At 46.5% G+C, this 143,170-nt stretch overlaps 3 protein-coding genes across 5 annotated transcripts; all 3 read left to right on the forward strand.

The window, feature by feature from the left end:
* Window positions 1-13,027: 13,027 nt before the first annotated feature.
* Window positions 13,028-28,545, forward strand: PDLIM4 (PDZ and LIM domain 4). Its single transcript, XM_039252563.1, has 7 exons — window positions 13,028-13,171; window positions 18,773-18,924; window positions 22,634-22,715; window positions 27,093-27,274; window positions 27,479-27,642; window positions 27,979-28,096; window positions 28,226-28,545. The coding sequence occupies exons 1-7, from the start codon at window positions 13,079-13,081 to the stop codon at window positions 28,428-28,430; spliced, it is 996 nt and encodes a 331-aa protein (XP_039108494.1). The 5' UTR covers window positions 13,028-13,078; the 3' UTR covers window positions 28,431-28,545.
* A 14,862-nt stretch (window positions 28,546-43,407) lies between these two features.
* Window positions 43,408-88,976, forward strand: SLC22A4 (solute carrier family 22 member 4). 2 transcript variants are annotated; one of them, XM_039252561.1, is made up of 10 exons: window positions 43,408-43,856; window positions 58,395-58,498; window positions 59,919-60,073; window positions 68,292-68,463; window positions 72,608-72,734; window positions 76,928-77,028; window positions 78,675-78,889; window positions 81,332-81,514; window positions 84,829-84,964; window positions 87,115-88,976. In XM_039252561.1, the coding sequence occupies exons 1-10, from the start codon at window positions 43,464-43,466 to the stop codon at window positions 87,188-87,190; spliced, it is 1,662 nt and encodes a 553-aa protein (XP_039108492.1). In that variant the 5' UTR covers window positions 43,408-43,463; the 3' UTR covers window positions 87,191-88,976. The 2 variants fall into 2 exon arrangements, with proteins under 2 accessions (XP_039108492.1, XP_039108493.1); XM_039252562.1 differs by having other exon boundaries at window positions 76,934-77,028.
* Window positions 88,977-100,297: 11,321 nt separating this feature from the next.
* SLC22A5 (solute carrier family 22 member 5) lies at window positions 100,298-125,366 on the forward strand. 2 transcript variants are annotated; one of them, XM_039252541.1, is made up of 10 exons: window positions 100,298-100,864; window positions 107,558-107,661; window positions 113,978-114,132; window positions 115,131-115,302; window positions 116,489-116,615; window positions 118,254-118,354; window positions 120,021-120,235; window positions 122,264-122,446; window positions 123,438-123,573; window positions 123,942-125,366. In XM_039252541.1, exons 1-10 carry the CDS (start codon window positions 100,472-100,474, stop codon window positions 124,027-124,029), a joined length of 1,674 nt encoding a protein of 557 aa, XP_039108472.1. In that variant the 5' UTR covers window positions 100,298-100,471; the 3' UTR covers window positions 124,030-125,366. The 2 variants fall into 2 exon arrangements, with proteins under 2 accessions (XP_039108472.1, XP_039108473.1); XM_039252542.1 differs by lacking the exon at window positions 122,264-122,446.
* The last annotated feature ends 17,804 nt before the right edge of the window (window positions 125,367-143,170 follow it).

Below are 143,170 nucleotides of genomic sequence, written 5' to 3' on the forward strand. Positions count from 1 at the left end.
GTGGAAAGACCTTTTTGAATACCCTGAGTATTTAATTGAAAGCATAGAAAGTCCATGTCTTAGGAATAGAACTATTCTAGCCATTTTGCATGCCCTACTTTACACTCACTCTAACAAAGCCTAAAATCAAGCCTCAACAGGATCATATGAAGCCTTAAGTAAATTCACTGCCTAACAAAACAAACTCAATGTTCTGTCAAGGAGACAGCATGATCTGGACTCTAAACAATGTACCATCTACAAATCCCAGCATATGATCAAATATTACCAGGCACATGAAGAGGAAGAAAATATAATCCATAATCAGAGAAAAAAATAATGAATATAAACAAATCCAGAGACAATAGAGATATTGGAATTAGTGGATAAGGACTTTAAAATGCCTATTGTAATTTATCCAAAAATGTAAAGTGGTAAGATAGATATAATAAATAAATAAATGGATCATTTCAGCAGAAAAAATGGAAACTAAAAAGGAACTAAGTGGAAATTCTAGAACTGAAAATATAATATCCAAAATTAAAAATTTTGCCAGGTAGGCTTAAGAGGAGATAGGACACTGAAGAAAAATACTTCAGTGAACTTGAAGTCAAGTCAATAGAAACTATCTAAATGGAAACACAGGGAAACATATACAATAAAAAAGAAAAAATTATAAGAAAGAAGAAAAAAAAAGAAGAGAGCTTCAGTGAATTGACCTTGAGATAGTATCAAGCCATCTAATATACATAAAATTGGAGTCCCAGAAGAGGAGAGATTGAAGGAAAATTTTTTTAAAAAGTGGCTTAAATTCTAAATTTGATTGTAAAAATTTTTAACTCATCATTGCAAGAAGTTTAGGATTATAAAACCCCAAATGGGATAAGGACAAAGGAAACCACACCTAGGTGCAACATAGTCAAAGATCTTAAAACCAAAGAGAACACCTTAAAAACAATGAAAAAAACACATATTACATTAAGAGGAACAATGATAAGGATTACTATTTACCTTTCATCAGAAATAAAGAATGCCAAAAAAACGTGGAAACAAAGAACAGTATATTAAATTTTTAAAAAATATTTATTTATTTTTGTAAGAGCACAGTAGGGGAGGGGCAGAAAGCAGGGGACAGAGGATCCAAAGCAGGCTGCGCGCTGACACGGTGACAGCTGAGAACCCAATGTGGAGCTAGAACTCACAAACTGCAAGATCATGACCGGAGCTGAAGTTGGATGCTCAACCAACTAAGCCACCCAGGTGCCCCAAGAATAATATATTAAATATTAAATATTCTATGAGAAAAACAACAACCTAGAATTCTATATCCAGAGAAATTATCTTTATTTATTTAAAAAATTTTTTTAAATTTATTTCTGAGGGAGAGAGAGAGACAGACAGACAGACAGCGTGAGCAGGGGAGGGTCAGAGAGAGAGGGAGACACAGAATCTGAATAGAGGCTCCAGGCTCTGAGCTAGCTGTCAGCACAGAGCCTGACACAGGGCTCAAACCCACAAACTGTGAGATCATGACCTGAGCCGAAGTCAGACGCTTAACCAACTGAGCCACCCAGGTGCCCAGAGAAATCTTTAAAAGGGATAGAGGGGGCACCTGGGTGGCTCATTTGATTGAACCCCCCTGACTCTTGATTTCAACTCAGGTCATGATCCCAGAGTCAGGCTACTGAGCCCCACATCTCCTCAGACTCCATGCTGAGCATGGAGCCTGTTTAAGATTCTCTCTCTCTCTCTGCCTGCCTCTTCTCCTCATGCATGCAGGCATGTGTGCTCTCTCTCTCTCTCTGATTTAATAAATGAATAGGGAAGGAGAAATAAAGATATTTTTAGATTAATTTTTAAAAAGCTGAGAGAATTCATCACCAGTGGACTACACTACCAGAAATGTTAAAGGAAATTATTAAGGCTGAAAAGAAGTGATAGCTGACAGAAATTTGACTCTAAAAAATGGAACAAAAACTATCAGTAAATACAATAAGTAAATATAAAACTTTTTTTCCCTTAAATTATTTAAAACAACTTAGTAAAGCAAGAATAATAACAATGTATTACGGAGTTGATAACATTTGTAGAAGTTAATGTACAAAGACACTAACATAAAGGAAGAGAGGAACAAAGGGAAGTATGTTATTGCAAGGTTCTTACATTACATAAGAAGCAATATTTATCCCTTACTCCTTGCCTTTATTTTCCATTTTATTATCTTCATTCTTCTAGTTACAAATACAAGTTTATTTCTATAAAATTATTATTAGAAATAAAATTTAATTAAAATTAAACATTAAAAAATTAAAATACATAATTTAAAATGCAAATTTCCCAAAGTGCTATTGTCAGCAACTAACAACTATCAAGAGTTTATAATATATTTCTGATACTTTTTACCTATATGTAATAGGAAAACATTTAAAATGTTTACCTTGGGGGTGCCTGGGTGGCTCAGTCGGTTAAGTGTCCAACTTCGGCTCAGGCCATGATCTCATGGTTCATGGGTTCGAACTCTGCGTCGGACTCTGTGCTGACAGCCAGCTCAGAGCCTGGAGCCTGTTTCAAATTCTGTGTCTCCCTCTCTTTCTGACCCTTCCTTGCTCACGCTGTCTCTCTCTCTCTCTCAAAAATAAATAAAACATTAAAAAATTTTTTAAAAATAAAAAATAAAATGTTTACCTTGATGAAAAAGATGTTGATTATAAAACCATTTTTCCATATTTTCTACCATCCCTTGTGTTTAAGTACACAAAAAATAGTTTATAAAAATACATTGGAAAGGTTGTGAATCAATTCATAACTCATTTTATAGTGTGGAGAAGTATATAGTATGTAGGATTATAACCATTTAAAAAATTTCTTTAATGTTTATTTTTGTCACAGACCAACAGAATGCAAATGGGGGAGGGGCAGAGAGAGAGAGAGAGAGAGAGAGAATCCGAAGCAGGCTCCAGGCTCTAAGCTGTCAGCACAGAGTCTCACGTAAGGATGGAGGCCACGAACTGTGAGATCATGACCGGAGCCAAACTCAGACACTTAACTGACTGAGCCACCCAGGGGCCCTGGATTATAATCATTTTGTGTGTGTGTAGGTAATAAATGGCCCCAACCTGATTTACTGAATAAACTACTCATTATCCTCTGAATTAAGATGATTCCTTTATCACCTGCATTGAACTCCCTTTTGTTCTCCTGATGTAATTTTTCCCATGGTTCCGCCACATTCTAAATTACTTTAGCTTTATCACTCACTTAGATGCCTATAAGCGTTAATCTTAGTTTATTAGTCTTTTAATCCAATGTTTGGTTTTTCATCCTCCTTTTGTGTTCCCAAACCCAGTTCCAATGTGGAAGCATTCCCCCCCCTCAACCCAATACCAAGCAATTCACAGACACCAGCAAGATGTCCAAGAATTCGACTCAGTCCTGACATGAACTAGCCAGAGATAGCATGAGATTCCACAGATTAAGGGTTCAGTCCTATCTGACTGCCCTCCACGCAGATACCTAGGGCATGGTGTGGGGAAGGGGTGCAGAGTTTCCAGGCCCTCTCCAGGCACGCCACTCTCACTCATCTCCGTGTGGTCACCAACACAGAAGCCTTCAGAACCTAGTCCTTTTGGCTTTTTATAGAGGCTTCATTGCATAGCCATGACTGGCTAAGTCATTGGTCATTGACTGCCTTAACCTGTCCCTCTCCCCTCTCTGCTTCCCAGAGGTGGAGAAGAAGGGGTGGGATTGAAAGTTCCAATCTCCTAATCCTATGTATTGTCCACCTGGCAACTAGTGCCCCTCCTGCCCCCCCCCTCAGTGGAGAGCAAAAGTCACCTTCATTAACATAACAAAAGAAACATACCTTTATCACAGGAAATTCCTAAGGTTCTAGGTGTGAGCCAGGAACACTGGATGAAGGCCAAATACAAATACGAAATATATTTCAGTAGCCTGAATGACAAAATATATATTTTTTTATAGATCATAACATCACACATCCATATTTACTTTCAGTTGAGCCTCAGGGTCATCTTGTCAATTCTTCCCACCCAAATGAAGTTTGATTGGAATTGCATTTATAAATTAATAAATTTAAAATATTGAGTTTTCCAGGCATGTAACATATTTGTCTATTTTTTTCTAAGTCTATTTATTTATTTGAAGAGAGAGAGAGAGGGGCTCCTGGGTGGCTTAGTCGGTTAAGCGTCCGACTTTCGCTTAGGTCATGATCTCGCGGTTCGTGGGTTCGAGCCCCGCGTCGGGCTGTGTGCTGACTGCCAGCCCAGAGCCTGGAGCCTGTTTCAGAGTCTGTGACTCCCTCTCTCTCTGACCCTCCCCTGCTCACGCTGTCTCTCTCTCTCTCCTAGAAATAAATAAAACATTAAAAAAAAAAAAAGAATGAAGAGAGAGAGAGAGAAAAGAGAGCACTAGTGGAGGGGCAGAGAACGAGGGTCAGCGCATAGCCTGAAGCAGGGCTGAAACCCACAAACTGGATGGTGAGATCATGACCTGAGCTTAAATCAAGAGTCCGCCTCTTAACCAACTGAGCCACCCAAACACCCCAGGCATATGCGTCTACTTATTTTTCTTTTATATCTATCCTAGAGCAAGTTTATACTTTCTTTCTTTCTTTCTTTTTTAAAATGTTTTATTTACTTCTGAGAGAGAGAGAGAGAGCATGAACAGGGGACGGTCAGAGAAAGAGGGAGACACAGCATCCGAAACAGGTTCCAGGCTCTGAGCTGTCAGCACAGAGCCTGACACGGGGCTCAAACCCACAGACCATGAGATCATGACCTGAGCCGAAGTCGGACGATTAACTGACTGAGCCACCCAGGTGCCCCAGTTTGTATGCCTTTCATGTGCTCAAGTGAGTTTCTAGATATTTCTCATGAATCACTGTGATTATTTTCATCATATTTCCTAAGTTGCAACTTGACACTTTTAAAAACTATTAAAGTCCACATACATATACGAATTTATCATATTCCGCTCCACCTGACTTGATCCCCCTACTAGTTATAATAGCTTTTCAACCAATTCTCCTGGATTTTATGGAGGCATAATCACTATACCATCTGCCGGTAATGATCATTTTTTACTCTATTACTTATTACATTTACTTAACCATTATTTCTTTTTCTCACCCTTTTGTCACCTTTAAGACCTCCAGAGAAATACTGTGCAAGAGTAGTGAAAGGGACATTGTTTGGATCCTGACATTAATGGGAATTTTACAGTGTTGGGTCCAATATTGGCTTTTGCTTTCCAGTACATGTTCTTTAAAACACTGGGGTGCCTGGGTGGCCCAGTCAGTTAAGTGTCCAACTTCAGCTAAGGTCATGATTTCACCATCCATGAGTTTGAGGCCCGCATTGGGCTCTGTGCTGACGCCTCAGAGCCTGGAGCCTGCTTCAGATTCTGTGTCTCCCTCTCTTTCTGTCCCTCCCCTGCTCATGTTCCCTTTCTCTCTCTCTCTCTCTCTCAAAAATAAACATTAAAAAAATTAAAAATAAAATAAAATGCTAAGAACATTTCCTTCTCTCCATGATTTTCCAGCTGTTCACTATGAATGACTGGTAAATTTAATTAAATGCCTTTTCAGGATTTTTTTTCCTTTTAAACTATTAATCAATGCATTTTGTAATATTAAATTAACCTTGTGGTCCAAGAAAATCTCCAAGTTGGTAACTCTTTTAACATACTATGGAAGCCAATTTTTTATATTCACAAATTTGATGGATCTGCCATTTCCTTGCAGGGATACTATCTTGCTGGGAGGATAACGAATAGATCTTCACAAGGATTCTGGGAGCTCTCCATCTCTCCCTGGCTCTGGGACACCACAGTTCTCTGAGGGAGACTGTTTGTACTCCTTCTTTGGGCCAACAATGTTTCATGCTTGAATGCCGATTGTCACAGCCCTTTGTGGTCAGCTTGTCTTAATCGTGGACACAGCTACTTCTCAGGGTCTGCCAGTCCCAGAGTTCTGGGCAGTACCCATTTCAACACTTGGTGCATTTCTAGTCCAGACCTGCCATTTTCTCTTCTTCTTCTCTGAAATGAGACATTTCTTGTTTAATACTCAGCCCATAGAAGTTGTCATTATACATTCTTTTGAAGAGATCCTGGCTTCTCATGTGGGAGAGGCATGTCCCCTCCCCATTGCTTAGGCAACTCTGCCTTCCAACAAGCTTGGTGGTTTCACAAGCAGCAAACAATCTGATCAAGGGTGCTCTCAGTGGGGGTTCAAGTCATTCATATGCTTTCGCCATTGTGGGTGGGTACGAGAGATGTGGGGTGTGAGTGCAGTCCTTGCCTCTGAGGGCTCTGCCTCCTACTGTCCGCTGCCGAACCTGGGGCTGCACAGCTATGGACCTAGCCTTGGAAGGGAAAGTAAGCGGGAAAAGATTTTGAAGATTCTTGGGAGCCAAGAAAATAGCCACCCAGGACATAAGACTGCCTTATGGGTCCCGCTCCAGCCTATTCTCACCATAGGCCTGCAGTAGCCACAGCCCAGCTTCACCCTTGCTGGCCTGGATCTGGCTATTCCTGCTGTAATCCCCATGGCCCCTTGCACCTGGATTCCCAGACTCCTGGGCCAGCGGGCAGCTGCTGCACTCCGGTGGCACAGCTCTGCCCCACTGTCCCAACAACACAGATGTCCAGGCTCACACCAGGTGGCCTCAGCTGGGGTGTCCCACTGCCAGGCCCGGAGGTGAGGTCAGTTCGAACATTCCTGCCAGCTGGGTGACTCAGCCATGAGAGGAACCACAGGCACCACTGGGCAGTGCTGTGCATCTCTGGGAGGGACACTTCACTAAGATCAGAGACTAAAGGAGCTGGTTCTGCATAGGAGAAGGCAGCCATAAGTCACAGAAAGGATGGGGCTGGGAGGACAGGCTGGAGACAGGCACATTGTGGTCCCCAGGACCACTTGATCTCAGAGTCATGAGTTACAGCCCCATGTTGGGTGTAGAGATTACTTTAAAAGTAAAGAGGTGCCTGGCTGGCTCTGCTGGTTAAGTATCCTACTCTTGATTTCAGTTCAGGTCATGATCTCATGGCTCATGAGATCAAGCCCCACAACGGGCTCTGTGCTGACTGCGCGGAGCCTGCTTAGGATTCTCCCTCTTTCTCTGCCCCTACCCCCACTTGTACTCTCTCTGTCACCCTCAAAATAGATAAATAAAAACTTTTTTAAAAATTAAAAAATAATAAAAAACGAAAATCACGAGGGACCGGGGCTGTGGAGGTCTAGCCTGATGAAGTGGGCCAGGAAGCTGAGAATTTAAGTCACTGAAGTCATCTCCAAATGATGCTGTGCATTTTATACGTGTGTTACAAACATTTAATTGTTCAGTACTCAGGCCTAAAACAGTACCTGACACATAAAAGTCTCCAAAAACTATTTGAATATTTTGTTAAGTAGAACTGAATACAATATTTTGTTGAATAAATGAGCAAAGCATAAACAACATAGGCGAGGGGAACCTGTGTGGCTCAATCCGTCAAGCTTTGGACTCTTGATTTCAGCTGAGGTCATCATTTCAGGGTTCATGGAATCAAGATCCACCTTGGGCTCTGAGCTGACCGTGCAGGGCCTGCTTGGGATTCTTTTTTCTCCCTCTCTCTCTCTCTGTCTCTCTCTCTCTGTCTCTCTCTCTCTCAAAATAAATAAATAAACATTAAGAAAATAAAACAACATTGGCCATAATTCTCAAAACTCTATTTTTACATTATTTTTGTTTTTATTTTTCTGGGATCCTAGAAATACGGAAGTGGCCTGGATATCTCTAGCTCTTTAAGAGGCCCCGGATATCAGCTCTTGTGGTCAGGAAGAGGAGGAGGGTCCTCAGTCCAGAGATCTAAGTGCCCTGGGAGGCCACTTCTGGATCAATCTGTGGGTATGTGGACTGAGGGGGGGGCTGCAGTCCAGGCCCAGGCCGTAAGTCCCAGGCTGACAGATGAGTGATGATGTGTGTATGAGGACCCGCAGTAACTAGATTCCATGCACCCCATGCTTGTTTACTCTTTGTTATCCCTTCGCTCTTGGTGGAGCCTTACCCACACCTGAGAGCCATGTCTCCCTCCGTGATCTGAGAAGGGAAGGGTGCTGTACGCCTACTTGCGCCAGAGCATGGTGATGGTCAGGCCCAAGCCCAGAGCGCCCAAGGCACAGAATGAGCACATAGTCCAGTTGCTTCCCGGTTCTTCTGTTGCTCCACCAGGAGGAGCTGATTTATAAAAGAAGGAGCCTTCTCTGCACAGAGATCAGCATGGTTGGCTGATAGAAGTCCTCAACAGTCAGGGGAACCCCTGGTTTGGGCTTCTATTTGGAAGATGCAGGTGGAGTTGAGACATCTGGTGCCAGGGGAGGCTGGGTAATCTAGGGCAGGCTGCCTGCACAACCGTAGCCTGAATGAGAAGGATAGAAGGTAAGAATGGAGGTACCTTTGTGGCAGAGTAAGACCACGGTGCTTTTATAAGCTGTCTTTTTGAGGCCTCAGCTGCACAACACTCATTCCCACTCAGTCTCACTGCCACTGCCAACAGCCTGTTTTGTCACTTCCCTGCCTGGGCTGGCTGAGCTGCCTCTGGCTCTCCTGCTGTCTGCTGCCTCCCACTGTGTGTGATGCCACTCCTCCCAACATTCTCCACTCCCAAGCCTCAGGGCCAGGGCCTCCCTGGGCCCAGCTGGGTAAACCTGCCCCTGCCCTGCTGCCTGGCAGCCCCTTTGTTGGGACCCAGAGCTGACAGGTTTTCTCTGTGAAAGCAGACACAAAGCAGGTCTGACAGGGGTGCTGTTGGAGGTTGTAGGCAGGACTGAGACACTTCCAGTCCCTGCTGCAAAGGGCATGGCATAAACCACCAGACAGGCAGGCTCTAAGCCCCACATGAACTGTTTAGAAGCTGTGTCACCTTTGGGTGGTCACTCACTGTCCCCAAGGTTCAGTTTCCTGAGAGGAATTGGTTCTGCTTATGTGTCTGTCCTGGAATCCAGCTCAGATCAGGAAACCGGCTTTAATTGTCAGAGTCAGCTCTGTTCCCGTTTGGACCCCCAGAGACTGACTCCCTCTGGAGCCACGAGCTCTCAGCCCCCAGAGGAGACCCGGCAGGGCGGAGAGTCCCCACCCCACCTCCAAGTCCAGTTAATCATGTCTAGGCTACACACACAGCAGGTACTCCATAAGTGTTTGTTGAGAGATCAAATAGCACAAAACTAGAGCTGGGAAACTCCCTTGGTCACAAGGACACCCTCCCCTGTGTGTTCTGTGGCAGCAAACACAGCTCAAAGGCCAGCTTTGTTGCCTCCTTGATTGAGTCCTGTCAACCCAGGATGTATGGTTCATAACCCCTCAACTCACCTCACAGGCTACACAGCCCCAGATTTCCTTTTGGATATGGCCTGGGGTCCATGCTCCTGGCTGCCTCTACCCCTTTCAGAGCCCCTCAAATACTGCCTAGGGCCTGTCCTGGCTCCCTATTATGGTAGGGCCAAGTCCGAGCTCTGCAGAAGGCTCTCGCAGTCCCTCCTCATCCAGCCTTGCCACATGTTGCTGTTCTCTCCGTCCTACAGACTCTCAGACTCCTAGCCTTGACTAGCAGCTCTCTTGAAAGCAGACCTCTGGGGGACCAGAAGCTATGGGACCTGGAGCCAGGCCAGACAGGCCACCATCAAATGAGGGCTTCTCAGGTTCTTCCTTGGCTGTCCTCTGGGTCCTGCTGTGGTCAGTACTGTGCACTGGATATCTCGTAAACAGGGGATGCCCATTCAAGGATTTAAATCCCCTTGGAATCCATGCTTTTGACTGGGGAGAGAGAGCTGGGTCTTCAGGGAGAGATGTATTGGACTGAGGAGCTGAGTCTGAATGGGGCAGACTCCATCCAGAGAGCTGTGGCCACTGGGCCAGGATGAGACAGGTCAGGGTCTGAGCTCTCTGACCAACCTCTAGCACCTCACAGGAAGATATTCTCATGGCTGCTCCACTGCCTTCACTCTACCCCCATCCAGGTCTGCTTCCTATGCTGGGCAGTCCCTAGGCTGGCCTCACCCTCAGGCTGAGGTAGTTCTTCTCCTAGCACTTCCCTCCCCCTCCCCCTAGCCTCAGCCCCAAGGGCATCTTCCAGAGGCTTCTACTCTTGCTGGAGCTTGCCAGCCCATTGAGGAAAAAGCATTGTGGTTTCTCCTGACCTTGGATAGACCTGACCGTTCACAGAGGACCTGGGCATAAAGCCCTGAGCCATTTGGAGCCCCTGAAGGACAGGGTCACTGAGTGTGGAATCTAAGGCAGCAGAAGCAGAAGTCCTCCCCATTCTTGGCCTTTCATGCCCTCCCTGCTTCTCTCTGGGTCGTGGCCAAGGGGTGAACTGAGATTATAGTTCCTGGAACAATGATAATGCTATTTAACAGCAAATGTTTTTGAACACACTCTGTGTGCCAGGCGTTCTGCTGGGTGCTGGAGAAACATAAATAAATAAGATAGACACAGGCCCTACCCCATGCATGCCTTGATCCCAGCTCAGTGCAGGCACAGGTCATGGCATTTGAAAAGCATTCAGTATACATTTGTTGAGTAAATAGAGGATGCATGAAATGAGTGGTCTGGTTATACACAATAACACAGATGCTTGTGGTAGTATGCAATGAACAAGTGAAGTCCACTAGGGCAGAGGTGAGGCATGATCCAACTGTTATCCATCTCCACCTTGGAGACGACTCCCAGACCCTAGAATTGCCATTTGACATGATACCCTACATGATAGGGATTCAGCTGCACAGCACCCCCCAGGAATAAGGCCATTAAGAGTGAAATGAAATTCTGAGGGCTTCCTGGAGGAAGTGTCAGGGATGGGTTGAAAGCAGCTTGTCTGACCTGCTTTTTAGGACAGAGGGTACCTCAGGAGTGAAATCACAGTGTGGCTCTTAAGAAAGCCTATCGCTAGGGTTGCCTGGGTGGCTCAGCTGGTTAAGCATCTGACTTTTTTTTTTTTTTTAATGTTTTATTTATTTTTGAGAGAGAGAGAGAGAGAGAGAGAGACAGCATGAGCAAGGGGGGGGGGGCAGAGAGAGAGGGAGACACGGAATCTGAAGATAGGCTCTAGGCTGTGAACTGTCAGCACAGAGCCTGACGTGGAGCTCGAACCCATGAGCTGTGAGATCATGACCTGAGCTGAAGTCAGACGCTTAGCCGACTGAGCTACCCAGGCGCTCCAAGTGTCCAACTCTTGATTTCAGCTCAGGTCATGATCTCACAGTTTGTGAGTTCAAGCTCCACATTTGGCTCTGTACTGTCAGTGCAGAGACTGTTGGAATTCTCTCTCTCCCTCCTCTCTCTCTGTCCCTACCTGGCTTGCTCTCTCTCTCAAAATAAATAAATGCACTTTAAAAAAAAAAAAAAAAGAAGGCCTGTCCTCAGTATCTAGGAGCACAGTCTACCCAGGCTGTGTCCCGTGAGAGAGCACTGTCCGAAATGGGACTCAGATGTCATCAAGGACCTACTGTGGGGGATAACTGTCATGGACCCTGGAACTTACCCAGAAACTGCACAATGAAATGGGCAAGTTTATGTACAGATTCTAGAAGAGCCACTCCCCACCCTACACACATCTTCAATCCTGTTACAGACGCCTTCAGAGATGGATTATAATGACTAGATGCTAAAGGGTTAGGAAAGTCATAATCAGAAGGACTACTTCTGGAAGGGAGGAATATGCTTCCGCTAAAAAGGAAGTAAACTGGAAGGCAAAGAAGTGATTTCAGGATGAGCCACTGATGTTTCTCTGCCAGCTGAACAGACAGCAGCACCCCACCTCCCAGAGAGGCATCCATGTTCCACCCTAAAGGCATCCCCCCATTCCTTGGACTACCCTGAGTTTGTGCCTCTTGAGTCGCCCTCTCCTTGGGGGTGTTAAGAGATCCCACGAACGCATCTCACCCCCAAAACCTGTTAGCCTCCAAGGGCAGAGTCCTTACCAAAACATGAGGGCACACAGAGTCGTCAAGAAAGGCTAAGTAGAACCTGGAGAAGGAAACACTTTTGCCTTGATGTAGCCAAATACTGAGTGTCCAGGGGAGCCAGAGGGTAGTAGGTGTACTCTGGCCAAGCCATGGTACCTGCAAAGGCCATTCAAGGATATCCCTGGAGGACGATGCTTGAGCATGAAGAGACCACCAGGAAGGGCCTCAAGTGAAAGGCCACCCACAATTCCATACGCCTCAACTATATCAACTCCCCTCCATTGGTGCAGCTACTACCCCAGCCACCCTAAGCTGCCCCTTTTCTAGGAAGCCCGGGAAACAAAAATCCTTGCAAAGGAGGAGGGGAAGAGGCTGTGCAGCCAGGGAGGTGGCCTGGAAGAAGAGGGGAGCTGGAGGAATGTCCTGGGCAGGCAGTGACATCTGGAAGGACAAGAGACCACCTTGCTTCTAGACTCAAGTCAGGGCCCACTTCTTCCAGACAGACCTCCTAGCCTCCCAGAACGCGGCTGGGCACCCTCCTAGTCTCACTCCCAGACACTGCCTGCTGTCATCCTGGGCCTGTTCCCTGGCCCAGGCCTCAGGCTGCCCATCAGTGCTTGCTGTTCAGAGCCCTCCTGGCACGGAGGAGCAGGGAGGCAGGTTTGCCTGCCAGGACCTTGAGGAGTTTTCTCAGCAAGGCAGAGCCCCATCCCCCATTTGGGCCCGCCCCCCTCCCATCCCTCCTCAGGCTGGGGCTGCCCGGTAGAAGTGACTTCAAAGGGCCTGTGCCTGAGCTTCTGCCGCCGCGCTGCGTCCGCGGCCCTCGGAGCGAGGCCAGGGCAGGATCCCGGACATCGGGGCTGTCCTCGTCCCGGGGTCTCCGCGAACCCCGCGGGGGTGCGGGGCAATAGGCGCCAGGGCTGAGGGGCGGGTCCTCAGAGCCCCCCGAAGTGGGCGGGGCGGGCCGGCCTCGGGGCCAATCCCGGCGCGCGGGGAGCCGGGGCGGGGGCCGAGCGGAGGGGGGTTCGGGGGCGGGCGGGCCGGGGGCGGGGCGCGGCGTCCAGGCGGCGGCTGCGGCGACGGCGGCGGCGGCTCCTCAGTGTCCGGCTCCGGCTCCCGCGGCGGCTCCGGCCCGCGATGCCCCACTCCGTGACCCTGCGCGGCCCTTCACCCTGGGGCTTCCGCCTAGTAGGCGGCCGGGACTTCAGCGCACCCCTCACCATCTCGCGGGTGAGTCTGATGGCCATGGGGCGGCGGGAAGGTCCTCCATCTGAGACCCTGTCTTCGCGATCCACTCGAGACCCTGATCCCCGACGTCCCTGAAGTTCGAAGGCCAAGGAATGGCCAGGGCGACACACTGGCTCTAGAGGCTAACAGGCAGGGCAGCGCGGGGCCCCAACCTCCCCCCTCTCTCCCGCTGGGCCTGCCTGCCCTGTCCCTTGAAGGATCCCCACCCCCTAGTTCACACGCAGGAGCCTCCCTGCTGGTCTCATTTGGGGGGAGTCATTGCAGGCCAGGGAAAGACCGGAGTCGTGGGCCAGGGGTCTGGACGGATCTACAGAGGCCCAAAAATGCTGCTTAGACTGAACCCAGTCAGAGGTTTTGGGGTGAAATGACTGAGAGCCCCCTTCTCCTAACAAAGGTCCCTGTCAGCAGAGTTGGGCGACCCCAGGGAGGTCTGGGGTCCTCCCCGGGTATGAAAAGGGAAAGAGCCATTCACTTCCTCACTCTAGTTTTGGTTAAACTCTCGTCTATGACCTCAGTTGTCCTAAGGGGAAATGACCAAGAGGAATTCAGGGCGTCCAGGGGAAGGGGAAGGGGAGACATACTCTGAGGCTTGTGAGACCCCTGCCCACAGCACAACACAAGGCCATGGCCCAGAATAGCCTCAGCCAGGTTCCTCAGGGTTCCAGGGCTATGCATTGCCCAGGCTTAGGACAGAGGAGAAGTCGGGGGGGTGGGGGGGGGGAGGGTGCGCACATAACCCTGGGCGGTGGCTAATTTGAGGAGGGAGAGGAGCAGAGGAAGGGATTCAGGCCCCTTCAGAAGGGGTGCTCAGTCTGGGCGAGGCAGGATCCTGGCCCAGCCTTGGAGTCCCTTAGTTTGAAGGGCTAAAAAAGGGGAGTCAGACTCTGCCCTGGGGGTCCAGACTGAGGGACAAAGAGGACAAAACACAGACCCTGCCATTGAAGGCTCTCAGTCTGGAGGGAAGAGCAGAGGGGTCCTGAGCCCATTTGAGGGTGATCCCTTATCCTCACACAGGTACTCTGATCTTTGGGCGCCCCTGTCAGGAAACTGAGAACCACCTTCCCCCACCTTACTGCCACCTCTCTCACTGAGGCTGGACCAAGCTGTCTAGGCTTTGAGAGACTTCTTTCCACTTCTTAGAAGAGGGTGGGTACCCTCATAGAATCATGGAATCCCATTTCTGGGGGCCAGGGTGACAGGCAGGCCCAGCTGTCCTGGGAGGCTTCCCACATCTGCCTTTACTCCACCGCCACCAGGTTCCTGGGGCTGAGTGAGGTGGGCCTTTAACATAGCCAGGAGCTTTTCATCTCCTACTTCCCTGAGGGAGACTGCTGTGTGTGTGTGTGTGTGTGTGTGTGTGTGTGCGCTTGCTTCTGTGTCTGTCTGCATGTGTGTCTTGCTCTGTGTCCACCAAAGTGGACACTGGTGGGGGTGCTAGGCCAGCCAGCAGGCCAGGCACCCTGGGCGTGAGGCTGCTGACAGGCTCAGTGGCGGCGGCTGACGGCCACAGGCGGCAGGGAGCAGAGACATCTGTTGCCCACGCGGCTGCCTGCCCGCGGAGGAGAGGCCTCCACACGTCACAGTTGCGGCAGCAGCAGCAGCAGCCTTGTTTGGAGCTGACTGAGATACAGGCCCCTGGCAGGCAGGCAAGCAGGCTGGGAGAGGGTTTGCCAGGAAGAACCCCCCCCTTGTCCCCCAAAGTCATGTGGCAGCAGCTCAGGTCCAAGGAGCCAGGATGCCTGAGCCTGGGCTTGAGTGGGATCTGGGGAGATCTCCAGGGCTGTGAAGACACAGGCCACAGCATGCCTAACAGGTACCTCAAGGGCAGGTCTACAGATACTGCTGTTACATGGGAGTGTCCTTACCAAGGGGACTCAAGATCCAACCCTTTCCATGCTTCCAAGGCCTCCTCCTGCCTACCTCCCTGTGGGGACAGCCACACTCAGTGAGGGAGGAGGCTGGCTGCCTGGCAGAGCTGGGGTCTTGCACCTTCATTTAGCTCACGAAGCTTCAGGGAGCCCCCAAGAACACTGCCCAAGGCTTCTTCCCCTATGAATTATAGTGGTTGCTGGTCTTGGCTGGGCATCCACAGCATTCCAGGCCCCACCCTATTGGGTGTTGATACCAGCTCCCCAGGAACCAGAGCTGGGAGTGAGTACCACCATATGCCCAACCCATTGTGGAGACTTTTTGCCCTGATTGTCTTGGGTGGGCCTCACAAGAGCCATTATAAGTAAGGACTCCCTCCAGCCTTACATTATAGATGGGGACACTAAGGCTCAGAGAAGCTAAGGTAGTGAGTGTACCCAGAGGAGCAGAGCAGGGCCAGGAGTCCAGGCCTGTCTGAAACTTGCTGTGACTGGATGGGCCAGTATGGCACTGAACTCTGTGACTCCCAGCCCATCACAGCATCTAGGCTGGGCAGAGTGGAGCAGAGGCTGGGAACCTAGCTACTACAGGTGACGGGGCTGGTTCATGCCCCAGTGTCACAGCTGACGTCACTGTTCCACTCTCCCTTCCTTCTATTTTTTTAAACTGTTTGTTTGTTTTGAGAGAGAGAGAGCGGGGGGGGGGGGGGGGGGGGGGGGGGGGGGGGGGGGGGGGGGGGGGGGGGGGGGGGGGGGACAAAGGATCCAAAGTAGGCTGTGTGCTGACAGCAGAGAGCCTGATGCAGAGCTTGAGCTCACGAACCATGATATCATGACCTGCGCTGAACTCGGGCACTTAACGGACTAAGCCACCCAGACGCCCCACTTCAGTCTATTTACCCTGCACTCAGCAGTTAGAGGGATAGGCCTGAATTGATCTGTGTCCTATGACTTCTTGCTTAGAACCCTCCACAGTTCCCGACCACCCACGAGAAATGCCACCTTCTCACCTGAACCTACAAGACCTGCAGTTGTGGTCCTTGCTTCTTCTCTGACTTCTCTTCTATGGTCTCCTCACTAATGATGCTTCAACTCCAGGAGGCTGCTTTTACTCTCTCTCCCAGATGAGCTGTTATACATGCCAATCTTTCTACCTGTGACACTGTCTCTTCCCTGGAAGAAAAAATCACACAGTGGTTAGTGGATAAAACCTGTAACTAGCTGACTTGGAATGAAACCTTAACTCTGCCATTTATCAATTGAGCATCCTTCTGTGCTTCTCTGGACCTCAGTTTCCTAGTCTAAGAAATGGGCTTTTCTTGAGGATTAAGGAGACAATGCATATAAAGGCAGTTGGAAGAGTCATGATTTCCTGGCCTCATGCCCTCTCTGACCAGAACTCCCCGAGCTAGTGAAGCTGGCAGAGGCCCAGCCACCCCTGCTTTCAAGAACTTCCTCCACCCACAGGGGCCTGAATGCACCCCTTGTGCTGGCTGAGTCATCCTGTAGCTAGCTGCCCCCCTGAAGAAGATTTCTCTCCAGCATGGGGACTGGGACAAGGTGTCCCTTCCCCCAAGCCTCCTTTACTTCACTGTAGGGATGAGAACAGCCTGTGCCTCACCAGGTGGTTGAAAGTTTGCCATGAACTAGTTACGGGGAAAGCCCAGGCCATGTGACAGAGCATGTATCCATAAAGGAGAGGGGCCTTGAGTGGAGGGTGAGATGAAGCCTAATGGATGCTTCCCCAGGAGAACAGTCTTGTGTAGTGCCCAGCCCTGTGAATGAGCATTCATGGTGGGCTGTTGGCTGAGAGTGTCATGCTCTAGAAAAATATTCCCTGGGGCAAAAATATTTCAGGGCAGGTCAGCTTAGGCACTTCCTGCACCAGGACTCCAGCCAAGGAGCTGCTGTCACCTCAGCTTTGTCCACTCACTGCTGAAAACTGATTAAGCTGAGCCTTGCTGGGCTTCCAGGAGCTCCCACTCCCAGCAATAGGAACAGGATCAGTGGCAGCTCTTGAGAGCTGGACACCACTGGAGAGGCAGGGTAAGAATGAGGGTGCCTTGGGGCGCCTGGGTGGCTTAGTCGGTTGAGCGTCCGACTTTCGCTTAGGTCATGATCTCGCGGTTCGTGGGTTCGAGCCCCGCGTCGGGCTCTGTGCTGACTGCCAGCTCAGAGCCTGGAGCCTGTTTCAGTCTGTGACTCCCTCTCTCTCTGACCCTCCCCTGCTCACGCTGTCTCTCTCTCTCTCCTAGAAATAAAAATAAATAAAGAAAAGAAAAAAAAAAGAATGAGGGTGCCTACAGGGCCCCTGGCTGGCTCATTTGGTGAGCATGTGACTCTTTTTTTTTTTTTTTAATGTTTATTTCTTTTTGAGAGAGAGAGAGAGCATGAGCGAAGGAGGAGAAGGGGTGGGTGGGACAGAGGATCCTAAGTGGGTTCCACACTGACAGCAGTGAGCCTGATGTAGAGCTCGAGCTCATGACCTGTGAGATCATGACCTGAGCCAAAGTCAGATGCTCAACAGACTTAGCCACAGAGGTGTCCCAGTGAGCATGTGACTCTCAATCTTGGGGTTGCGGGTTCGAGCCCCATGTTGGGCATAGAGATTAATTTCAAAATTTTAAATAAAATTAAAGAATGAGGGTGCTTAAAGTCTATTTCCAAAGGCTGTGGTGGGACCGGGGATAGGGCGAAGGGTGCCCTGTTTCCTGAATTCCCCTGGACCCCTTACTCATGCCTCCCTGTGAGCCTGTCCCCAACCTCTTATGGCTTTCATGAGGGGACCAGCATTGTAAGAGTCTCCAGATATGGACAGCATTTGATTAGAGTCAATAGTGGCACTGGAGTGGCCTGAGTGAGTATCCTGCAGAGGAAGTGGAGGTAAAATTGTGACTCTGGAGTGCAGATTGGCAGCTGGAAGTAGATGGCTCTGAACTTGACTGGGGAGGTGATGACACAGACCCCGAATGAGGCAGTTAAGGGAGCAAAGTGGGAAAGGGGGTGCACAGAGTATTGTGAGAGCCCAGAGAACAGGTTCGCAGGGGAAATGGCCTCTCTGCTAAGGCCTGAAGGTGAGGAGGAGTAAGCTAACAATTATGGTTTGAGGTCAAGGGAAAGAATGTTCCAGGCAGAGAGAAGAGCATCTGCAGAAGCATGGAGGTGAGAACTCTCTGCAACTGTGAGTAGCCCCTGGATATTCAACTGGCCTGGACAGAGTATGGGTAGGTAAATGTGAATGTGGGAAGTAGGAAGGAGAGGAAACAAGTAGGGAGACAAAGGCAGTAGGAAATAACAGGTCAAGGGGCTGTGGTGCAATCTGTCTGGGCAGAGCACTGTCTATGTAGGGTATTTGTGACATGTCCATGCTGTGTACGTATCTGGGAGCACATGTGTTCCCTGTGTGTCCCTTCCATGTCCTTGGGCACATATGGAGGCTACAAGAGTGGCATCCTACTTGTTCCAGTCTTATATGCCTTCACTTATATGCCCCTCTTATATGCTCTCACACCCCACTAGTCCTTCAGGTGCTGGAATTGGGGGTGTTTAGAGCAGAGGCTGCAGTCAGACCACATACCTTGGTTGCCCACCCACAGGTCATGTTGGCAGGAGGGCCACACAGCCCAGTTTCTGAGGTTGAAAGGGTTCTAGAGCAGAGACCGCAGCAAGGCCACACAATGACCAATGCCCAGTGATCTGGCTTGTCCACCTCCAGGTCCATGCCGGAAGCAAGGCTGCACTGGCTGCCCTGTGTCCTGGAGACCTGATCCAGGCCATCAATGGTGAAAGCACAGAGCTCATGACACACCTGGAGGCACAGAACCGCATCAAGGGCTGCCATGACCATCTCACGCTCTCCGTGAGCAGGTATGCACAGGGCAGGCTGGGTCAGGGTGATTGGGGGGGATTAAGGGGAACATGAGTTAGGAATGGTCAGTGTCCTGGAAGAGCTGGACCTCACACAGTCTCTATGCCTCAGCTCCGTGGCACCCTGGTCTTAGGAAGCAGTGCTCTCCCAGTGGCCTGCCAGACACTGTTTGGAGATGGGAGTGGCTCAAGAAAGGAAGAAGCTCCCAGTTAGCTCAGGGCTGGAGGTGTATGGAGGCACTTATGAGAAGGGGACAGGCAGCCCAAATCAAGTATAAAATAAGACCTTGGGTGGCCTCTGGGGAGGGGGATGATCTAAGTCTTTTTTCCACCCCTGAGTGATCAGCTTGATGACCATTTCAAAGTGGTTTCTTGTCCGACACCTCATTTAATCCTAAAAACTGCTGGGTGAGATAAAACCTAGTATAGTCCTCGTATTACAGATGAGACAGTTGAAGCTCAGAAAGGTTAGAGGGAGTCTACAGTCACATAGCAAGGGAGTGGGGAAGCAAAATTTGTCCTCAGATCTCTCGCTCCTAGGACTGGCTGCTAACCACTCCTACCACCCTGTGGCTACTCTGCCTCAGCTGTCCCCAGCATGGCTCATGCCTCTGCCCCAGCTAAACTTGGATGCTGTGGATTATGTAATGCCATCCAGCCTGCATGAAGGGAGGATTGGGGATCACCAAGCCCCATATGTACCCTATAAATGGTCTAGGATGGAAAGTCCACCTTGGGTGTCCACAGCATTACTCAGGCCCTGGGGTCTTTGTTCGGCTCTAAAGGCAGCTGGCCGGGTCCTGGCTGAGTGGGATCTCCCTGCCCTCTGTCTTACTTGGATCCAGAGAAGTCAGACATAACTGCTCAGCTCTGCCACGTTCACTGCTAACAGGGACTTTCCATGATCCCCTGTGGATGTGTGTCGGCAAAACCTCCCCAAACCACAATACGGCTAACTATGCCTTAGAGCTGGCAGGGCTGAGAGCCAGTAAACATGTTAGGAAGGCTTCTGAGATAGTCTCCATTTGTTTCTGGGTCCAGGTTGGGGTCAGGACCCCTGACTGTGCTCTTGGAGCTGATTGCAAGTCCAAGACCTTATATTCTCCACCTGGCCCAAAGCAGGGAGCCCCTGGCCTGAAAGTTCAGCAGAGCCAGTTCTCATGCAGACTTTACGGGATCTTAAGTACACCAGATGACCTCTGTGAGAAGGGTTTCCTTTTCCTTAAAGAGGGATCACATTCGTCACCCTCTTCCAGACTGAGGTACAGTCTGGCTGAGGGAAACATCAGCACTACTCTGCCCACGAGTAGCCTCTGTGGTCGCCCCACTTGGCTGGTTTCCTGGGCCCTGACTCACCTCCAGCCTTGATTTTACATGGCTAAACAAGGGAAGCCCTGGTAGTAGTGGAGTGAGAGAGGCAGTGGAGGCTTATAGGGGGCCTGAGTCAGGAAGTTCCCAGAGGGAATGATGTCAGGGGAGGGCCGCAGGGTGGGGGCAGGGTGGAGGTCCCCCTTCCTTCCTTCCTTCCCTGGTCATTTGTTCCAAGCCAAGCATGTATGGAGCCAGGGGTCCCCTGACCTGTTCTACCCTGCCTCAAAATGCTGCTTGGCTATGGAGCAGGTGAGAGCACATTCTCTTCTGTCACAGATCTGGGTTCAAACCCCAGCTCTGCACTTGAGAACTGTGTTGTCCTCCAGTAAGTGACTTAGTCTCAAAGCTCTCTGCTTCCTTAACTCCAAAGTGGGACCATCTTGTGATTTAGGGATTGAATGCTTATGACACACCAGGTCTGCTCAGGGTGAAAATTTGGGGTTCTGTCTCCAACACCTATCTCCACTTTTCACATATCTAGAGTCCGGGAGATCATAAAGGCCACCTTGACCCTCTGGGCCAGCATTTCCTTTCCTGGGCACTGTCTCACCTGCAGGCCCCTGAACCTGACCTCTAGCCTGTTTGCCGTGCCAGGGCCTATGCCCCAAAGACCCCCTCAACGTAGGTTCTGTGGAGGATCTGCCAGGTGAACTGGCTGGAAGGAGCTATTCTGTGTTCCCACGCCCAGAGCTCTGCCCAGACCACTTATCCTCATGTGTACAGAGGGCTCTAATCCTCCACCGACTTCTCCACAGATGCAAAGTGAAAGAAAGGCCCAGCTTTCCTGTTATGCTTATTTTGTCTAGAACTCGGAACCAGTTATCCCAACAGTCCAGGCCAACTCACACTTTCTGGACATGTCCTGTAGGCCCAGACGTTCCTGGTATCAGTTCCGACCCTTGGCTTCTGGTGGGGTCTGTGTTGCTCACTATGTATGTTACAAGATTCATTTGCATGGCCCATGCTTGGGCTATCATTTGCTTAGAGATGGTAGATGGTACCACCTGTCCATCCTGGCATGAAGGCTTGGGAATGGAGATTGAATAAGCTCTTCATTCTGATCTGATGCCTTGGGCCACACTCTTGGCTCTGGGTCCTTTGTGCACTCTGACCTTCGGGCCTCAGGCTTGTACATCTCTTCTGGGCAGAACCTCAGGGAAGCATAAGGCCCATATAGCCACAAGAGAGGCCCTAGATTCATCCCAGAAGAGCTCTGAGTGGGTGGAGGCCATAGGTAGAGCTGTGAGTTAGGGCAGTCACTTGGGAGCCAGGCTGAGAGGGTTGGGGCCAGGTGCCGGTGGGGATGGTGTTGCCCTGGGGCAGCAGAGCTTTGGTTGCACAGGCCTGCAGAAGGCTGTGGAGGAGAGAGGCTGGTCTGCAGGGGATTAAGGAATGGGCAGAGGTGAGGAAATGTAGAGTAAGTATGGTCTACAAGTGTAGACAGATAGATAAAATCCTTCACTGAGTGGGGGACAGAGGCAGAGTTGAGTTTCTGGCCCAGTGATGGGACCTTGGAAGGCACCCGGAGGCCTTTTGAGGTGAGAGGGGACATTATTGGTCTCACTGGTCTCACTTCACACCCACCTGTCAGTCTGGGATCCATGCACCCTCCTAGGCTGCGTTTTCACAGGGCTACTGAGTGGCAGGACTGGGCCCCAGGCCCATAGATTCTCAGCCCCGCCTGCCCCGCCTGCCCCGCTTATGGCAGGTTTATGATGTTTTTCTCCCTCCTCAGTGGTGTTTGGCTTTTGGTTTCTATGGTGAGGCAGGAATTTCCTAATGGCCTGTTTCCCATCTGGGCTGGGCAGACACTGGTGATGACTCTGCCGGCAGCAGGAGGGGAGGCGCACCCCTCAAAGCCTTTATTTCACCTCCCCCAGAGCCCATGGATGCCTGACCTCCAGGCCAGGCCAGAGGCTCTGGATGGAAGAGGACAAGTAAATGAGCTCCTAGCTGATCAGTGTGTGAGGCCTGGCTCACCCGTCTATGAGCTTGCCTCTTTATGCTGAGGCCACAGAGAGGGCAAAAAAGTGGGGAAGCTGCAAGGCTTCTGTTACATCCTCCCTGGGAATGAGACCAGAAAGGCATGGAGCAGCTGGTGGGGAGGGAACACACAGCCCCACCCTAGGCGGGTGGCTGACCTGAAGTTCTGACTTCTCCTATAATGGCTGCCATTCTGGTGCAGGGGCAAGTGCTGCAGTGGTGGCCTTTGCCATGCCTGGTGCCAGGCTGGGTCCGCGGGGGCTCTGGGCCCAGAGCCCAGCCCCTCTTGGTCCTGGTCCCAGTCATATTAGGCACAGTAAGCAAACATATCTGACCATCCTGATTTCTGCCATAGGCCTGAAAGCAGGAGCTGGCCCAGCACCCCAGAGGACAGCAAGGCTCAGGCGCAGAGGATCCACATTGACCCTGAGGCCCAGGTATGTACAGACACCACCTGGCCTGGCCTGGTTCAGAGCGAGCCCAGGGCAGAGCAGCCAGGCCTGGTCCATGGGTTAAATTGCACGAGATGTCTTCACAATGGCTTTCAGATGGCCAGGCTGGAGACTGAAGCAGTAGACTTCTCTGGGCCATGTCTGTGCCCCATCCTGTGTTCCCCAGGTGATGGGCATCTACTGGGGGCTCTGTCTGTACCCTAGGCAGTCCAAGATTCTGAGACAAAAGGACCTCTAAAGGTCAGGAACGGGGCCAGACCTTGGCTCAGGGCTACTATCCACCCAGCTGGGCTTCACTCTGGTGCCCAGTGATGCCAGACCAAGAGGAAGTCACCAGGCTTGAGGGCGGGGTGGGGGCAAACGTTGAGCCGTGGAGTGACTTCAGACTGTTTAAGTACTCTTCTGTCCCATCTTAGCCTTGGATGCCCACCTGGCTAGAGCCAAACTCAGGCCTCAAGACTGACTTTAGAATATAAGACGCTTCCTTGCTCTATCTAAGACTACAGTTTTCCCCTGGCCATCCTGTGATTGTACCTTGCAGACCTCAGCCTGCTCAGTCACCTCTCTGTGTATGACAGGACTCATAGCTATGATACTGTCCTCAAAAGGAGGAGGGGGACAAGGAGAAGCTGCTGTAGGGCCTTGTTTTGCCACAGGCTTGAGAGGTAGCCAAGTGGGCAGGGCTGAGGTATCCAGAGCCAGCTCCACATCTCTGGGCCACAGAGTTTGGATAAGGTGGAGCAGGACTACTCTGTGATGGTGCTGGAGCCATGGGACTCAGCATCTGGGACTATGGCCTCCCGGGCCTGCTTATGTCTACTTCTCGCTAAGGAGGCTTCACTATATAGAAGGAAGGATTCGCGATGGCCTCTCCCTCACCATGTACCCCAGTCCTCGTCTTGCTCTGATATTTGTTCCCTACTTTGCTTTTGCTGGAATCTCTGAGGCCAGATGCTTACTACATGACAGGAAGTGCCCATTCTGAAAAGGGAGAGGCATTTAGCAGTTCTGGGTTGGCAGAAGCCAGGGGCCAAGAAGTCCAGAGAAGGCACATTATTCATCCAAGGGTTCGGAGAGAGAGCTTCCTGAAGGAGGGGGTATCCAAGCCAAGACCTGAATGACTACGAAGAATAAGGCCAGCGAAGGGGCATGGAGAAAGGAGGTATATAGGAAGCACAAAGGCCCAGAAGTGAGAAATAAAAAAGAAAGCTCCTAGGGGTGGGAGGGCAGAGGCAAGGGTTGAGGTAGAACCACAGAGAGTCTCTCGGTTTCCTCTCTCCAGGACCTCAGCTGTTCTTGCAGAGATTCACGGCCACACTTATGTGCCCCAAGCTTGCCCTTATAGTCCCTTGGACCCCAGAGGAGGTTCCAGGGGAGGGCAGGGGCTGACAAATTGACCAGACTTGACATGCACCAGGTGGAAGACAGCAGCACAGTGCAGGCCCCTGGCACATATGTGAGGCCCAGCTCTCAAGTGTGAGCGCAGGATGGATAGGAGAAGGGGGCCTGAATTTTGCAATTTGAAGCTCAGCTCTGTTCAGTCCTTCAGGAGAGGCTCAGGGCCAGTGGGCCTGGGGGCCAGAGAGCAGCTGCCCGCCCCCACACTTTCCCTTATTGACCTCCTCAAGGACTAGGCTGCCAGTGGCTCAGGCTGGAGTCAGAGGAATTTTCTACAAGCACAAGAGCTGCCCCTCAGCTGCTGCCTGCCCCTTGTACTTAAAAGTCATGAGCTCTGTGGGTGGCAACAGAAACACCCCCATTCAGCCCCCGCAGGGCTATGTCTTCAGGAACACAGACACAGGGCTCATTGTCCCCAAAGTGCTCCCACCCTCCGCCTCCAGCAGGGAGCGAGTGGGCCCAGCTAGAGCCATCAGAGGAGGAGAAAACTACAATTGGCCCTAAAACCATCACAAGGTACCCCATATGCACCCCTGGTGCATATAGGTCATGTAGGGTCATAGGAGAGAGACCCTTCTTCCCTCAGGCCTTACATGGGAACACAGGAGGCATTTGGTCCAGCCCAGGGCTGAGAAAGGATGATGATAACAGAAGCTTTCCCAGAGACGTTGCCATGTAAGCTGAGAACCTGGTGATGGGTCAAGGCAAGCCAGGTAGAGCAGGCAGCCCTCACATCCCTGGTCCTTCCCAGGCCAGCAGAGAGCTCGAGTTTGGCCTCTAGGAGGTTCTACCTGCTCATCTGGACTCAGTACTCACTTCCATCCAAGCTGAGTGTCCCAGATTCTGACCACACTCATGTGGGAGCTGATGGGCAAGCAAGCAGTTACTCCCATTCTGCTGATTATCCCACAGAGGCTTTGAGAACCAAATCAATGACTGGCGGATACTCTGAGAGAGTACATGGTACCAAGTGCCCCAGCCCAGAGAGGGGGGAGATCCAGGAATAGGAATAGGAGCTCAGGAATGCCCATGACAGCCCTTCATCCAACAAGCATTTGCTGTGTGCCAGGTACTATGCAAAGTGCTTTGTATGCAACTCTCTCATTTTATCCCCACAAGGAATTTATGATATAGATACCATTACATTCCCGGTTTCACAGATGAAGAAATAGATTCAGAGAGGTGATAGAGCTGGAACTCACACCAAGACTGAGGTCACCATGGCATCCTAACCACTGATTTCAGATCTAGAGAGGCGGCTGCATGGGTGGCCGTGGGGGGGAGTAGTGGCTCTGATGACCCTGCATGGACTCCCACACCCTGCTGGGTGAGTGAGGGCTTCCTTCCTCCAGGACCTTGTGACTCTCCTTCCTGTTGAAGGCTCCTCCATACCAGCCCAGCCCTGCCCCCACAGCCCATGGCCCATCTGGTCCCCATTATAAGCCAGGCCAGCCTTGCCTGCCTGTCTGCCCTTCAGACACATGTGCAAAAGTGCTTGAGTTTCTCAGGGGCTTTTGTTCGGCCCAGTGGGGACAAGGGCTTTCCTACTGCTGTTTGCTTCACTGATGAGGGCCCACCTGGCCAGCGAGAGACCCTCCCTCCCCTTTGTCTGTTGCAGTGGGGGTAGTGGGAATACCACCCCCACTCTGGCTGGTCCGCCCATTCCCCAGGCTCCCGCCCAGCTCAAAGGCTGCAGAAAAAGCAAGGGCAGTCCAGACAAAGCTCTGCAGGCTCCACTGTGCCGCAGTGCTGGAGGCTGCCTGATATGGGCTCCTTTCCCTTAGAACAGGCATCTCGTCTACACCATCTAGTCTCCCCATCCCCACTGTAGAGCAGAGGAGAAATTTACATGTCATCTCCCGAGCTGATGATGAGACCCACCTTCATGGCCTGGACCCTTGTGCCTTATCCTAAAGTCACGCTGCTCTGGCCACCAATCTTGTCCCAGCCATGAAGGCTACTGTGGTCACCCCCAGGGTGACCAGCACTGACTCCAAGTATAAGAGACTGTGTATGTGTGATTAGATGTATGTTGGTGGCCTGGCTGGCACTTGTGTGGTGTCTTCGTCCACGTGGAAAGTTCTTGGGAAAGTGTGCATCCCTATATGTGGGTACAAGCTAGGGGCAGCATGGCCCTGGACTCTGCAGGGACAAAGATCCCCAGTCCCCATTCAGATCCACACCTACGGAGATACCACCCTTTTCTCATGAGCTGAGGAGGCATGTTCAAGGCATCCCCTCAAATGTTTTAGCCAAGGGCACCAGGCTGGCCATGGGGTGATGGGGTGGGGATCCTCAGGCCCCGGCCCAGCCTCTGCCCCTCATCTGCTATGCCTATAGAGGGTCACCAATATTGTGCTCAGAAATATGAAATGGAAGCAAAGGTCCAGGCCTGGAGGGGGCTGACCTCACAATGACACCCTCGAACCTCAGTCTGCTCCCACCTCCACTGAGCGCTTTGGGCACACAATTGATGACTCTTCCTGGCTGCAGGACAGGAGTTTGTTTTTCGTGTTTCCTGCTATGGGCCCATACAGTCCCCAGCACATTTCTGGCAGATAAGAAGGCTTGGCACCCGGACCATCTCTGCAAGGAAGCCACACACTTTGCTCCAGTCACATTGGCCTTAAAAGGCTTCTTAGAATGGTCATGCCCCAACACCGTCCCTTACGGGCACTGGTGGTGAGAACCACGACATGCTTCATGTGCCGAGGTTGAATCTAAAGGCACTCAGGTTTTTGTATCTGACTTTCCATGGCCATTTCTCATTTCTGCTGGGGTTGAACCAGGCCCAACTTTCAGCCCTTCCCTGTCCAGGCACCACAGCCCAAAGATGCCAGAGCAGGGGTAACCAGCCAGCATCTAAGAAGGCCTGGCATAAAAGGGTAGGGATGGAATGTATAAGGAATGGCCAGAGACTACCCCAGAGGATTTCTCAGTGCCTCAGGCCCTTCTCTCTTGTAGGATGGCAGTCCGGCGACCAGCAGGCGGCCCTCAGCCACTGGGATTGGGCTAGAAGATGGCAGGCCAGGCCTGGGACCTCCTTATGGGCAGCCATCTCACCTCCCATTGCATCACAATGGCAGCAGCACTGAGGCTACCTTAATGACTCAAATGAGCACCCTGCATGTGTCTCCACTTCACAGGTAGTACAGAGAGGTGGCCTTTGAAGCCACGCTCAGATCCCCATCTTAATCCCAGATCCCTCAAATCTCATCTTAACCCCCGACACTTGCTCTCTGGATCTCAGCTGGTTTCATTCTGACCCACGAAACCTCACCAGACCCCTGAACTGGCAGAGGGAAGGCTGGCACCACAACCCCGTCCCTTGGTGCATCTTTTTCACGCAGCACTGACCCAGCCAAAGGCCTCCCGCGGAGCCGCGACTGTGGAGTGGACCTGGGCTCAGAGGTGTACCGGATGCTTCGGGAGCCAGCTGAGCCCTTGGCTGCAGAGCCCAAGCAGTCAGGCTCCTTCCGCTACTTGCAGGGCATGCTGGAAGCTGGGGAGGGCGGTAAGACCCCTGCCAACTTGCCCCACCTGCCTTCCCACTCCCTCAGTTGCCCTAAATTGATCCGCCCCTCCACCCTTTGCATCCCCGTGCTCTGCCGCCCAGCCATCCCCCCCTGCCTGTCTCCTCCCAGGTTCCCACACCCCTTGCTGCACCTGTGAGTTCTGATTCCCACTCAACTCTTGTCACCACCCCTGGTCCCACATCCCGCAAACCTCGTCCCCAGTCGCAGTGCTGGTGGTCCCTGAAGCTGGGCCCAACCCACACCGTGCAGAAGTGAAATTATTCCCTTTTCTAACCTCTGCACCTGGCTCATGCCGCTTGCGCTCCGGCTTTCAGGGGAGCGGCCCGGGCCTGGAGGCCCCCGCAACGTCAAGCCCACCGCCAGCAAGCTGGGCACTCCGCTGAGTGGCCTGCAAGGACTGCCCGAGTGCACACGCTGCGGCCATGGCATCGTGTGAGTACCCACCCCTGCCTTCCCCGCCCTGATCCGGGTATTCCCTTGGCCCCGCCCCAGGCCCCGATGGGAGCACGAATGCGTCAGTCGGGCGCTGGAAGCAGCCCTCTCTCTCCGTCTCCCCATCAGGGGCACCATCGTCAAGGCTCGGGACAAGCTTTATCACCCAGAGTGTTTCATGTGCAGCGACTGCGGCCTGAACCTTAAGCAGCGCGGTTACTTCTTTCTGGACGAGCGGCTCTACTGCGAGAGCCACGCGAAGGCACGCGTCAAGCCGCCGGAGGGCTACGACGTGGTGGCGGTGTACCCCAATGCCAAGGTGGAACTCGTCTGAGCTGCTCCCGGAACTTCCAGTTCCTGTTTCTGCTTTTAATGCCCCTGCTTGGCCCGTGTAAATATGTTTGCCCCCTGACTCTTTAATAAACTCCCTGGCTCAGCCTTGAACATGTCAGTGCTCTGACCTGCCTCCCTCTAGGGCAAGCCATCACTCCCGAGTGCTGCCTCTGTTTGGGTGCCACGCATGTCCTAGGCACTGGGTGCATTGGTGAGCAAGACAGGTGCTGTGCTGTCTTCAAGGAGGCCACAGCCTAAATGGCTGGCAGATATAAATCACAAGAGGCAGTTATATTAATAGGGAGTTGAGATCAGGGGTGCTATAACTGATGTCACGCCAAGGGGTCTGATCTGGGTGGAACCAGAGAAGGTGTCAACTGAGAACTAAGGGATGAGGAAGGAAGAGTTCTACAGAGTGAGAAATTGTGCATGCAGGGGTATGGCGGAAGTGAGCACAGACGGGAAAGGTCTCTGGCTACCAGCAGAGAGGGCAGCCCCTAGCAGCTGCAGGTGGGATTGCCGAGGCAGGGAAGGGGGAGGGAAGGGGGCTGGGAAAGATCGCTGGGAAAGACTGCTGGCGGCGGTATCTGCCTCCTGGCTTTCTCCTGGCATCCTTGCGGGGGCTCTCCCTTCCTGCTCTTGGGCCCCCTCCCCACTATTCTTTCGGCGACCCCTTTTTCTTTCCCCTTCCCCGCTCTCCACACTAGAGGGCGTGCTTAGAGAGTGCTGGGGGAGGGCCTGTGAGAGCCGGGAGTGGGCTGGGTTGGGGGAAGGGGTGTGGAGAGGGAAAAAGAGAAAGAGAGAGAGACAGGCGGAGGGCCTACGACCGCACCCTTCACGCAGCTCCTATCTCCAAAGCCGAGGGTAAACACAACCCCTTCTCCAAGGCCTGGAGGTTGGTTACAGGGTGGTGGGGCGACCTGGAGCCTTTCATGGATCGGTTGCACATGCCGGTACAGACTGGCACATTTTTAAAAATATAAATGCTATCAGAGTTGGTGAAATTGTGGTCGTTCACAGGCAACAAACTGCCCTGGACTCCAGGTCACACAGATCTGCATTCTCCACAGCGTGCTGCGGACCGGAAGCAGCCTCATTCGCGGAGTCCAGTTTACTTAGCCCCGATTAAAGTACGTTTGTGCTATTTTCAATTTTGTATTATCACAAAAACCACAAAAGGCTTATCGGTTCTCACTCTTAACTATCAGCACACGACAGTGCCCATTTCCTCACGCTCTTGCCATCATAAGATATTATCTCTCTTTTTTTCATTTTTGCCAATCTGACGAGTAAAATGCCTTAGGTGCTTGCTTTAATTTGCATTTCTCTGATTACCGGTGATGCGCATTTATTCAAAACATACTTCTGTTTGCTGTTGGGTGCTGAATGAACAGCCGGAAACTGAATGGTCTTCTCCCTCCAAGACTTCTTGTGTGAATTGCCCTAAACCCTTCACTCGTTTCTCGGAGACTTATTTAACTTCTCGTTGATAGGGCCTTTTCATACTTTTATAGCGGTCTTTGTCACTGGACTTTATTCCACTTATCACATTGACTTAATTAGTACTGTCGTAGAGTTTAATATGCCAATATCTCCTTGTTCCTCATTTTTTACAAACACGTCAAGGCTGTTCTTCTACATTTCTAATCGTCAGGGATTAGACTCAGGATGTCAGGCTTGGAAAAACAAACTTATTTGAACTGCGACCCTGACTCTCCAGATTCATTTGGCAAGAACTGATGTAAAAGGTATAGTTCTGTCCTCTACACTGTGATTCCGTGCTTACCCCTGCATTTATTCAGTCGTGGTGTACATAATGTCGTAAATTTTTATTTCTGATTACTTCTTGTAGACTTTGAGTTCATGCTTTAATTTGTTCTTCTCCTGCCGTCTTCTCCTCTCGCTGAGGGAGCACAGGCCAGGGCGGTGGGCAGGTGCCCCCTGAGAAGTGAGGGGAGAAGAGACAGGGCTGGAGTCCTGGGTCCTGGTCTTGCGGACAATCCCAGCCCCGACTCGCCATCGTCTCCTGCTCCGCAGAGGGTCAGACGGTGACCTTGCAATGAGGCTGGGTCTGGAGCGTTCAGAGGGTCCAGGCTGCACTCATGAGCTCACTTGAAGGCCACACAGGAGTAGGGGGGAGCTGTGGAGACTCCACTTCCTCCCCATCCCGCCTCTCCTGCACACAAGGTCGTGGCCCTACCCTCTCTTAAGCGGGAGCCCTAAGGGACGACAGACAGCCAGGGAAGCCTTTCCGAGCAGGAGCCGGAGGAAAAATACCGAACCCTCACCCCAGGCCAAGCTCCAACCCACGGAGACTCGGCTCCCCACTCCCACCTGCCTCTGTGCCTCCGGCAGCCACTTGGGCTAGCCTTAATCCTGGTGTTATATCCAGATTGCAGTATCCTCACCGACCAGAGACCACCAGGGAGACCGAGTCACGCATGCAAAGGCAAAGGGCTTTATTACGGGCTTAAGCTCGGGCTCACAGACTTCAGCAGCATATGGGTCCGTGCTGAGAGCCTCGAACAAGGGCAGAATAGGGTTTTTATGGGGTTTGAGACGGGGGAGTTACAGAAGTTGTGACATGGGAACAGTGATCCAATCATAATTATTCAACATCATTGACAGCGGGTTTGACCATGCACATTGTCTAGAGTATTCGTTACTTTTGGCGGGATCCAATTACAACATTTAGAGTACCTTTTAAATTCAACCAATCACAGAGCGAGCCTAGGGTCTTGTTCGGCGACTAACAGGTTAACTTTAACATTAGGTAACAGGATCCTATCTATAGTTTCTACCTCCAGGCCTCTCCCTTAGTAATGTGGAGGGTGGTCGCTGGACTTTCCTGATTGGGTGTTGCAAGGGTGGTTTCTCCTGCCTTGGGCAATGTGTAACTGCCTGATAGTTTCGGGAAAGCTGAAACTCAGGCCTTCTAGTTCAGAGGGGAAACTTAAAGCCTGTCATGGAGTCAGTTTGGTTTAGACGTTTAGACTTGTGGCCTTACACTGGGATGCGCAGTCACCCTCAAACCCCACAGGACTACCCACTCACACTGAGGAGCCCTTGAGCCGCCTTGGCATCTTCTGCTCCCCCAAGATTAACATCACCCTGGCAGAGCTGGCAGCAACCAGAGCAGCCTTTGCCTGGGTAGGCATCCTGGTGAGAGGCTGGCGGGACAGGAGCTAAGAGGAGTGTGGCCCAGAGCTGCGAGGCTGGTTTATCCTCTCCCTGTTTCGGGGCCCAGTCGCCCAACTACCTTCTCTGCCCAGGGGCCATGACTGAGCCCAGTGTGGTGGGACAGGGTCCCTGCAAAGACAAGATTTCTGTGACCCAGGGTCCCAGTTCTGAGATACGGCAGCAGATGCCTTCTTAGGAGGAAACACCGATCCAAGACCCCTAACTCAGAGTACCCCAGCCCACCTGACCCAGACCGAGTGCTCATTATTGATCCCTAACCTGCTCCTCTCTCAGGTCCTGACCCCAGAGGCCTTCAAACCAGAGATTTGGATATCATCTTCTGTATCCTCACCCCAACCATCCCATCTTACCCATCCCTGTTTCTGGGGTTCTCCCTCCTAACCATTTCTGGGGCCTATTTCAGGGCAGCTGGAACATTCTCTCACTCCCTTGTCTCATGGACCCTTTCATGGCCCCCAGAGCCCTTAGAATAGAATCCCTGGTCTATCAGTTGTAGGCTTAGCATTTAAAGCCTCTCTTACCGGGGACGCCTGGGTGACTCAGTCAGTTAAGCGTCTGACTTTGGCTCAGGTCATGATCTCACAGTAAGTTGGAGCCCCATGTTGAGCTCTGTGCAGACAGCTCAGAGCCTGGAACCTGCTTCAGATTCTGTGTATCCCTCTCTCTTTGTCCCTCCCCCCTCACATGCTGTCTCTTTCTCTCTTTCAAAAATAAATAAACATTAAAAGAAATTTAAAAAAATAATAACTCCTCTCTGACCTGTGTTGCTGACTGCTTGGTCTCACTTCCTCTGCTATACCAGACAGTAGACCTTTCTCCAACCTGTCCTGCCCTTTCATACCTCTCAGATCTTACCTCACATTCAAAATGCCTTTATTCTTTCTTCTCCATTCAGCAAACTACTACTTACTCTTCAAGGCTCAACTCCACTGTCCCCGCCCTTCGAGCAAAGCCTTGGCCCACCATCCCCAGGCAGAGTCGTAACTCACATCCACATGCCCTCCACCCCATCCTGTCCATTCCTGCCTCATGTTTCTGGCATGATCTATTATCTCCTTTGTAAGAGCCTGCCCCAGACCTAACCCATCCTGTCCAGACCCCAACCCAGGTACAGAGAGGTGCAGGCACCCTAGGGCCAACACCCTGCTCCCCACACACTACACACACACACACACACACACACACACACACACACACATACACGCATTATTGGCCTCCCTGCCTCCTACCTCCTTCCTCCTCACCTTGCTGTCCTGGCTTCTGCTGGCATTCTTCCCAAACCTTCAAGGGGAGGTAAGTCCTGGATCCCTTCTACGTCCTCCACAGCCTCCCTGTGGCATTCTCAGCCTCAACTCACTCATTCAAGCAGTTATTTACTGTGAATCTACTATGTCCCGGGCATTGTGCTTCGTTTGTGGAAAACATTTTGAACACATATAAAATAAATACAGATTATAAACACTGCCATAAAGGAAATAAATCAGATATTACAGTAGAGAATTAGTGATCCCTTTGTATATGGAATTTAGAAAGATCTCACAGAGGTGACATTTGAGCAGAGTCCTGAGGTGATAAGGGAGCATCTGTGTGGGTATTCAGGGAAACTGCACTGTAGGCAGAAGGGGCAGGAGATAGAAAGGTGCTCTGTGGGTCAGGGAAAGAGGCACATGCCTGCCATGTTCTAAGAACAGTGAAGAAATGGGGTGTTCAGTTAAGCATCTGACTTTAGCTCAGGGCATAATCTCACACTCCGTGAGTTCAAGCCCTGCTTTGGGCTCTGTGCAGACAGCTCAGAGCCTGGAACCTGTTTCGGGTTCTGTGTGTCCCTCTCTCTCTGCTTCTCCCCCTTCTGATGATCTATCTCTCTCTTTCTCAAAAATAAACAAAAAAAATTTTTAAATATGGCTAGGAGTAACAGATGAGGTCAGAGAGATGTGGGGGGTAAGAAAGCTGATCACGTTGACCCTGTAAGCCACAGGAAGGACTTTGACTTTTATTCTGAGATGAGAAGCCAGAGGAGTGGCATGACCTGGACTTTTAAGTTTTAACCAGGATCACTCTGGCTCCTTTATGGAGAATAGACTGTAAGGAGCAAAGGTGGAAGCAGGGAGAGCACTTAGTAGGCATGACTGCATTCATCCCTAACTAATCTCTAACTAAACCATTTCCCCCTGGTTCCATAGTTCTGGACACCACCCAGGCCCCCACTCTCTCTTGCCTGGGTGCTATAATAGCCTCCTGCTTGGCCTTGCTGTCTTCTGTCTGGCCCCTCAGTCCTTCCTCCACAGAAGAGCAAACGGAGCTATTTAAAATGCAAATCTGATTATGTCACTCCTGTCTATTAAAGCTTCCAAAGCTCCTCATTGCTCTTAGGACAAAGTCTAAACTCACAATCCCAGCCCACAAAGCCACAGCAGCTGCAGCCCCTGCTGGTCCCTGCTAACAGCCCTGCCTCATGCCCTAACGGGCAGCGCTGTCGTGCTGGCCTGTAAAGATTAGGTCATGAAGCTCTCCTCCGGACCCCTGCAGCCTTCCTTGATGCTCCAAGGAGCCTGAAATGAAAATGGAGTCCTTCTCCCTAGTTCTATGTGTGACAAGCTTTGTTTGCCTCACCTTCATCCCTGAGATCCAAGGAAAGGCGTAAGGGCAGGAGAAACCCACATGCTGCTTGGGCTTCGCACTAGCCCTCTCTCTGGGCTGAGGATCCAGGCCTTCCAGGGGGCACAAGAGCCTGGCTCTGAGCTCACAGCTAATGAACACCTGAGTTGGGAGATGTTGTGAGCTGCTCTGTGATGCCCAGATGACTAGGCTGTGGGCCTAAAGTTCCTCTGCCCACCTGGGGAGAGGCTTGCCCCCTCCTCAGCCTCTGCGTCTCCCTGCCCAGCTTACCTGCACTCTCAGTCTATCTCTGACTGCTCATTTTAACCCAGGCTAACACCTCTTGCCATCAGGCCCTAGGCCAGACCCTGATTTGCTCTTTACAAGTCTGAATAATTTCCTGATTTATTATTTTCCCACATAATGTTCAGTATTTTTCCACACAATGTTCCTCAGTACCTCTGAATGGAGTTGGAAGTCTTAACAAGGATCGAGGTAGTGAAGAGGCCTCTGTAACAAGAAGGATGATCCTCCTGTGCCCCCTTTACCACAAGTGTGAAACTCTATTTGAGTTCCCACAGAAATCAAATGTCTTCTTTGCTCCTACCTAACAAATGATTTGTAACCATTTGCTGTTGAAGGCAGAGGCTCGAAATCCCAGGAGAGGCTGCCAGAGGCCTCACCTGTTCCCATAGAGTGTGGGGTTGGCTTTAGCCCCTCAGGCTCAGACACCTGACTGATCAGCCCCATGAGGGGGTCTGTCTCCCCCGTGGCCCTGGTTATCCAGGCTCTGAGGCTGAATCACTGCACCACACACTGGCTTCTTCACCGACAAGGGTAACCGTAGAAGGACACTTAGCTGCTTTCCAGGGCATGTTTCAGCTAAGGGCATGTTTTCATGGGAAGCCAGAGCACAGCCACAGACTTAGAGAAAGAGATGCATGTTGGATAATAACTATAACAAGAGCTGATGTGTCCCAGGCCTCCATCCCTGAGTCCTCAGTGAACTGATATTACTCTTCCTTAATCCTCACATGAACCGGAAAGGAAGTATAGTTATTATCCTCATTTTATGGACGAGTGCAGAAATGTTGAGAAACTTGCTGGCTTCAGGTACCGGTGAGCTAATCTTGATGGCAAGGGCACTCAGAGTAACCACAAGTACTCCTCTTCCCTGGAGAGCACTGCCTGCCCTACCAACAATCTGGTGACTCTGACCAGGTCACTTCCGAAGGGTGTGAAGCTGTCCATCTACTACCTCCACATCGGGAATCTTCCCTGCCTTCTCTCCCTCCCTGACGCCCATATCCAACTGGTCATCAAAACCTGCACTTGCTACCTCCTGAGCAGCACCAGAATTCATCTTTCTAGGCCACCGCCACCGTCACCCTCTTGGATGCCTACAACACTCTCCCCGGGGCCTCTGCTTCCACCTTAGCTCCCTTCCTTGCATTCTCAATTTGGCCACCAGAGGGAACTTTCTAAAACACAAATCTCCGGTTTTATTCTGACTCCTTGTCCTCAGAATGAAATCGAGCACCAAGTAACAATTAGGAATTTTTAGGGGAGCCTGGGTGGCTCAGTTGGTTAAGCCACTGACTCTTGATCTCAGCTTAGGTCATGATCTCACGGTTTGTGAGATTGAGCCTCGCGTCTCACATCGAGCTTTGCTCTGACAGCACAGAGCCTGATAGGGGTTGTCTCTTTCCCTCACCTCTCTCTGTCCCTCCCCTGCTCACGCAATTTCTCTCTCTCTCTCTCAAAATAGATAAGTAAACTTGTAAAAAGCTCAAACACAGTTTTTATGGTTAAGCATGTTCTAGCCTCTACCAATCTTTCCAACCTCATCCTTCTGCCTTCTTCCACCACTGGTTGGTTAGTGCTCGCATGGGCAAGGGTCTGAGCTGGAGCAGACTGTTCTGATGCCAGGAGGTGGCCCACAGACACACATGTGTTGCCTGCAGGCGCTGTTGGCCACAACCAGCAGAAGCGGAGCTCATCCTATTAATGAGGCTGCCGGGGGGCCGCCTTTCTCGTGCTCTGAGCAGCATCCGGTGAGGGGCAGCACAGGCTGTGTCCTCCCAGTCACCTCCAACTAGGATGACTGAACCCTCCTCCTGCGGCTTCAGATCCTCCCGGCCCACTGCTCACTGCAGGCACTGAAGCCATGAGATGGCCCGATCCCACTTCTCACTGGGATCTTTTGCTGCTCCTGGGCTTCTGTGACACTGAGGCATGGAACACACACAGAAACCTGCCCAACACTTAGGCATGTGCAATCTGGAAGTGCGGGGGATTCAGCATGCAAAGGGGCACACCTGAGCCAACGAGGGATTGAAACCTATGGATAAATGTTGCCTACTTCTGAACCTGAGCCAGACAGTTCTGAGACATGTTCCTCCAGTTTCCCACAACTGTAAACACCTCTGTGTGGTACTTGTAGTTGCTTTTTTTCTGTCACCCTCTGCAGTCCTTTACTCCTGTTCCCGTAGATCCCTTCCCAAATGGAAGGCAGACGTGCAAGGGAGGGGTTTTACAAGTGGAACATTCACCTTTCAAAAAGGGTTAAGGACAGGAGCTTGGGTAGCTCAGTTGGTTAAGTGTCCGACTTTGGCTCATGTCATGATCTCGCAGTTTGTGGGTTCGAGCCCCGCGTCGGGCTCTGTGCTGACAGCTCAGAGCCTGGAGCCTGCTTCCCATTCTGTGTCTCCCTCTCTCTCTGCCCCTCCCCTGCTCACACTCTGTTTCTCTCTCTCTCAAAAATAAATAAAACATTAAAAAAATTTCAAAAAGGGTTAAGGAGCCCCTTAGATTTTAGTAAGTAGACTGGTAATAACCCCAAGTGTGGAATGGCAAAACTCTGATCCATGGTAGCTTAGAATGAGATACAAGTAGAAAATGAATCATTTGGCTTGTACCAGTGTTTTTTAACCATAGGGTGATTTTACCCGACACCCCCACGCTCCCAGCCCAGGGCATTGTCTAGAGATATTTTATTATCACAACTAAAGGGCAATGTCACTGACATTCAGTAGGTAGAGGCCAGAAATGCTACCGAACACCCTAAAATGCATAGGACAGCCCCCTACGATGGACAAGAATTATCTCCCCAAACCTCGATAGTGCCAAAGTTGAGAAACCCCAATTATGGCACACAGAATGCATGAGGACAATGGTGATTACAAGGACCATAGAGTTGACTAGCTTTTGCTAAGTGCTTTAGAAGCCTTGAAAAAAGAAAATGATAGGCCCAAGTCAGGCAATTAACAAACCCACAGCACACTGTGAAAGGCAGGAAGCCACCACTGCAATTCCTAAAGAGACCTTCATCTTCCTTCAGGGAAGATTGTGCTGGAAATCAAACCCAGGATTTAATTGTAAGAGTAGGACAGCCACATCAAAAGGCTGCCTGCACAGCCTAGATGGGTCTCCAGTGACAAATCATGGCCCTGGTAGAAAATGCATAGGACCCCGGAACACAGAATAGAGACATTTCGGTAAATTAATGTGAGAATTTTGAATTCCTAGACTTCCCCAAATCTTCAAGGTCAACAGCAGCAGCTCTCTTCCCCTTGCTATAGGAGAGTAGCTTTCCTTTCCGGGAATCCTGCCAAGACTCCTCTAGAGGCAAGTGGCTCCAAAGATGATGCTTATCCTCCTCAAGACCCTTCTCTGCCCATCCCTCTCCAACTGCCTGCAGACCAACAACCAGGGTGAAGTCTCAGCACAGCCTAGGTGGGGAAGTGTGGTCCCTGATCCACAAGGGAATGGCACACACATTGGAAAAATAACAAGAACTGTGTTCAGGTGGAAACAGGGGTGACATGTGGCAGCTTATTAACCTAGGAGTACTCTCTCATTACTCTGGGTTTAACATCCAAGCAAGGATGAAGAAAAACATCTTCATTTCCTTCCTGAGAGAGCTCTTTGACACTTGGACACAATGATGGCCTACAGAAACAAGGTGGAGAAGCCAGAATTTTCTTGACACACTACAAAAGGAGGTAGAAGGCTCAGGGGAGTGAGAATGTATTTATCATGCAAGACCAGAGAACCTATTACCAGGCTGCATTCCCAAGGCAAGTCCAGAGGACACTCCCTTCTCTAAGGCAATACAAAATGCACAAGTGAGGATCCCTAGTGTCGGTGAGGATATGCTCCTAGAATAGCAGAGGCTGAATGGTGACACAATCAACAGGGGCAGGGTGGAGGTCATTACAAGACCAAAGTAGCAACCAGCATGCTTTGACCTACAGCTATGTGGTGATGGCCAATTGCTGGGACAAAAATAAATGGGCAGAAGACCAGGTGTTCCCTGTGTAACAGTCTCACCTCCAAAATCAAGAGCTAGTAAGCAGAAGGCTGATGGCGGTGCCATAGAGGAAAATAGTTTTTTCTCATAAATTTCCCAGATCTAGGCCAGTTCACAGTCTCCAAGCCTACTGATTGAAAAGAAGGCCAAGTCTTAAGAAAAAACCTACCTACACTGCCAAAAGTGTATATGATAATTGTTTTTCTAATCTCTTCCCACAAGGGACCTCTGGCTATCTTAGTCCGCTCAGGCTGCCATAGCAAAACACCACGCTGGGAGGCCTAAATGACAGAAATTTATTTGTCACAGTTCGGAAAGCTGGAAAGTCCAAGATCAAGGTGCTGGTGGATATGGTTCCTCATGAGAGTCTTTCTGGCTTATAGATGGCCACCTTCTTGTGAGCTCTCCAGTGTCTCTTTTTTAGAAGGGCCCTCATCCCATCATAAAGGCCCTGCCCTCATGATCTCATCTAAACATAATTAGTTTCCTAATCCTTCCTAAAGGCCCCGTCTACAAATATGATTGAGGATGAGAGCTTCCACATATGAATTTGGGGGAGACACAGTTCAGTTCATAGCAGTCATCTTTTACCAGAGCAATTCTGGCCTGGGGAAAGGGAAAGTCCTAGACCTTTCAAGGGCCGTTGGATTCCAGAGTATGATCTAGTATTGATTGCCAAGGGTTGGGAAGCACCATCATGGGCCCCCAGTTAGACTGGAGGCTCATGAAAGTCAAGTGGTAAACAGAGTTCTCATTCAAACAGGTCTATTGGATGTAAAGATCCATATTGTGGCGGTTCCTGAGGGCATAACTGTGATAGCTATGCTGAGAAGCTGGCACGACCCTCACATTTGCCCCCTGCCCTAATAGTTAAGAGCCATTATGGTAGGTAGGGACAAATATAAGCCTCTAACATGCCCACATTTTTGACCAGTTTATTAAATCAGAAGTAATACCACATCTTGGGAGGAGTTGCAGAGATGAGCACCAACATCAAAGACTTTCTTTTTCAAGATCCTTCAGTAAGGAGTATCAAAAGCTATTTGCTTTTCTGTGGGATGAATAACAGTACATATTCACTTTCTTGCCCCTGAGGTACATCAATTCACACACTCTCTGTCACAATACAGCAATCAGTGACCTAGACTATACTGCTTTTCCCTAAAACATCATGATAGTCCATAATTGATCACATAATGCTAATATGACCTAACGAGCAAAACTACGCAAGTATTCTAGATGTACTAGTAAGACACATGCATGCCAGAATATGAGAAATAAAAAGTGTGAAGATTCATGGCTTTCCACACTGGTGACATTTTTCTCTTCCCCTTTTGCTCCGGAATGAGTTAAGTGTATGTAAAAATAAACTATCGCTTCTCGGCCTTTTGGCTAAGATCAAGTATAAAATAAACAAATTAGAAAATAAACCCTTAGGTCCACTGCCATGGCCAATCCTATTTCATCTATATCCTCATTTGCTTCTTCTATCCCATAGTATTTTGAAGCAAATTGGTAAAATTATTAGGGAACCAGTAGTATGGAGTATGTCAGGTGATCCCCTATCAGGTAAAGTCAAGTTGTTGTACCCCGTACCCTCCACCACGAATAAAGATGTAGTGCTTGGTAAAAATACTTCTGTGATTCATTTACCGGGTGCCTTGGAAGGCTCCCAATTTTGAACGAAGCCCAGAGCAAGAGAGAGCTCTACGGTGTGTGCAACTTTGGTACTAGGTCCCTTACTATTTTGTTCATCTGATGCAGCAGAATCAATGGTGTTCATACTGATAAGAATGCTGAGTAGACCCTCTGGTAAGTTTTAATAAAAGGGTTTCAGTAGCAATCTCTAGAATTCGGGAGCAAGGTCATGTGTTCTGCAGTAGAGAGCTATTTTGAAAAGCAGACTTTTGGCCACAGTAAAAACTAAATGCTTGGCAATGGGACCTCAAGGGTCTATACAACTAGAGATGTCCAATGTTAGCTGAGTATTGCCAAATTCTGTCAGGTTATAAGAGTAAGCAAGCACATTGGCAAACCATCATGTGATAGAAATGGTAGAGTTGTGACAGGTCCAAACAGGTCCACAGTGTTCATGAAAGTTTGTGAACAAGTGGCTCAGACTCCTAGGACACCTTCCTTGGCTATACCAGCCCTTTCCTCTCAACTCAAACTATGGTCTTGTGGGGTTGGTTCTCTATAACCAAATAATAGAGGGGAAAAATATTCAGCCCTGACTCACAGATGGGTTAGCTTGATACTAGCTAAAAAATGGATTGTTACTGCAACAAAGCCCCACTTGGGAGAGGCCCTAGACAGCGGTGAAGGGGAATCCTCCCAGTGGGTCTACCTTTAAGCAGTGTGCTTGGGCATTTCTTTTGTATGGGGGGCAAAATGCTTCAAGGTATACTGATGGGCAGTGTCAAATAGTTCACTTGAGTAGTACCCGTTCTGCTGTCACACATGCGCAATCTAGAAGTGCAGAGGAGTTAACTGATGGAACCAGAACTGGGAAACAAATGCCTCCTCATTCTATATGGCTCTTTAGAAGGTCCCGGTGGGATCGACCTAATAGGATGTCTGTCACCTATAGCAATGAGGTTTGGAGAAAGGCTGAGGCAAATGAAACTAGTGAGGCACATGTGTCAGGTCGAAAATCTAAGGGGGCACCAAGAAATTCCATAATCAAAGACAATAATATTTTAATATAGTATTTAAAAAATCATAATCAATATAAAAACCCATGATCAACAAAATCAGAATTTTAAGTAAAGATAGGATCAATATTACTAATTTTTTTCCTTTGGCCTCAGGATCCAATATGTTTCAGCACAGCATAATCACTGACCCTGGTGCCAATAACCCCCCAGTCACAGAGTCTTTGCTGGCCTTACTTTCTTTCCTGTTCGCTGTTCCTAGCCCCTCACTCCTTTTCTTGGGATCATTGCTCAAAATGAATTATCTTCACATAAATTCCTATCTCATGCTTTGCTTTTCTATTGAGGGAGAGGGGAAAGATGGGCTTCAAGCTCAGTAACACAATGGCCACATAAGATATTATTTAAAGAATACTTTTATAAGTAAAGGGACGTGCTTTTAATAATTTCACAGGACTAACATGCATAAATCAGACCTGTCCTAGCACATCAGGACATATGGTCTCATTAAAGAAAAGGAAACAGCAAGGGACCTCAGTGGCTCAGTCGATTAAGTGTGAGAGTCTTGATTTCTGCTCAGGTCATGATCTCACAGCCAGTGAGATGGAGCTCTGCCCTGCACCCTGCACCCTGCACCAGGCTCACACTGGGCATGGAGCCTGCTTAAGATTCTCTCTCCCTCTGCCCCTTACCTTACCTGGTCTCTTTCTCTCTCTCTCTCTCTCTCTCTCAAAATAAATTAACTTTAAAAAAAAAAAAAAAAGAAAGAAAGGAAAGGAAAGGAAACAGGTTCAAAGGGACTGAGAAAAGGAATGTGAAGCCAGCCTAAGAGGTTAGACTGCAAACTACATAAAAGGAGGCAGAAATGTCCCTCAGCCACTTAACCAGAATCTGGAGAAGCAAACACACATTTGTATACAGTCTCCAAAGAGGTAGGGTCTTGAGCCTGTCAACTTCATGAGCCTGCCTTCTGCACCCCAGGACTCAGACCACAGCCTGGGCTAGCTCACACAACAGCAGGGGCCCTTTGGCGGGCACTTAAATATTTAAGCTCCCTGCTCTGGCTTCCCTGCGGGATCTGGCCAAACTGGACCTTCTCCTCCTCCCTCCCTCCGTTCCTGGACTGGGGGGCGGTCCCTTCTGCAACCTAGCCAGAGACCTTCCAGTCCCAGAAGGCTCCGGCAGTCAGCCCCAATAAAGAGCCCTGGGGGTATGAGGAGGGTATGGGGGTATGAAGGAATCCAAATCAGATCCCAGAAGTGGTGACAGGAGCGCCTTCATTACTGTGCTCTCACAAAGGACCAGACTTCGTGCCCCAGCGGGATCCTGGACCGACCCCCTAGCCCCTTCCTCAGCGCCTGTCTCTGACGCAGTGTGACCTTGCTCATCCCTTCCATGCTCTGGGCCTGGTTCCCCCTTTTCTTAAAGTGAGGCTCCAGGCTGGCCAGAAGACGCTTTCTGGAGCAGCGCGGGATGGTGATTGAGTCCGGCCGTCCTCGTCCTCGGATGGGTGGGGAGTGAGCGCCCTGTCGCCTGGTGCCAGCCACTTGCACTTGCGCGGCGGGCGTGCCAGTGCAGAGGTCGCATTCCTGTCACCCCTGTGCTCACAGAAGCTTCTCCCGAGCACCGACTCCACGGACTCGCCCGTCTGCGCTGCGCCCGAGGACACCTGAACTCGGGCCCGGGACTGGTGGGGCCACCGAGACACCTCTGCCCCAGGCGAGGCCTGGAGCGACGCCAACGGAGAGGGCCAAGGCCGACCTCTCCAAGACCTCGCTGTCCAGCCTCGGCTCCTGCCTTTGGTCCGCTCTTCCCTTCGGAGCTTCGGTCTGGGAGCTCCGCACTTGAGGTCTCGGGCGACCCGGGGTGCGCGGGAGCAGGGCTCCGCTTCACCGAGCCGCTACGAGCCGAGTCCCACTGGGCCGCGGGGTCGCAGGGGCAGGGGGGCGGAGCACCAGGCGGAGCCCGCGGGGAGCCCCACCCCTCCCGCGCGGCCGCCCTCCACTCCCCTCCCGGCCCCTGCCGCGATGGGGGTGTGGTCCCGAGTGTCTCCAGTGGCTTCTAGCTTTGCTACCCGCTCCCGGGAGCGTCCCAACGCCCTCAGACTGTTTCCCGGGAACCCTCCGCGGCCGGGGGCCCCAAATTCCCGCAGCCTGCCTGGCCTCCGAGAACGTTCTGACACCTTCGGGAAACGCCCTCGGCCGCACGACTCGGTCCGGGGACCGCTATTCGCACTCCTTGTTGCTGGGGCAGAGCAGCGGTGGGAAGCATGCGGGACTACGACGAGGTGACCGCCTTCCTGGGCGAGTGGGGGCCCTTCCAGCGCCTCATCTTCTTCCTGCTCAGCGCCAGCATCATCCCCAACGGCTTCAATGGAATGTCAGTCGTGTTTTTGGCCGCCACCCCGGAGCACCGCTGCCGGGTCCCCGACACGGCGAACCTGAGCCGCGCGTGGCGCAACCACAGTATCCCGCTGCGGCTGCAGGACGGGCGCGAGGTCCCTCACAGCTGCCGGCGCTACCGGCTCGCGGCGATCACCAACTTCTCGGCGCTGGGGCTGGAGCCGGGGCGCGATGTGGATCTGGAGCGGCTGGAGCAGGAGAGCTGCCTGGATGGCTGGGAGTTCAGCCAGGACATCTACCTGTCCACCATCGTGACCGAGGTGGGTGTGTGAATGACCCTGCATCCGCCTCAGACCCCTTGAGACTCCCTGCCAGTGCCCGGGTCCCCGTTTCCCACTCGCCGTCAAACCTGACTGGCAAGCAACTGGGTTATGCTTCTCTAACACATGTGTGCCGCCCATGAGCAGGGCTCCAGTGAGGCTTATTCCTGAGCGGTCCAGTCTAGCATGGAGGGGATGGAACAGGGAGTGTTGCCCCCAACTGTCTTTTCCTTTCTGAGTTTCACAACAGATGAAATTGTTTCCCAAGGGGCCGAGTCCCAGACTGCTCAGATGCACAGTCTGATTCAAGTTCCTGCTACTCATATGAGGAAACGTGTGGGGATTTCTGCTGAACCCAACTGCAGACAAAGAGAAGAGCCTTGCTGCAGGGCAGGCTGTGGGCAGGTCTGACCTGTTTCCTAGCCACAGAGGTCTGGAGGAATCAAAGGGTCTGCGAAGCTCGGGGTCCTGTCTTGAGGCTCCAATTTCTCTGATAAAGAGCAGAGGACCTCCTGATGCTGATTGGGTACCGGGGACCACAGTTGCCTGCCCCCAACGTAAAGAGATTGACTCAGAGAGACTCCTCTGAGTATAGGATCTGGAAGTGGGCTGGTGTTCCAGCTTATGCCATTAACACCTTAGGATCCTAAGTGGTTCGGTGACACATTTTCTAAGTTTCAGGAGTCAGGCTACACACATACTTCGTCCCTGGCACTTCTTGCTTCACATCTACCATGGGCCATGGGATGCTGCGTCCTTCTGAGGAGGGCATCCCTAGACTAGTTTCCTGCTGTTGATCAGGCAGGTAGGATTTCCCAGCTTCTGACTCTGCCCCTGCTCTATGTTCCTCCCAAGGAAAACCCCAGTATGGCTCCTCTTAGTCCTTAATCCTCTTCTCTCAGCACAATGTAGCAATCATCAGACACCGTGTCTGGCCTCATGCTGGGCCCTAGGCTACAGACAATTGGAGTGTAGGTCCTGATTTCCAAGCTCAGATGCCCATGCGGCACACTGGTCACGTTATAGAGAGGGCTAACATCAACCCTGGTTAGTAATAGGGTTCTGGAGGCTGAATTCAAGTTCTGGCTGGCTTGCTGTATGACCTGGAGCAATATATTACCCTCTCTGTGTGGATAACAGGGTGAGGAAATACTTCAAGAAAGAGTGATAAAATTAGAGCTGAGTCTGAACATATGAGTAGAACTTGTCCAAGCAAAGAACATGGCAGATTCTGTGGATGGAATCTTCATAGATCGAGGCAACTGGTGTTCAGGAGAATGACAGGTGAGGCTAGATATACCTACAGAGATCCTTTCACAGCGGATATTGGTAAAAATGTTGAGTAATTGACTTTATTTTGAGGACAGTGAAGAACTAATAAGGGTTCTAAGCAAGTGGTAACATGGCCAGATTTGGGTTTTCAGCAGAAGCTTACTCTAGCTGCTATGAAAAGCAAGAAGACCAGTGAGGAATCTGTGGGAGTTTCCTTGACAAGAGACTGGTGGCCAGCCAGGGGTGGTGGGTACAGAATCGATAGGGCCTGTGGGAGTGGACTCAACCTGCGAACCACCTCTGAATCCCTCCAGCATTGCCACCAGACCTACCTTGGACCCTGAGGTGACTGTGTGTCTCTCATATTGACCTCCTAGCTGGGGCTCCTAGTGGGTGCCCACCCCCTTCCCACAGCCTGGTCCTGGGGCATCTAAGACTGGGGGTCAGCTCACCCCACCTCAGTTCCTGGAAGTATCATTAGAACTTGAACTGGAGCTGGCCCCACTACCTGCAGCACCCCTAAAAACTGTTTGACCTCTTTTCCCTTCCTCACTGGTGTCATTGACCTCATGGTGTGAAGGGTGGGTAGCTGCTGGCCTTCAAGGCCATAGCTCCCCCTGTTGTGCCCCGCTTAAAGGGTCCTCTGGGCACCTCTGGGGATGCACATCATCACACACTCACACAGGAAAATGGTTTGCTTTCCTTGGCATCCTTTCCCTTCTTTGCTTCTTTTTTGGGTGGTGGAGTAAAAGACAAATGGATGCTGGTGTTTGGGAGGAAGGAGAGGAGAAGCACCGGCGAGGGGGGGCGGGTTGGGGGGGACGTGACTCTTCACAGAGAGATGGTGACACAAGAAGTTCTGGAGTCAGACTGGAGGGCCACTTCTGACCCCACCCCTAGCCATTTGGCTGACTTCAGCAGTTACATCACTGCTCAAAGCCTCAGTTTCCTTAACTATGAAACGAGATACAAGGGTGTGAAAATCTGCTTGACGTTATTAATCAGTAAGGAAATGTGAATCAAAACCACAATGAGATATCATCTCACACCCATTAGGATAGCTGTTGTATGGAGAAATTGGAACTCTTGTGCACTGCTGGTAGGAGTGTAAAAAGGTGTAGCCACTATGAAAAACAGTATGAAAGTTCCTCACAAAACTACAAGTAGAATGACCATTGAATCTAGCAATATCACTTCTGGGTATATATACACAAGAATTGAAAGCAGAGTCTCAAAGAACTATATGTACGGTTATGTTCATAGCAACCTTATTCACAACAGCCAAAAGGTAAAAGCAACCCAGGTGTCCATCAGTGGGATAAATGGATAAAGAAAATGTGGTGTATGCATACGATGGAATACTATTCAGCCTTAAAAGGGAAGGAAATTCTGACATGTGCTACAATACAGATGAACCTTGAAGACATGCTAAGTGAAATAAGCCAGTTGAAAAAGGACAAAAGCTGTGTGATTTCACTTATGTGAGATATAAAGAGTAGTTAGACTCATAGAAACAGCAAGAAAAATGGTAGGTAATAGGGGCTAGGGGCCGCAGGGAATGGGGAGATGTTCAATGGGTATAAAATTCAGTTTTGCAAGATGCAAAGAGTTCTGGAGATGGCACTACAATATGAATATATTTAACTCTATTGAACTGTACACTTAGAAATCATTAAGATGGTAAATATTATGTTATGTTTGGTATATGTTTTGTTTTTAATTTTTTAAAATGAGAATCATAAGAGTTCCCAGCTTCTCTGAGTTGTTGGGAGGACTCGGTGAGGCCATGCTACATCCCCCAGCACCAGCAAATGGGCATAATCGGTCGGTGGGTGAGGAGAGGTGAGGGCAGGACCTCTTCACCTCTGGCTACACACCCAGGGCATTGTCGGAGCTATACTAAGGCCCAGGTGGCAGCCAGTATGATGGGTGATGAGTTCTGCTGGAGGCTGAAACTCTGTCCCCTTGGAATAGTTCCATGACCCACAAAATAGATCATAGGTCCAAACCGACACTGACTTAGCCAGTGCCCATGGGAGAAATGGCCCCAGCTCTCCCACAGGCTGAAGCTCAGGGGCCCTGTACAGGTTCTCTACATCCCAGCTAGCATAATACAGGGAGAGGGAGACTGTTTTCTCAAATTGTTTCTGCCTTCCACCTCCATGCCGGATCTCCCACTGGGCATACCCTCTGGGAAAGCTGAACCAACACCTGACCCCTGCAGGGATGGCAAGGTCAGCCAAGAACCCAAGTATGGCATGTGCTGCTCTGGAAATGCCTTGCATACAATGCCAAGAGGCAGGAGTCTGGTGTCTGAGTTGGGACTTGTGTGAATGCATCTGTCTGTGTATATATGCATAAGTTAGTTTCCTTCCTCGGGGGCTGTTTATGAAGTCCGATGTATTATTCCTGTGCAGTTATTAAGAATCACATTTTTAAAAGCTTCATTTTGAAATGAGTTTTGATTTAGAGAAAAATTGTGAAAATCGTACAGAAAATTCACATACACCCTCCAACCAGCTTCCCTTCATGTTAACAATTTATTTAACAACCATAATTGACGTATCAAAACCAGGAACTTAATGTTGGTTGCAATATTCTTAACTAAACTACAGCTGGTATTTGAATTTCACTGACTTTTCCACTAATGTTCTTTTTTGGTGTTTGGGTCCTATCCAGATGCCCACATTGTATTTAGTTGGTGTGACTCCTTAGTCTTCTTCAGTCTGTGAGAGTTCCTCAGTCTTGTCCTATCTTTCATAACCTTAACCCTTTTTATGAGTCTTTCAGTTATTTTCATGAATGTCCCTTGGTTTGGATTTGGGTGATTCTTTCATGATAAGATTGAGTTTGTGCACTTTTTGGTAAGAATGTCATTGAAGCGATATGTCCGCAGGGCATCGTACCAGTGGGTATATGATGTCGATATGGCTTGTTAATGGTGATGTCAGCCTTGATCACTTGGTTAGTTGGGTTCTGCTGGGTTTTCCCACCATAAAGTCACTATTTTTTCCCTTCCCAATTGATAAATATCTTGGGAGAGATACATTGGAACTATACACATATCCTGTTTATCCTCAAACATTTGGTGTTTGCCTAATGGCGATGTTGCATCTCCCACAGTCCTTTTAGTTTCTTCCAATTTATTAATAGGAATTCTTCTGTAGATAAGTGTTTCCCCTTCCCTGTCATTTATTTATTCAATTATTGCTTTATATTAGTACAGACTTGTGTAACCTAAAGCTACCCTTATTTATTTTGTTGCTCTGGCTGGTCCAGCTTGAACCAGGTTATTGTTCACTTTAAAGACAGAGCATGTAAAAATCCCAGGAAAAGGTCCTTCTTTTGCCTCTGGGATCAGGGCTGGAGAAGCCTATATTTTCCCCTGTGGGGAGGGTCCCAGACACCTCTTAGCTTCATTATCTGCAGAGTGGCAGTGCAAAAACAAGAGCAGGGACTGGTGGTATTTGGCTCAACGGATGGGGACTGAAACTTCTGTTGAGGAAGGAAGGGACCCCAAGGATCCACAAGCCATCTGATATGGAGTCTTGTTGCAGAAGCCTACTGCAGGGGGGAGCCCAGTTGCAAAGGGCGTAGCTCTCCCTACAGCCCTTCAGGGCCACAGACCCCAAAGAGCAAAGGGCCTGTGTGTGAGGAAACTCAAAGGCCTCCTGAAGGCTGAAGAAGCAGAGAGGCAGCTAATGTCCTGCTCTCCTGGGAGCCTATATTTATCAGAAGGGCCACAAGGCAAGCAGGAGGGGTGAGCCTGGCTCCTGGCCAAGGTATAAGCATGGACCGTCCTTTGCCTCCAATGTGTCTGGTTTTCTCATGGAACATCAGGTAGATTGACCCCCTTTACTCTACAGGCTGGCAAACTAGGCAGTCACCTCTGAGCTGGGTGCTGCTTCTCCTAGGCCCATGCTCCATGAGTCCTGTGAGCTCCTTTTTTTGGTGAGGACCAGCTTTCTGTTGTCAGGCTGCCAGAGGCCTGAGGCAAGCATGCTGCTCCCTCATATAGGCTTCTGTCCTCTCCTGCAGCTGGCTGCATGCAGCCTTTAGGAATCCATGGGTGGAGCTGCCTATGGCTATGCCCTTGAACATGATACAGCCTCCAGCAAAGGCTCTGGACCTCTAGAGACCCTAGACTTGTGCCATCTTTCCTGGGACCTGGAGTCAGGGCACGGACAGAGCAGGACACACTGATTCTCCACCCAGAACCCAAAAGCATGAGCTAGGATAATGAGGCCCTTATCCTCTGCTAATAGGGCACTTATGGGAGGCATTGGGAGTAGCAGAAGAGGGACAGTGATATAGACTAAGGCTGATATCTGGTTGCTACTACATGGGACTACATACCATAGGATGTACCTCCTCTGAGGCCTGGGTGGGCTCTGGCAAAGGTGAAGACTTGGAGCAGGAGGCAGGCTTAGGCTGTTTTCTTTCTCTCAGGCCTATAAGCTACCAGTAAATTCTGCTGGCGAGTGTGGAGACTGGCAGCTTGGCTGACAGGACAGCCTGAATATTATTAACCAAGTTCACACTCAGACTAGCTTTCTGTCACATTCCAGAGGGGACAAGGTATGGGACCTATGCCTCCAGGCAACACCAGCGAGATTTTCAGAAAGGTCTTGCACAGAAAACAAATAAAAGAAACCTAGGGGCTTTCCCTAGCTCTGATCTGAAATTGCTTCCCTGTTTATCAGCTACCTCACCCCAAACAGTTTGCAGGTTGCCACTCAGCTGTGCTCCTCTGACAATGGCCACCAGGATCTCAGAATGTGCTTTTGTCCAGAAGCTGCTTCACCCACATCTCCTGCCAAGTTTCTGGATAAACAAACTTTGTCCATCCCTCCTGGTGGACAGGAGAACCCTCATACAGAGTCCAAGAGGTAGGGTGGTGTATTGACAAAAACAAAGCTTTGGCTGGGTGGGTCACAGGAGCTGCAGGTGCCTCTGAATGGGTTGTAATTTCTCCCCGGCAGCAGGCTAAATTCACTTCATATTCTGGGCTAATGCAGGGCTGCCTTCTTATCTGAAACCTTGGTCTTATTTTAAGCATGTTTCTGGAGGCCAGAAGAAAAGGAAGAAAAGCCAGCGTTTGGAGTAGAGACGGTGGAGAAACATTGGAGGCTCTTGAGAAAGGCCAGGTTGACACACATGGCCTAGCAATAGCCACAGATAGCCTGAGGCTATGTATTTGAAGGACTGGAGGTCAGGTTCATAGTGGCACCTTCCAGAGCTTCCCCCTCAGTGCTGGAGCACTGACACAGGCCCCATCTCACTTACTTATGTTCCCAGAGTGGGGCCTAGGAGACTTGTGGTGGATCCAATGCCAGGCTTCCAGGGGAAGAACTGGGTCTCTGAGTGCCCCTTCTCCTTCCCTCAGGTGCCTCCATTCCCATACCCACCATCCCATTCAAACCCTCTGAGTCTTTTACTTTGGTTCAGCCTCCAGTGACCACAGAGCTTTCCACTGAAGCCTCCCCACCTATGGTTGCTTTTGCTTTACTTGTAATCTGAAGAAGGAAGGATACGAAGAACATTTTAAGGTTTAGCCCTCCCTGAGCCCCTGCGCTCCGAGTTGTAGAGGCTCTATTCCTGGTGAGTACAGTCAAGAGATTGGGGAACTCCATCCTCTACTCAGCTCCTACTCATATAGTGGTAGCTCGACCCCAGATTCCACAGGCTGAGAATACTGGGGCCCTGGCTACGCTTGTCCCAGAGTGTTTGTAAGGTAAGATGTTCTATCCCAGGAGAGGCAAGCCGAAAAGACAGAGGTTACCACCCTCACCCAAATCCAATTTGGAAGGCCGCTTTTCCCACCACCAGCTCTGGAGCAAGGACTCAGAGATTTTGTCCAGGCGGACAGGTAGCCCCTAAGAGTAGAGCTCTGAAGCTGTCCCCACAGGAAATAACTACATTTGAAAGAAGTTGAAGAAAACACTAATCTACACAGCTCAGACGCTCAATGAATTCCAAGTAAAAGAAACAAAAAGAGTTCCACACAGATACATTATAGTACAACTGCTGAGACCCAAAGACAAAGGGAACATTTTGAAGGCAGCACGGAAAATATGACTTGTCACATACAAGGGAAGCCTGATAAGGTTTACCTTTCACTTCTCATCAGAAACAATGGAGGCCAAAAGGCAGAGAGTAACATTCAAAATGCTGAAAGAAAAAAGATGTCAACGAAGAATCTTAGTTCTAGCAAAACTATCTTTCAAAAGTGAAGTAAAGATATTCCCAGATACAAAAATGAACAAAAAACACTGAAAGAAAGTTTTGCTAGGTGTGCTGTGTTACCAGAAATACTGAAAGAAGTTCTTCAGGAATGAGTTTTTTTTTAAAAGAACAACTCAAGCTCTGAAAACTAAAAAACATCTTTGAAAGAAATTAAAGAAGACATAAATAGAGGCACCTGGGTGGCTCAGTCCGTTAAGGGACTGACTCTCAATTTCAGCTTGGGTCATGATCTCAGGGTCATGGGATTTGTGCTGAGCATGGAGCCTGCTTGGGATTCTCTTATTCTGCCCTCTCCTTCGCATGTGCAGATGCACTGTGTTTCTCCCTCTCTCTCAAATAAATTTTAAAAAATAAGACAGAAATAAATAGAAAGACATGTCATGTTCTGCTCATGAAGTAAAAGTAATAATATTGTTAAGATAGCAGCACTCCTCAAATTTATCTATGGACTCAACACAAAAGTTGTTCAGTATCATTAGTCGTTAGGGAAATGAAAATTGAAACCACAATGAGACACTTCTTAACACCAGTTGGGATGGTTAAAATTAAAATGACATACAAGAACAAGTGTTGGTAGGAAGATGGAGAACTGAAACATTTGTTCATTGCTGTTGGGCTTGTAAAACGGTACAGCCACTTTAGAAAACAGTTTGGGAGTTTCTCGAAAGGTTAAATATAGATTTATTATGACTTAGCAGTTCCACTCCTATGTATATACCCAAGAAAAATGAAAACACATGAAAACATATATCCATACAAAACCTTGTATGCAGAAGTTCATGGCATCATTATTTTTTTAATGTTTTTTAAAAAGTTTATTACTTATTTTTGAGGGAGGAGACACAGGGTCAGAGAGACACAATCCCAAGTAGACTCTGTGCTATCAGTGCTGAGCCTGATGCAAGGCTCAGATTCACAAAACTTGAGATCATGACCTGAGCCGACTCAGGAGTTAGATGCTTAACTAACTGAGCCACCCAACACCCCTATGGCATCATTATTCATAAGAGTCATAAAGTGGAAATAACCCCAATGTCTATCGACTGATGACTGCTAAGTAAAATGTGGTCTGCCCATGCAGTGGTATATTATTCAACTGTAAAAAGGAAAGAAGTACTGATATATGCTAAAACAACACGAATGAACCTTGAAAACATTATGCTGAGTCAAAGAGGCCAGTCACAAAATACTATATACTATATAGTTCCACATATATTAAATGTCCAGAATTGGCAAATCCATAGAGACAGAAAGTATATTACTGGTTGCCAGGGGCCGAGGAAAGAGAATGGGAAGTGACTGTTCATGGGTATGGGGTTTTTCTCAGAGGTGCTGAAATGTTCTCAAATTAGATACTGCTGATGGTTGCACAATTCTTCAAATATACTGAAAACCCCTGAATTGTACACGTTACAAGAGTGAATGTTATAGGATGTAAATTGTATTTCAATGAAGCTATTATAAGCAAAAAGAATTAAAAAAATCTAGATTTCTCCACTCCTATCCCCATCATGGTAGCTGGAAAATTTCTAGTTTAGTTGCCACAAAGTGATGAAAAAGAAATTGGAGTTGACGTGTATTCTATGATTAACAAACTACTACTTCCTATTTTTCCCCTGGAATGAAAAGGAAGTGTAAGATGACACAATGGAAACCTATTTTTCATTCTTAAATGGAATGAAAAATTCTTAAATGGAATTGCTAGGTTTTCATTCACAGTAATCTCTGAGATTAATATCCATTTATAAAAGGGTTTTACACTTTCTCGCAAAAGCTTTTTTGGTTTTCGGTCACTGACGAAGTTCGTATTCCCAAGAATCTCTGTTGCCTAGCTAGGTTTAAGTGTAACCTGCTTTACTTATTCATTCATGCTGTTTGTTCTAAGTCATGGTTTTGCTGTGAGGGCAAAGGCATAAGCTTAGTAGAAAGGGAAGGATCGTTTAATGAGGGTTGAAATGTGTCAGACACTGTGTTAAACACTGTAATTACATTTCCTGTGCTCACGACAACCCCAGGAGGGGGTATTCTTGTGACATCTTTGAAGATGAAAAGTCAAGCTGACAGAGGTGGATGAGTGCCCTAAAGTCACACAGCCAGAGGTGGTAGAGCCCAAGAGAGCCTATGCTCTTTGTCCAAAGTCAGGCTGCCTTCCGGAGTTCTCAGTACTACAAGGGTCACAGGGATACGCTTATCTTTATGGTCTTTTATGGCTTCGGTAAAGGCTAAGTCTGCTAGCTTGACTGGCTACTTGGAGAGTTCAAGGTTGAGGGTGATTTTCAGAGGAGAGTATGTGATACCATGCTTTTCTCCAAAGTCATTTTCCGTAACGCTTGATTGTTCAGCATTCAGCATTCATTCATGAACAAGTTGTTGACTTGTTGATAACTAACTTCATTAGATATCTAAAATGATTACCAGACTGAGTTCAGGTTTTAGAACTCTGTCCATCTGGAGGAGGATGAAGAAGGGGTGTATCTTTTTTCTCTCTAGTCAGAGATCAAGGGCACAGTGGCCCAGAACAAAGCCTGCCCTGCCCGGGACTACGGGCTCATGCATGCACATATGCACACCTGATCTGTCCTATAAAGTAGGCTTGACCTTGAGCTTTGTGGAGGCAGCAACCATGTCTGTTTTGTGCCCCACACAGAGTCTGGCCCAGAGCAGGTGCTCAATGACGGTTAAATAAATAATTAAGCAATTCCTTTTACCAATCCAGTAGAAGTTGAGCTGTTGCTTCATTGCCCTGTGCCTTCATTTCCTCGTTTATAAAATAGGGATAAAAAGAGTACTCCTTTTACATGACAACCTTGAGATCCCATGAGATAATACAAGGCACACAGTGAGCACCCAAAACACTATAGTCAATGTTTCTGTGAAGGGGCATGAGAGACATGTTCTTCTATGCCAAGAGTGGCCTTCTGTCTTCTATTATCTTGTGACCTGGGTTTTTGTTTCTTAAAGCAAAGCCGAAGGCTCAGTGGCCCAGCTACAAGGCCTCACTCTGCTGTGTTAGGGAATGTTGGTCTAAGACTCTGAGGATGAGGCAGACACAGTAACCCTGGGAAGGGATATCCAGTGCCCTTGCCCTACACAGCTTGGGCCAGTTAGTTCCTACATTCCACTCTCTGTCCAGTATTGCGTGTGTGTGTGTGTGTGTGTGTGTGTGTGTGGTGGAGGGCGGGGTCATGTTTTGGAAATATTAGTGATTGACCTGAAAGCACAGCTCCAGAGCAACACCAGCCAGCTCCTCACCAGACCATCCACCACTAGTCTCTGAGCAGATCACATGTATGCATGTTTGTGTGTACATGTACGTACACATATGTGCAGAGACCCAAGGGACAGATCTGTCTTATTTAAGAAAAGACTGTCTTCAGGACGCCTAGGTGACTTGGTTGAGCATCTGACTTCAGCTCAGGTCATTATCTCACAGTATGTGGGTTTGAGCCCCATGTTGGACTCTGTGCTGACAGCTCAGAATCTGGAGCCTGCTTTGGAATCCGTGTGTGTGTGTCTCTCTCTCTGCCCCTCCCCTGCTCCCTCTCTCTCTCTCAAAAATAAATCAATGTTAAAAATTTTTAATAAAATTTTTATTTTAAAAATTTCTCTCAAAATAAATAAACATTAAACAAAATAAACATTTTATATTAAAAAATCTTCTTCAAAGGACTATTTTCCACTCAGCCTACAATGTCATTGCTGACCACAGGGAGCTCCCTGGGCTCTGGCTAGTGGGGCACTAAGGTGCACCCCTCAGATCCCAAGGGTCTGGTCACAGGTAGGGCCTGGCCTCCAGAAGAGTAGTCCCATGGGGAAAAGGGCCCTTGTTTCGGCTGGCAGCTGATTTATAGGATTCTAGTCCCGTGATTTGCAGCTCAAACTTTGTCTGCCAATCCTGTGTCCTATTCCTAGGTCTCTTTCAGCTTTCCAAAAAGATTCTCTGGGTATAGTAACTTTGCAAGACAGGGCCCAACCTTGGAACGAACCATAGGTAGCCATGATGTCCAGCTGCTTTCCTCTGCTGGATATGAGCAGGATTTCCAAAGGTCGAAAGCACCCTGTGTGGGCCTCCATGGGCCACGTGCACATGACTACCTTCTGTGCCTCATGATGCTGATAGGGCTTCTTGGGCCCCTCTTCAGGGAAGAAGGGGGACCTAGAGCCATGGCTGCATGGGTTCCAGTAGGAGAGCAATGGGGAGCTGGCCCTTAATCCATCCTTCCCAGCACCCCAATTCAGAACTCGCCGAGCTCCGTTCCCTAAATGGACTAGGCTTGACCCACTACCGAGCCTTCTTTATGGGCATGCAAACTGTGTAGTCACATGGGGCCTTGAAGTTGTTTGTAATGCTCTGATACTGACATCTTGAAATCCTTCACAATTTTTTAACAGAGCCTTGCATTTTCAGATTGCACCGGGTTAGCCAATCCTGCTCACTACCTTTGCCATGTAATCCCTGGCTCCACATCTGACAGTCTTCCTTTCCTTTCTGTCTTTAAGTCTTTTTTCTTACTCTTAACATTTATTTATTTTTGAGAAAGAGAGAGAGAGACAGAGCGTGAAAAGTGGAGGGGTAGACAGAGACACACACAGAATCTTAAGCAGGCTCCAGGCTCTGAGGTGTCAGCACAGAGCCCGAATGCAGGGCTCAAACTCATGAACTGTCAGATCATGACCTGAGCTGAAGTCGGAAGCTCAAATGACTGAGCCACCCAGGTGCCCCTGTCTTTAAGTCTTATTTATTCTATCCTAAGGCAAAATCCTGACAGAAAAATACTGAAAAAAAAAACCCACAAAGGAGAGCACATTCTCTTTGGGAGAGCTTTTCTGCTTGGCTACAGACAGAAATGTGACAGTGGATAATAGACACATTACCCTTACCACGCTTGAGATTTCCTCACTCTGCCCAGTGCTAAAGGCTGTGGTAGAGGTCTTTTACCCCTAGTCCTAGCATCTTCTGTGAAGAATTATAGGGAATAGTATTTAATAAGCTTGTTTGTCTGACTTTTGGAGTTCTTGTCCAAAGCATGACATGGGTACAAGGTTGGTACAAGGTCAAGCCTGAGTTGGTATCTAGCAAGCCTATTTACTTGCTATGACTTCAGACAAACACATTCTCAGAGCCTCAGTTTACTTTTACACAAAACAGGCAAAACAACATTTTAGGAGGCTTTGGAGTCTCAGTTTTACAAATCTTTGTGTGTTGGGACAGATTCCAAGTTCTTTTGTGACACTTTGGCCAGTGATATTCAGAAGTGGGTGATCACTAATTCAGGTGCATGTCCTGTCTATGCCTTCTGACCCATGGCATGACAGGGCACATGAATCCAGGCATACAGTTTTTCAGGGTTTGTGCCCTTTCCCCTGAAGTCCATTCGGGAACCCGAGTACAGAAATACTGTACTCTGGACATGGTCTCAGATTCATCGTTTGCTTGTGCCTGAGGGTAGAGAGCCAAGTTCCTGGCCCACTTTGTTTTTCCTCTGTAGAGCTGTGCTTGGGCGTTCTGCCTGTAGCCAGCATCGTGGGTGCCAGGAGAGGCGGCCTCATGAATCTTGTTATTGTCTTTAGGACGGGAGTGTTCTCAGGGACCTTATCCTCAACATCACAGCGTGACCCCTTTGTGGAAGGAAGTCTATAGGAGAAACTTCTCTCAGGTCTTAGTACTTAGAAAACTAAATTCTGCAGAACGAGTGTATCACGTTGCCTATGGGATCCTGCGAGTTGAACCACAAGGATCTTTGGAGCTGGATTTCAGGACGTCCCTGGCAAGCATGCAGGCCCCTGGGCAGGACATCTGGCTGTCAGTCTAATCCTGTCTTGGTTATTTTGCAACCCTTCCTCCCCAGTGCCATGTGCTCTGACTCCTTAGCCTTTTGTTTTACACTTTTCTCTTGCATGTGTCCTTTCTTTGCTGTAGACTATTTTAGGGAAGTTGTGAGGATTAAGAACTGAACTGCTTCATGAATGTCATAGAAGCAGCCCCACCACGGAGTGGAGGTGGGATTGGGTAGGAGGCAAAGGGGGTTTCCTCTAGACTAGATCGTCTTGCCACACACAGCAGTCCCTTGACCCAGAGCCCCCAAATATCTATTGGTACCTGCACTATATATGTGTATGGGTAGATAGATAGAAAGATAGATAAATGGATAGATAGATAGATAGATAGATATGAAACTCACGGAGCACACTTTTAAATCTTATCAACTTCCCTTGAAATTTTGCTGACTTGACTTAAATAAAGAGCTGGGAGCTGAAATTCTTGCTGAAGTCCTCATTTTTTGGATCCACCAGCAGAGACTTGTTAGGGCTATGACAGCCCACAGGCCCTGGGGAATGGGAGGAACCACCTTTCTGGGAAGGGTGGGTGGGAAAGAGTGTGGAGGAGTGTAGAGGGGAGATAAGGGGTGCTGGGAAGGTATAGATACTCCACCCTCACCCCCCACCACACAGTGGGCCCTGAATTCAGGCTCCAGACTCAGCCTGTGGTATGAATGGAGCAGGAAGGGAGAAAAGGGTTTGCTGGGAGGATTCTGTTCAGAAAATACAATCACAGACCACCTGTACTTTTCAACAAGGCAGAGGAAACTTCTATGCCTGGACCAAGGGACCAGGCCCTCTGCCCTGCCCTTCGGGAGTTTCAAACACCCTCCCTCCATGCTTGGATGCCTTCTGAAGCAGAAGTACTACCTGGCTTCATACTGCTTCACAGCTGAGGGGTCACCAGTTACAGCCATGGCCTCGGCTAGCTTCTCACTATGTGATGCAAACAGAGCATTACTCTCCCTTACCTGTAGAAGAGGAAGGTGAAGCTCAGGGAGGGCAGTGTTTTGCCCCGGTTAATGCTGGAGTCAGGAGTCAACCCCAGGGTGAGGCCTCTGCCCTTAGCACAAAGTTGACAGCCTGTCACAGGGGAAGAGAGCCTTTTCCAACTGCCGTGCTAATACTCCCCTCAGATCTGGGCTGGGGCTGGGCCTGCTGGAGGGCCGGGCCCGTGCTTCATGTTGTCTTCTCTGGCAGTGGAGTCTAGTGTGTGAGGATGACTGGAAGACGCCCCTCACTTCCTCCCTGTTCTTCATGGGCGTGCTCTTTGGCTCCTTCGTGTCTGGGCAGCTATCAGACAGGTAAGGAGGCTGGGTGGGAGGAAAGGTGGGATAGGGCCCCTTGTCCATTCACTACCTGACTGGGAGTTGGACTGAATTTCAGGTATTTCAACCCAGAGAAAGAGAAGCCCCTCATACCAACAAGTCAGTGAAAGGAGGAGCCCTAATATCTCATGTTTTCCCTGTTCTCAGCTCCTTATTGGAGCTTATATTGTTCAGTTCTCCAAGCCTTGCATTTCCAGGGTTTTGGCCAAGGGTCGGAAGGAGGCAATGGTCCCACTGGAAACTGCAGTCTTTATATCACCAAACCTCTCTCTCTCAAAAAAAAAAAAAAAAAAAAAAAAAAATATATATATATATATATATATATATATACTGCTGGCATCACCACTGCCTCCCCATCCCATCCCTAACTCTGCAATGGCACATGATCTGTCCACAAACAGCCATCAGTCAAAGTAAGGGCCAGACAGAGAGTGCCCACATCACTGCGATGCGGGGCCCCAGGGCTACAGAGCTGACTGAGGCTGGTTATGGACCTCCTGGATCTCAGTCTAGAGGAGACAGCATCGGAGCTCCAGGAGAAGTGCCCCTCTGGCCCCTCAATATTCCATGCAGACCAGAGCAGGAAGGTGGGAGTGCCAAATGACAGTGTTGGGAAGGGTTCCCAGCAAAATGCCTGTCCCTCCTCCTGTTACCAAGTCCAAAGGGACCGCAAATCCAACAGCCTGAGATCTGATTTTGGAAAATGAAGTAGGAGACTGTTCTGCCCACGCCTGTGCTCCATACTACCCATTGGTCACTATCAGAAAGTGAAATGAAGACTTAAGCCAGCTCTCTGCATGTCTACTGCTGAGAACTACTTTTCCCATAGAGAAGTGGCTTGTGATTTTGGTTGCACCTTAGACTCATCTGGAAAACTTTTTAAAATCTCGACACGCAAACTGCATCCTACACAATAAGAATCTTAGGAGGTGAGGTGCCGGCACCAGGGGGTTTCAAGGGCAGCTAAGGTTGAAGACCACTGCCATAAAGGGAGTCTTCATTCTGAATTGACACGATTCCCATATTGCTGATAGATGTATCTGTAATCTGCACTTACACGTTTGCCGGAAATGTGGTGGCAGCTTCTTTCTGTGGCTTATTGTAAAGAGCAGAATTCTATGTGGTCCTTGCATGACCTGCTCTGTGCTTTCAAGATATGGGGCCTCTACAGAAGTTTTCAAATCTCAAAAGTCACCTCCTGGGCAGATGGATGCCCGAGACCTCACCAGGGAAGAAGTTGGGAGAATGAGACAGGGAGAAAAGTCTGTCACACAGCCCTGAAAACAAAGAAACAAACAACAAACACAAAGTCTGCGGTGATGCCTGACTTAGGACATGCCACAGGCCTGGCTGTGAACTGCATGTGCAATGTTTTGTGCTGTGCTGTATTCTGCAGGTTTGGCAGGAAAAGCGTCCTCTTTGCAACCATGGCTGTGCAGACTGGCTTCAGCTTCCTGCAGATTTTCTCCATCAACTGGGAGATGTTTACTGTGTTATTTGTCATCGTCGGCATGGGACAGATCTCTAACTATGTGGTGGCCTTCATTCTAGGTAAGAATGTTTTCTGATGCTCAGGGCTTCTCCTTTGAACCCTGTGAGAGGCCGGGAAGATGGGGCATAGGGAGTGCTCGTAGGACAGAAGGAGGCACCTTAACCCATGGGCTGTGCTTCTAAAACATGATGAGCCTCAGACATGTGTGTGTTAGGGAGGGGGCTGAAGCCTGGAGTCTTTGTATCTGGTCACAGACAAGGCAGGCACCCCCAAGGCTGGGCTCTGGGATGGAGTGGTGGATAGAAGCTGGAGCTGATAGGAACCATGCACACAATAACTGAGCACATTTCAGCAGCATGGGGCTTGGCAAAGGCACAAAGTTGGGGTGCTGGGGGAGGGACCACCTAGGGATGTCTTTGACTTGAGTTTTGAAAGCTTGGGACTTCTGCCTGGGTCAGGGAAAAAGTGTTCCTGGCAGCCGTGCATGGCCAGTGGAGGAACTTAGGGTAGATGGTGTAGCCGCTACACAGGTGGAGGAGGCAGGCATATGCCAGACAGGAGTTCAGTGACAGTCCGCCATCCCTAGGAAGGTCTAGTGTCGCCCTGAGTCAGAGCTCACCCCAGAGCATTATCAGCGATGTGCAGGATGAAGAGACTTGCTGATAGTCCTGTCTCCTAGCAACAGCCTTGCTTCTGGAGTCTAGGGCTGCCTGAGGGGGACATACAAGCTAAAAGACATGAGGAGGCCCCCAGGGCCCTCACCAGCATTTGTTGAAAGGAAGTGAGGTGAGCTCCCAGCAGGCTGACCAGGGTCACCCCCAGGAGCAAGCACCCCAATGTGCTCTCTGAGCCCACCAGCTGATTCTGACCAGCTGAGTGGAGGGAAAATGAGGGGCCCTTCTGGAACAATACACAACAGTTCTCATCATCTCTAGTTTGACAACATATCCCTGTTGATTTATTGCTGACCCAGTTTGCCCCTATTGTCACAGTGTAATTATTAACAGTGCCCTTTTAATGTAAGTCTAACAATTCTTCCTGCCTCAGAGATCTACATCTGGTAAGATGGATTCTGATTGCTTTTAAGAATCTGAGTGACGCGCTGGCTTTGAGATGCTGTGCTGTCTTAGTTGAGGACGTGTACACTCTCTGTGAGGTTGCCAAGATGGAATTGCTCACATTCCACTCCTTTAATCATTTGTGAAGAGCTCCTGGACACAGCCAAGGTGTCTGAAGTTGGGGGGTGGGGAGATCGTGCTGAGCCACATGGTCCTGGCAGTTAGCATCATCCTCAGCCCTCAGTGAGGGGGGCCTCCCTCTTCCCTGTGGGGAAAAAGGAGAGCCAGATGTTCTCTTTTTTAAGAATTTTAACTGTTTATTTTTGAGAGGAAGAGAGGGGAGGGGTAAAGAGGGGGGAGACACAGGATCTGAAGCAGGCTCCAGGCTCTGAGCTGTCAGCACAGAGCCCGATTCAGGGATTGAACTCATGAACCGTGAGATCATAACCTGAGCTGAAGTCGGATGCTTAACCAAGTGAGCCACCCAGGTGCCCTGAGAGCAGATGTTCTTAAAGAAGGTCCTTTGTGTAGAGGACACACAGCTTCAGGCCAGTAGTGCAAGAAACGAGAAATTGGAGCAATTTAGTATGAAATTGCAACCTTCTAATGCTTGATGGCCCCAAGGACACAGGGCTCTTGAGTAAAGCCTATTTGTTCTCATGGGCAAAATCTCCCAGAATCCATCTTCCTAGGGATGATCCTCCCTATATCCGAAAAGCCCAGTTTGTGGCTCTGCTTGAGCCAGACACATACTAGAGACTAAACAGGTCTCCCAAAATCACCTGAGATTGGCAGACTCCTTTAAGGAGTGCCCAAAAGACCATCAGAAAGAGAAAGACAGAAAATGACGGCAAAGCCAGAGAAGCCCTGTCATTGGGATTGGGACCAGGTGGGGTTTGTCCCAGGCATGGTGTCCCACAGGTTCTACTGACCAGACAACGTTGAGTCCTGCCTTTCCAAGGGCATAGGATGCTTCTGGAGCCTTGGAACCTTCCCTGTGTGAGTGGACGAGACTGGAAGAGCCTCCCACAGGGAAATCCTGCCTAGCTGGCCCTGACACTACAACCTACTCCCCTCCCTGCTCCCGGTGCTAAGAAGAGTGATAGGGCCAAGGGCATAGTAAGATCACGGACGATCAATCAGCGGACCCCGATGTACAAGCCAGCGATCAGTGAGCTGGATGCTGGGTGCAACAGGCTCCCCATCCACAAGCCTGGGTCCCAGAACCTCCCTGGCTTTAGTTTTACTCCATTTCACTCGGCAGGAAACTGCCGACTTTTGTATTCTCATATGAGACTCTTTGTGTTGGGTTCTCTGGTTTGCACATTTAAGAATGTCGCTGAAAATCAACTGCCCCCAGGAGCTACGGACTCTCGCCAGGGCCTGGGGCTCGGTAGCTTGGTTGGCGCCAGGGCTCAGCAGCGGCTGGCTTCTCCTGCAGCACAGCAGCACTCTCTAGTGTTCCAGGGCTAAAACAGCGAATTTTGGGTTTTGAGTAAAATAAACTGAAGCTTGGGGTCTGGGCCTTCTCTTTTGCCCTTTGGCTCTAGGGAAGGGCTAGCGAGACTCTGCGATGATAATCTCATTTTAAGAGACTTCACGTCAATTCCGGAAGCTGAATTACTCCCATTCTCAAAACGATGCAGTAGTGGATCCTTTCCTGCCAGATTCATAGGAGACAAGAAAAGGAAGGGAAGGAGCAATGTTAGCCAAAGGAACATGAAGTGAACATACCCCTGGAAGTGAGGATACTGAGAGAATCATGCTGGTTTAGGAGGAAATGACCACTCAGGACCAACGACACTGACCCTGCCTACACTCCAGCTGCCCCTCGCTGTCTCCTACTGTTTCCCAGAAATAATGTCTTTAAGCTGCCCACAGCCTTCTGGGTAAAATGCCACAGGCTCCTTCTTTATCCTCATAACTGCCTGCTCAAATTTATTTTGCACAGTTAACTGCCTTCCTGTCTTGACCCATCCATTAATTCAGTATTTTCTTAGTACTCCTAACATCACCCTCCTATGCAATATTTGTGCCAGTATGCTGAACGATTTAAAACTCTGCTTCCTCTGGTGTCTACATGTGTTTTCCCTTTTCACAAGTATGTGACTTATGGCATCTTCCTTTATAACTCTGGCTACCAGAAAGCTCAGGCAAAATTGAAACTTTATCAACTGTGCAGTCTTTTTGAGCCACATATTTTTTAAGTGTTTTTTTAATTCTTTTTTTTTTTTTTTTTTTTTGAGAAAGAGAGAGAAAGCATGTGCACCTGCACAAGCTGGATAGGGGCAGAGAGGGAGGGGGACAGAGGTTCCAAAGCACACTTTGTGCAGATGACGGCAGAGAGCCCGACACGGGGCTCGAACTCACGAACCATGAGATCATGACCTGAGCAGAAGTTGGACCCTTAACTGAGCCAGCCACCCAGGCACCTCAAAAGTGTTTTTAAATTGAGATATAATTTGAAAACTATTCACTCTTTCAAACTGTGTGTTTAAAACTTTTTTGATGTTTATTTTATTTTTGAGAGAGAGAAAGCATGAGTGGGGGAGGGGTAGAGAGAGAGGGAGACACAGAACCAGAAGCAGGCTCCAAGCTCTGAGCTGTCAGCACAGAGCATGACACGGGGCTCAAACTTGTGAACCATAAGATCATGACTTGAGCTCAAGTCAGACGCTTAACCTACTGAGCCACCCAGGAGACCCTAAAATGTGTATTTTAGTGGTTATTAGTATATTCACAAAGTTGTACAACCATCAGCTCTTTCTAACTCCAGAACATTTTTATCACCTCCCCTGAAACCCCGTACCCATTAACAGTGACTCCCCATTTTCCTCTTTTCCTAGCCCCAGGCAACCACTAATCTACTTTCTGTCTGTATGGATTCATCTATTCTGAACATTTCAGATAAGTGGAATCATACAACATGTGGCCTTTCTGACTGACTTCCTTTACTTGATGTTTTCAAGGTTGGTCCATGCTATAGCATGAATCATTATTCCACTGAATGATTTACTACATCTTGTTCATCCATACATCAGTTGATGGACATCTGGGTTGTTTCCACTTTTTGGCTATCAAAAAGAATGCTTCTATCAACATATGAGTACAGGTATTTTTTGTGGATATGTGTCTTTCAGTTCTCTTGGATATATACCTAGGAGTGGAATTGCTGGGTTATATGGTAATCTTATGTTTAACCATTTAAGGAACTGCCATAGTGTTTTTCAAAGTGATTAGTTGCATATTTTTGTTCTTTTCTCCAAGGTGTAAGTTTCGCCTTTCTTTGTATTTTACCTTAGTGTTACCATTATCTTATTGTATTCAAATTAGAAGCTACCTCAAAAACTTCAAGGGATGAGATGGGATATAAATACATTAGAAAGATGCAGAAACTTGCTGGTACCCCTTTTTTGCACTGCATCAAGTGAAGAAAGATCTGGAGGGACCCAGGGAGGAGCAAGGACTCACACTTCTGTTCTCAAGGACATTACTTACATCTGATCAACAGATGCAGTCAGTGCAGTTGTTACTGAGGATATGGGACATGGGTGAGGTAGGGGTGACTATATGCTGGATATATGTAGAGATAGGAAATGTTGCTTTTGACTAGAATGATCTCTTTAGGTTCATAGAAGGGAGAGTGGCAGTCCTGAGTAGGGGAATATCTGTTAACTTGGAGAGAATTCTGAGTATTTTCCAGGGAGCAAAGAGAGGTTCTACCCCCTTCCACTGGGTCTCTTTGTCAAAGGCAATTACTTCCCATCATTCCTCTGACATCCAACACATTTCAGTTGTTTGACCAGGATAAAAAGATTAGCTATTCCTGAGCACCTGCCATATGCCAGATACTCTACTAAGCACTTTACACAAAGTATCTCAGTCCTTGTAATAAGAACTCCATGAAGTAGGACTTATCAAAGTCACTCTAGTAGCAAGCGAGTGTCGAAGAGCCCAGGCTCTCTGCAGATGCCTCTCTGCACATGGTTTCTGTACTCACAACCGAGGGGCCCCTGGTTCCTACTCCACATTCTGGCACCTGTCCCACTTTCTTATTTCTTGAGCTGGGGTCTGCCACTGGCCTCTGTTAGTCATTCATGGAAGAGGGAAGAGCAGGTCCTGCCTCTGTGTGGAATGTATTCAGTGGTTCCTGGGATGACTACCACAGAAGGGCCTTGATCAGTGCAGAAGTGAGCCTGGCCCTCCCTGAGTCACCCACTTGGAGAGAGTACCCTCTTGGAGAGAGTACTTAGATTCAGGGGGTAGTGGCAGGCAAAGGGCAGATACTCCTGGCCAGGACAGGCCCGTCTGGCTTAGATGACAGAGTCTCAGTCCCAAGAGACACTCCAAGAACTGACCAGACCAAGACCAGCTAGGAGCAAAAATCTAGGGAGTAAACCAGGCCAGGACAGGCGTTCCCAGCCAGCAGAAGTCACTGCTGTCACCTATGGGGCAGATACAGGCCGTGGAAGGTCTGCAGGAATCAGGGATCCTCTCTTAGTCCTCCTCTGAGAGGGCTGGTTGGTCTCCAGTTGGTTCAAAGACCAGCCCAGGAAGGGAAAATACAAATTCTTACTTCTTGAAAGGAGAGCGTGGCCTGACCCATCTCCCATGAATGCCCCCTTAGGAGTCTTAAGTGACCAACTGCTTGATAATGTCCAGGCTTTGCCTCCAAGTGATATTTTCTAGATGGTATCCATCATTCAAAAAAACCAGGCTTAAATCATCACTGCCCCACCTACTACTTAGGTGTGAAGTGAGGCCATTTGCTTCAACTCTGTAAGTCTCAGCTAATTATGTGTAAAACAGAAGTAATATTCATTTTTGCACAATTTTTGTGATGCTTCAAAGAGATAATAGATGTAAACAGTCTAGAACCTGGCTCAAATTCCCCTCTCAAAAATAAATGCTAGTATGAAGATGATGGTGATGATGTTTACAGAGGGGTGATGGTCTAAAAGTCAGAGAGCAGGAAGCCGTGCTAATGAGGAACTCTTCATGTTCATACCATCCATGTGGCTCCACAGAAAGGCAGAGAGGTAGATTTAAAAAGCTCTGTTCCCCATGGGTACTCTGCAAAGTCAGAACAACTGTTCTGGCCTGACACACGAGCTTAGAGACAGAGATTATCTGGGAACCCAGTGGTGTCACTTCTCTTTCTTCTCTTATCAGGATCATGGAAGTATGAGGCGGGGCGGGGGTGGGGGGCGCTCCCTTGCTTCACAATTCTACAAGATTCTCCCTTGGTCCTGTGCACTTCCTCTTTTCCACAACCAAATCCTCTGCTGCTTCACTTCTGAATCTCTGCTTAGGAATAAAGCACCCCCTATTCATTCTCACATCACGATAATTACAGCCAAAGATAATTACATGCCATGTTTAGAGAAACATGGCATGGTGAGTCCACCTATGGAGTAGTAGGAGAGTCCTTAGTGAGGTAAGAAAATATCTGAAATTAACACGCATGATCCTCAAAGAAGTCAGGCCCTATTTTTGTAATTAGTCGAGAGGCTGAAGCCTGCCTCAGGTGGTTAGGGCTATTGCCTGCAGTCTGAGATGTGAGAGGCACACATTATTGGCCGTTTCTAACAGTCTGCTTTTTAGAAATGGCTGTTCAAGAGGGAACCAGTGAGGCAAACCTCTCAGTCATGCTGAGTGAGGAAGAAATGGGCTGGGGGCAAGGATCAAGTAGTGAGAATGGGAAACTAGCCATATACCATGGACCCATGAACAAGAGGTTTGGAGCACTGACCCCTCCTTCACCCACACAGTCGAAATCCCATGTATGACTTTTGACACCCCCAACACTCTACTAAGAGCTACTGCTGATCAGAAGCCTTACTGACAACATTTACAATTAACATATTTTGTATGTTGAATGTATTATTACTGTATTCTTATAATAAAGTTAGCTAGAGAAAAAGAAAATGTTATTATGAAAATCATAAGGAACAGAAGTACATTTACAGTACTATACTGTATTTACTAAAAAACAAAACAAAACTTTGTGTATGTGGACCCATGCAATTCAACCCTTGTTGCTCAAAGGTCAATGGTCATAATTGTACTGCTTCTCTGGCGTCTTAATTCCTTGGCCTGTGCTCAGGGCATAGCAACACATCTGAGAAAATATCTCTTGAAAGACAAGCCTGAATGGTTCTTTGAATACTGTTTTGTGTTTCCTGGGTTACTTCTCTGCAGTGTGGGCAGATGTCAAATAAAAAGCAGAGCCGTTGCCATCAGCCAGATCTCTGCCTCGGGGCAGAGGACCAAGAGTGGACTCCAGAAAGGGCCCAGAGCTCTGTGACAACAGAAGGAGCTTCTTCTTGGACTCCCCCATCTCAACCGAGAGCTCCAGAGGGCAGACAATGTCCCTGGAAGACCTGTGGCACTGAGCAGAGCAAGAGCCAACAGCCACCTGTGTGTCCTCTCCCAAAACCAGGGCCCAGGGCCAAGCAGTCTTGGCCCTTTGTGGTGTTCTGGGGAAGCTCCGTGAAGTTCCCTGGGTGTGAGGCCAGCTCTACAGCTGCCACCTGCTGTCCCAGCAAACCAGCTCCTTCCTTTATTTCCTTGGTCAGAATAAACTGTGTCTGCCTAGGGCTGACCTCTGGGCACCGTGTGGCTGCAGGGAATTCAGCCTTGGGGGTTGGGGACCTGCTCTGTGTGCCTCAGGAGCCCCTGGATCCTATTTATCATTTCTCAGGCTTCAAGGGTGGCTAAAGGTGTCCACACACGACTCAGTTAACTATGAACTTTCAGCTATTTCCCAAGACCCCATGTCTGTTTATAGTGCGAAATTGTGGGAGGGGCTCCATGCATTGTGATCCCACAGAGCCCCTCAGAAGAGCCCCCACTATCTCCTGGAACACCTGTCAGCTCCTCAACCCAGGGCACTTATTTTGGAAATGTGGCATTCCCAGAAGGGATTACCCCTCAGGGTTGGGCATGATATTTCTGTGACCTCAGGAGGCCTTCAAAAGATAAACCCATGGCTCCTCTAAAGTCTCCTGAAAACTCTTCCTTCTCTAAGGTGACAAGTCTTGGGTTACTTCCCGCTTTCCTTCACCATGATCACCCCTCCTCTGGTCCATGAGGCAAACAAATGCCTCTTCCCTTTTCCAAATAATTACAGTTCGAACTGTAACTGCCAGGTAATGATGTAAAACAACAAGTACTAAAGTGAGTGAAAATGCTAATACTCCTCCCTTGTTTTGAACAGGAACTGAAATTCTTGGCAAGTCAGTTCGTATTATATTCTCCACGTTAGGAGTGTGCACATTTTTTGCAGTTGGCTACATGCTGCTGCCACTGTTTGCTTACTTCATCCGAGACTGGCGGATGCTGCTGCTGGCGCTGACGGTGCCGGGGGTGCTGTGCATCCCGCTGTGGTGGTGAGTGTGGCTCGGTCCCAGACAGCCCCCTGCCGTGGGCCAGCATGCCTGGTGCCGACCCTCCTCGCGTGGGCTTGCCTGGTCTCAGTGCAGCTGGCTGAGGCTGGGGCTGCAGAGCTGGGAGAGTGTCTGCCTCGCTGTGGGTGGGCCTGTGTGCTGGGGTTTGATTCTCCACGGTCTGGTCCCGCAAACCACCATTCTTAGGAAACCTGTCCCCTGCCCCCCCGAGGCTCACCCAGCTCTTGTCCATTGTTGCTTGTTGATGTTGCTTATGAGGATGGTACTGTGGGGCTCTGTTGTTTCTAACTCTGCCCCACTCTGCTCTTCCAACACTTTTCTGTCTCTAGGAAATCTCCTTCTCCTTATGGGTTCATCTAGTGTCATTTCCTCAGGCTTCTCTATCACAGGATGATTAACATGTAGGATGCTCCAATTTATCTCCTTTATCTTGAAGGGTGAGAAAATTACTTTCATTCAATGAGTTGTTAGAGAAACGTTCTCTCCTTCTGTAATCCTGCCACCCAATTTTGACACATCCGTGTGGGAATAACCAAGTTTGGAGATACCGGGTCCCAGTTTCATCCAATACGATTATGCGGGACATTTCAGCTAAGACAAGAGACTTGAATCATGGACTATGGTCCCAACCACACCCTCTTTTTAGGGATTCCCCATTTCTTTGTATTTTGGGTCCCCTCCATATTTAAACAAGAGGAAAGGGGATTTCTTCTACTGGTGGGTCTGTCTCTCTCTCCCCTTAGCCCTCCCCCCCTCCCCCGTTACTCCTTATTGGTTTGGTTTCAGGTTATCAATATCCAATCTCCCAGCAGTGACAGGTTCTACCAGACTGCTTGATCTCTACCTGCTTACACACAATGAAAGGTTCTTTGACCACTTCTAAAAATGCATGGTTTAGATGAGCCCTCATGGTTTCGCTGTCCTTTGGACAAAGCCTAAGAAGTTGCCAGAAGGTCCTTTATCTTCTTGCAACTGTTAGATACCCATGGAGGCTGATAGCACAATTTGGCCTCATTGGATCGGATAGCTCAGGTTGGACCACTCCCAGCTACTGTCTTTATCACCTCTAAGACTGCTGTGTTTTTTCAGTGTAAATTCTTGGCATACTTGTGCTGGGGAGGAGAAAGCACTTTTTTCCCTTACTTCTCTGGAATTTGAGAGACACTGTCTGAAAGGTTAGCTACCATTCTGATTTGGAGGTTTCTTCTGGAACTCAATCTGAAGATCAGGGAAGCTTACTACCGGTAAAGAAGGACAGGCCATTAACTACAGAGCTCTGTCTCCAAGGAAGCACCCCAGATTTACAAGAGAAGGGCAATTTTCTGGAATGAGAGCCATCATCATCATCATCAACATTATCTTCATCACATCTTCTGTCCCTTGCTAACTGAGTTTGTTATAAAAGATGGCAGTGATCAGAGGATCTCTCAAGACACAAGACAAGATCGTGCAAAGGTTATTTTCTGCCTCTTCAACGAATGATGTTTCTATCGTTCTGGCTCTGGTTGCCGTTTTGGTATAAGAGACCAGTACTTCTAAAATATGTTATAATCAGCCTTAATAGTATGTGGTCCTATGAGAAAGAGAGAGAGAAAGAGAGAGAAAATAAAAATAGAAGGGCCCCGACTGACCATAAGAGATTAGTAGGGATTTTAATTTCTGGGGCTTGGACCTTTGCTGCAGGCCCAGATACTGCAACAAGGAACTACTCTGGTAGGTCAGCCCCTCAGTTTCCAGCTGAGAAGTTCCATCCCATGAGGAGCTGCCTTACTCTCGCCCTACGGAGAATTCTTTCTTCTGTTGGTTGCCCACGGGCTGGCCCATGAGCACTCCCGGCTGTGGGCACATTGTACCAGGGACAGGACTGCCCCAGACAGAGGGCAGCCTGGGGCCAGCACTACTAACCTGAGTGCTTGCACTGAAAGTTTAACAACAGTCTTATCATTCTCATATAAAAACAGAATAGCTTTCTTAAGAATGCCTCGTCCCTGAGGGTGGGACTTCCTGAAGCCAAACTCATCAGTCTAGGTGCGCTGGGGTGATGGGAGGGGGTCAGGTTAGGGCTGCTGCGCTTCCTGCTGTTTGTTCAATGTGTGATAGAGACTCTCTAACACTGTCCTTACCCTGTTCAACTTGAATTCAATCTATAGAAAGGCTACAGTGTACAACCTCATTTGGCACTCCACTAACTTTTGAAATAATCAGCTAGACTTGATTCTCCATGCAATAAAAAGCCATGGCAATCCAAAAGTAGAGTTTGCAGCATCCCTGAGTATGGTGGCCTGGAAATAGGAGTAAACCCATGCAGAGCCCTGCAGGTGGTTTGGGGAATTTTTTATGTCCCAGGCTCCTTTTAAAAAAAAAAAAAAAAAAATGTTTGTTTATTTATTTACAGAGATAGAGACAGAGAGAAAGATGGGGTGGGGGTACATACGAGTAGGGGAGAGTCAGAGAAAGAGGGAGAGAGAGAATCTCAAGCAGGTTCTGTGCTATCAGCACAGAGCCTGATGTGGGGCTTGATCTCACAAACTGTGAGATCATGACCTGAGCCAAAATCAAGAGTCGGATGCTTAACAGACTGAACCACCCAGGCACCCCCATCCCAAGTTCCGTGTAAAAGGTTTTGCAAGTAGTGACTACAGGTACGAACGGAGTGTGTGTAGAGAGGGTGAGAAAGAGCCAATAGATGCAACATAGGGGAAGCTCTGCAATATCTAGCCAACTAGACGTTAGGAACTTGAGGTCAGTTATGGCCCTCAAAGCCTGTGGAAAGAAAGGTAGGGTATTTCTAAGAACAATCTGGTGGGGGAAAGACATTGCTCAGAAGTAAAGCGTACATGTATATATACATGAAGTTTACAGTGGCTGGGAAGTAAGACCTCAAACTCTGCACTAATACAGTAGCCACTGGCCACATGCAGCTTCTGTAAATTAAAATTAGTTAAAAGTAAATAAATTTAAAAATTCATTTCCTCAATCACACTAGTTACACTAGCTCAACAACATGTGGTTATTGGCTACTGTATTGGGCAAAACATCTATAGAACACTGCAGAAAGTTCTCTTGTACAGCGCAGCTCTAATTACTGAAGGTCAATGACCTAACATCACAGTGCTATGGAGACTACCTAAGAGCATATTCCAAAAAATGTAAACTGGGTTCATTTTTCAACCCATGTGCTAATAGGTGGGGGAAGGGAGCTGAGGTTGGCCATTTGATAAGTTGTGTTTTGCTCTGAGATTAATTCCTATTTGGGCTTTGGAGGGACACTTGTAATTATAGGAGGCCCCTGTATCTGCTACATGTGATTTATTTTCTAGGATAACTGAGTACTGACAAATAGGTAAGAAAAACAAGAGAAGAATGGCAGAAGAATGGCTATGAGATTTTGAGAAATAAAAAGTAGAAAAGAATAGAAAAATATAAATAAATATAAGTATGAAAAAAGTAAATAGAAAAAAATAGAAAAATTAGGAAAGAATAGAAGTCAACTGTGTATAATTTAAAAAATTAAGTTTCTAGACATTAAAAAAAAAAAAAAGATAACATTGACTCTCTCCCAAAAACTGGTTTGGTTACTCACTGGACTCGGAATCTGTTGAGAGCTGCAGGGATGGCCCACCGGAGGGTGTCCATGTATACATCTTCTCCTTTGACTGCAAGAAAAGCCTAGAAAGCACAGATGCCTTGGCCATCCTTTCCCTGATAAACTTCTGACCTTTGTCAGCTGGGGCCCCAGGATTTCTCCAAGGGATGGATGTACTAAAAAGACACTATGGATTGTGTTTCTTTTATGAGCCACCCTGGCTGTTACGTTTGAGATGACTTTCTCCCACTGCCTTGGCTTACGCTCACCCACAGTTAATGTTACCCTATATAGTCTGGTCCTGGCTTCAAGTACAACTGATGATCAGCCTTATGGTTTGATCAGAACTTTGAAACTTGGAGGTGTTTTTGTTTATTCCTATTATCAGTGAAAATCTTATGAGCCCTCCCCCTTCCTGATTTTCTTTAAATAAACACATGACAATTTTACAAAATAAAAATCATTTGGGGGCAACTTATGGTGAACAGTGTCAAAACTTGCTATTCTGAAAAATTATAAACCCTTAAAAATGTATTCCAGGTTTATTCCTGAATCTCCCCGGTGGTTGATATCCCAGAGAAGATTTAGAGAGGCTGAAAATATCGTTCAAAAAGCTGCAAAAATGAACAACAAGGCTGCCCCGGTGGTGATTTTTGATCCCATAGAGGTAAGCATTTGCAGATGTGCCCTCTTGAAGTCAGCCATGCATTCTTGATTTTCGGGAATGTAATTTAATCCGATGTGTTTTGAGTGACCACTGTATACCATGTGCTATAGGAGTCCTTAGAGACACAGTGATGATTCAGTTCTGAGATGAAACTCACGTCAAAGGGCTGTGTACGAATTAGGTGCAATCATGTGTGTAAATTGCTTAGCATACAGCAAGTGTTGATTAAATACTAATTCCCTTTCCTTTGGCAAGTTTACTTCCAACTTCTTGCTGGTACTGCTCCAAACCACTGTTGCTGTTGCATACTACATAATCTGAATGTCCAGATGAAGTGGAAAGAAATGGAGTTGAGGGGTATTTCATGCAGGATTTCTCCGCTGTACTCGGGATCATACCAAAGCTGCTGAGGAAGCTGTATATGCCTTTAGTCCTGCTATGTCATGTCTAGAACCTAAAGGTGTGAAAACACAGGCTCAAGGGCTCGCCCCTGAAGGCAGGGGGCCATGTGGAAAAGATGATATTCCGTGGTGGCAGTCGCACTTCCTGACAATCAGTGAGGACTTGCAGTGTTCCCATCCATGCCTTGTGCCAGGTCCTAGAGAAAATAAGAAAATGAGATGCAGTGCCGATGCTTAAGGAGCATAGCATGTAGGTAAGAGTGTCAACATGATTAGATGAAACATAGATGATGCCAGGAGGGAGGAATTGCTCCCGGGAGTGGATGCTCTGTACCAGCAGAGAAAGGGAACAGACACACTCAGAGCTGAAGAGACAGGTCTGAGCCAGGTGTAGGGGCCCTTAGGTGAATGGAGAGGGTGAAGCCGACATTCCTGACTAGGAGAAGGGTAGGGGACTGCTCAGGACACCCCAAGAAGACTAGGGTGGCTGCAGTAACAGTATGCCTGCCCACATCGAAGTCTGCACTGCTGGCATCCCCAGAAAGCAGAACTCTTAGAGGGTGGTGGGCACACCGCTGCTCTACCCTGAGGGCTTCTTCTGTCCCTGGCCTTTGGCACTTCTGTCAGAAGCAGATGTCCTGGCGATGGCTGGAGTGTTAATTACAGTGCCAGGAACCCAAGCTCCCAGAGGGCTGCCGGGACAAACATCACTGATCAAGATCTTCACTCTTCAGATCAAGAATTCCATTCCTGCGGCACCTGGGTGGCTCAGTCAGTTAAGCATCTGACATCGGCTCAGGTCATGATCTCGCGGTTCATGAGTTTGATTCCCATGTTGGGCTCTGTGCTGACAGCTTGGAGCCCGGAGCCTGTTTCAGATACTGTGCCTCCTGCTCTCTCTGACCCTTGCCTGCTCCTGCTCGTTCTCTCTCTCTCTTTCCCTCTCTCGCTCTCTTTCTAATAAATAAACAAACAAACATTAAAAATAAAAAAAAAAAGAATTCCATTCCCAGCCTTAGGTACTATATTGGACATGGGGAGTGTCCAGTGAGCTCTTCTGCGTCTCAGGGCTATGCTAGTTGTTTGTTGGTATTTATTGGATGTGTGCTCTGATTCCTGTCTTCAAGGAACTTACAATTTAGTAGTAGAAATCAGACTTACATGGGTGAAAACAATCATAAGCCATATAAGAGATAGTTAAAGGCAAGTAAGAATGAAGTCCAGTGTCACAACACATGCCTCTGATAGCACCTTGTTTCTTCCTGCCATGAGGCACTTGGAGCCTGAATTGGACAAGCCCAATGAAGGAAAGGGAGCCGGTGTTCATCTCTGCTGCTCACCTCCTAGTGAAGGTGGGAGGGGTCCTCTTGAGGAGGGTCCACAGAGCCCTGTGCCAGCAAGTGCGGCCTGCTCAGAATGATCATGGAGAGTCTACCAGATACCAGGCACAGTGTTCCAATTATTTGACAAGCTATAGCACTTAGGTCCTAGTCTAGGCCCTTTATCTTTCAGGAGAAGAAACTGAGGTACAGAAATTTAAGTAATTTGCCCAGAATCACATAGCTAGAAGTCTCTAGGGCTCTCTAGTGCCAAAGTACATGCCCTTTACAACTGTGCTTTCTTATCTCATTGTAGAGGCAGTGGACAGGAAAAAATATAGAGTAGTGTCATCTTGGAAGGTGATCTAGGGCTTCTCTGACTTTCCTTCAGAAGCACCTTCAACCTGCTCATGGAGTCTGGTTCAAAGGCACTTTGGTGACTCCATACAGAGACAAACACTGGATATAAGAATATTCTTGTCTGAGGTTTCCAAGCCTGGCTGTTATCAAAATCACCCAAGGAGCTTTAAAAATACAGAATCCTTGGGGCACCTGGGTGGCTCAGTTGGTTAAGCATCTGACTTCAGCTCAGGTCATGATCTCACAGCTGGTGAGTTCAAGCTCCGCGTCCAGCTCTGTGCTGGCAGCTCAGAGCCTGGAGCCTGCTTCAGATTCTGTGTCTCCCTCTCTCTCTGCCCCTCCCCAACTTATGCTCTGTTTCTGTCTCTCTGTCTCTGTCTCTCTCTCTCTCAAAAATAAATAAATATTAAAAAAATTTTTTTTTTAAATACAGGCTTTAGGGCCCCAGAAAAGATTCAGATTTAGCAGGCCCAGGGTGAGACCTGGTGATCTGCATTTTCGTAAAGGCCCCTGTGGAAGCACCAAGTGTTAGCACAGACCTGGTGCCCAGGTCCTATCTGTTCATGGCACCACTTCCAGAACCCTCCATGAAGACTTCTAGCTCCCACTAGTTTATGCAGGGGCTTTGCTTTGTTGTGATAGCAGGGCTCTGCTGCCAAGGCCATGTTCTAGAGCTGCACACTCCAATAGTGTAGAAGAAGAAAGGTAATATGTCTGTGAGCTGCAGGAGGGAGTGTCCGGTTATTCTTGGGAAGAAGGATGCTCATATTTGGAGAGCACCTGCTACAAAGGCCAGTCTGGCAGTCTTACTCCTTCATAGTAGACACTCCTTCCGGAGCCTCTTATTTTTTTTAATCTTTTTAAAAAAATGTTTATTTATTTATTTTTGAGAGAGAGAGAGCATGGGCATAAGCAGGGGAGGGGCAGAGAGATAGAGAGAGAAACACAGAATCCAAAGCAGGTTCCAGGCTCTGAGCTGTCAGCAGAGAGCCTGACACAGGACTCAAACTCACCAACTGTGAGATCATGACCTGAATGGAAGAACGCTTAGCCGAGTCACCCGGGTGCCCCTCAGCCTCTTAACGCACATGTACTCTATGTCCCTGCACGTTATCCCAAAAAGATTCCCCACCTCAGAGCCTTGTAACCTTTTTACAAGTTCCATTGAGCATGGTTATCTAGATTCCTAACACATGGCAAGTTCACTTCAGTTAAATTAAAAATAAAGGACGGAAGCCCATTGATAGCAGTAAGAAATTGCCACTAGCCAGATAGCATTTTTTCCTCAATGGTGCAGTAGTGGCAATAATTATAGTTCAAATGTATTGGACATTTACCACGGTTCAAGTACTATGCTAAGCTTTATATATATATTTAAAATATAAATATATTTTATATATTATATTTTTTATATAAAAAATAAATAAAAAATAAATATATAAAAAATATATTAAAAAAATATAAATAAAATATATATATACACACACACACACACATAGATACATATACATATGTGTATGATCTCGTAAATCATATACATATATGCTTTATATATACATATACATATATGTATGATCTCGTAATCTTCTCAACTCCCAATTGTTATACCGTTTTAACATAGAAATAAACTGAGGCTCAGAGGGGATAAATCGTCACTTGCCCAAGGTCCCTCAGTCAACCCAAATCTTTTCTGACTCTGAGACAACATGAGAAAAATATAAAAAGCAGACATGGACCCCAAGGCATTTAGGAGCTGTTTCGCTCTAAGGATCACAAATCCAAAGGATCACAGCTCAGTGTGATTGAAGTCACCACAGTGATGACAGTGACGACTGTGAGTCAAGAATAGGCTGTTAGCAGTCAGACTTTATATGAAGAGACAGTAAAGCCAGTGTTACATATTTCAAAGGCTTCTGTCTAAAATGGGCCACAAGTACTTTGAAGTGTGAGAATAAGCATCATATATGTAGTTGCCCTTATTCCCCTCAATTCCAGATTTCTGAGCATACTCGAGGCGAAGCAGAGTTACAAGCATTAGTCTTTCCCACACTTTCATGGTTGAAGATACTTCCTCACTAACTTCTTCATCTCATGGTTATTTGCATTGTTTTAGCTACAGGAACTAAAACTCCCAAGCCAGCAGAAAATTTTCATTCTGGACCTGTTCAGGACTCGGAATATTGCCACAATAACCATTATGTCTTTGCTGCTGTGGTAAGTAACACGTGATCTAAAAATGTGACATGCAGCACCATAAGTATACAATTGATTTTCTTTAATCCACAAGGAATGTCAGAGCATGGCCCAAGTCTTCCTGGGACAAAACAAACATGATAGAATTCTAAGTCATTTGGAAATGCCGTCATTCAATTCACAGAACTGGATGCTGAAAAAAAGCCACAGGGAATAATATTTAGGTCTGCATTCCTGTGGCCCTCATGGAAAGGGTCCTCCCCTCCTAAAGTAATTGAGATTAAAACCAATAATGTTCCTGGTGCCTGAGACTGAGAGGTAATTCAGCTCCTGCTTCTCCAAGCTAGACTGGCACCTGAGCAGTGATGTTAGAACATCCCCACTGCCTGCACTGAACTTCGGATAAGTTTTTCACATTTGCCCATAGCAAACTACTGAGTGATATTCAGGCATAGAAATAATGACTTTGTAGACTGTATTTAATGATGTATCTACCAAGAAGTAAGGAAGGAGAAAAAGAAAAAGAACCTGCCTACTGGACAATGGCAACACAAGAAATTGTAGGCTCAGAGACTGCAGAGAGTCTATTTTTAGGGCCATCCTGCTTTACAGTTAGAAGAGATCAATGACAGAGTTATGCCCCTTGATTCAGCAAGTGTGTCCTAAGCACATGGCTTTCCTCATTCTAGACCTTCTGACTTCAATGTCAGCGTATGTCATTGGTGCAAATGTATCTTGAGGACTGCTGAGCCAGTGATAAACTAGTCACTAGTTTCGCCTACACTGTACTTATTATCAAATGTGACCATTGCAAAAATTCCTAGAGTGATAAAGTTCAGTTTTTTCTTTTGTTTTACATTAGCCTTTGTGCTACACAACCCAGTAGAATATGCATGAAAAGATCCAACAGTGTTCCCGAAAACATTTTTCAGATATCCTCTGCTTTTTGGTCATGTCAAAAATAAGCAAATCTCTGCACAAAGAAGTCTGCAAAGGGCAATTAATTTTTGCACAGCAAAGCTTCACAGTTATGTGGAAATTCACTGTAATGATGGGATATGCAGTGTGTACCCTGTGATACTTTGAACAATTATGGTGTTTTCATTCTTTTCCCCAAAGTGAGTTCTAATAAAATGATAGGAATTTACCATGAGTGAATCCCACAATAGTACCTATGTATCTTTGTTTTTCTGTTTGGTAAGATTTAAATGCGGATTTTATGTTTACTGATGTGACTGACAATCTTTCTTCAAGTTATGGTTTCTTCAAATTATGGTTGTAAGGGAATGAGGACATACACAAGCTGTTCAGAAAATATTGAAATTTGAAATTAGACCAGGGTAGGTATTGTTGAATGTTGGTATATCTAGACTAAGGCTGTCCAATAGAACTTTCCACAGTGGTGAAAACGTTTTATGTCTGAGCTGTCCATTTTAGCAGCTACTAGCCCTATGTGGCTATTAAGAGGGTTGACATGTGCCTAGTGTTACTGAATAATGGAATTTTTAATTTTATTTCATTTCAATTTATTTACTTTTAAATAGCCATATGTGGCTAGTGGCTACTTGTAGAACAGAAGGATCTGGACAGTTACTTGACAATTATGGAATTATTGAGTGGTTCAGACCACCCTCTCATCACTTTTGTGTTTTTCTATTTTCTTTCAGGATGCTTACCTCAGTGGGCTACTTTGCTCTGTCTCTCAATGCTCCTAATTTACATGGAGATGCCTACTTGAACTGTTTCCTCTCTGCCTTGATTGAAGTTCCAGCTTATGTTACAGCCTGGCTCCTACTGCGAACTCTGCCCAGACGCTATATCATAGCTGGAGTACTGTTCTTGGGAGGAGGTGTGCTTCTCTTAATTCAGCTGGTACCTGCAGGTAAGCAGTTGACCAATATTAAGAGCTTACTAGAAAAGAGCCACACCTTGACTAAACTAATCGTTCGTCACTGTGCCCTGTTTATGTAGCCTTTAGATCATAAGTTCTTCATAAGTCAACCAGACACGCAGTAGCCAACTACATAATTTCCTGTGCTCACAACAACCCCCCTCAAATGGGAGTCACCCTTAGAGAATCAGAAGTCAATGCGAGGAAGACTGATGTTGTCGGTCATCCCCTTGGTACTTTTATGTGAGGCGCATATTCCAGTGTCATAGTTTGTAGCACATGCCAGGTCCAGTGTAAGTCAGTGAATTTTTTAAAAGATTTTATTTTATTATTTTATTTTATTTTATTTTATTTTATTTTATTTATTATTTTGAAAGAGAAAAAGAGAAAGAATATGAGCTAGGGGAGAGGGGCAAAGAGAGAGAGAGAGAGAGAGAGAGAGAGAATCCCAAGCAGGCACCACGCTGTCAGTACAAAGCCCAATGTGGGGCTTGATTCCACAACCCCCAGGTCATGACCTGAGCCGAAATCAAGAGTTGGACACTCCACCAACTGAGTCACCCAGGTACCCCTTAAGATTTTATTTAAAAAATTTTTTAATGTTTATTTATTTTTCACACACACACACACGAGTGGAGGAGGGTGAGAGAGAGAGAGGGAGACACAGAATCCAAAGCAGGCTCCAGGCTCTGAGCTGTCAGCACAGAGCCCGACATGGGGCTCAAATCCACAACCATGAGATCATGATCTGAGCTAAAGTCAGACACTTAACCAACTGAGCCTTCCAGGTGCCCCTTATTTTTAAATTATATCTACCCTCAACGTGGGTCTTGAACTTACAACCCCAAGATCAAGAGCTGCATGCTCTTCTGACTTAGCTTGCCAGGCACCCCTAAGCCAGTGATTTTTATGGTATATAATCTTTAAGTTTTTAAAGAGCACATGAGGACATTTGCTTCTTTTTCCTCTTTATAGCTAACTTTCTCATATTATTAAAATGTTGTCAATAGAACATTAACATATAGTATTATACATAGAAATATGTATTTCTTAATAATAATTAACAGGATAAAAAGGATTGGTCCTTCCTTTCAAGGATTAAACTTAACTATATTAGTGTGCTAACAACTTACTCTGAAACTGTTGCTACAAATAAAAATGGACAAAGGTCACTGAAGGAATAAATGATCCAGAATAACAGTAGAGCAAAACAGGAAGCAACCTGTCGGTCTCCACCTTTATTGGTGTCTAATTATTAAGACATTTGAGGGATTCAGTTGGTTGAATATCTGACTCTTGATTTTAGCTCAGGTCATGATCTCAGGGTCATAAAATTGAGCCCCATGCTGGGATCCGCACTGGAGGGGGAAAAAGTGTTACTTGAGAAATATCTTTATACTATAAAAACAACTCCCAAACAAGTAAAAAAGACAATAAAAACAACTAAGTTAAGAAAGTCTCACTTCTAAAACCACCTATAATGAGGGAGCGTGGGGCAAGCTGAGGGCAAAGTACAGGCTAACAGTACCCCAACCCCATGGGTGGGATATGTGTGATATTCCTCAGACACTCCTGGCTACCCAAGAACAAAGGGAAAGGGTTTAAGTGCTTGCTATGGTGATGAGGAAGCTAAGGCAAATGAAAATATAGATTCCCTTACTGCCTACAGCCCATTGACAAGTCCTTGAAACAGGCAGAGTGACCTTCCTCTAGGAGCTCAGCTGCCTTGATGATGACACTTTGCTAGACGCAAAAGGGAATCTTGGCTCAACATTATCCTGACCCCTTCAGGGTCCTGTAAGTCTACTTTAACATATAAAAACTCCCTTGAGGTGCCTGGGTGGCTCAGTCGGTTAAGCATCCAACTTCAGCTCAGGTCACGAACTCGTGGCTCCTAAGTTCGATCCCCGCATCAGGCTCTGTGCCAGGAGCCTGCTTTGGATTCTTTCTCCATCTCTCTCTCCTCCTCCCCTGCTCATACCCTGTCTCTCTCTATCTCTCAAAAATAAATAAACATTAAAAATTTTTAAAAATTTCTTTGGAAACTTCCTTTATCTCGATTCCTCCAAGATACATGCTGGCAATCATACTGCAAGCTCATGGCCCCCTGACATACATCTGAAGGATACTAAACTGTAACAAATGGCTTGTTTTCCTAACAACACTCAGCCTCTCAAGGTTCTGGAAAGCTTGCCTCCAAAATTCCTGAGACACTCTATCCCTAACCCCCTTCCAATCTGAGGGTATATAACTAGCCACTACTCACGACCCCAGGGTAGCTCTTTCTGCCCATAGGTCCTGTCCCCATGCTTTAATAAAATCACCTTTTTGTACCAAAGATGCCTTCAAGAATACTTTCTTGGCTGTCAGCTCCGAACCCCACACCATCACCGCAACCCCCATCACTCTATTTACACTGGGTCTCTTTTCCAGATTACAACTTCTTGTCCATTGGCCTGGCAATGTTAGGAAAGTTCGGGATCACCTCTGCTTTCTCCATGCTGTATGTCTTCACTGCAGAGCTGTACCCCACCCTGGTCAGGAACATGGCTGTGGGAGTCACATCCATGGCCTCCAGAGTGGGCAGCATCATTGCTCCCTACTTCGTTTACCTCGGTGAGATGCATCTTGTCAATTTGTTCTTTTTTCTAAATATAAAGGAATAGATTTTTCATTGTGAAAAATGCAAACAGCGTAAAAAGTACTGGAAAAAGTACAAGTTTACCTCTTCTCTGTCTGGCAGCCCAAACTGCAGCCCTATAACTAAAAGGAGCTAATTTTTTTGAAAGTGTGGAAAGTAGAATTTATTGATAATTTCTGACTATCAATGCTTAAATCTCTCTAGTATATAGAAAGATTTACATATACTCTCTCTCTCTCTCTCTATATATATATATATACTCTACTATACAGTAGATACATTTTATAGATTGTAAAGATAGAATTTACACCAACAAAATATAAACTCTAGACATTTCATATAACTTTTTGATTTTTTAAAAAATAGTTTATTGTCAGGTTGGTTTCCATATAACACCCAGAGCTCATCCCAACAAGTGCCCTCCTCCATGCCCATCACCCCCCTTCCCCTCACCCCAAAAACCAAAAGACATCAGTTTGTTCTCAGCATTCAAGAGTCTCTCATGGTTTTCCTCCCTCCCTCTCCCCAACTATTTTTCCCCTTCTTCTCTCCCATGGTCCTCTGTTAAGTTCCTCCTAATCCACCTATACGTATATGGTATCTGTCCTTCTCTGCCTGAAAAAGGAGCTAATATTAACACTTCGGTGAATAGCCCTTCAGACGTCTTGTATTACAAAACACACACACACACACACATATGTATACACATACACATATACACACACAATAAAATTAAACACATAAGGGAAATTATATATACTGCTTCACAACTTTTTAACTTAACATCGTATCACAGTAACTTTGCTTATTAATATATAAAGCTCTTAACTTCTTTTTAGTTAGTGTAGAGTCTTCTAATGTATGTATGTATACACATAATTTGTTTAACTAGGCTCAATGGATGGACATTGAGGCCATTTCCAGGTTTTTGTTATTACAAATAACACTACAGTGAACATTCCCCTATGCCCCCTATGACTCTTTGTTCATTTAATTACATACATTTGGATTTATGTATTGTTGGAGTGATTTAAATTTTCCACAGATATTGCAAAACTGGCCTCTAAATATTGTGCTAAATTACAACTATTGTATATGAGAGTGCCTGTTTCTCCATATCCTCACTAACAATGGGGTTATCCAATTTTTAAATCATTGAAAATCTGTTATCTGAAAAATGGATATCATTGTTGCTTTCATTTCTATTTCTTTAATTATAAATAAGGTTGAGCATTTTTTCATATCATTGACATTGCATGTATTTTTCAGTGACCTGACTGTTCATGTCTCTTGCTCATCTTTCAAATGCTTTATATTTGATTTGTAAGAGCTCTTTGTATTTGAAAGAATCCAGCTCTTTGTATATACACTGTAAATATTTTTCCTAGTTTATCCTTCACTTTTAACTTAATGATTTTTTTTGTAATGCAGGAAATTTTAGTTTTTATATAATCAAATTTCTCAATCCGGAATAAAACCACAGAGGGGCTTCAGTGGGTTGTTCAGTGGATGTAGGATCTGGCCCTCCAAGTCAGACCCCCAATCGGGACTCTGATGGTGAGAGATGTCAATATACCTCCTTATTCTTCCTAGTCATGCATTGGCTACATACTGGTTAACACACACACACACACACACACACACCATATATTAATCCTCAGGAAAGGTACATCCTAAATCTTTACAGAGAACGTGAAACATTTTCTTATCTTAAATGTATTCTGCACAACTGCCCTGAACATCACCTAAGAAAGCACATTATTATACAGAACAGTGTCGTTTCTCCTTTCTTCCTCCCTATGCTTTCAGACCATGCTCACTTGGTCCACAGGGTGGACCACTGGTACATAAGAAACAGAGGAGTCCAAGACAGAGCTTTCTATTCCACAGTAGCTACTCCTGTTAGTGACAAAGACACCTTGCAAAAGATTCAAGTTTAACATTTCCTGTCAAATAAAATTGAATGTGTTGTTCTTCTGTAATCTCTGTATGCAGAAGGGAAGCAAGATGAGGATCTATTATTCTCCTGTCCAAGAAATGCCTGATAAAGAAGAGGTGGAATGGTTCATACAATTACATACAAAACCAAGACGTGCAAATGTTGCAAAAAGAAGCCAAAGCCAGATAGAATGCATTCACAGTGATTGACATTTAGTGATTGAAATTGGATGGAACATATTACTTAGGTTTTTTTTCTTTAAGAGTTTCATGGCGGGGCTCCTGGGTGGCTCAGTCAGTTAAGCATCTGGCTTCAGCTCAGGTCACGATCTCACAGTTCATGGGCTCGAACCCTGCGTTGGGCTCTGTGCTGATGGCTCAGAGCCTGGAACCTGTGTTCGGATTCTGTGTCTCCCTCTCTCTCTGACCCTCCCCTGTCACGCTGTCTCTCTCTCTCACTCTCCAAAATAAATGAAACATTAAAAAAAAGAGTTTCAAGGCTCTATGGGTGCCTGGGTGTCTCAGTCAGTTAAGCATCCCACTTCAGCTCAGGTCATGATCTCACGGCTCGTGAGTTCGAGTTCCATCTCAGGTTCTGTGCTGACAGCTCAGAGCCCGGATTCTGCTTAGGATTCTGAGTCTCCCTGTCTCTCTGACTGTACCCCTCTCATGCTCTGTCTCTGTCTCTCAAAACTAAATAAACATTTAAAAAGTCTTTAAAAAAAAAGAGTTTCATCTCTCTTTTGGAGCACCTGGGTGGCTCAATGAGACTGACCCCCACTTCGGGCTCTGAGCTGGCTATGGAACCAACTTAAGATTCTCTCTCCTTCTATCGCTCATGCTCTCTCTCTTAAAAAAGTTTATTATTTTAAACAAAGAGTCTCATGGCTCTTTGGACATAGCTGTCTACTGCAGCCTACTTTGCAGGCACAAGCAAAGATCACTCCAGGCATAATGGCTAGTATCTGTCCCTACAATATCCTTTTTCTCCTTGATGTCCTCTCATCCCTCCACTCAAGTTCATTACACCGTAAAGGGAAAACTTGATAGGCAAAAAGTTCCATCAAAGGAACGTGGGTCACACATGGTTAAATAGTGGCTTAGAGAACACCAACTGGCATGAAAGACCTTATAATAATGCACTGTCACACAGGTAAATGATTACAGAAATCATGAAGGCAATGGCATCTGCCAAAGAGAAACTGTGATTGTGACATTTTACACACATTTTTCCTTCTGACAGTGTTCACATTTAAAACTGCTCTCAAATACCATTGTTCACCATGAGAAAAGGATTCCCAAGAGCATCTGAAGAATCCCTGTATGTAATTGATGTTCTTGTGCCTTACAGGTGCGTACAACAGAGTTCTGCCCTACATCCTCATGGGCAGCCTCACTGTCTTGATCGGAATCATCACCCTCTTTTTCCCTGAAAGTTTTGGGGTCACTCTGCCAGAGACGTTAGACCAGATGCAGAAAGTGAAAGGGTAAGTGGAACTTTAAAAATTGATACCAAAACTCTTCAGAAGGAATAAATACGCAAGAATAGCTAGGAAGTTTCTGAAAGAGAAGGATAGTAAGTGGAGGGTGGCTCTACCAAATAATAGAGCATATTACCAAGCAAAGGTAATTAAAACAGTGTGATCTTGGTGTGGGAATAAAAATCACTGGAATAGAATAGAGTTCAGAATTAAATCCATGAAAATATAGAACTCGGTATATGCTAAAAAGTAGCTATTCAAAATCAGTGAGGAAAATTAGGCTATTCAGTAAAAGGTATTAGAGAATTCAGCTAGCCATGTTGGCTAAATAAAAAACTTGACTCTTACTTCAAAATACATCAAGATAAATTGCAGAAAAATGAAAAATTGAAGTCTAAAAATGTAAAATCATAAATGTGCCAGAAGAAAACATATATTATTATAACCTTAGAGAAGGCCTTTCTGAGCATGATACGAAAAGCAAAGAGACATAAAGGAAAAGATTGCTATCTGATTGTGAAAATGTAGAAATTGTTAGCACAGCAAGAAAAGAAACCATAACTAAAACAAAGGTCAAATCCAGGGGGGAAATATTTGCAACACACAATAGATACGTGGGGCTAAAACAGCTCATACACAAGAAACTCTCAGCAGTCAGTCAGCAAAAGACCGACAACTTGGTAGGAAAACTGGCAAAGGACATCAACAAGCAGTTGACAGAAAAGGACATTTCAATAGCAGATACATACATGAAAAGCAATGCTTGTCCACATTTATAAAGAGATACAAAATAAAACAATTGTGTGTGTGTGTGTGTGTGTGTGTGTGTGTGTATTGACCTGTGAGATTTTTTGAGAATTTTTCCTCCTGTTACCAACTACTTCTGACCCAACTAGGTGTCCTATAATTTAATTCAATTCCAACACTTACCACCCAGAGTTTCCATCAGAACGCACAGGTTTAAGGGCTCGTCCCACAGGACACCCTCTCTTCAGATGCCAGTGATAAATATCAGGTCCCCAGATCATCCACACTTCTATCCAATTTGGCTTTAAAGTTGGGTGTTTCTACAACCCCTGTGCTCAAATTCAATAATTTGCCAGAATGACTCACAGAACCAGGATAACACTTTCCTTACCATTTCAAGTGTATTATAAAGGATACATATGAACAGCTAGATGAAGAGGTGAGGTACAAAGAGGTGCAAAGGGTGAGGTCCAGAAGAGTCCAGGGTACAGGAACCTTCTGTCCCTGAGCAGCTGGGGAGCACTGCTATTTTGGAACATGGATGTGTTAACCAATTCAGAAGCTCTCCGAACCTCAGTGTTTCGAAGGTTTTATGGAGGTTTTATCACATAGGCATGGTCAATAACTAATTCAACCTGTAGCCCCTCTCTTCTCCTTGGAGGTTGGAAATGGGACTGAAAGTTCCAGGCTTCTAATGAAGGCCTAGTCTTTCTGGTGACCAGCCTCCATCCTGAAGCTACCAACCAGCCTACCAATAGTTACCTCATTAGAACAAAAGGAAAGACACTACTGTTACCCCTATCACTCAGGAAATGACAAAGGATTTAGGAGCTCTGTGTCAAGAATAGGGGACAAAAATCAGATATCTTTCTACAATATCACAGATTGGCAAACAATTAAAGATGAGTGGTAGTGTAGTAGAAGTTTAGATTCTAGAGCAAAAGTGTCTGGCTTCAAATCCCGAATCTATTCCGTAAATTAGGGAGAATTACTTAACTTTCACTAAGCCTCAGTATTTGCATCAGTTATACAGGAATAGTTCATGTGGCTGTTTCGGGGTTATGTAAGATAAAGTAACTTTAGCATCAAGCCATGAAATATATTAAGTCTATATGTGAGTAGATTCTGGTCCCTGATGGAACATGTACAGCAAAATGTGTCCCAAACATTGTTTTCTTCTAATGATGGGACCATTTTAATGTCAACTTTAGCTTGCCAAACACTTCATGTTTACCACTTGATCTTTTCCTCAGGGGAATTGTAAAATTATAGAACACAACCTCTAGACTCCTGAGTTATTACTAGAGTTATGTTTATTGACTGGATAAATGTTTTTCAGTGTCACTCTGGCATTTTGAGGAGAAGAGTCTTGAATATTTAAATTTCTTTAGCGCTTATCTTATTTTCAGGTTCAGATTTAGGAAAAACACAAGAGATTCAATGGAGAAAGAAGAAAATCCCAAAGTTCTCGTAACTTCATTCTGACAAAATGTCCACTCCATTTGGTGATCTGAAAAACAGATGCATAAGACTATGAAGAAACCAAAGACTTTCCAGATGAAATGGACCAACTCTAACTATTAACACTAAAATGACTTTGTTGTTGAGAAATGCTTGTCGCATAGCAAACCCCAGCCACTCTTCCAGACAATCCCCTTATTTTTAAAAACAACCCATTCCTAGATAGTCCACCTAATTAATTCAGTGAAGTGGGTTCATAAGATTTTTTTGAAAAATGTGTTGGTCAAGGGCTGGTAAATTCATACAAAGATTAACCCTCTTTTTCAAACATACAAATATTATCCAAATAAAAAGAATGTCCTTGTATCAACAGCTATTAGGTAACAAAAGTATGTGTGTGTATGCGTATAAGTGAACTAGCACATTCAAAATTAGAGTAGTTTTTGAAGTGAACTTGTATATTGCTGGAACTAAATGATTATATGCAGTATTCCTATCCAGAAAATTTTGTACAATCCCTTGGGAGAATTGATGGCAGATATTAATAGTGTTTTACAAGTGAAACACAGTAAGAGACCAAGAAGCCTTGATATGTGGCTCATATGACCTGTTGGCCTTTAAGAAGGAAACCAAGACAGTTCCCTACTAAAATTTCAGTGGCTGTAACTCACAGCCTTTTGAATGGTCCACATTTGTTGTGATCTTTTGGAGCACATGATTAAACTTTCTGTTTCGTAAGACTGACTGAAGAGGTATTTTGCTAGTAAATAGAGAATCAGGAAAGCTACAAACCAGTTAGATTGGTAAAGATGGCTTGTATGCCCCATGGCCGAGAGATATCAGCACCTAGGAAGAAGGCTGTCCAAGTCAACAATTTGGAAAGACTTTTAAAACAGTACTTTCCATTAATAGATTCCTTCCTAAGCATGGTATGCAGCTCTATTCTCTCTCACCAGGAGTGCTTCTGGTTCCACGAATAAGCAGTGTAAAAAATCAAGGCCACTAATGGGGTAAAGTATTACCATAAGCTCAGAAAACAAATGTCAGGTCTCTGTCTCAGCATGTTTTAGGCATGCCGAGATGATAACACAGCGAGGAATTAATCCTGGAGACCGAGGCAACATGCTTTCTCTGAAAGTGACTTCTGTGACCGCAGCACAGTGAAAAGCAACTGAGCATTTAACATCCCCAGCTCTACGGTGTGCTCGTAGAAATAAGCAGCTCTGATTTTTAACATGAAGCTTGGTGACATCATCTCCTAAAAATACTTATCCTGCAAAGTAAATTTTCACTAAATATTTTGTAGAGGAAACTTGATATAACATCTTTCACAAATGGTCCTTATTATTTCAAGTTCCTTATCCTGGACTTTTCTGATTAACCCCGAATTCTTTCTCTTTATTGTCATATTTCAAACAAATATTTTATATCCTCCTGACACACTGATCCTAGCTTTTGATTGTTACTTTAAAATCCACTAGACTATCCTAGAATAGTTTATGTGGTATCATCCACCCAGTGCTTTTGTCTCCCCCGTGGATGCAGTCTGTCTGGATAATCTTTCCACCTACCTTGCTGGGCACTAGGTAGCCTGTCCCACAGACAGCAGATCACACTGTTTCCCAAGAAGCTCTCCTTGAACTTCCTTCCCTCTGGTAGTGGCTGTTCCCTCCTCTGTGTGCCTCATGTACTTATCACCCTTACTCAGTTAGGCTCTTGTCTTATTGCCTCCCAGAGCCTAGGGACCTTACCTGGTTTGTCTTTTTATCCTCTGTAGATCTGTTTAGCATAGTGTTTTCTTGCATTTACCAAGCACTGTTAAATATTCTCATTGAAAAACTTTGTAACTCTAGTTTGGAAAAAATGTTTGATATGTAGACATTAAAAAATGTTAATGCATATATTAAAATGCTCTTAAAGCTATTTCTAAATATAAAAAAATGAGGATTTGATAATTACCTTTTATTGCTCTTTGTACAGGTGCTTTACATTTTCTTTTGAAAATCTGTTTATATAAAGGCAACAAGAACAGAGATGATTATCTCTTTGGTAGTTCAAAGACCAAGTAGATCACTACATGCGCAAATACTATTTGATTAAACTGAAGTTGCATTGCTGATTTTTAGAAACTACTTTTGTTTATTTTTTTAAGTTGGTATATTTATTTTGGAAGAGAGAGAGGCAGAGAGAGAATGAGGGGCCAAGAGATAGAATCTCAAACAGGAAGCTCAGCATGGAGCCCAACTTTGGGTTCAATCCCGCTACCCTGGGATCATGATCTGATTTGATATCAACAGTGGGACACTTAGCTGACTAAGCCACCCAGGCGCCCCTAGAAACTATTTTTAAAGTTAGGTCTACAAAGCACTATCCTGCACTTATGACTAGCAATCTCAGACTGGCAGCCAATCTTACACCACATGTTCTAGAATCTAGTTTCTTGTTTGAATTCTGGTAGCATCCTAAGTAGTCCCTCCTCCTTGATTCCGCTCCTGCCCTCCTTGAATCTATTCTCAGAATAGCAGTGTGAATGATCTAAATAAGATCATGTCTTTCAGCACCTGGGTGGCTCAATCAGTTAAGCATCCGACTCTTGATCTCACCTCATGTCATGATCTCTTGGTGGAAATGTGTAATGGTGGAGCCACTATGGAAAACAATATGGAGGTTTCTCAAAAATTTAAAAATAGAATGACAATATGGTTCAACAATCCAAAATAGTTCAAAGCAGAATCTCAGAGAGCTATTTGCACACTCATGTTCATCACAGCATGATTCACAGTAGCTAAGAACTGGAAGCAACCCAAATGTTCATCAACAAAAGAATAGATGAAGAAAATGTGGTGTGCATGTACAAAGCAACATTATGTAGCCTTAAGAAAAAAAGGAAATCCTGTTGCATGCTATAACATGCATGAATCTGAAGGTCACCATCCTGAGTGAAATAAGCCAGTCACAAAAGGACAAATATTGTATGATTCCACCCATATGAAGTATCTAAAATGTCAAAATCATAGAAACAGAAAGTAGAAAGATGGTTACCAAGAGCAGGGAAATGGAGGAGAGTTAGTGTTTCATGGGTTTCAGTTTCGCAAGATGAAGAAGCTCTAGAGATCTGTTCATAACAAAGTAAATATATGTAATATGACTGAACTGTACACTTACAAATGGTGATGCTGGCAAAATTTAATGTTATGTGTTTTTTTCACCACTATAAAAAAGTTAAGTGTGGATATAGTTAGATAAGTCAATAATGGTGTGTTTTTATGAAAGAATATTATTCGGCCTTTAAAAACAGTATTTAAGAGTTTTTTAAAGTTTTATTTATTTAAGTAATCTCTACACACAGCATGGGGCTCAAACTCATGTCCCTACACTTGATCTTAGCCAAAAGGCAGAGAAGCAATCAAACTCACGTCCCTGAGATCAAGAGTCACATGTTCTCCTAACTGAACCAGCCAGGTGCCCTTAAGAATTAATTTTAATAACATGATAAAGTACTTGTGATATTAAAGTATTAAATATTAAAAAACAGTATACAATAGCATTTACCAAATAGTGAATGCATGCATGAATAAACTATGTTTAAAACACACACACACACACACACACACACACACACACACAAACAACTAGAAGGAAATATCTCAAGGTGTTAACAGTAAGTATGTCTGGATTGGGGATTATAGATGACTTCTGTTTTGGTTTCTTTTTTGTAGTTTTCCATACTTCACAAATGTTTCTTGAATATATCCATTTTGTAATCATAAAGAAGCTAAAAAAGATAAACTTTTATTAAATGTCAACTAAGTGTGAGGTCTCAGGGACCAGAAGTGAAGAACATGAAAACTACAAAATTCTTGCTCATATTGGGCTCTATCTAGCCAGATTGTAAATTCCTGTCTGTGTAGCCTCGGCAGCTAGCCCAGGGCCCTGACCTGGGCTGACTTCTGTGGAGCTGAAACTCAGGTCAGAGTCATTTTCTTCCATCTAGACCTGGGCATTTTTATACCTCTCCTCTCTGCTTAAGCAGCAGTCATCTACCTCTCTCCTGATTTGGTTTCACCAAGCCACACTTGCTTTTCTGAACCAAATTACCTTATGGCTGGGGTTCTATTTAACAGACTGCCAAATGGCTTGTAAGAAGTTATTAGGATTTGTAAAAAAAAAAAAAAAAAAAAAATTATAAGGATGGGAACTATCAGTGCCTCAGTGTTGGCACAGAAAAGTCTTCAATCCGATTTTGAGAACCTTGAGGCCTTTATCTAACACTGCAAATATGACCCTCCTTGTCAGACAGTCTCCTTCTAACTTCCCTCTGTGCTCCCTGTCCCTGCAAAGCCCACCATCTCACCTTCCCTCTGTTGCTTTCCTGCCACTGTGTTTCACTCTGGACAAACATCTGTCCTCCTTCAAGTATATCCCTGGGTGCTTTCTCCACATCCTCACCTTGACAGAGACCTGGCTTCCCCCTAAGCACCCCACTTCCTCTGTGGTCCTGTCTCACTGAGGCTATTTATTTCTCACTTCTTGTGAACTTCAGAGCCAGGTAAGTTCTTGGCATTTTCTAGATGTTCACGGCCAGTTCCAAACTAGAACTCCTTCACCTTCACATACATGAAATACCTCCTTCAAGGCTAATGCTGTGCCCCTCTGGTTGCTGTTACCAACAATCTGCCCAGTTGCTTATCTACATTCTGTGAGCTCTCTGGAACCCAGTCTGAGATACGGATGGCTTTTGTGCTCAGGAGGATGAGTAATCCTATACCTCAGCTTCAGGGCACTTGACCTTTACCTCTACTTCAGTCTCTGGACACACCCTGGACCCCGTCAACAATCACAGTAACTCCACCTCATTCCAGTACGTTTTGTTTTCCTCACAGCCCTTCAGTTCTGACCTTGGTTCCTTTTGCTTCCAATTTATACTTCATGATCTTCTCAATTCACTCACCTACTACCCTGGGCCTTTTGTTTACTCAAACCATTTTACTCGTCACTCTCAATCCAAGCTGCTGAATTAAGATACAGAATAGGGGACAGGGTGCCTGGGTGGCTCAGTAGGTTGAGTGGTTGAGTGTCTGACTTAGGCTCAGGTCATGATCTCGTGGCTCATGGGTTTGAGCCCCACATTGGGCTCTCTGCTGTCAGTGCATACCCTGCTTCAGAACCTCTGTCCCCCTCTGTCTGTCCCTCCCCCACTGGATCTCTCTCTCTCTCTCAAAATAAATAAATAAGGTTAAAAAAAAAAAGGATACAGGAGAGGCGATCGCTGTTGGGTTGGAGCAATGTGTCAGTTGGGAGAGTGACAAGTAGGTTGAGGGTCCAGCTGTGATTGGAAATGAAAATGTGTAGAGATACCAATTCACATGGTAATGTGGTTTTTGTCCAGTGTCCCAGGGGAGGAATGAAATGCACACCTGGTTGGATTTGAGGTTTATAGTCCAGGTGAACAGAATGACAAGACAGTGGAGGAACTGAGACTGACTGAGCCAAAGGCTCATAGTATTCAGATTGAAAAGAAAAGGGAAAAAACATGACAACTTCTGTTGTCCTAGTATGCTATGCCCATCCACTTTTTTTTTTTAATTTTTTGCTTTATTTAAGGTGTATGAGAACCTGACACAGTGTTAAGACCCAGAGTGTTCAAAAGAAGAGAGTGCAGATCAGTCTAAGGTGCCAGAATCTGCCCCATCTCTCTTGGACTATTCACCAAGGATGTGACCTTGTTGATATGAAACCTGAGAAGACTGAATGCAGTCACTTGGCAGGGGCCAAAGGCTAGATTTCCGTTTTTAACATAATGAGATGTAGCATTAATAATTAAGAGTGTAGGAGAGGAGGCAGACCTACCAGAGTTCTAATTGGGACCTCTCACATGCTAACCAGAGAAACTATGTAAATTATTCAACCTCTCTTTGGTTGCTTTGTCAGTAAAGTGAGGACAATGAGAATATCTACCTAGTAGAACTGATGTGAGGACTAAATGATGTCACAGGCTATTGGTATTATTATAATTGTAACATTGCAATAGCAGAGAGGATGGATACTTGATCAAGGACTAATTTCTGCCCTAACTTGGCATCTAGTTCAGAAGATTAAGATTATCAGTAACTTGGGGCACCTGGGTGGCTCAGTCAGTTAAGCGTCCGACTTCAGCTCAGGTCATGATCTCATGGTTTGTGCTGACAGCTAGCTCAGAGCCTGGAGCCTAGTTCAGATTCTGTCTCTCTCTCTCTCTCTGTCTCTCTGTCTCTCTCTCTCTCTCTGACTCTCCCCTGCTCACATTGTCTCTCTTTCTCTCAGAAATAAATAAATCATTAAAAATTTTTTTGAAAAAGATCATCAGTAACTTATATTATCCAAATTTAACAAAGTCTCCTGATATCTATCTTCCTATGGAATCTTAGTCCAATATGACTCATATCCCATCATATCTCATAAGGAGACCAAATGTTCCTATGTATCTTTTTTCTTGGTTAATTTCGTCCAGATTGTGACTTTAAATACCATCCATATGCAGATAACTCCCTGATGGATATCTCATTCTGACCTTTCCTATGAACCTCATACTCATATATCCAACTATCTGCAAACTTAAACTGAAATACAAGTTTAAAATTAAATTTTATGTTTACGTTTATTTTTAAATTTAAAGTAAAACTCTCACACAGGCAACAAAAGAAAAAATAGATAAATTGGGCTACACCAAAATTTAAAACTTTTGTGAGTTTTAAACAAAACTGTTACTCTGTTAAATTTAAAACAGAGTGAAAAGGCAACCATGGAAGGGGAGAAACTATTTGGAAGTCACATATCTGATAAAGAGTTAATATCCAGAACATATAAAGAATTCCTACAACTCAACAACAACAATAAAACAACAACTCAATTTTTAAAAAATGGACAAAGGACTTCACGGACATTCCTTCAAAGAAATTACACAAATGGCCATTAAGCACACAACATAATGCTCAACGTTACTAATCATGAAGCAAATACCAATCAAAACCACAATAAGTGATCATCCCATACTCATTAGGATAGCTGCTCTGAAAGAAAAATAGAAAATAACAAGTGTTGGTGGGGATTTGTAAAAATTGGAACCTTTGTGGGCTGTTGATGGGAATGGAAAATGGTGCAGTCTCTATAGAAAACAGCCTGGCAGTTCCCCCAAGAATTAAAAATAGAATTGCCATGCAATCCAGCAATCTCACTTCTTGGTATATACTTAATAGAATTGAAAGCAGGGACTTGAAGAGATATTTATATACTCATGTTCCTGTAGCAACACTATTCACAGTAGCCAAAAGATGGAAGCAACCCAAGTGTCTATTGACAGATAAATCAAAGAATCAACTGTGAGTCTATACATACAGTGAAATATCATTCAGCCTTTATTTTTTTTAATTTTTTAAATGTTTTATTTATTTCTGAGAGAGAGAGAGAGCATGAGCAAGGGAGGGTCAGAGAGAGAGGGAGATATAGAATCTGAAGCAGTCTCCAGGCTCCGAGATAGCTGTCAGCACAGAGCCCGACACAGGGCTCGAACCCACAAACCGTGAAATCATGACCTGAGCCAAAATTGGATGCTTAACTGACTGAGCCACCCAGGCGCCCCTCATTCAGCCTTTTAAAAAAAAGAAAGAAAATTCTGACATGTGCACAGATGAACCTTGAGGACAATGTGCTTAGTAAAATAAGCCAATCACACCAGGACAGATACTGTAGGATTCCAGTCATATGAGGTACCAAGAGTGGTCCGGCTTATAGAACCATAAAGTAGAAGGATGGTTGCTAGGGGCTGGGGACAGGGGGGAGTGGGGAGTTAGTGTTTAATGGGGACAGAGTTTCAGTTTTGCAACATCAATAAAGTTCTAGAGATGGATGGCGGGAATGGTCATACAACAATGTGAATGTATTTAATGCCACTGAACCGCACTCTTAAAAATGGTCAAGATGATAAATTTCATGTCATGTGTATTTTACCATGATAAACTTTTTAAAAAATTAAAATGAATTAAAACTTGTAATTTCCCACACCCCCACCACCCCTACCTATTTCCTCATTCTAAAAATTGGCACCAAGTTGCTTAGTCCAAAACTCCAGGATTTATCCTTAATTTCCTCCCCTTCTGCCCATACCCAATAGTAAGTCATGTTACCTTTTGCTTCCAAAATATATTCTGAATTCATCCATTCATCTCTTCCATAGATCCTGCTGTACTTCAGGCCATCATATGCTCTGGCCTGTGGTGCCGCAATGGCTTCCTAATCAGTTGATCTGTTTTCCTTCTTGTCCTCTCCAGTCAGTTGGTATAGCAGCCAGAGTGCTCTTTTTATGGTAGAAACCACCTGTTATTCTTTCTCTACTTAAAAATACTCTGATAGTTTCTCACCACAACTATAATAAAATCCAAACTCCTTGCCACTGTTTACAGGGAGCTAGATGATCTGGTGTCCATACAAACTGGCCTCCCGCCAACATCGCTGACCTTATGTCCCATCACTATTCGCTTTGATCACTATGTTCCAGTCACGCTGGTCTTCCCTCCGTTGTTTCAACACCCCAAGCACATGCCCTTTCCTTGCAGACTTTGCATTTGCTGTGCCTCTGCTTAGTACACTCTCTTCCCGGATCTTCATTTGATAGGTTCCTTCTGATGCCTTGCATCTCAGCCTAGCTATCACCTTCTCAGAAAAATATTCACTTACCATCGAATCTAAGGTAGCCATCCACTGATTGTCACTCTTTACACCATCATTCTCTTCTGTCTCTTCTTGACACTTAGAACTACTAGAAATTCATATTTGTTTTCACAACTTTAAAATCGGTTTCACCATCCCCCCACTAAAGTGTGAGCTCCGTGAGAACAGATTCTTGTTTGTTTCCTTGATTCCCAGAACCCAGAACACTGTTGGGCACATTACACCCTATTCAAATATTTGCTGATTGAAGGAAGAAGTGAATAACATCAATCACTCAATTTTCCTTCTATATCACATATAGACATAAAAAGTCTTTTGAGTGAACTGGTATTTCTAACATTAGCCATCACCAATCTTTTCTATCTATTCTAGAAGGTGGTAACCAGTCATCAAAAGGTCAAGCAGCATATTTCATTTTATGTAGGTTTACCCTGAGGGGAACGAGGTTACATTCGTACTGTCGCTGAAGTGTGTAGCAATGTGTAATTATTTACATGGAATTTAAAAATTGTCCTGTATTTCTTGAAGCTAAATTGTAGGTTTTCACATTGGATATTACACTTGTTCAAAGTAAAATTCTGGACATCTAAGTCCTTAAAAACATATTCAAAGTATTTCATTATATACTTTTTCTAGTCTAAAGAAAGTTTTGTGGCCCGTTCTCTTCATGGTTAGTCATCTATCTGTCCAGGCCAACATAGACTGGGCTAAAAAGGCAGGACCATATAACAGCTCAAATGTGATTTCTCTGCCTCTTCTATCTGTGTAACCCCAAACTCCTAAAAAGTCAAATCTCTAATCACAGTTGGGCCCATGAATATAGACTATTCTGTCATTATTTTTGAGGTGTGTCTGCAGTAGATACCAGGACATACCAGTGGCACAAAAGTACCACATTCCCACTGACAAATGAAGTCCAGCTATGTATGCCAAGTTCAACTGCAGCTGTTCTACCGTGCCCAAAATGCTGATAGGCATGGGTGATGAAATGCTACTTGGGATGTTGCCTGATGAGGTACATAGACCCCTATTCCTCCACTCTTGAGTCATATTCTGATGTTCTGAGGTGAAGGCAAATAAAATATCACTGAAGTCTTGGCAAAAAATAGCTAGTCCAGATTTCACTTTCCATAAAATCTGTACCCAGTCTGTGAAATCAACAGCAGAGCCTGGGCAGACCCTCTAAATCATCCTTCACTCTGATACTGAAGCTGTAACATTGGACTAAGCCCGCACCTCCTCTCTCTTTTTCCAAAGTTGTTCTTTCTTTGGAGGCTTCCCTTTTCTCAGGCAATTTAAGCGCTGGCTGCTTCAGCTCACGTAATGTAAACATGTCCAAATCTATGGAGAATGCATAGTTCTGAAAGTGTTTCTTTAGTCAATGAGCAAAAATAAAAATAACTATAGCTAATACTTATTTCACACTCAAAATGTGCTAGGCACTGAGCTAACCACTACCATCTGGGATTTTGAGGTTTGGAAAGTTTATACACTTGCTTAAACTTACAAGCTAGGACTTGAAGGAGTCAGCAATTGAATGCTGACAGCTATACCCAGAGACTATGCTCTTTACCAATGCACTGTATCTCTTATCCTGGAAGTAATCATAAAGTTTCTAAGATAAGAAACTACTATTAAAATAGAAGATAAATCAAGGAGTTACAGATGTTTATTCTTCCTTACTCTAATCCAACACATTATTTAATAATCTGTGTATTTTTTAAACATTTATTTATTTTTGAGAGACAGAGAAAGACAAAACATGAGCAGGGGAGGCGCAGAAAGGGAGGGAGACACAGAATCTGAAGCAGGCTCCAGGCTCTGAGCTGTCAGCACAGACACTGATTTGGGGGACCAAACCCAAGAACTGAACCGTGAGATCAGGACGGGTCACTTAAGTGACTGAGCTACTCAGGCACCCTTTAATCTCTCTCTTAAACGATGCAGTTGCAATAATAATAACATTCAGATAGTAATCACTGCCCCACCTAGAACTGCTGCAGGTTGCTCTTTGCTTTGTGCACTTGGACAAGCCTTTTTTGACAAAAGGTTTGTTTTCTTAAGATCTTTTTTGGTAACCTACTGAATTGTTTTCAAACCCTTCAGGAGTGTTTTCTGATTTCCAACTGATGTTTCTTTAGCTAAGACCTTTTCACTTTATCTTGGTCTGGGCACAGGTCAGCATTCTTCTCAGAGAAGCTTTAGTTTATTTTGAAATATTGAAACAACTTAGAGAATTGATACAAGGAACAAGTTTATTTTCAAGAAGCTTGGTTTTCCTTTTCAGTTAGCTCCAGAAAAGGACTGTTACTTGAGATAAGATGTTAGAAAGGATTAAGTGCATTTTTGAAGGCATAGCCAGCCATCTTCAGGAGGCAGGAATATTGAAACAGTACGTATAAAATGACTAATATCTATGTTAACACTTTTATCTTAATTTTTAAAATCTATTATGTTTTAGGGAAATGTTTATATTTCCTTGCATGAAACATGCTGGCTTGTACATGTACCCCAATGTTCATAGCAGCACTCTCCACAATAGCTAAAACGTGGAAAGAGCCTAAGTGTCCATCAACAGATGAATGGATCAAGAAGATGTGGTTTATCTATACCATGGAATACTACATGGCAATGAGAAACCATGAAATCTGGCCATGTGTAGCAACATGGATGCACCTTGAGGGTGTTATGCTGAGCGAAATAAGTCAGGCAGAGAAGGACAAATACCACATGTTTGCACGTATAGGAGGATTAGGAGGAACTTGACGGAGGAACAAGGGGGAGAAGAAGGGGGGAAATGGTGGGGGAAAGGGAGAGAGGCAAACCATGAGAGACTCTTGAATGCTGATAAAAACTGAGGACTGATGGATGTGGGGGGGAGGGGGGATGGGCATGGAGGAGGACACTTGTGGGGATGAGCACTGAGTGTTATGTGGAAACTAATTTGACAATAAACTATTTGTTAAAAAAAACATGCTGGCTTGTCCTTTATTTTTATTTTCAATTTAGAATATAATCACTATTAAAGATTATATTCTTTAACACTATTAAAGTGTTTATCCAAGAGATTACATTTAAACAACATACATTTAGTTCTCCATCACTAAGCCACTATTATAAAAAAAAAATGTAACATGCTGCAATGTTAAATTTAGCAGCCCTAATTTTTAAAGGCTTTATAACAGTGCTGTCCAATAAGATAGCCAACAAAGCTACATGCAGCTACAGAGCACTTAAAATGTGGTCAATACAAACTGAAATGTGCTGTAAAATACACACTGGATTCTTAATATGAAAAAGAAAAGGATGTAAGATCAACAACCTTTTATATTAGAATGTAAAATATCTTATTAATTTCTGTGTTGATTACAATGAAATGATAATGTTGGAAATCTTGAATTGAATATATTATTAAACATATCGTTAAAATTAATATCATCCATTCCTTTCTACTTTTCTTAATACGTAGGGTTGCCTGACCAAATATAGGACACCCAGTTATATATGAATTTTGTATGTTCTTGCTTATATTTTAACACTATAAAATTAATCCTCTTTTAACTGAAATTCAATTTTAACTGGATGTCTTAAATTTTTTTTGCCAAAACTGGTAACTTTATTACTAGGACTACCAGAAAAATTTAAATTACAAAAGTATTCTATTGGACAATGAAACTTTAGAATCATCTAGTTTTGGGTTTTTGTTTTTGTTTTTTTTACTGCCAACTATTGAGTTAACTGTGCAGAAATACTTAACCTGAAGGAAACATTTAATCCTAGACCGGGATCATCAATGCTCTAGAAGTTAAATTTTTACATTTGTTTTAACAAGTTAAAAGACAACAAAGGAGCTTGACTCAGACCAAAGTATGGAAAGGGCATTTGGATTAGAATTAAAAGTCACTGCTGCCAGCCTCTCCATTGGGGTAGTTAACGGTTCCACTTTCAAAATAATCCCTGCCACTGTTAACAAAGATAGGCGGTGTCAAGGGCAGCTAATTGGCAGTAAGACTCTGGGCCAGTCACAGTCCCTCAAGGGACATTAGTAAAAAGCTGGCAGGGGTGGAGGGACGGTATTTTTAATACCTGACCCTCTCACCCCGCTCATCTAGCCATCCCCTCCCCGGGCTCCGAGCTGGGCCAGAGACCTTGGCCTCAGACGCCGAGGCCGCGAGTCTCACTGCCTTCCTAAGCCGAACCAGGGCTACCTGGGTTGTAATGTCGCTGCCGTGCCTGCAGAGGCTCGGCGAGAACCCGCCAGACTCGGGGTCAGCTGCCCTGCGCAAGCCCCAGGTGCGCGCGGCGGCCCGGGCCCGCCCACCCGCCGTCACGCACAGCCCCAGCCCCGCCTCCCAGTCCGCGCCGCAAAGCCCAGGCCCAGAGCCCGCCCCAGCCTCGAGCTCTATGTAAAGCAGGTCTCTGCTGCCTGGTCGCCACAGCGTCTGGAGGTCGCGGGCTCGTTCAGTCTGAGGGCCGGCATTTCGCCCGTCCTGCGTTCGGTCGCGCGGCGAAGGCCTGGCGCGCACGCGCACGCCCCGCCCCCGCGCACCCCCGCGTCCTTCGACCCCGGGCCGCGCGCCGCTGGCCGCTGCAGGCGGCATGCGGGACTACGACGAGGTGACCGCCTTCCTGGGCGAGTGGGGGCCCTTCCAGCGCCTCATCTTCTTCCTGCTCAGCGCCAGCATCATCCCCAACGGCTTCAATGGAATGTCAGTCGTGTTTTTGGCCGCCACCCCGGAGCACCGCTGCCGGGTCCCCGACACGGCGAACCTGAGCCGCGCGTGGCGCAACCACAGTATCCCGCTGCGGCTGCAGGACGGGCGCGAGGTCCCTCACAGCTGCCGGCGCTACCGGCTCGCGGCGATCACCAACTTCTCGGCGCTGGGGCTGGAGCCGGGGCGCGATGTGGATCTGGAGCGGCTGGAGCAGGAGAGCTGCCTGGATGGCTGGGAGTTCAGCCAGGACATCTACCTGTCCACCATCGTGACCGAGGTGGGTACCAGTCCCGGGGCTGAGGACGTGGGGAGGACCTTCGCACTCCACCCCACAAGGTGCGCGCTGGATGTTGTCACTCTCTCTCCCCCAGCACACTACACACCTCAAAGTGGGAATCCTCCAGTTAACACTTTGAGAAGTGACTTCTGACCAGACCATGCCTCTCCCACCAAGAGTGTCCTGCTAGCCACCTATGTTAATAGCTACCTTGAAGAGGGAGCCAAGAAGACTCTGGTGGCCCCTGATAGATACTCTAAGACCCTGAATAATCAAAGTCTTTTTCTAGATGGAGGAGGGAGTGTTGAGTAAAGTCAGAGCTTGGGCCAAGGGCCTGTCACCGCGCTTCTCTAGCCTCTTGGCATCTGTTCAGAGAAACACTCATTTCTTAAGAACTTTTAAAGCTAAAGGAAGCATGTGTTTAAATTGTTATGGTGCTCCTTTCTCTAGTTACTCTTTCCTCACTCATCCTCACCCAAAATGACAGTCTAGTCATACCCCATTAGGGATCACGTACTTTTTGCTCATGTTTAGTTACCAGAATTGTAGGACCCATGCATCTGAACATCCATTTAGGCTGACTTGTTCACCTGGAATGTTTTAGAATATTCAAAGGCCATGTCATTGGCCAGATTTAGTTAAAGCATACAACTTCAGTTGATAGGAAATGCGGCGGGGGGTGGGGGTGGGGGGCTGCTTAGCTACTTATTCCCCAACCACTTGGATTTTACTTTTTGGGTAGCTTTGTCTCTCCTGGTGACCCTGCAGTCATCAGAACTTTATGTATGGCATCACATTAATGGATGCTTGTAGATGTGCTTTGCATCTTATTCAGACACTGGAACTCTGACTCCCTGGAGTCTCAGCAGAAATGAGCTAGCAGAGCAATGAAGAGTCCTCCACAGGCACCTGGGTGGCCAGGTTCACAGAGTATCAGGCTTGGGGATTCACAGATGAGGGAAAGCTTCCTAGAGATGGCAGGCTCACTGAATCTGGAGTGTTTAGCTCGTCAGATAAAAGTCTAGAACAGCAGGAAACAACCTGGAAGGAGGGCAGGGTTCACAGGGAGAGCACTAAAGGGGAGTGTGTACAGGTCCTGATATGGCATCAGACCCTCCTATAAGCCCACAGGGGTTTTGGACGCCCCTTTTATGTTGCTTCTGGAGGCCGTCACTCTTGAAGGAAGTCTGAGTACTGCCTTGAGGCTCTTGTGTCCATGTGTGTGCACACATGTGCCCTGTATGTTTGGACATTTGATGTCCCCAGCGTCTGTGCTTACTTCCACATGTATGTAGTAGGAGTGTGATCTGAGTGCCGCTGGCATCTCTCAGCTAGTGATATCATTCCAGTGTCCTGAGGTGTTGGTACTTGACAAAAGAGGCACTGAATGGAGGTAGCTGACAGTGCTTTGTGACCCAGGAGTTGACAGAGAATCAAAACTTCCAGCCATCACAAGTCCTCACTCCTAGTTTCACAAACAAGTCTGTCACATCGCTGGAAGCCAGTGGGAATTGTGAAAGCAGAGGCTGTCCCCTCAGGTTGCTGGCAGAGGCCACCAAGGTAAAGCCATACTTCATGACACAGGAGTCCCTGCAAATTCTGCTTCTGGCTGCCCATGGAACGGGGGAGGCAGTGAATTCACGGGAAGCTCATGGCATCTCTTTGGATTTTACCTTGACTTCTAGAGTCCCTTGGCTTACTCTAGTCATTTGTTGTTACTTCACTGCCCCTGTCCTGCTTGGGCTGAGACTGGTGGTAGCACTGATGAGCTCCCAAAGGTCGGCTATAGTGGAAGGATCCTGGAGCTACATTGCTGCCAACGTCAGTTTTTCCTTTTATTGTATTTAGCCTGTTTATTTAGCTGTCTTGGCAGTTTCATAAGAGCCATGTACCCTTTTACCTACATATACATTGTCAGCCTTTGCAAGGAGGCAAGGTTAATACATTACTTAGCCCTTTGTTTTGGGATACTGGAATGTCTGACTCTTAAGTCCAAGACTGTTTGTTCCTCTTAGGTGAACAGTCACCCCTGGAAGCTATTACATTAACATTTTGATGGCACCATTTTTCTAAGACCCATTTTCTTCCAACCGGAACCTGGCCTGCTGACCAGTGCAGCCAGTTCCATGCCTGCTAAATGTTTCAACCCTGCCCTCAGCCCCAAATCATACATAGAGGTGTTTGTATCATACATACATTGGTATTGAATTCCTACTTGTTTTTCAACAGAAGATGAAAACCGTAGGTTTCTGGTTTAATTTTTTTTCCTTGTTGAAGTTAAAGTATGTACATGTAGTACTAAACGTTGTGGTTGATTTACCTATTTGTATCCCTCTGACATGAGACTGGTTACAGACAGGGTACTGAAGGAAATATTTAGTGAATGGATTAATGAACAGTTTAAGAAATGTCTAAAGTTTGAGAGCTAAAGAAGGAAAGGACAGTTTAATTCATAGAAGGGAAACTTGGAGGTGGTCAAAAAGCACTGACAAAAATATTTTAAAGAAAATATAACCTCCCAGCCCACAAACTATGGCCTGCCCCTATATGGATCTGTGACAAGGTATTGGGATTGGTGGAAAGTAGGTGACATCATGTGGCGAAAGGGAATGTTTCAGAATAGTTTGGTGGTCCCTGTGCTTCTAGGCTGCCTCTTCCCCTGCCCCTCAGTCATTCCTGGAGCACTGGAGAATCAGCCACCCCACTTTGCAGTGTTGCTCTAATCCCTGAGTGCTTCTTGGTCCAGGACTGCCCCCTTCTCTGAAACCTGGGTGATTTCTCAGGCTGCCTGGGCCACTTGCTTTTTAGGATCTCTCTAGCCCAGCTTATAGCCCGAAAGATTCTTTGAGAAACTTCTATCTCTTCGGGCACCCATGAGTTAGGGTGTTTTCAGCTAAGACACAGCAGTCATCTGTGTCTCCTTGCTTCTGGCCATTCTCTGCTTCTCTGAACTTCCTGCCCCAGCCCATAGTAGTACTTTGACTCACTCCTTATTGTCCTGGAAAGCCTCTTTCTCTGAACTGGCTTTTCTGTTAGGTACCGATAGTCTTTGAAGATAGGACAGCCCTCACTGTTATGTACAAGCCCACCTGAAGGAAAAACCACATCAACCTGGGAGGCAGGGCTGGGCTGGTCAGTGTGGAAAGACCTGGAGTGTGTGCCTCACTGTTATGTCTTTACTGACATGTCTCACTCAAGGGAGAGTGAGTGAGAAGACCCTCAGCTCTGCTTTTGGAGTTCATGGCAAGCCAGATAAGTCACTTGCTGGGTCCCTGAGGGCCCTGTACACATACAGTCCGAGCAGAACCATTTAGCCATGACTGGTAAGATTGAGCCCCACTCTAGCCAGCTGAGAACCAACACCCTGGGTCAAAGTTCTTAGAGATGACACAGGGAAGGGGGTGAAGTAGCGGGGGGAAAAAAAGAAAGAAAGAAAAAAAATTCTAGAGATTGAAGTTCAAGGTTCATTTGGGCCTTGAGCAACCAAGCCTAAGGTCCAAGCCCAAAGAGTACTGTGGTGTTGAAAGTCAAGAGCTCTTTTATTTATCTGTTCCCTCACTCGCCTATGTACCAGATAGCCTCTCCTCTGTAGAGCACCGCCGGGCATCATAGAAGATATGGCAGCAAGTTCTTTGTCTCCTTGCCCTGACAGCCTTGGAGCAAGAATGTGCCATTAACTGCAGCAGGAGGCAGGACGAAATGTGTGTAGGAATACATGGCACTCAGTAACAGGTGGTGCTTACCAGTGTGTCTGACCATCGATGCGGTCAGGCTAGGTACATCTCAGGAAGTGTTTCTGCCCTCTGGGCACAGACCCTATCTTTTTTTCCTTCCAGCCAACCCACAGGTAAGAACATTTAGTCCCAGGGAAATACATCATCTCTCCATTTCCCATAACTGAGAAGCAGCTATAATTATATAGTGTATACAAGAGACACAGTTCTCTCAAAAACGTTAACAGCTTTGTTGAGGTTGTAAATAAAAGAAAATAAGTGGCACAAGTACAGTGTACAATTTGAATAGCTTTGAGAGATAGATCCATGAGGCCATCACCACTAGAGAGGCACTTTTCTGACCAGGAAGGATGGCAAGTCTAGACTCGTTGCCAGAGTGCCTCTTAGATTTTGTTAGGCTGTGTCTGCCCTCACAGTTCACCCAGCTGAGGGATCACAATGCTAGACTCATGACCTGAACCTTAAACACACATTTAGTTCTAACACTGAGGCTTGTTATCATCAGCTAGTACAGCCCATCTCATGTACCAAGAGGAAGCATCTGTGAGCTAGTCTATAGCTGGTTCAGTCATTGCTGGGGAGCCTTGAGCTCAGGATAGGAAGACTAGATTCCTCTGCAAACACAAGTCTTGGGTACGTAGCCTGGACTCTAAGGGCTTCTCATCCCACCTCTCCTCAAGAGGATGCCAGCCCAATCCTGGAACCCACTGCAATCCATCTGGTGGCTGACAGGTAAGTGAATGGATTGGCTGGGTAGAAATCAAACCATGGCTGCCCTTATGTTCATTTTTTGAGACCTCTTATCTTTCCTGATGCTACTCATAGGCTCCCTGTCAGTAGAAAGGAAGTGTCAACCCAAGTTTGCTTTTAGAGGGCCCAAAGCCAGGTGCTGAGGATTGTTAAGAATCTTCAGTGGTGGATAAAGGGCCCAGTTACTCCAGGGAGTTACATACTTTCCCAGAGTAAGGACAGCCTGGTCTAAGTGGCAGGGTTGTGGCCGCAGATACCGGAAAGACGCTCTGGGAACCTCTCCCACGAGGTTCTTCTTCAGGGCATAGTCTGACCTGGTTTCGGGTAACACCTGGCCTTGTCAGCACAGAATTCCTTACAAACCTGTGGTGGGAGACCTGACATTGTCAGGGGAGGGGGCTACTGCTCCAGAACTCACTGTAGAAGCCCCTGTGGATTTCCAGTCTAGCTCAGCTATATCAGTCCCCAACCCTCATGCGAATCCTGTTCAGAAGCAGCTACTGACTCTTGTTTCTCATCTCTGTTGCAACAAAAGTAATGCATGCTGGCTGGGAATAGATCCCATCATAGTCAGAAGCTACGGTAGCCATGATCTGGCCTCTGAAGCTCTGTGTAACACCTAAGAGCCAGAGGCCGGCACTGCATCACTGAGTTCCCCAGTTCTCACCCCCTGGTCACTACCGTCCTGACTATAGTGGCCGTGTCTGTATGGGAGCTGCCCCAGGAGTGCCCACTCTCCTAGAAGAGAGATGGTATCTAGGTACTAGCACCACTGAGGCTGCAGGGGTGGGAGGGCTGCTGTAGCCTAAGTATTCAGATCATGACCTGAGCCAAAGTGAGATGTTTAACCAACGGAGCCACTAAGGCGCCCCTGGACTTCCTCTGGATTGGAGTTTCAGATCCCCGCCTCTTCCCTCCTCCGCACCTTTCTCAGCCCATCCAAGGTGCATGCTCATTCCAGAGTGGAGACACAGCTGTGCGGCCAAGTGACCCTTACTGTTAGCTGTGGGGGTTCTTCGTGGACAGCCTCCCACCCCTCTAAGGTCCCCGGAGGCTACGTGCACACACTGCCCAGTGGGGCAAGGACGCAGACTTGTTTTTTCCCCTGTCACTCGCCTGGAAGAAATGCTTTCTTGGAAGCTGCCAATTCCCTCTCCCTCTATTACTAGGGAGCCAGCAGCCTGGCACCAGGCAGGCAAGGGTCTGCATTCCTGGAGGGCAGCCTTCTTGGTGATTACTAAGCACCGTCTTTCTCTGTTCTGGGAAACATTTTTCTGGGAACCAGTAAGCTTCTTGTTTTGGCTTTTCTTCTCTTTTTTTCGCTCCTTCTTAGGCTGGGGCAGCTCAGATCTGAATGTTCAGCTGCTTCCCCATGCCTGCAGATCTCTTTTTGTGGTAACTGTAGATGGAACTATACACTGGGAGCTGGGAAACGCAAGCACAGCAGCCTGTTGCATACCCCAATCCCTGTTTTACACATGGGGAAATAAAGGCACAATGAGGGTGGGGGGAATCCTGTCTGACACTGCATAACCACTTAGCAGTAGAGCAGAAGCTAAACCCAGTTTCTTGACTCCCAGATCAGGGCTCTTGGCGGTAATTTTGGCCTAGTGTTTTTGGCACAGCATTAGGGATCCCAGCTGTAAATGTCACCTGAGGGTCCCAGGGCTCACTGGCCCAGGGTGGGGGCCTGGGTTCAGCTGCAAGAACAGATCAGCATGATGCATCCCTGGCCCTTTGGCCTCAGCCCTTTGCTGGATGGCTTGACTTTTAGAGCCCCAGAGCCCTGCTCTGGACCCATTCCTGTGCCATTCCTCCCAGTGGCCTCAACCCCACTGAAAGGGTACCCTGCTGCATCCACAGATTCTTAGAAGTGACCATGAAAGGCCTTGCCTTCTGCTGGATTGACACACGGGCACAGTACCTGCTCCCTACCTATCTCCCCTCCGCAAATTGGTAGCAAAACAATGGAGCGAAAAGCCACGAAAAGCAGGACGGGAGGGGCCCACTCTCCCTGTGAGGGGGAACCTCCTCTCTGCTCCACTGTCCACGCAAGCCTTTGCGTGCCTGAATGAGCTCATGCACCTGTGCAGTACTGTAAACAGTGCCTGCAGGGATGCAGGAGAGTCTCATTTCATTTAACAAGAAGCCTTACATTTAAAACATTTAACAAAAGGAGTGAGTAATACGTCCCTTTGCTCCCTTACAGTGGAACCTGGTGTGTGAGGACGACTGGAAGGCCCCACTCACGATCTCCTTGTTTTTCGTGGGTGTGCTGGTGGGCTCCTTCATTTCGGGGCAGCTCTCAGACAGGTAAGGTGGGTGTCTATCTCCTGCAGCCGCAGGGGACCATGGAACTGAGCAAGGAGCATGTATGTTCCTGGCCCTTGACTTCAGGTGATAGTCTCTCAGCCCAGGGCCTTGTGTTTTAAAAGAAGAGGAAGCTGTGTCTATAGCATAGATTCCATACCAAGTAAAGAGAGCCAACAACCTCCTCTCTCTAATTCTTGTTGAGCAGAACAATCTGAGCCAAGTGTACCCATGATCCCACTGACTGGGAAATATGTCATAATTCACTTCTTGTACCAGCCTAGCTGGCCTTCCTAAGGTGACTCCTCTGTATCCCTCAGCTTTGGAGAGGTAGGCAGCACACACACTTGCAGATGAACTTTTTGTAGATCTTAAGGCCTACAATGAATGACCACCTCTGTATTTCCCAAACCATCATTCTCTGCATGGTGAGAGGAGATCTCACTAGCTGGTAGTGGCATAACAGGCAGAACTCTCGTGTTCACATTGATGGTGCCTCTTAGCTAAGAGTCCTTTGGGTATGTTACCTACTTCACAACAAGCATAAAATGTGCTGTTTTGGCCTATAAACAGCTTATATGTATAATTCCAAGGTTTTTTACTCAAGTTCCATTCATGGCTTAGGGAGTTCATCTACTCTTGAAATTATGTCCAAAATTTTAGAGATTGTATATGAGCATTTTTTTCTGGCAGAAGGCCCACAGTTTCCATGACGTTCTCAGAGGGATCCATTATATCCAGTCTTCTTACCCCAGGGCTCCTCTGGAGAAGCCCACAGTGAGAATAGCCTTCACCAAGGTTCTTAGCTGTACTGGATCACCCAGTGGAGTCCCAGCATTCTCCTAGCTGGTTGGGGTCTAATAGAGAAGTTCAGGATGAGAATGTCATCCTACCTTAAGCACAAAGTCAAGGGCACCTGGGTGGCTCAGTTGGTTAAGTGTCCGACTTTGACTCAGATCATGATCTCACATTTTATGTGTTTGAGCCCCACATTGGACTCTGTGCTGACAGCTCAGAGCCTGGAGCCTGCTTCAGATTCTGTGTCTCCCTCTCTCTCTCCCCATTTCCTGCTCATGCCTCTGTCTCTTTCGTCTCAAAAAGAAATAAACCTTAAAAAAAATTTTTTTAAAGAACAAAGCCATATCCTCCCATAGGACAGACTCAGGGTGATGTTCTGCACGTTTAGATTATTGTCTTCACCTGAGAATCCTTTCTTCCTGAGAAATGTATGCTTTCTCACTAGATTTGTGTTTCCCAAGTGTCATCTAGCCATTAGAAAAGGTTCAGGGGTGCCTGGGTGGTTTAGTTGGTTAAGCGTCCGACTCTTGGTTTCAGCTCAGGTCCTGATCTCACAGTTTGTGAGTTCAAGCCCCACATCAAGCTATATGCTGACAGTGCACAGCCTGCTTGGGATTCTCTCTGCCCCTCCCCCGCTCATTATCTCTGTCTCTCTCTCTCTAAATAAATAAATAAACTTAAAAAAAATTTAGAAAAGGGTCAAATTCCCACAGTCACCGTGAGCATTAAAGAGTCAAGTGGGCCATGACCACTGATGGACAATTCTAGACGAGCCTGAGACACCTGCTCTTTTGGAGAAAAGACCTTGCTTCCCTAGGTCTTTAATCTACCAGCAGGCTTCACTTGATTACTTATATTTATCTAACAAGCACATAGCACCTACGATGTGTTAGACACTCTCATAAGCACTGTACAAATATAAAAGAAAGAACAAATCTCATCATAACCCTATGAAGTAGGAAGCATTCTTACTCTATTTTCACAGGTGGGAAAATGAAACCCAGAGGAGTGAAATCACTTGTACAGTCACGAAGCCAGCAAGTGGCAGAGCTAGGATTTGGATCCAAAGAGCCTCTATGGCTCTGTTTTGTGTGGACTACTGTTCTCGGGCCCTGCTCTTCCAGAACTTGCCTTCTAGCAAAGCAGAATGTACTAAACAACTAATTGAGGGGCGCACTTGTCCTTCGTGGTGTAAGTGATACAGAGAAGCAGTACAGGAAGCTAAGAGAGGGTCTAACAGAGGAGGCCGGGAGAAGCTACCCTAAGGAGGTGACAATGTGCTAGGAGTTGAGAGATAAGTAGAAACTGGCCAGTGATAAAAAGGTAGAGAGAGAAAAGAGCATTCTGGGCAAAGAGAGCGGTACTTAAGCCTAGATTCAAGAAGAGACGGTGCACTTTAGGGACTGGGAAAAAGTCCTCTGTGGTAGATGTGTGGAGAGCGGTATGAAGAGGAAGCAGTGAGCCGTGGAGGCCCAAGCAGAAGAGAAGGCCAGGCTTAGCTGACAGAAAGGAGTTTGGGCATCAGTCATAGAGCAGTGGGGAGCTACTGAGAGTTTTATAAAAACAAGAGTATAGTATAATCAGGTTTGTTTATTTTTTTTTAACAATTATCTGATAGCTTTGCAGAGGAAGGATTGAAAGGGAGAAAGAGGGGTTGTGTAGAGAGCAACTACGAGTCTGTCACAGTATTTATGTGGGAGATGATGGCTTGGACTAGGCTGATGGTGGTAGAAGTGGAGAAGAGAGGTAGGAAGTCCAACCAACAGCCCTTGGCTGTGTGTTGGATGCAGGAAATGAGGGAGATTTTGGACCTGCACAACAGAGTCCTTTTCCGAGACAAAGGACTCTGGAAGAGGACCATGTCTGTAGAAGATGTGGAGCTCAGTTTGAGTGTTCTGGGTCTGGGGTGACTGGGAGAGGCCTGAGTGAATGGACTGAACCTGCAGTTGCATGTGTGGCTAAGGTGCTCCGTGAGAGCTTTGGAGTGGAGAAACACATTTGGGAAATGTTAGCTCCATAGAACCCTTGGCAAAGCCTCCAAGTATGGAGGAGACTGCGTGGGAAGAGTGTAGAGTGAGAACAGGGGCTGGCCAGGTCTGTGCTTTGAGACCTTCCAAGTGGGCTGGTTGGTGGGGAATCCCCACTCACGGGGTTGAGTGGCAGCTGAGAATCAGAGGAATTTCCTTGATATGAAAATCGAGGAGGAGGTACTCCAAGTGAGAAGTTCAAACTCAGTGCATTTTTCTGTCAACTGTGTCATGGGTTAAGTAGATCTTTGTGGGTTAGCCCGAGAACCTGATTACCGGGAACACCATGGATACCAAAGGAAAGTGTTCAAGTTCCTCAGATATGATCCCAAGCAAACAGTAGAAGCAAAATTAATGAGTACATTGAGGACCACCTTAGTCTTCTGAAGGGCAAGTGCAGTGTTTGACAAACCTAAAAAACTTGTCAGCAGACTTCTTTTAAGTAGGGTCATCTCTGTTAAATAAATGAAGCAGCCAAAAGTGTGGCTGTTGTAGGTGCAGCCCTACCTTCCACTCCAAGATCACCTCTCAAGCTCATCTCCATGCCCACAGGGGGCACCAGGCTCTGTGGGATGGAAGGTTTCCGATCTCATTACTTCTAAGCAAGTTGGCTTAAAAACCTAGGCCAAAGAAGTGACCTCAGAGCATTAGATTCATGCCCTCAACTTGTCTAGGGTATCAACAGTAACTTTTTATATAGGGCAAAGGTTTAGTCTCCTTTCTGGCATGTAATAAGCTTGAAATTCTAGAGCAGTTAAAATAATCCTGGGTTGTCACAGCATTTTACCCGAAGATATCGATTTACCTTTGTGTGCGTGAATTACAAGAGAGCGTAGCCCTGGGAGAAGGTAGACAGATATTTCCTGGTTTTCTAACATACGTGTGGTTGACGTTTTGTTGACAGGCTTTAAAAGTGAGCATTTCTGGTCCCAGCCCTGGACTTCCAGGGACTGGTACTATGTAAGGATTCCCTGGGTCTTTCTCTTCCCTACCACCCCAGGCAGCCCATGAGAAGGGAAGGCTTGGGTGAAGGTTATCCCTGTCTCCCTGTAGGAAGGGACCATCCCTTGGTTAGTGTGCAGGGTACTCTTGTTACGGAACAATGCAAGGGAAGTTGGTCTCCTTCCAGACCAGAATTTCTCAACCTTGTCACTATTGACATTTTGAGCCAGAGGATTCTGTGTTGTGGGAGACTATCTTGGCACTTTAGGATGTTTAGAAGGTCTCTGGCCTCTACCTACTGGATGCCATTAGCACCAAAATCAAATATGAAACCTGTTTCAATGGAGAGAAGCACCAACCTCTTTAATGTGGCACCAAGGCCTTGTGCAGTTTGGTTCCCCCACCCCCACCCCCGACCCCAACAGTCTTCTGTTGAACAGCTGACGCCACTCACACTGGCTGCTGGCTGCGCATGGCCTCCTGTCCCCTCCAGCCACACTTGTGTATGCTCTTCTCTGTGTTCCCCAAACACCCCTGTGACCTCCTCGACCATGAAGTCTAACTCAGGGTCCCTGTTATATATTACCCTGGTTCCTTTTGGCTTTTCTCCATTGAACGGATTGGAAATTGGTAAATAATAGGTGTTATCATCTGATTAATGTTGGTCTCCTCCACTATACTGTGAATGCTTGGTCCCTTTTGCCTACTTCCCCTGTCAATAATAACTTCTTCTTTGGGCCGCATCTCAGTGTCCCATCATCAGGGAGCCCTTCCCTGAATGCCCGCGTCCTCAACCCCGATTCCCAGCCCAGGGTAGTTTCCTTTGTTGTATCCCTTGTGAACCTGGGTGCTAATCCTTCAGTGCTTTTGTGTCTGTGTGTAATTGCACTTTTGGTAGTGTGGTTGTGTGATTAGAACGTGATTACTGTCTGTCTCACCACCCACAGGCTGTAAGTCCCTTGAGGGTAGAAACAAGAATTTTGTTTTTTATAATTCAGATGTATCCCTAGTGCCTAGTATATAGTTGAAATTCAAATAAACATTCATTGAATGAAAATGGGTATCAGCCAGCCCTGGCCAGACTCCAGCTGAACCTGCTAGGTTGATTGAAATATGTAGACTTGTTCCTCTCTGGCTGTGATACTATCTTTAAAACCGAACAAACCCCCCAAAAAAACCCAACATTAAAAAAAATGTTTTCCTTTTCTTCTTCTTCTTTTTTTTTTTAATGTTCTCTATTTTTGAGAGAGAGAGTGTGAGCAGGAACGGGGCAGAGAGAGACATACACACAGAATCTGAAACAGGCTCCAAGCTCTGAGCTGTCAGCACAGAGCCCGATGCAGGGCTCGAACTTGTGAACTGTGAGATCATGACCTGAGCTGGAGTCAGACACTCAACTGATTAAGCCACCAAAAAAAAATATTTTTTTTAAATGAACATAGATAGAGAAAACCACACAGAATAGGTGTGTGGTGAGTTAATGAATTATTCCAGGGAAATAACCTTGGAACGACCACCAAGTCAAAAACTAGAACCTTGCTGGCCACCAAGGAGCCCCTGTGCACATGTCCCATCTCAAGTACAACAACAGCCTCTCTCCACCATAAGTAACCACCAGCCTGACTTTTAAAGGAATCACTTCCTTGTGGGGTTTTCATAGTTTTATCCTCCCAATGTGTATCCTTAAACACAACTCTAGTCTTGCCCACTTAAAAAGTTTTTAATACGTCTTTTAGTCTACTTTAATTAAGGGATTCTGCCTCCATCCTTTGCCCTACTGTACATTTTATCTCTTGCACCCTGGGCTGTTCCTCTCTAGAATTTTTCATTCTGGATTTTGCTGATTGCCTACTAGGAGTGCAGTTCAGCATACTCCTCTTTTCTCTGCATCTCCTGCAAATTGGTATTTAGATCTAGAGACTTGATCAGATTCAGGTTCATACCCTTTAGCGAAACTAGAAATCATGCATGTAGTATTCAGTTATCTCTTCATAAAAAGATTGGTAGCAGTCACTAAAACATAATGCCCACATCTGTTCATTTATTAAAGATTATAAAATGGTGATATTCTAATTTTATCACATCTTTTCTATTTAATAGTTGGAATACTTTCACAAAATGATATTTGCCCTCACCTGCTATTGGTTCCTGTTGGCATTCTTTGGATATGTGACAAGTGTTTCTTTTCCTTTATTTACCAGTCTTCATTTAAAATGACTGGTTTCTCCATCATCCTCCAAAGTAAACCACTTCTCTTTTAAAAAACTACATTCTGAATGTATGGATCTACACATAATGAATGCATTTCAATCCCTTGCAATCATTATCATAATCCTGGCACTGCTTTGGGGGCAGTCCTGGTGCGTGGGCTGCACATTGGCCGTGGGGAGGGCGGGTAACAGCACAGGGACTGGAGATCGGGACTGTCCCTGTACTGCACCCTGGCGGCACTGTCCACAGACCCTCCCTGGAGAGCCCTGGGGGAAGCCCGTCTTGGCGGAGGCCATCTCTGCCTCCTCCTCCCAGCTGGAACTCTGTCACTCTCTTCCCAGGTTTGGTCGGAAGAACGTGCTGTTTGTGACCATGGGCATGCAGACGGGCTTCAGCTTCCTACAGATCTTCTCGAAGAACTTTGAGATGTTTGCTGTGCTATTTGTCCTTGTGGGCATGGGCCAGATCTCCAACTATGTGGCAGCATTTGTCCTGGGTATGGCCATCAGGTTGGAGTTGAGTACTTGAGCCTGCGTTTCACCGTCATCCCACCACCCACTCTCTGCAGACAGCTATGAAGTCCCTCAAGGGGAAATGGTCTCTAGCAACACCGGCCAGCACTGCTTGGTGAACCTAGTTTTCTAGGCAGTGAAATGGAGTCTCCTAAGTGCTCAGCCTTGAGTGCCCAGGAGCACTGTAGCCTGAATGCTGAATTCCATTTCTTTTCTGCTCTCTGAGATGTGGGCCTCGGCCTCATTAGTATTCAATAGCCGTTTTACTAGAACTCTCCCAAGATCATCCATTAAAAATAAGAGCCTTCCCAGAGCTGAGGTTGCTAAGGAAAAATGGAGACATGATGTGAGGAGCAAGGGCCGTGAATGGCAGGCTTGCCAAGGAAGAAAACTGCCTCTTCTGTAAAGCATTGTGTCCAGTGAAACTGACTGGAAAGAATGAATTGATGTGAATGGACTTAAGTCTCGTGATGTTTAGGGTTTTAATTCCAGAAACACAGTGGGGTACTTTGGCCTGTTCTCACTGAAAGTCACCAGTCTCACTGGAGGAATCTGACTCTAGCTTATTGGTCTTTGGGTTCCTTGGGTTGTATGCTGAAAGGATTATTTCTTTCTCTTCACGTCCAGTAGAAGAATCTTTTCTTAAAAATGTTCCCTTTAAGCCCCCATGTGCATCCTTCATAGTGACTTCCCCTTTAATAAATTCTTCCTACATGAGAATTACATTTTGAGGCCTCACGTGGCATCTTGAGTGTACAGTTTAGGGAAGTGATAAAATTTTCAAAGTAGAACTGTCCTTGAGGAGCCTAAGAGGCCACACTGGGGCACCCCCGTTGGGCGGTCAGACCACAGCAGGATCAGAATCCCACCCTTCCCTAGGGTGTGGCTGCTTTCATTTCTATTGAAAATTACATAAGAGAAGATTAATAAGGAAATAACCTAAATTAAAGTGCTAACATGACTCCTCCCTTGTTTTGAACAGGAACAGAAATCCTTGGCAAGTCGGTTCGTATTATATTCTCCACGTTAGGAGTGTGCATATTTTATGCATTTGGCTACATGCTGCTGCCACTGTTTGCTTACTTCATCAGAGACTGGCGGATGCTGCTGCTGGCGCTGACAGTGCCGGGGGTGCTGTGTGCCGCGCTCTGGTGGTGAGTGTCGCCTGTGCCCAGGGGTGCCCATCACAGGCTGTCTTCTGTCTGGCCTTCACTAGGGGGCAGCAGCAAGCCACAGATCCCTATTTGGGCTCCTAGAGACAGGAAGTATAAATTAGTTGTAAGTTGTTTCAGAATGTTTTTTCCACGCTCGGAAAAGCCAAAAAGGAAACAAAAGAAAATCCCCAGACATCAACAGACTTGTTCTCAGCCCTGTGCTGGGTTTTTCGAAGCACAAGGAGAGGAAGAAGTTGTAGCCAGGAGATGACGGAGCCTAGCATGACCTTCAGGAAGTTATCAGACTGACAAGACTGCCTAGGCCCTGGTTCTAGCTGTGTGTTGCTGAGGCCTCCCACCACAGGCACTGGCAGAAGAGGGGGAGCACTGGAAGTGAGAGTCCTCTGGGTAGCTACACGGGAGGAAGCCAGCCTCCATATGGGCTTCCAAGATAGAGAACTTGGACAGGCAGAGAGGAGGCCATCCATACCAAGAGGGGGAACACAGCAGAGGGGCTGAGGCAGGAATCGCCCCTTGAAGTTGGGGTTGGTGAGATCACTGCTCCCCTCAGAGCGGAGAGCTTTTCAGAGCATAGTGGGAGAGGACACAGAGGACAGCAGGGGTCCTGGTCATGACCAAAGGGCAGAGGCCATCTGGTGAGGTAGAAAATAAGATCCACAAAGTCTTAAAAGTCCCAGGTGCGTTTATAAACATAGGTAGGGGGTCTGACGAGTCCCTTGGATGGAGCAGGGGTGGGAAGTGAGGAAAAACTACAGGCTAAGAGGCCAGAGCAGAAGCTTCTGTGGATGCTGGGGACAGGCAGATAAGTAGCGCAGGGCAAGAGTCTGGTCTGGACCAGGCCCAGGACTGAAGCCAGGGTTCAGAAGCCTATCTTGTGCCTTTCTCCTTAGTGTCCAGCAGGTGGCACCACCCTCCTTTAGCAATGGAAATGGGCAGCCTAAGAAGGAATCCCATCCCAGTGTGCAGGCCCGTCCAAATTTTGTGCACTCTTGAGGGTACTCAGAAGCTCACACTTCAGGTCATTAGTGGATATAATATCGACCATCTCTTTGCTTCAGACATCCCCCAAATGCAAACTCTAAAACCCCATTTCCCACTTCCACTTCTGCTACACCTGGTCTGTTGGGCAGGACCAACTCAGTGAGATTATCGCTTATACTTCCAGGTTCATCCCTGAGTCCCCCCGATGGCTCATCTCACAGGGACGATTTGAAGAGGCAGAGGTGATCATCCGCAGGGCTGCCAAAATCAATGGGATTGTTGCACCCTCAACTATCTTTGACTCAAGTGAGGTAAGCGCCATGAGGGAGTTGGGCGGAGGGTGTCCGTGACCATGATGTTAGAACAGCACCATGCATGAGCCCAGCCCTCTCGCTACCCGAGCCCCAGTTGTCCCCCAGCAGGCCCTGTTCAAATTCACATGTTGAGAAGAAAGCACCAACTGTCCAAATCCTTTCACCTTCACCTCTGGTTGTCCTACTTCATGTAATTCTCTTCTAGGCAATCATATAGTTAAAGCATTAATTTGAATAATAAACGCTTTGGGTAAGAGGCCTTTCATGAAGTTGGCATTGTGGGAAATCATTGTTTCTCATGTCTTATGCAGCTTCTCATCTTAAAAAAAAAAACAGTACATAAAATATGGAGCAAGAGTAGATTTGGAGTTAGAAATGTCCAGCGTCCCTCCACCCTCCCATCATCAGTTGTTGCATATCATCTTGGAGCCAGCTCCTTTCTGATATCCGCCTCTTCCCCCTACACCAACCCCTGTTCTCATGTGCCGTGAATAACTTCCTGGCTCTGCCTTATTCCTGAGTCTTGATTCTCCCTCCTGTTCCCTCTCCTTCCGCTATCTACAACAGGCAGTTTTCCTTCGTCTCTTGACTACCACAAGAGGTTAGAAGTTGTAATTGCTGGCTGATCCTATGGGGAGACAAGGCTGTAAGAACAGCCACCAGCAGTCATGGCTGAAGTGTGCGCAGAAAGAACATGAGAAGCACTCAGGATTCAGGTGCAGACTTAGGAAAGGGAGACCAGTTAGTACAGGCATCAGAGACGTGTTGGCCCAGCAGCAGCTCCCGCGCAGCACGTACTGGAAGGGGCTTTGACGCACAGATGTCAGGGCGGGAGTAGATGGCAGGAAGGGCTCTTAAGTGTGATAGCCTTGGTGGTTTTTCAGTGAGGGGTCAGTCTGGGTAAACCCATAAGCCCCACTAGCATCTTTGAGGAAATGAGGATATTTCAGTGGCCCCATTAAAGTCAAAAATTGACCTTTTGTTGAACTGCTAACTCGAGAAAAACAAACTCCAAAGCTGGGTTTGCTTAAGAAAGCAACATCAGTGTGTTTAGACGTGTGGTTTATTAATGTTCTTGGCCGTGCCAAATTTCATAGGAAGTTACTCTGGGTGAAGCGGAGGTCAATTTTCCTGTTTTTCTATCTGAAATTTTGTGCCTTGGAAGTAGACCAGTAACTACATGGTATGAAGACTCAAAACATCAATTCTCTTAAAATATCAGATCAATAAACTGCACAGCCAGTTTCTCTCTCTGACCCAGAGGGCAGGGAGCCAGCCTCAGGAGGGAATGCTCCAGAGGACTCCCTGGAATGTGGCCACTGGTGGAGTCTGGGGGTGGGGCAGAGAGGGAGCTGTCAGCCTGGGCCTCTGCCTTGGCTGCCTCCCCTGAGGGACTGGTCACCTACTTTTCCTTGTTCTTGTTCTTGTTCACGAATGTGTCATTGATAAGGCCTGGGCAAGCCTTCCGCAGCAGTGTAAGATACACTAACCACACTTCTTCTTTTCAAGAAAGAAACATAAAATGCTCGCCACCTTGGAGCAGCAGAAAGCTAAGATGCTAGGGTTCAGGTATGCTTTTGAGTCTCTGAGTCTCCATCCTCTCTGTCCCATACGCTTGTCATATCATTCCTGCAGCTACAAGACCTGAGTTCCAAGAAACAACAGTCCCACAGCATTCTGGACCTGCTTCGGACCCGGAATATCCGAATGGTCACCGTCATGTCCATAATTCTGTGGTGCGTAAGTGAGACCTACCTGAAGCTTCCTGACACAGCTTCTGGCAGTGGCTGTCAGGCCTCTCATTTGCACATGTGTGTCTCAGACCAAAATTGAAAGCCTGTGTCATCAGAAAGTTAAGGGATCTGCCTTGCAATGAAAGAAGTGGGCGTATCACACAATTTTTAGCTTGATGGAATCTCAGAAAAGGAGAATGAAATCTGTTGTGGGGGCTTTTGGGGAAGCTTTGGGGACTTTGGGGAAACTCTCCATGTCCTGAGGCAGATCCTTGATCACTGTGGGCCCTAGTTTGTTTCTGTCTCCTGCACCTCAGACAGCGGCTGATGAGGACAGGGGAGACCTTTAGGAAGGAGCTAACTGAAAATGTTATGTCCTTCCCGTTACAGAGACTGCTAAGTTCTGTCTGGAATTGTGGAAGCAGGACATCCTCCCTCTGGGATTTTCACAGATTGTCCTGGAGGCAGGGACGTGGCCGAGATGTCCTCAGGCTCCTTCTAATGAGGCATTTCACTAAGTGTGTCAGGAGGGCATTTGTGAGTTACCGGAGCAGGGGGCACAGCCCAGTGCCTCGGGATCGTTGGCTCGGTGGCCAGACGCTTGGGATTATAGAGTACCTGAGCCTGCTAGGTGCGAACGGCAGACTTCTGCTCAGTGTCCTTTAGTACGAGAGCCGTCATCTTTGGGGCGGCCAGCTGTTTTGCTCCCTCGGGGGATGTTGTGAGTCACTCACTTCCAAGGAATGGCCCAAGACCCCTCAGGGCGGTGAACCACACCTTTGTTGGCCTCAGACAGGACCGATGCTCAGCCTGCACCGCAGACTTGCCAGCCTGTGATGAGTCACCTAGTCTGTGGCTCGCCCAGGTACTCCTCCAGCTCTGGATTTCCCAGGGACTCCTGGACGCTTCCTTTTTCCTGATTGTCACAGTTGTGGTTTCAACATGCAGATGAGTCAAAACATCCTAACGCCTAAAGGTCTGGTTTGCCAGAGTGCTGGTCATCAGTGGAGAGAATGCCTGCCAGGGGCAGGGTCCAGGCCTGGGACACTGGGAAGCTTGCAGATGAGATGATGTGGCCCTGCCATAGGAGCTCTTCCGATCCTCTGAGTCCTGTGGGGCTGCGGCCAGCCGCGCCTGCCCAGCCTCCTCTGGGGCCGCAGACAGAGGCTCTGCTGGGGGGGGGGGGGGGCTTTCTCCAAATGTTTGACCTAATGATTGTTTTATCTTATCCCTCCAGTCCTGTCACACCTTACTTGACACCTGCCTCTTTTCTCTCCCTCCTCCTGCATTTGCTGGATTTGTGGGTGGGGGTGGGGCCAGAAGGCAGGGAAGTAGCTTTTGTGAGTACTTTGGCTTAAGGTTTTTAAAGTTGAAAAGCACGTTGGAGGTGGGTTTTTACTTTTACAAAGTAAATCTACCCGAATTCTATAATCCTTCTTGCCAGGACTCTTTCTGTTTGAAATGCTCTGAAATTGCTGTGGCCCCGGGTAAACGTGGGGGCGAGGAGGAAATTATCTTTTGTTCTAAGAAGTAAGACTCAGGGCTAAATCCGCTGCCCTCCTGGCGAGGATAGTTTTGAATTTCCTGCAGTAATTGTACTTTACAAGTTGTTGAGGTTGAGAGGCACGTGGGTGCTGCCTCTCCAGCTTTCTCCCGCCCCCTGTTCCAGGATGACCATCTCAGTGGGATATTTCGGGCTATCCCTTGACACTCCTAACTTGCACGGAGATGTCTACGTGAACTGCTTCCTGTCGGCTGTGGTCGAAGTCCCAGCGTACGTGCTGGCCTGGCTGCTGCTGCAGCACGTGCCCCGGCGCTACTCCATGGCCACGGCCCTCTTCCTGGGGGGCAGCGTTCTCCTCTTCGTGCAGCTGGTGCCTCCAGGTAGGGGCCACGCGCGTCTGTGGTCTGGGGTTTTCACAGACTCACCCTTCTCTACCAGGCTGTGTCTCCATCCCCCCACCCCTCTGCCCCCTCCGACCCCCACCTCCTCACCCCCAGCCAATAAAGAAGAAAATGAAATCACGCTGCAATAGCTCTCTTGCATATCTGCATCCTCCACCAAAAAATCACGAGAGTGTCTCCTGGGACCACACCCTCGTCATAGCCTGGGCTTTGGGGGAGTGGTGAGAGCTGGTGGTGAGTGTTTACTCTCCCAGGTTAATGTGTGCATATGTGTCTTTCTCTGCAGAGTAAGGGGGAAGAAAGGGAGCCATCCCCATTACTCTTGAACCTTGGCCCTGTGTTAGTCATGTATTTATTCAACAAGCAGCTCCAGAGTGCCTCTGTCGGCCAGGCGCTCTGCTTGGGGCTAAAGATGCAGAAGTAAACAAGTCAGGCAGAACCCCAGGCCTTCCTGGAGTTCACATGCTAGTTGAGAAGACCACAAGCAAGTAAATAAAATGGTTAGTGTGCTACAGACTGGGTCACCGTTGATAATAATGATAAAGGACATTGGAGAGTTAGTTTAAATAGAGCAGTCAGGGACAACGTCCTTGAAGAATGGGCATTTGCAGGTGAGCAAGAACATAGGTGAAGTGATGGAGAAGGCTGTGAGAGAGTCTGCATGTAGAACATTTCAGGCTGAAGAAACAGCAGAGGCAGAGACCCTGAGGAGGGAATAACTGGCATGTCTGAGAAGAAGGGAGCTGGTAAGAGGTGAAGGGACGGAGAAGGAACAGGCCAGGCACAGCATGGGTCTCACAGGCCATAAGCTGAATTTTTAAAAAATGCTTATTTTATTGATTTTTGAGAGAGAGAGAGAGAGAGAGAGAGAGCATTTGTGGCAGAGTGGAAGAGAAAGAGAGGGAGACAGAGAATCCTCAGCAGGCTCTGAGCTGTCTGTGCAGAGCCTGATGTGGGGCTCAAACTCACAAACAGTGAGATCATGACCTGAGCCAAAACCAAGAGTTGGAGGCTCAACCAACTGAGCCCCTCAAGTGCTCCGATTTTTTTTTTTTTTTTTTTTTGAGAGAGAAAGAGAGGGAGAGAACATGTGCATACACATGAGTTGGGGAGGGGCAGAGACATAGGGAGAGGGAATCCCAAGCAGGCTCAGCACCGTCAGCTCAGAGCCTGGTGTGGGGCTTGAACTCACAAACCATGAGATCATGACTTGAGCTGAAGTCGGATGCTTCACCAACTTGAGCCACCTAGGTGCCCCAAGTGGGTTTTATTTTTAAAACCATCTTGTCATCCCACTGATGAGTGGGAGGCAGCCTTTTTCCACAATTCACAAAACCGTGTGTGGACCTTCGTATTCTCTCATAGTATCCAGATACATGGATTTGGGGGCCTCTGGTGATTGTTTGTGGGTCCCTAAGCCTGGCAGCATTCTGCTCAGGAACAGTGTATATACACAGAGCTCACACCAGAGCTCAGGGTGACCCATAGGCCACTATCTCCTCATTGGTACAGCGAGCAGGGTGGATCAGAGGATCATTTCTGGGGGTCTGCTGGCCTACAAATCGCCATAGTCTGACTGAGGGAAAGCATGAAATGAGTTAGAATGGAATCCCCATTCATCCACAGGTCATTCATTCCTTCCACAGTGCCTACAGTATGTGGTTCTGGGGTGCCACCTGACCCCTCGACAGGCATGTCTTCAATGACTTCTGGGCTGGAGCAGGTTTACTTGGGCTATTGAGAGGCTCACTTCGGTGGTCTATAGGCTGAGGAGAAGGGCGTGTCCTCACACAGCCGTGGGTCCCAGCCTCCTCTCAGTTAGCAGCTTGGAGGGACATTGTGGCTACAGCCTCTTATCCCACAGGATCCCACAGGTCATTAGAGACACTGTCCCCCATATCCCAGAAAAGAGAAAATATGTTTGCTTCAGGCAAAAAAGATACAAAATGCCTAATAGCAGCGTACCATGGTTTGGTGCCTTCTACTTCCTTCCCTTTGCTTCTCCAGATTTGTATTACTTGGCTACTGTCCTGGTGATGGTGGGCAAGTTTGGAGTCACTGCTGCCTTTTCCATGGTCTATGTGTACACAGCCGAGCTGTATCCCACAGTGGTCAGAAACATGGGTGTGGGGGTCAGCTCCACGGCATCCCGCTTGGGGAGTATCCTGTCCCCCTACTTTGTTTACCTCGGTAAGTCCTGTGGGCTGGGGCATGCAGGAGCCATGGGGTGGAAATACTGATTGCCTTTAATGTGAGCCCTGGTGGGTTGTTAACAGCGGAGAAGGCACACACAGCAGATGGGATCCATCCAGGACCAGATCTATGCCTAGAGAAGGCATGGGTCCAGGCACACTGTGGAGGAGGCACTCACTTGTAAACAGAAAATGACCTACACACTAGCTAGAAATCAGTGAGATAAGTAGAGTTTTGCCTCTGCTCTGGCCATCCCAGGCCTTCCATCAGAAGATCTAGTTCCCTTGTCCTAAGAAACTGCAGGTGGTATAATTGAAGACATTTCTTCTTGGAATCAGAGTATAAAAGGAACATGGAGCGCAGGAGGTCCATTCAAGAGGTCTGATGCAGTGCGAATTATTGTAATTTGGAGTACCTGGTTTTATACAGTGGTTCTGTACTGTGTGAAGATCTGCCTTGTGCCATTTTATGTAACAGGGCACAGTTTTTCTCTTCCTTGGAATTATTTCCCCATGGCAGCACCCCCATCCTACACATCTTTGGGGAGGGGTGGTGGCCACCTTGAAAGTACCCAGAACGTGTTGTGAACACACTACATGAATACGACAAGCAGAAACACCTTATCTGGCCTGAAGGCAAAGTGAGCAGGTTGTGACATATCTGGAGAGGTGGAGGAGTTATTGCTGTCCCTGGATGAGAACCTCGAGTTCTGTGGAAATCCAGCATTGGGAGATAGGAAGAGGCCCCTCCTCCCAGTCGGCACCCCTCCCCTGCACCATGAGGTGCTATAGGACCCCTGGGCATGTCTCTGCCAACTCTGGGCTCTGAGACCTGTCTAGGTGCCAGGTTCCAATCTGGCAGCTCAGACTGTGGGAGACACAGAGACTGAGAAAGCACGTGGTCCCCTTTACAGTCCTAGGAGCACAGAGGGAGGAAGAGAAGCCAAGTCTGACTACATCCCTGGCTTAGGGTTCTGTCTTTGCCATAGGTGCCTACGACCGCTTCCTGCCCTACATTCTCATGGGAAGTCTGACCATCCTGACAGCCATTCTCACCTTGTTCCTCCCAGAGAGCTTTGGCACCCCTCTCCCAGATACCATTGACCAGATGCTGAGGGTCAAAGGGTAAGGTTGTGCTGGGTTGCAGTGTTGATACACTGGGTCTGGGCCTGGCTGAGAGTTCCCCACAAACTCTCACAAATACCATGGACTAGTTTAGCCATGAGAGGGTTAGAAATGGCAAGGTGTTTACAAACTGTCCTGTCTGGTCTGAGCCAGACCGCCGTGTCACCGTGTGCATCTCCTCTCCACCCCCCAGCAACTCTGGGACAGTGAGACCAGGAGAGACCTTTTAGAATCTGCTGTAAGATTTATTCCCCCTTAGTGAGATCATCTCAGTTCTGGGTTTTGTTTGACTGTTTAGAGACTGGTAGACATCTTTTTTTTTTTTTTTAAAGATTCATTGCTAACACTGGTTTTGTTTGTTTTTATAGAATAAAATACAGGCAAACTCCAAGCAACACAAGGATGTTAAAAGATGGTGAAGAAAGCTCCATAGTCCTTAAAAGCACAGCCTTATAACACAGCATCCGGTGAGGGAGAAGGTGAGGAAGGAAACCGGGTCTCGTCAGAAACAGCTTGTGCAGACACCGAGCCCTTCAGTGGTGGACATCTCCGCCCTTCATGCTGTTGCCTCTGTGTCTGACTTGCTCCTGGCTGAACACGTGGAATCAGAGGCTGCATGGGGCCCGAGCGCACTACCTTCCCTCCAGAGCGACAACTTTAGATACATCTTAACTCCCAGACTTGGAGGATGGTGCTTCTTGTCGCTCCCTAAGAAGTTAACTGTTCACCAGAACCAGTGGGACCTGGAAGAATAAGAGAGGCACCTGCTAAATTTACATCTTAATTTTAGACCTCCTGAAAAGTCTCCTGATAAAACTGGAGGTCTAATTATCCCCCCTAATCTTATCCCCATTTCCCTCTAGTGGTGCACTTTAGAGGAAAACAAATAATTGCACAGGGAGTTTGCTTTCTCACACTTTCTTAGTCTTAAGGGGTATTAAGTGGGATTGTTGCTCCCCCAGGCAGGAGAGCACAGATCTGGGGAAACCTAAAGGTAATTAATACAGAAGGAACTGAGCACATAATGGAAGAAGGGCAAGTGCATTGATTTGTGAGTTCTGGTGCCGTTCGGTGTGACTACCGCGTAGATTTGTTTACATCCGATCAAAGCATTGGGCTTGTCCAGGCCCATACAAGGTGCATCATTGAATCTGTTATTCTTGTTTTCCACTGCTGTGTGATTCACATCTCCTGCTACTGTGGTTTCTGATGTCTTATTGGAAGGAAGTGTATCAGTGAGAAAGAGAGGCAAGCAAACTCGTCTCTTTTCTCAAAACTATACTGTAGATTTTGAATGTTTGTGTTTTGTTTGTTCGTTGGTTGTTTGTTATGTCTTTTTCTGCTTAACTTATTTGCCCTTCAGAATAGACTTTAGGAAAGGCTGGTTCTTCAGCCTCCTAGTTTGTGTCTTTGTTGTTTTTTATCCAATCCAGAATCACTCTGGCGATGGTCTGCCGTTGCCATTTGTGCACAGAAATCAGCCTTAGCCACAAGCACTTCTCTGAGTGCCAAAAATGACGTCATTGTAAGAGTTCCTTTTGGGATACCTAATCATGGGGAAAAATTACAAAGAAGAAAGTTAAATTGTGTTCACAGTCTCAGAGTTGCTCACTTCAGTTGTGTAACATTGGGAGATATGTTGTGTTCGGTGTAACTGTCTTTTATGATTATGTTACCACGGTACTTCGAAAACAGATGCTTCACCTGGATAAAAACCATATTTTTGTGAAAGCTACTGAAGTGCCTTGGGAAATGAAGATCTTTTAATAAATAAAATGATTTTTTAAATAATAGCAGCTGCCTACAGCCTTTATGTCCACAAGTTGGTGAGTCATGCCACACCACCACCTGAATTCTGTCTAGGTCAGCTGGGGCTAATTCTTGCAGTGATTGGTGATTAGCCTCTCAGGCTAAGATTTAATCCCCGCTGTGCCAGAAACCTTTACTTTATTCATTGACGGCAGAAAGAGCCTTCTTGCACAAGTGTCTTAGCCTGGGTTCTCCTGAAAGCAGGGCCTGAGACCAGGGCTTCTGTGCCATTAGGTAGTATATTTGGGAACAAGATTCCAAGGGGCAGGAATAGGATGGGGGAGGAAACAGGGAAAGAGGGACATCCAGTACAAGGATGCACTCTCAGGATGGCCGGCACCAAGGGCACTGCTCCAGCCAGCCAGAACTTGTGAGGAGCCCTGTGCATCTCAAAACCATCTGATCTGCCTTGTGGATAAAAGAGGGAGCATGCATCAAAGGCAGCCCCGTAGGTGTCCGTTCCCCACATTTCCAGGTTGCACATGTGTGAGTCCCGAGCAGGGTCTTTCCTCTGGGCAGAAAGCAAGAGGCAATGTATTGCAGACCTGAGGTGCAGCACTGTCAGCTTGTGTGAACTGGTGGCTGGAGTAAGCGGTGGGGGCCGGGAAGACTGTGGGTTCGACACGGTCCACAATACATGTATATATAAAATGTGCCACAGGGTGATTTGAGCTAGAACGTGTAGATAGACCTGGGTGACAAAGCTCCAGTGTTGGACAGATAACTCAAAAGGCCTGTTGCATAATATAACAAGTAGCACCAAATTCCAGCTCATCTCGTGTAATCCTACTGGCTCCTCAAACATGAACAGTTTCTAAGTTTTCTCTTTTCTCCATGCCACTGATTGCAATCATTTTTGGCCTCTGCCACAATTTTTTGAATGCTTAGAGCTCTTCCTTTGGCCCGGCAATAGCCCATGCCGCTGCCTCCGGGGCTGAGCCAAGTATCTGAAAATCCAAGCCCTCTGTCTGGGCCTGCTGGACTTGTTTCCATTATAGTGATGGCTTTGGGAAGACTAAGCAAGTTATCCCGACTAGGGACCTCCTCTCAAGGAGAGAGGAGGCATCATCTGTAGTCTCAGAGACAATTGGTGCTCAGCTAAAACCCATAAGAATTAGAAACCAGGATCACCACAGAAATACAAAGGACAAAGCAAAAAAGTCAACGGACAATTCAGATTTTAAAAATAAGTTTTCTACCGCAGATAAAGATGAAAGCAAGAGTAAACCTATGACCTTTTCCAATTCTTGGCAACTAGCTCCTCTCTCCCTAAACACTCTCGTAAATTCCAGAAGGGCTGGTGTTTGCCAAAGAGAATTATTCTACTTAACACCTAGTGGAAGTGATGGTGAATGAGTTGGACAGAAGGGCCTGTTCTCTGTCAAGGAGTAAGTAGCACAAGAAATCTTTCCTCTAAGTGTTTATCATTTAATAGCTTTTCCTAAAGGGTTTTTAGGCTGACAGAGGCTGGACACAACACAATATTGGCAGTAACCTTGGGTTGTGTGCCATTGCTATATGAGCACGTTGGGAAAATGCAGGCATATCTTGTTTTGTTGCACTTCACTTTGTTGTGCTTTTTACAAATTGAAAGTTCAAGATGTTGAACTTTCATGGAGCCTGAAGGGGTGACTGAATTTCTACGATCTCCTGGTAAAACTTGAATGGATAAGGAGTTGTGACTTGTTGATGAATGAACAAAGTGGTTTCTTGAGATGGAATGTACTCCTGGGGAAGATGCCGTGAAGATGCAGATTGTTGAAATGACAACAAAGAATTTAGAATAGGATTTAAGCTTAGTCAATCAAACAGCAGCAGGGTTTGAGAGGATTGACTCCAATTTCAAAAGAAGTTCTGTGGGTAAAATGCTATCATACAGCATCACATGCTACAGAGAAATAGTATAGAAAGGAAGAGTTACTGAATGCGGCAGACTTGTTTGTTGTCCTACTTAAAGAAATTGCCACAGCTCCCCAACCTACAACAGCCTCCATCCTGATCAGTCAGCTGTTGTCAACATTGAGCAAGACCCCCCACCAGCAAGACTGTGATTGGCTGAAAGCTCAGATGATGGTTAGCAGGGTTTTTTTTATCAGCAAAGTATTTTTTAAATGATTATTTTTTATTATTGAGAGCTAGAGAGCATGTGGGCAAGCAGGAGAGGGGCAGAGAGAGAGGGGGACAGAGGATATGATGTGGGCTCTGTACTGTCAGCAGCGAGCTTGATGTGGGGCTGGAACCCACGAACCCTGAGATCATGACCTGATCCAAGGTTGGATGTTTAACCAACCCACTGAGCCAGCCAGGCACCATAGCAACAAAGTATTTTTAAATTAAGATGTGTACACTTTTTTACATATAATTCTATTGCACACTTAATAGACTACAGTGTAAACATAACTCTTCTATGCACCAAGAAACCAAAAAATTCATTTGACTTGCTTTTTTTGTGATATTTGCTTTATTGCAGGGTCTGGCCAAACCTGCAGTATCTCGAGGTATGCCTATCCACCTGTTTTCTCATGTGATCCTTAGAAAAAGCCCATGAGATTGATATAGGATGACCAGGATGACAAAATCAGAGGTTTCTCAGCAGAAGTCGTGTGTCTTCCTGGAGTCTCAGAAGGTACTTAACTCCAGTACAGTTGCTCAAGAAGCTGTCAGAGACACTGGAACATCATCTCTCTGCTGAGCCAGCCAGAGGGCAGCAGCCAGGCACTGGACTAGCTCTTTTTACCTCAGCAGAAGTCTCACATGAGAAGCTCTTCTCATGAATGTGTGGAGGTGTGGGAATAGACTGCAGCCATCAAGGATACAGTGCTAAGTGCATGCAGTGGTGGCAGCGTTCCACAGGGCTGGTCTACTGAAGAGACTGGAAACATTTAATTATCATGTAACCTTTGATTATAAACAAAATTATCTGAAAATTCCAAATGTCCTCATGAAATTACCCTCCTCATACCAATCTAATGAGTATAAAAAAAGCAAAACCTATAAAATAACCACACAAGAAAGCAGCATGATATAAAACATACACTTTAAAAATTGGTTAAAGGATGGGGCGCCTGGGTGGCTTAGTCGGTTAAGCGTCCGACTTTCGCTTAGGTCATGATCTCGTGGTTCGTGGGTTCGAGCCCCGCGTCAGGCTCTGTGCTGACAGCCAGCTCAGAGCCTGGAGCCTTTTTCAGTCTGTGACTCCCTCTCTCTCTGACCCTCCCCTGCTCACGCTGTCTCTCTCTCTCTCTCCTAGAAATAAATAAAAAAAACATTAAAAAAAATTTTTTTTAAATTGGTTAAAGGAAATAGAAAGTGCTAACACTGTATACAATGTAGAAAATTGTATCTATATTCTAACAATTGTAATACAACATAATAACCCCTAAACTCTTTAGCCATACTAAAAAATCATCAACATCTGGAAGTATCACTAATACTCCCAAATCTGGGCAACAGCAGACTGGATGAAGGCCTCTATTTATATCCTTCTTCAAAGAGTTTTGGAAACTGCTACAGAAAACAAATAGAGGAAATGGAGAAAATGGACAATGGGGCTAATCACTGAAAGAAGTGAGACCTGCACTATAAGAAGTGTTACAGAGAGTCCTTAAGGCTGAAATGAAAGGCTCCTAGACAGCAACCCAAATCCACATGAAGGAATAACACACATGGATAAAGGGAAAAACCTAAGTAAATATAAAAGATGTTAATCAATGTAAGGAAGTTATTGCCAACCCTACAGAAATAATGATTATAAAAGAATACTATAACAACTGTATGCCAACAAATTAGACAACATAGATGAGCTGTATAAATTCCTAGAAACACAAAGATTAACATAATTGACTCAGGAAGAAACAGAAAACCCAAACAAACTTAAGTAGAGAGATCGAATTAATAATCAAAAATCTCCCAAAAAAGAAAAGCTGAGCCAGATGGCTTCACTGGTGAATTCTACCAAACATTTAAAGAAGAATTAATGCAAGTCCTTCTCAAAAGCTTCACAAAAATAGAAGAAAATACTTCCTGACTCATTCTGTGAGGCCAGCATTACCCTGAGACCAAACCCAGATGAAGACTTCAAAAGAAAAGAAAACTATACATCAATATCCCTTATGAACATAGATGCAAAATATTCCATAAAATACTAGCAAACCACATCGAGCAGCACACTAAGAGGATTATATAGTGTGACTGTGTGGGGTCTTATCCTGGAAACACAAATATAGCTCAATGTAAAAATATTAATAACAGAATACAACACAAAAATAGAATGAAGGTTTAAAAAATCGTATACATCGATGCAGAAAATCATTTGGCAGTATTCAACATACTTTCATAATAAAGACACTCAAGGTACTAGACATAGAAGGGAACTTCCTCAACATGATAAATGACACATGTGAAAACCCTGCAGTTAACATTATACTCAATGTTGAAATTGAAAGTTCTCTCCTTAAGTTCAGGAACAAAATGAGGATGCCACTTACCACTCCTGGAACTGTACTGGAATTTCTGGTCATAGCAATTAGGCAAGAACAAGAAACAAAAGATATCCAGTTGAGGAGGAAGAAGTAAAGCTACAGTAATCAAAACAGTGTGGTACTGGCAGAATGACAGACATAGAGACCAATGAAATAGAATAAAGTGTCCAGAAATATACCTTCACATATGTGGTCAAAAAGTGATTTTCAAAAAAGGTTCCAAGATAATTCAAGGAGGAAAAGATAGTCTTTTCATCAAGGAAACACAATATTGAGATATCATTTTTACCTACCCATCCTCCTCTCTGTATAAATACAAAGAAATGCATAGAATGTTTTTCTAATATTAATAGCAATAATTTTTAGATGGTAAGATTTGGGGAAGCTTTTCAGGCATTTATTATACTTTTCTATAGTGTTTGCATATCTTACAATGAGCATGTATACGTTCTGAAGTGGTTTTAGTTAAAAAATAAAACTGGAAGTAAATATGCAAGCTGGCAATAAAGATGAATTATTTTCTTCTCTCTACTTCTCAGTATGTTTTAACCCCCCCCCCCCAACCCTCTCCCAAACCTTCATCTATTTTTAATGTATTTTGATTCCTGAAATAACACACTTTCAGTTTTATATTTTTCCTTCACGCCCCTGCCTCCTACCCATGTTACAGGTTTGGCTCAAGCACATTCTCTTCCGGGGAGGCACTGGAGAGTATTGGCTAAGTGCCCACACCCGGAGCAGATTTGCAGCCCAGCAGGTCCAAAAGTAGGTTTCTCTAATGACTTGCTCTATCACTTTAGGCAAGTCACTTAATCTTTCTGAGACTCGATTTCCTCATCTATAATAGAGCAGATGATCTATCTCACTGAGGTTTTTAAAGGATTAAACTAGATCATACATGTGAAGTGCTCAACAATAATAAATTTGTGTTGAGAATAATAATAGTGCTAGTCCCCCAGACCTCCCTAAAGCAATAATTAACTCTACAAATAATTAGTCCTTATTATATTCACTTTGGTTTCATGAGGGAAATTATAACTACCTTTGAAAGAAATATTTTATCCATTCATCTCATCTCTTAATGAAAGCCAGAGCCCTCAGGAGAACATACTTCATGATGCCCACACCTGCTTCTTCCTTCTTTTAGTCCCAGCAGACTAATGGTACCTAGGCTTCTTGAAAGCCTGGTTTAAAGAAAGGAAGAAGGAGAAGAGGAGGAGAAAGAAGGAGTTGGAGGAGGTAGAAGAGGAAGAAGAAAAGGAAGAAGGAGGAGGAGGAGAAAACAAAAGGTAATCTCATCTACTATTAGCCTCCACAGTCACAGTGAGATGGGTATGGGCTATCTGGGGTCTGCACTTCGTGAAGGATACATTGTTTGAGTTATCAGAGAGGTCGTGAAGAGCCCAAGTAACATCATTTTGAAATTCAGGCCTCCATTAAGAGCAATCTCGGGCTGCACGTAGCCCCAGTTCCTCAGATTGCTCAAGGCTAAAGCCACCCTCGGACCGCCCTCAGGTCAGCTAATCAAAAAAACATTCCTGTGGTCTGAGTCAAGGCTGGGAACTGTAGACAGTTATTCTGTACAAACTAGCCAATTTCTCACCGCTTGCCTGAACCCCACGTGGCCCCTTTGAACTCACCTCATAATTGGTCATTTTCAAAGGATCCTCAAAAGTCATGATTGGGTCCCACCAAAAGTAATGGACACCTCACAGATGCTGAATGGTCAAAGCTGTTACCAGGGGTGCTGTACAATTGTAATTGGTGCTTATGTGATGATGCTACATGTACTGTAACACCCCCATCCCTTACTCCTTAAAAACCCTATTCGCTATTGTTCGGGGCGTCACCTTCTGCCACTACACCGGTAGGCGGGTGAGCCCCTGCTCGAGCTTGTAATAAAGACCCTTTTGTACTTGCATCGGTGTCAGCTCCTTGGGGGTCTCAGGGGACTCGCGAATCAGGCACAACAGTCAGTGCTCAAATACTCATACTGTAGTCATGATTTCTGTTCCAGCCTGGGTCAGCAGGGTGAACCAATGTTGGTCTTAAACATATCTGCCCTATCACTCTTTACTCCTGCAAGCTACTGGGCACTGCAGTCTTCATGACAGGGTCAACCTCTGGCAGCCAGCTCTCAAAGGGCACCTTGCTCAGGGAGACAGACATCAAAGTAAGAGTGCCTTTTGGAGTACTAGCTTTTTCTCCCTACCGAAAGACAAATTTCCATCGGTGTTGCCAAGTATCGAAGTCCTTTCCTTCAGGAACACTTATGAAAGACTACCCCATTTTCACAGGAAACCAGGGCCACCCAAAGCAAAAATCTTTACCTTTGACTGTGTAAGAACAGTTGCTCCCTCACTTTGAATTTGTTTACTTTTTCCTCCTCTGTAAGAAAGTTAAAGGATAGTTTTGCTATTGGTAGGTTGTCTCTTTTCAGAGACAAACAGTTTTAGTTTTTAAAGGACTCCAAACTGAGGTTTGGAGATTGTCCGTGGAACTAGCATTTTACAAAGAAGACCAGACACTAGCTCACACAGAGGACATAGCTGATAGTTGAGCAGCAAAGAACAAACACATCTTAGGAGTGGGAAAGGGGACATGGAAATTCCCTGCCCACCTGACACCTCACCCAAGATGGGCAGAATCGAAGCCCTGCAAAATGTGATCCTTTACCACAATTGTCCAGCTCAGTGAAGCGGGTCATTGTGTCAGTTTGGGTCCTCCTGGAGCATATGCCAAGGTGGAATTAAACATGCAAGGGCTTACTGATAAAAATGCTCATGAAGGGTAAAGGGGAGAACGAACAGGAATAATCAGAAGGACTCAGATCATGCCGCAGGTCTGTCCCCTGGGAAAAGGGAAAGGGAAGGAAGGAGGATTGGGCAACAAGAGCTTCAAACTGCAGATGAGTTCTGAGAAATTATTGACCACACTGATGGAAATACCTGCAGTTCGGATTGCGTATTAGAGGAGTAGCACCTTGGGCAGACACGGCCTGGCTCTGGTACCCACTCTGTGTTCATTCATTGGCTAGTAGCAGCCAGAGAGTGTGTAGCCTTGTGTGAATACTGCAGCAAATCTAAAGGTGTGGCAGCCTGTGGCTCTCAGCTATGTTCTTGGTAGAAGTTTCTCTTGAGGAGTGATTGAGTACCTCTACAGCTACCACCGTCATTTACTCACTTTTGCAAGCTGGGAGTCATGACTCATATCTTCGCCCTATCTCTAAGACCCAATCTAAGTTCCTAACCATTTTACCTCCTAAATATCTTTCACATTCGTCCACTTCTCTCTATCTCCTCCACCACTACCACCACCTACCTCATCATCCTGCTCCCATATGGTGACCACTTTTCTTTCCTTTTTTTTTTATGTTTATTTTTCAGAGGGGGGAGGAGCAAAGAGAGAGGGAGACACAAAATCCGCAGCAGGCTCCAGGCTCTGAGCTGTTATCACAGAGCCCCACACAGGGCTGGCATCCACGGACTGCGAGATCATGACCAGAGCCGAAGTGGGATGCTTAACCACCTGCGCCCCCCAGAACAGTCTTTTAAAAATAGAAGTCAAGGGACCTGGGTGGCTCAGTTGGTTAAGACTCCAACTCTTGGTTTTGGATCAGATCATGATCTCATAGTTTCATAGGATGGAGCCCTGCATAGGGCTCTGTGCTGGCAGTGTAAAGGCTGCTTGGAATTCTCTCTCTCCCTCTATCTCTGCCCCTCCCCTAGTCACTCTGTCTCTGTCTCTCTCAAATAAATAAATAAAGACCAAAAAAATACAAATGAGATCTGCTTAAATAACATCAGTGATCATAGGATAAGGACCTAAGTCCTTAGCATGACCTTCAAGGCCCTACCTGTTTCGGCTTTCACCTTACTCTCTAGCCTCTCGTGGACTTGGAGTGTCCTTCCTCTCTCTGCACCATTGACCTTCTGAGCATCAGATAGATAATGGTTCAAATCTAGCCTGCTTCTAACTCCCCAAATGCTCCAAGGTCTTGCCTGCCTCTGGACCTTTGCACCTGTTGTTCCCTCTCCCAATCATCTCTTCTCCAATTGCATGCCCCTTTACCCAGTTAACTAACCCTCATTCTTTTGCTACAAGTTCAAATATCATTTCTTTCTGCCTTCTCTGACCCTCACACAAATTCAAATCCTTTGTCATTCTCTCTCATAGTGAATTAAATGCACTTTTGCAGCATTTAGGATGGTATTCCAAATTTGACTAATTATCGGATTGACTACCTTAATATAAAGTGTGTTTTCTGATGGCAGAGACTGTGTATTTTTGCTCATTATTGCATTGCCAGCATTAGCAGCGTGGCTGCATTGTGCAGTAGTAACAAAATATTTGTTGAATAAAGGAAGTAACTAAAAGGGTTAGTTGATAAATTTTTTTCCTTTTCGGCTGAGTCACACTCCAAGCGTTTTCTTTTCTAACCAGTGAATTCTATTTCTTTCTATTTGTATGGTTCTCCAGCTGTGTTGCATGATCTCTCACCCAGTTTTGAGGGCTGGCCTTGGACTTGGATTGTTGGGTCTTCGCTGATGAGCACTGCAGGCCTGGATAAAGTGCTTGTTGCAGAACTTGCTGTAGCACAAGATTTTATTCTAGAGTTAGAAAGCCAGGGAGGTAGGAGGGAAAAGAAAGTGAGTTGCCCCACAAGAGTTGGGATACAAAGTTGCTCTTTGAAATTTAAATTGTAAATCAAACCAATCAAAGCAAAGATATACAAAATGCCTCTTTAAAGAGCAATGAGGTCTCCAGGACCTACAAGGCCTAACAGGAAGTACTGTTACTTAGTAAGGCCTTGCTCTATCTACAAAAGAAATATGTTCATCTGAGGAGAGACAGACCAGGTAGCATAATAAGGAGAAATTAGGTAATACAGATGGAAGCGTCCACCAGCCACCATCCCTAAGAGGAGGGCTGGCCAGGACAGCAGGAGTGAGTGGCCCATCCCCACAGCAGCTTGCCTGCCCTCTGATGTGGAGGAAGATGCACCATGCTGCCCAAGGGTAATAAGTCAGAAAATTCACCCTTCTTACTATGACTTCAGGCTCTCCAGGCCACCTCCCAACAATTAGTTTCCAAATTGAACAGTTACAAGAAGACAGGGCACTCACCAGACAACAGTCTCGTGTTTCTGACTGTTTTGCATCTAACAGTAATGGCTAAGGTCCAGGCTTAGGAATCACATGGCCTTTATCTGAACCCTTACTCTACCACTTACATACTATACATACTAAGTTTGGGAATTTCCTTCATCTTTTTTACCCCAGTTGAAAAAAAGATCACAGTATACCACATGATTACAGGGAGAATTAAAGGAAGGAATGCATGTAATGTATTTAGCATACAGTTTAGCAAATAGTGAATGAAATCAGTAAGTTGGCATTCTGATTTTCTACAACACAGATTTTTAGTCAACACTGGAACCCTGAAAAGATGAAATTTGGTATCCCACAGTATCGAAGACCAAATCTGGACCCTGGGAAATCACTAAGCTGATAGACTATAGCTAGCCTTTTGCCTCTTGGCGCCCCTCTGGTCTCATGTGTAACATCTGTAAAAGGTAACCAGGACTTGGCTTTATCTTCTTGCACCTCTACCTCTTTTTTCCTAATCCTCACCTCCCACACATACTTTTTCTGCAGAAACATTTTCCTCTACTTTGCTCTCATGACATCAAGAATGATTATCCTGGGGGCGCCTGGGTGGCTCAGTCAGTTGGGTGTTCGATTTCGGCTCAGGTCATGATCTCACGGTTCGCGGGTTCGAGCCCCACATTGGGCTCTGTGCTGATAGCCAGCTCAGAGCCTGGAGCCTATTTCTGATTCTGTGTCTCCCTCTCTCTCTGACCCTCCCCTGCTCATGCTGTCTCTCTCTCTCTTTCTCTCAGAAATAAAACATTTTAAAAAAAATTTAAGTGATTATCCTATCACAAAGAGAGCTCCAAGGCTTGCCTTGATTTTTTTTTTCTTTCTCCTTTTCTTTCATACTACGGATCAAAAGCATCATCTCCTAGAGGGGAGAACATGAGCTCTTATTTTTCTAAGGTCATCATTTGGCCTGCCTCACTTCCCCATGCACTTTTAAGGGAAATCCTGCAAACACTTCGAAAGCCACAACATGAGTCACAGATGAAGGCCTCCATCATGCAAGGAACGTGCCTGAAGTTCAAAGAGGCAAACCAAAGTGACTGGTAGATTAGGCAGTTAATTTTGTTTTTCCGTTCCAGTTATCAGACTGCTCTATGACAAAAATGGACAAACCCATGCAAATTGTGTTTGGATTATGGAGTCTTATCAACATTTTCCAAGTAGGACTGCTTACAAAAAGTATTTTCAGATCTCAGTGACTGATACAGGACAGAGCTGTGGGGACTTGCATCCAACTTCAACTGCAGCCGTGCTCTACTCTAAGAGAACTTGGTCCACTGACCTAATTATAGGGGTGAACTGTCAGGCTAAGTGTGAGCTGCCTTCCAAAAAGACTGTAGTGCCTCCTCAGTGCTTCTAAGTCAGGATAACACAGTCTGAACTTTGAAAACTATCTTATTATCATGGAGGTCTCCAATTTTATCAACTGACCTTAGAGAATATCTATCAAGCATCCAAAAACAAGGACTTGGTTGCTGCCCTCAAAGAATCCACCTCGATGGGGCGCCTGGGTGGCTCAGTCGGTTAAGCGTCCAACTTCGGCTCAGGTCATGATCTCACGGTTCGTGGGTTCAGGCCCCGCATCAGGCTCTGTGCTGACAGCTCAGAGCCTGGAGCCTGTTTCAGATTCTGTGTCTCCCTCTCTCTTTGACCCTCCCCTGCTCACGCTGTCTCTCTCTCTCTCTCTCTCTCTCAGAAATAAATAAAACATTAAAAATTTTTAAAAACAAAAAACAAAGACCCCAGTTCGAGTCTGGGAACGGGGTCCAACGGAAAATACCAAATATTTTCTCCCTTACATCGTTTCATTTAAGTCCTACGACCTCGAGGTAGGTATGGTTACCATCGTCATCCTACCATGGACTAAATATTCTGCCCCAAATCACACAGCCAGTAAGTGATAAGCCAGGGCTCTCTAAATCCTTGGTTATTGATAGGCACCAGTTAGTCCAGGGAGTCCAAATCTTAAGCTTGCTGTTCAGTTTTTCTTATCAAATGAAGAGTCCCCCATTTCATTGATACCACTGACTTCATATTTTCTCCACTGATCCAGGATGAGGAACCTGGTACCCCATAGTCACGACCAGGCTGTTCGAAGCGACGGCGCCAACTTGCAGAGGGACCAGTGCGCATGCTCGGGCTTGGGGCTAGGCTGACCCCTAGGGTCTGCGAACGAAACCTGTCCCAGCTGGCTCAGTGCCCACCCCCTCCTCCAGACCACTCAGAGGCTTGCTCCCGGCCGCCTAGGCCAGACCTGTCTCTTGAGGTCAGAATCCCACGAAGCGCCGCCAGCAGGCCCGCCACCAACTCTGAAGCCGAAGCAGGCACTGACTGAGGGGGTCGCCGGGGAAGCAGCCCCGAAGGGCCTCGGCACCGTGAGCCGTGGGTGCAAACGAGAGCGCGCTGCGGGCCTCTCAACTTGCTGCCGGGCCGCGTCCCGGGCCCCGTGCCGCGGAGGTGTTCGCGCCGGGCTCGCTCTCGGCCCCTCGGGGGACGGGGTTCCCGCACGCACGTCGCCCGGCCGCCCTCGTGCAGGCCTGAGGCCTGAGCCCCCGCCTCTGGCTTCCAGCCCGCGCTCGGCGTTCACCGCGCTCGGCCGGGGCCCGCCTCTCGACCGTTTTCGCTTTCGCTTTCCTGCCGCGGTCGTTGAGGAAAATGAAAGTGACCGTGGCCGTGGCCCGGCCTGGCGCAGCTGCCGTCGGGGCGAGGGGCGCACAAAACGCCGGCGGTCGGCGAGGAAGCTGGGAGCTGGAGCCGCTGCCCGCGCCAGACGAGGTAAGGGCAGCCCCTTGGCGGCCGCCTCGCGGGCTCCTCCTTGCGGACCCGGCGGGCGGGACGCCAGGCGGCCCTGTGACTCGCGGGCCGGTTTTGCGAGGGGCTCCCGCCGCGGGGCTGGGGAGGCTAAGACGGCGCCCCGCCGGGGCCTCCAGGCCCGGCCGAAGACCACCTGGGGGAGCTTAGAGCAGCGTGCCTACGATCTGACCGCCTGGGGCCGAGGTCGCACTCGGCAAGACAGGCCACGGTTCCCATCGCACGTTTCCTTTTTGTACGACGCCACCCTTCCCCCACCCCCGACCAGGGTTCAGTGAAAATCGAGGTGGGGGTTGTATAAAATGCTAAGCAGAGTGCCTCACCTGAGTTCAGCAGGGAGGAACTCATAATTTACCTTCTTACCTGTTAGACTCCTCTTCTCCCCTCAGCTCCACTCCTGTAGTTTGCCTTTCTACGTTTTACAGATGGGGTGCACTTACGCGCACCTGGGGTGCCTTCCAACTGTTCCCTGAACTGGCAAGCTTGCAGCTCGCCTCCCTTGGTCGTAGGCATGGACATCAGCTAGGGCAGGCTGTCACCCGTCCCCAAAGCCTTGTCCGTGAGAAGACAGGGGCTCACTCCAACCCTGGGGCTGGCGAAAATGGTCAGGGATGGGTGCACTCAGGCACTGAGTCCTTCCCACGTCAGGAAACTTCCTGTCCACTGCACCTGCCCCGAGAAGGGTGCAAGATGAATGCTCTGGTCGCGTTAATGCCAACTCTGTCGTGATATGCTGGAACTGGGCTCCACTTCAGGGCTCTGGACACAACCACTGGCAAGATGGGGGGGGGGGGGCGATGTGTAATGTCCCTAGAGGTAAGTGAAAAAAGCAAGACAAAAGAAGGAATATATGTATTGTGTGTGTGTGTGTGTGTGTGTGTGTGTCCCAGAAAGCCAGTTATGTGGGACAAGCATACACTGTAGAAGGCACTAAGTGTTGAAAGGAAAGTAGCTTACTTGACTTATATTTGAGTGATGACAGTTTTTGTATCCATTACCAATAACCCCCTTTTAATAATCAGTGTTTGCCTCAATAAAAATGAATTCAGCCTAATCACATGGATCTTATCATAAGGCCCGTTACTAAAACAAAACTTGAATGATCTTTTTTTTTAATTTTTTTAATGTTTTATTTATTTCTAGAAGAGAGAGAGAGAGAGAGAGAGACAGCGTGAGCAGGGGAGGGTCAGAGAGAGAGGGAGATACAGACTCTGAAATAGGCTCCAGGCTCCGAGCTGGCTGTCAGCACAGAGCCTGACGCGGGGCTCGAACGCACGAACCGCGAGATCATGACCTAAGCGAAAGTCGGACGCTTAACCAACTAAGCCACCCAGGCGCCCCAAAACTTGAATGATCTTAACTTTGGAAATAGCCATACAGATTTGACAAAGGATAACATAAGATCCTGACTTAAAACATGGAGGTCCTCCTCTGCCCTGCTTCAGGGTAGTGTGGAGTATTCATTGCTTTTAGAAAACACTGCCTTTATCATGAGCCAAAAAATCAGATTCTTTGATTCAATCCGCTATTCCTTTTCTTCTGAGCTCCATAATGCCCTGTTCTCTCCCGCCTGTTAACTAAACTTCAGCTGGTGATGGCTGGTTCTGTCCCTTTGCTCCCCTATCTCCTGTCTACAGGGGGAGGAGGTGGTATAGTGGAGACACCATCCACTGCATTTCTACCACCCTGTGTTCTTGCTTCACTGAAAACTGAGTTACTCAGCTGGAGACCAAGCAAGCCTCTGCCTTTCCCGATAGCTTCTTTTCTCCCTAGCTCTATGATTCATTGATTTAGCCTCCAACATGTGATGGACTTTCTTAAATTTTTCACTAAAAAGTAATGCCCGGGATTTTATTTTCCTTAGTATCTCAGGTCTCCCAAATTTAATTGCTCCTATACCTTAGTTCATGGCATACTATAATCCTTGACCCATTCAGAGTCTCTCTTTCATTTTATTTTATTTTGTTATTTCTTCCCTTTATACTCCATTTGTCTCTCCACACCCTCCTGCCCATGCGCAGACAATCAGGCAGTCATGCCGCATACTTGTTCGTTCTTCCAAACCACCTTTCATTATATCATCTTAGAACATGTGTATCTTTGCAACATATGTCATGTTTCGCTTTTGTTGCACTTAACTAAATAAATACTATCATGCTATAAATCTCATACTATTTCTTTTTTCCCTTTTACATTGTTTTTGAGTCAAACCATATTGCTGTATGGAAGTCTAATTCATTACTCCTGGTTGTTGCATAGTTTTGTATGAAAAGTATACACCACGAGCACTTAACAGCCTCCTGGGAAGAGACATTGGTGGCCTGTAAATCCTTGCTTGCACGAACAGTTCTGCACCAGATGTCCTTTTGAGTATCTTCCTATGGCCTTGTGCAAGATTTTTTTTGATACATAGATATGAGACTCTTGGTTCTAGGATACTTGCATGATATCTTTTACTAAAAACTGCTACTTTGTGCTTCGTCCATTTCCATCCGCCAGGAATGCATGAAAAGTCACTTTTCCAACAGCTGCTGGTGCTTACTATTATTTAATTTACTAATTTTTGGCAAACTGGTAGGTTAAAGCAGCCCTCCATTTCTAGTTTAACTGAGCATCTCATCATATTGTTTTACCATTTGTGAGCTGCCTATCCATCTAATTTGCCCTTCTTTTCTTTGAGATTTCTGATATTTTTATATATGGGGTTTGCGTTTTGTTCCTTCTTTTTTGTTGTTTTTTTTAATATTTTTTAAAATCCAAGTTAGTTAACATATAGTGTAATAAATGGTTTCAGGAGTAGAATTTAGTGATTTGCCGCTTATATACAACACCCAGTGCTCCTTCCAACAAATGTCCTCCTTAATGCTCATCCCCCATTTAGCCCATCCCGACACCCAGCACCCCTCCAGCAACCCTCAGTTTGTTCTCTGTATTTGAGTCTCTGATGGTTCCCTCTGTATTGGTATCCTTACATGTTAAAATGTTAGTTCTCTGTCAGATGTGGATGTTTTAAGTCTTCCCCTAGTCTTTTTTTTTTTTTAATTTTTAAAAAATGTTTTATTTATTTCTAAGAGAGAGAGAGAGACAGAGACAGCATGAGCAGGGGAGGGTCAGAGAGAGAGGGAGTCACAGACTGAAACAGGCTCCAGGCTCTGAGCTGGCAGTCAGCACAGAGCCCGACGCGGGGCTCGAACCCACGAACCGCGAGATCATGACCTAAGCGAAAGTCGGACGCTTAACCGACTAAGCCACCCAGGTGCCCCAAGTCTTCCCCTAGTCTTGTCTCCCATCTGTTAACCTCACATCTGGTCTCCTTTTTATTATTGACTTTCCTGAGATAATAATTTTTATACCATAAAATTCACCTATTTAAAGTGAATTCGTTGGTTTCTAGTACATTTACAGAGTGTGTAACTATCATCATGATCTAATTGTAGAATCTTTTTATTAATCTATTAGCAGTCACTCTCCAGTTGCCCGCAATAAGCCCCTCCCCAGCCCTAGGCAAGCACTCCTCTTCCTGTCTGTACGCATTTGCCTGTTTTGGGACATTTCATATAAATGGGATTCTGTAGTATGTTTTTGTTGTGACTGGCCTCTTTCACTTTGCATGGTGTGTTGTAGGTTTATCCACATTGTAACCTATATCAGTAATTTGTTCCTTTTTATTGCTTAATAATATTCCCTCTCGAGGGTATACTGCTTTTGGTTTATCTGTTTATCCCTGGATGTACACTTAGGTTGTTTTTACTTTTTGGCTGTTATAAATAATTCTTCTGTGAACATTCATGTACAATTTTTGTGTGAACACATATTTTCATTTTTTTGGATATATACCTGTAAGTGGAATGGCAGGATCACATGGTATCTCTATGTTTAAACTTTTGAGGAAGCCCCAAACTTGTTTTCTTTTTTTTCTTTTTAAAATATTTTTAAGTTTACATCCATGTTAGTTAGCATATAGTGCAACAATGATTTCAGAAGTAGATTCCTTAATGCCCCTTCCCCATTTAGCCCCCAAAACCCCTCCAGTAACCCTCTGTTTGTTCTCATATTTAAGAGTCTCTTATGGTCCCAAACTGTTTTCTAAAGTAACTCTTTTACAGTCTTACCAGCAGTGCATGAGGCTTCCACTTTCTTCACATCCTTACCAACACTTGTCTGTCATTTTGATTATAGCCATCTTAGGAGGTGTGAAGTTGTAGTTCATTGTGGTTTTGATTTATGCTTCCCTGATGGTTAATGATTTTGAACATATTTTCATGTACTTATAACCACTTGTATATCTATATCTTCTTTGGAGAAATATCTATTCAGATCTATTTTTTAAATGTGTATTTGTTTGTTTGTTTATTATTTTATTTACTTGTTTGTTTGTTTGTTTTGAGAGAGAGTGAGAGCAAGTGGGAGAGGCAAAGAGAGAGATGGGGAGAGAAAGAATCCCAAGCAGGCTCTGAACCATCAGGTCAGAGCTCGATGTGGGGCTTGAACTCACAAACCATGAAATCATGACCTGAGCCAAAATCAGGAGTCAGTTGCTCAACCAAATGAGCCACCTAGGTGCCCATATTCAGATCTATTTTAAAAGTTGGATTATTTGTCTTTTATCATTGAATTGTAACAGTTCTTTCTATACTCTTGATACATATCCTTTATCAGTTGTATCAGTTGCAAATAGTTTCCCCCACTGGTGAGTTGTCTTTTCACTTTCTTGACGGTGTTCGGTTTTGTTGATGACCAACTGATCAATCTTCTCTCTTACCTTTTGTGTTTTTGGGGTTATATCTAAGAAATTTCTCACCTAACTCAAAGCTGTAAGGAGTCACTTCTATGTTTTCATCTAAGGCCTTTATAGTTTCAGCTTTTACATTTAGGTCCATTGTCTACCTTTTTTTTTAACATAAATATTTAAACTGTGTAGTCACATTCATCATCTTTCTTCTTTTAGCTTGTGCTATTTGCATCTTATTTAAGAAATCCTTACCTACCCAAAGATCAAAAATTTTTTCTATAATTTCTCCTGTGAACTTACTGTTTATTCTTCTGCATTTACATCTTTAATCCAATTGGATTTTGTTTTTATTATGGCTTTGTAATATATCTTAATATCTACCTTTTTGTTCTTTTTCAAACTTTTCTTAGCTCGTCATGGATTTGTTCTTTCTTAAAATCTGTCTGTAAAGTTCACAGAAGTCTTTCTGATGTTTTTATTGGAAATTAATTGAAGTCATAGGTTCATCTGTAAAGAATTGATACCTTTTAATGTCATGCCATCTCCTCATGAGTATGGTCTATCTCTCCATTTATTCATGTTTTCTTTTATGTACTTCAATA

The sequence above is a fragment of the Hyaena hyaena genome, unplaced genomic scaffold (genome assembly GCF_003009895.1).
Source record: "Hyaena hyaena isolate Hyena2069 unplaced genomic scaffold, ASM300989v1 scaffold_425, whole genome shotgun sequence".
Taxonomy (NCBI): domain Eukaryota; kingdom Metazoa; phylum Chordata; class Mammalia; order Carnivora; family Hyaenidae; genus Hyaena; species Hyaena hyaena.

Coding starts and splice junctions, on each gene's coding strand:
- SLC22A4 (XM_039252561.1), top strand. CDS start 43,464: ATGCGGGACTACGACGAGGTGACCGCCTTCCTGGGCGAGTGGGGGCCC. Junction 58,499..59,918: donor TCTGGGCAGCTATCAGACAG/GTAAGGAGGCTG, acceptor TGTATTCTGCAG/GTTTGGCAGGAAAAGCGTCC. Junction 68,464..72,607: donor CTGTGCATCCCGCTGTGGTG/GTGAGTGTGGCT, acceptor AATGTATTCCAG/GTTTATTCCTGAATCTCCCC.
- PDLIM4 (XM_039252563.1), top strand. CDS start 13,079: ATGCCCCACTCCGTGACCCTGCGCGGCCCTTCACCCTGGGGCTTCCGC. Junction 22,716..27,092: donor ACATTGACCCTGAGGCCCAG/GTATGTACAGAC, acceptor TCTCTCTTGTAG/GATGGCAGTCCGGCGACCAG. Junction 28,097..28,225: donor CGCTGCGGCCATGGCATCGT/GTGAGTACCCAC, acceptor TCTCCCCATCAG/GGGCACCATCGTCAAGGCTC.
- SLC22A5 (XM_039252541.1), top strand. CDS start 100,472: ATGCGGGACTACGACGAGGTGACCGCCTTCCTGGGCGAGTGGGGGCCC. Junction 118,355..120,020: donor GTCATGTCCATAATTCTGTG/GTGCGTAAGTGA, acceptor CCCCTGTTCCAG/GATGACCATCTCAGTGGGAT. Junction 122,447..123,437: donor CCCCTACTTTGTTTACCTCG/GTAAGTCCTGTG, acceptor TCTTTGCCATAG/GTGCCTACGACCGCTTCCTG.